The sequence below is a fragment of the Cupressus sempervirens genome, chromosome 7 (assembly GCF_028749045.1).
Source record: "Cupressus sempervirens isolate cs-2001-9-10 chromosome 7, ASM2874904v1, whole genome shotgun sequence".
NCBI classification, from domain to species: Eukaryota; Viridiplantae; Streptophyta; class Pinopsida; order Cupressales; family Cupressaceae; genus Cupressus; species Cupressus sempervirens.
The window spans coordinates 455,752,669-455,896,847 of NC_143124.1; positions in this window are offsets into that span (position 1 = coordinate 455,752,669).

The window sequence follows — 144,179 nt, forward strand, 5'->3', positions numbered from 1 at the left end:
GAAAGCATAAATCACACCTTTACCAAGAACCACATGAGCCCTCTAGATGATACCATCTCTACACATTATGGAGAAAAACCATCTCCATATACCATGAAGATAATCAAGTGAACCATGCAAATGTCAAAGATACTTCTGCAGTAACATGATCTAAGACAAACTTCCAACATCTATAAACACTCAATAAATATATCAATGCCAAAAGCTCCCACTCAACTATGGTACTAAGTCATCTATGGCATCATAAAATCCATCTCTTACATGAAGATCCTCTAGGTCTACACTCACACAACCAAAGTTTTAGTACCAAGTGAAACCAAGATCTCCAAACTAAGAAGATCCAAACCACACTAGGAACTAATCCTGCATTGTCACCCCATCACTATCAAAAAGCTACCACTAAACTATATATCCATGCTATCCATGACATCATGATGAAAGAAAACCTTTCTCTAACCATGAGAATCAACCAAGGCATCAAACTATCGAAGAACTCAAAGTGCACATCATGAGCTCCTCAAAAGAAACTAAATAACCATGATCCTCAACCAAGAAGATATACCACCATAACCAAATTAGGAATCCAAACTAATAAACATCAAGAATTTTCCTGTATATCCAATCATATTATGTTTAAATTTATGACACCATGATCACATCCATGAACTAAGCAACTAACTCTCAATGTGTCCAACCTGGCATAAAATAGTTAACCACAATTACCCACCATGACTATACTTGGTAACATCTCATCCCTTATAGATGAAGAAAAATCAACAAATCACATGAGTTAGGGCATAGACAACTCAAATCCAAGCCACCAATTTGAATATGCATCAATAATGAAAGATCAATGGGAAAAGACAACCCATAACCAAGCTATAAAAGCAACCTATAAGTTACAACACTGCACAACTTGTAGATCCAACAAGTCATCATACATATCCAAATCAAAAGAAATAATCATATCATCATGAGATTGATTTGAAATATGAAATAAGTATACAATGACAGCAAATCTCAAATCTCCAAACATACAATGCCATAAACTCACAATGTTACCATAGTTGATATATATCATAAACTATTTAGATCAATATATCACCAAATAAACCATGCCAAACTTGCACCAAATTTGAACCAATGTATAGAGCTCTCTAAGATCTTTTCACTGATTACTTGAAGTCCAAAATCTGACTCTATATGCCCAAGCTATGCCCCAATCTATACTCAAAATAAAAAAAATATGACATTTGGGCTCTTGAACCTAATAAAATGTCAAAACCAACAAAATTAAATCTACACCAAGTTTTAGTGCTCTAAATTATCTTTCTAACGACTATAAGAAGTCTAGAATTCAATATCTTGAGAGAGAGTTATGGTTGATTTAGTAAGATAGTGTTTTTACCATTTCCACTATGATTTTTCGCACATTTTTTTGTGAGAAAAATTTTGATGGGATTAAATTTAACAACCATCACTGGCTAAAACTAAAAGCCTTTGTATTTTCTCTTTACATGGCCAAACTAGGGCATATTATATATTAAAATTTATTGAAATATCAACCCAAATCCAATGGCGAGGTCTGTTTTTGCCTAGGAGGTCATTTCTGCAAGATCCCACCTAAAACCCTCATTTAAATGAAATAGCCAAAAAAATCCTTTTGACCAACAATTTCACATGCCCAAAATATTTTAACATCCTATCATAATAGAAAACCCAAAATCTTCAATTTTACGATAAACAAATCACAAAATTCATATATCTTGCCCTCTCTTTTATCCTCTCATGCATTCGCATAGTTTAAATATAGGGTTACAATAATAAAACCATAGCTCTGATACCACTTGTAAGGAAGCTTACAATAAAGAATATAACCATTTCCACATAACCCATAATAGATCTAAAATAAATATGTAATTGAAATCCACATGCAAGAGAATAGACAACATACCTGCAAAAATGTGACACAAGATATACCCTATGAAACCCTGATTAAGGGAAAAAACCTAGCCTCCAAAAGCACCCATCACCATGTATTATTTAGCAAAAACACCATTACAATACAACCATGTAAGCCTTAAAAGCCATAGACACATCTAAGCAATCTATATGAACAAGCATGAATCCACACATCCCATGCCATGCTTCCAACCTTCACAAATGCTCCCTTGGCTAACTTGTCAAGCCTTGTCTTGCTTGATTGTTTTCATTTTTTCTTTTTATCCTTTCACCTACCTTGTGGCTAATTTTATAGTAGTAAGTCCCACAAAACCACCAAGTGGAATTACATAAACCATGTGCTACATAACCCACTAACCTTACATTTAATATTGGACATTTAATTTTTTTCCCCCAATATTAAATAATTACATCGAATACCATCACAATGTTACAATACAAGTCATCAAGTATATCCCATAGGAATCTCTATATGTTGTACATCCATCTAGATTCTCCTAAATGAAACATTAAATAATAAATTAAAATAATAAAATATAAAAAATATTATGCAATGTGTTCAACACCCATTATCTCAATACTAAGGCATACTCTGATTTGCATTTGAAGTAGAAGTATGACCATTCTGTCTACTTTGATAAAAAATATTATTACCATGATTCTAATTTGGAGGCCTACAATTTGAAGGAGTTTGATATTGGATTTTGGGATTTTTACCACCTTGAGTCTGTTGCCTTTCCAAAATCACCACCTTGTTGCTCATCTTATCTATTACTGAGAAACTATCATCTAGTTTCTTTTCCTACCTTTACAACTTCTTGTCTATATTTTGCATCATACACTATATCATATCTTTAATTTCATCCATTCCATTTGAAGAAGTAGAAGCTTGAAGGACAATGGAAAGGGGTTGTGATGTGGAAGATGTGGGAATAGGGTCTATTGTTTGTTGGCAATTTGGCATATCAGGGAAGAAAGGCATAGGGGGCCTTGGAGCTAGCTTACCTCCTTGTATTAGGATATTTTCTACTTTAATTTCTATCTCATATGCATTAGGTAATTTATTTCCTCCCATAGTTTGGATTGTAGTGGCAATATCACTATTTAGGGCTCTTAGGTAGTGCAAGAAAGCATTACCAACGATAGGATTCACTAGATTTTCTATTCTATCCCATTTCTTTTGGAATCTATAATTGAAATCTATCATACATTGATGGGGTTCACTTTTAATAGTGGTTAACTAATCTAGGAGTGATAAATGATCACTTTTCTCCTCAAAATGTTTACATAATCTTACTCCCAATCCATCCCAATTAGTAATAGAACTATGTGTTAGATCCCTATACCATTTTAAAGCTTTTCCTTTCAAAGATGAAGCTAGAAGTCTAAAAAGCACCTCATCCTCTGTAACATCATGGATATTACACACATTTGTAACTTCTTAGATGTGTTCTAAGGGAGAGATAGAAGTTTCACCAATAAATTTAGGTATGCTTTTGAGTGCAACCATTGATATATCATGTCTTTGGGCTAATAGGAGAGGACTTCCACCATTAAAGGTGGCAAAAGCATGAGCTCAAGGTTGTGCCATATAAGCAAGTGAGATATTGATATAGTAGAGGGTATTATAGGTTGAGATCTTACAATAAGAGGAGTAGAGATTGATCTTGTAGGTGTATGTATTTCCTTTGTACTCTTAACTGGTGATAAAGATACCCTAGTCTTTCCTCTTCTAGGATTTGAAAATGAGAGCTCTTTGTACTAAAAATTACCTCTCAAAGATGCCCTTATTTTAGCTTTGGGCATGAATCACTACAATTTGGTCTAAAACTAGATATGAAGGGTTTAGAGTCACCAAATTCTTTGTGGAATGAGCTTCTTGAAGGTTTGAAATGCTAAGCGAAGCACTAATTCATTAGCATGAATGAGTTCCTTCTTTGATACAAGTAGACTTAAAATCTTCTTGATATGATTGTCCCACTGGGCATGTCAAAAACTATTGTTACAAAATCTTGCACCCTTGTCCAAAGTTTTTACCAAAGGACAACCTTGTGAAACATGGAAACAACCTCCAAGTTGTGGGACTTAGACAATGAAGTTGATCCTCTAGAGAAGGCCAACTTCCTTTGCTATGAGGATGCACCTAACTACTCTTTGAGAGGAAAAGGGGAAGAAGGCATACATAGAACAACATAACCTAAACTAATCCAAGGAGGTGATGCACCAAAATAGAGTGTTCAATCCTATCATTTCCCATACATGCACAACAAAACTATCATAATAATCAAAACATATACAGATCTAGACTTGCTTTCATCAAATAACCCACATGTAGATCAAATAACTAAATGGATAACACAAGGAAAAAGAAATTTATTTATATATCATTCATAGGTTAGAGAGAGATAGAATAATGTGGGTTATAGACATCCACAATACACTAATGAGAGGTAAATGGAGCTTTCACAATACATTAATGGCTGAAAGAGACAAAATATAGTATCATACAATTTAGAAGTAAAGAGAATTTATAGTGATATGCCAAAGCAATATTAGAGAAATAGAGAGGAGTCTATCCCTTCAAAGATTACAAATTATTTTCCTTTATAGATCAAACATAACTAAGATATTTTCTTCCCTAGAACTCAAGCTCCAACTACTACAACTTCCCATTACCAAAAATCCAGAAAATATTTGATTAGGGTACACTTTGGATGCATTAAAATCACCAAACCCTAGCTGGAAGGACCTTAGAAATAGAGATAATCAATGCAAAAATTCTCTAAATGGATCATCAGATGGTGGGAGAAGCGTTCTTTGCATTGATTCTTGCATAGCAATAACTTGGGGTAGGTGGGATCGATTAGAAAAGATCAGATTGCACAAGAAAACCCATTTTTCTTCCTTCCTGACTTGTGAACCAAAAAAGTTAGCAATCAAATATGATTCTTCAACCAAAATAAACCACGTAGACCAATAGTATTATTTTTTTTTACCACCTCTCAAAGTCTTCATGTGTTTGGCCATTGAAACCAACTAACTTCACCACCTCATAACTTAACTGCGGTGGTCACAAAAGATATTTATTTTAACTTCAATGCCAACCTTAGCCACACTTGCCTTTTCCATTCAAACTTGGGCCCATAAGACATGTGGTGCATTGGCATATGCTTGCAATGATTAAATTTCTTGTAACTTTGGAATGTGGGCATATGTCCACCATCGATCTAAGAAAATCAACGATTATACAACCTTTAGAATCTTGCCAATGCAGTCATTAGTTTGACCAATGAGATATTGCCACCTTAGATCCTAATTCCATCCCCTCAACTCAGTTTTGGGGCCCACCCTGAACAGATGTCATATAGTCACTTCTAATGAAGCATATTAATGTGTTAATTTTGATATAGTTTTCATAGTTTGGATTTACTCTTTGTGCTTTGTCAAAGACATTTCCAAAAAAATTGTGTAAATATCTTGTGAACTTATGCCAGAGACAACTAGAAGTTACTAAACCTATGGGTAGTGTGTATGACATACTTTTCTTGATATTATACATAGAATGCAGTATTTCATATAAATATATTAAGCTATGTTCTAATATCTGAATAATAGTAGGAATTTTCTCTTGCATACATGTTATGGATGTTTCTAACTTTTAGGAAAATGAAGAGCAATGCAAAGGGTGGTGATTACTACATTAAAGGAAGAGGGTGATGGAGATCGATCATAGCAAGGAAAGTGTAGTTCAATTCCTATGGATAAGTCACACCTATAGAGGAGTTACTATTCTAGAAAATATGGGAGACACAACTTGCTATATTTCTTGCAAGTTATTATTTTACTTAGTAATAAATGTAGTGTGTCATGGTTGATCTTCCATCTACTTTTTTGGCAATGTTTGTTCAAGACTTCTATGTCATGTTTTTAATAAGTATCCAATCTTCTATGTAATGGATTTGGATAATCTTAGTAAGCTAATGAGAAAATAAACAATGCTGGTTTAAGATTCAAAAGTTACTTTTTTCTTCTTCTGATGAATTATTTAGTTGATGTAATCAAAGAAGGATTTTAATGAAAGAATGATTTTGGAATACTTATTGTGTTCATAGTTATTTGAAACCAACCAAGGGGGCCCACTTGGGAGGTGGAATAGATTTAGGTAGAGTAGATTCATTCTTTGCAATTTCCTATTTTCAAGATAGATTTACTATATTAGTCTTGCAACATTGTTACTATGAAAGTTCCTACAACACTTGCAGAAAATGGTCATGGTGGATGTTTTGAGTTGTTAACTAGTTTAGATTCATTTTCCAAAGCTTTCTAAAATTATTTGTTGTTAGACCAAGCTTATTTAATATTTTGTAATAGTAGTGTAGATTCATTTTATGCATTTTACTTTCCTATAGCATAGGTGTTAAGAATCTTAAAGGAACTTAGTGCACATACCGTGTTGACCCATTTCAAGTCCTACATCCTTGGCTTGACAATTCAAGTGTATTTCATGATGGAATAGTTAGTATTTAGAATAGATATAGTATCCTTGAGAGAGAAAATGGTGTGATTATCTTCATCTATTATGAACTTGTACATTTCTTGTGTCATTGCTACAGATGGTGTCAAACTAGGAACCTTCACGAGTCCTTTATTTTTAGATTAGTTTGTTGGCTAAAAACCTCAAAGTTGTTGGCTTGATTAATAAGTCACTAGTTAAATTACATGCATCAAAGAGGAAGACAATGAGATGAATATGGAAGATTTCTTCCATGGGATTTTTAAAATTTGAATGAAGAAATTGAAGAAGAAGTGTTTCCTTTTGAGAATACAATCCCTAATTTTCTTCCAGGATCTTCCTCTAGGGAAAAAACCTTGGACAAAAGTGTTGTTCAACCTTTTTCTGAAATTTTGGCCATCTTTCTTTATAGTTTATGTCCAAGTCCACTTGTTGTTAACAATCCCATAGCCAACACTCCTTTTTAGAAGAAAGCCCATAATCAAATACCTCTAGTAATGACACAAACTACTTTTCTATTTCCTCTCTCGAGCCTCGTAACGAATGCTAATCTCAAAAATATACCCGCATCTACTCTTACAAATTTTTATGGCCTTATAACTAAGGATCTTGATACTTTATTGTTTGAGTTTGAGATACTCTATTGTAGCTTTGACTATAACACTGATGCCCATAAGCTCAAGTTATTTGCAACAACACTAAAAGAATCAACCTTACAATGGTTAATGGGCTTAGAAGCCAATGCAATAGGTACTTGGGATGAAATGAAAACTTTGTTTATAGAGAAATAAAAAGAGTATTGCAAGGGGAATGATCCAAGAGGAGATGATATGTTTAGAATATCACAAAAGGAGGATGAAACATTGGAAGACTATGTTTCACATTTCTTGTATACACTATAGGAGAACCCCCAACATGTTCTAGCAAAGGATTCATAGAAACTAGTCTTCTTTAGAGGGGTAAACAATAATTCTCTAGAAGCACTAGACCTGATGGCTAGTGGTGATGTATATTAGTCCTCTTGGGATGACCCCAATAAAATCTGTCTTAACTACTCAAGGTCAACTATGAAGAAAGCTAGAGGATACTGGTTTACAACCACTAAAGGGATTAGTTAGGGTATTTCAAAGATTGAGATATGTAATCTACTCTTAGATTTCAATTAGGACATTATAAATGATGTTGCTATACATCCCAACACAATGACTGCAAAGAAAAAGCATGTAGAGGTTGAGGTGCAGTTAACTATGTATTGTCCACACAACTGGAAGTAGTAGAAAGATTGTCAATGCAAATTGGTTTCTAGTGTGGAGAACTAGTGTCTTCCAATTGTGTACCTCAAGATAGAAGGAGAGGATGAAGAAGTATTCTTCATTTCTCAATGCTAAGCATGGGCCCCATGTCAAGGTATGAATCAAGACCCTTTAGAAAATTGAAATCCATATGGTAATTAGTAGAAAATAAATAGTGTCCAAGGTCCTCCACAATTCAGTCAACCTAATTCGAATAGTTCTTGGCAAAATAATCTACAATAGCCTAAATGGCCATAGTTTCCAAACCAATGACAACCACCCCAAGGGAATTGGTAGTCTAAAAACCAATGAAGAGGACTTCAAAAATGGCCTAACAATGCTGGATACCCACCTTTACCACCTCCAAAGAATATGTCTATACTAATGCCACCACCTACAAGTTCTGGACCTCAAAAGTAGACTCAATTGCCTGCACAACCTCATTCAAATCAAAATAACCAATAGCCACAACAACCCATGTGTCTTGCTAATGATCAAAAATATCTTGCTTATCCTCTAAATGTTGCAAATATATATTTGAGATTTGGTACAACCCTACTAGCGCCTAAACTACCTCTCATAACTAAAATACTAGATATTCCTGTAGCATCAATACAAGCAACTTTTCTACCAAAAATGGTTGACCCAACCAATGTAATGACCTCAACTTAAACTAAAATAATAGTTGAATGTCCTTTTCCATAAAAGCTCATACAATGTAAACCAACAAAAATAGAGCAATAATCATTTGACATCATTGATTAGCTAAAGAACATGCATGTCCAAATTCCTTTGTTCCAAGCTATTAAAGATGTTCCTATTTATGGCAAGCCATCCGAGAAGCCTATCTAAAAAATCCTAGGAGGAAGAAAAAGGACCCCAACACAGTCCATGTTATAGGACAATTGATTGATATTATGTTAGGAAAATTGGTTACTCCTAAATATTCTAATCCAGGAAGTCTAGTTGTGAATGTGATTATAAATGGTTAGTTTGTTAAAAATTCCTTCATTGATCTTGGTGCTACTATAAATATTATGACCAAGGATACTATGAAAAGGTTGAATATAGAAGGTTTAAGGGCTACCCCAACAATTTTGTAACTTGTAGATAGTTTTGCTATCACTCCTGATGGGATGATAGAAGATATAGTAGTACTCCTAGACTCTCTATAGTACCCTATAGATTTTATGATTCTATCCCTGAAAGTCAACTTAGCTAGTTACCCTATCATTTTAGGATGACCACGGTTAGCTATGATTGATGCAAATATAAGTTGTAGGTTAGGGAGTATGACCATATCCTCTAGCAAAACCCCAACCAAATTTAAGCATACTTTTATGGCCAAATTTAGGGGATGGAGAGAGGAAGAGTTAAACTCATGTTACATAGACTGATTGTCATAACACCCTTTGATTAGCAAGGTATGGACTTCATAGGTCCAATTGACCCACCATCAAATGGAAAATCCTACATCTTAGTATGCACGGATTATTTAACTAAATGAGTGGAAGTCACGACAATAAAAAATGCAAGAGATGAGAAAGTAGTTAAATTATTACACGAGGAAATATTCACATGCTATAGAGTTCCCAAAGAACTTTTCACAAATCAAGGTATCTAGTTCACATCAAACTTGATCATTAAAATTATGAAAGAATATAGCATAAGGCACCGAAAATTCATTTCATATCACCCTCAGGAAAATGGGCAAGCAGAGGTCACCAATAGATCAATTGAGGCCATTCTGACCAAGATAGTGTAAATACATAGGAAGGATTGGAGCAACATGTTAACTAAAGCTATCTGGGCATATCGAACTACATGGAGGATAAAAATTGGATTCACTCCATTTGAACTTGTGTATGGAAAAAAAAAATATTTCCTATTGAATTTGAACATAAAACACTGTGCATTGATTAGGAATTGAACATCAATTTTCCTGCACTACAAGAAAAGAGACTTCTCCACTTGAACTCACTGGATGAAATGAGAAAGATAGCTTTGAAAAGAATAAAGACCATTCAATAGAAAGAAAAGAAGTGGCATGATTCACATATTAGTAATAAATAATTCATAGTGGAAGATTGGGCTCTCCTATAGGATTCTCATTTCAGAGAGAATCCAAGAAAATTATAGACTCAATGGCTAGGGCCTTATGAAATTCAATATGTATTCAACAATGGAGCACTCTAGCTAATAACCATTGAACCTGAATAGTTCAAATTGCTTGTAAATGGCCATAGATTGTGCCTCTATCATAAACCATAGGCCAAAGATGAGTTCCTATAGCAGTTTCAACCAAACAATTTACTAGCTCCTACTAATAGAGTTCCTACAACAGAGGGTGCAAACCTTCTTCCTGTAACCATACCATGACAAACCTTCAACTAGCACTCATAATAAAACCTCATTTAATCTAAGGTCCATTCTTTCATTCATTTCTCTTTTTATTCATTTCAAGTCAGCTCATTTCTTTATCTATCATCCACTCACACTCCACATCACCCAAAAATTCTATATTTACTACTTTCAATAAAATATACCATCAACACCTTTTCTACAGTCACTAGACTTCACCACCTCATCAATTTGCATGTAAAAGTATGCTTTAAAATTTTTAGGTACAACATTTTTACTCTTTATTCATTTTTAGCGCATAGATTTTGATATTTTTATATAATACTGCATTAAATGTATAGTATGTTGGGACTCAAAATTGCCTTCCCGATTTTGAGTACCATTGAGAAAATCAAGCCCCATAAAAGCTTTTGATGCATGTGTACCCAGCTATAACCTTGGGTCCTATGAGGTTTTTAATGCTTCTAACACCTTCCATTAAGCCCATCCATGTGTTCCATAATGATAAATTGAGATTCTAAGCTATTTCGTGAAGTCTCATTTTGAGCAAATTCCTAATCTACATTTTCACCTGTGTTAAATAGTGACAAGAGGCCTTGTTTGCATCTGAATATCTCACACCTAGAAATGTTTCATGACTTGCCACTTTGGGAGTACTTAGTGTCCATATTTGAGAACCTATTTTTTAGATTTTGAGTAGTTTCGAGTCCGTTTGACTAGGTTTTGAATCCCTCAAAGTTGGTAGTTTACTATTTTCGTGCATTTGCAAATTGTGCAAAATTTTGGGAAGCCCTATTTGACAAGTTATAACTTTGACCCAGTTGGAAAAAATGAGAAATTCCCTTTTGTGTTGAATTGTAGAGATTAGAGACTTCTTATGTTTCAAGTTTTAGATTATGATGAATCTGTTTGATCAATTTCCAAATGCAATTCCAAATGGAATTTCTATCTTTTACTGGTGTTAGCATTTGCAGATTTGTTGGAACCCCTGTTCATGATGTTAAAACTCCAAATCTATGATTGGTAAGCATAAATGGATTGTACCACTATGTTTTCCTCTAAAAATACTTTAAGTGTGCCAGTTTGCAAGTCATGATGAATCCATTTGCACACTTTTCCAGGTCAATTCCATTTGCAAAAAATGTTTTTGTCATTGTTTCAATCTACAAAGTCTGAGTAGCCCACCTTGATTGATCACGATTTACACATTGTTATTCATCATGAGCCCAAATCATAGATCCATATTTTCATCATGATAGAGAACCAATGTATCAATTTTTATTTCCCCAAGTGTCAGTTTACCTAGTTTTTGAAGCCAACTACAGACCCAATTTGTTGTTTTCTAACATGTTTTCTTGTAGCCAGTTCTAAGAGGTCAACTTCGATAGTGAATATCTTTTGACCAAAATTTTTTCATGAGATGAGATTCAACAGGGTGCAAGAATGCAAAACAAAAATTTAGTGTGCCAATTTTTAGAGCCCAGTCAGGTGTGTAGATGAGTTTTTAAGGCCGGTCAGAAGACCCTTTGGCATTAAATTAATAGCTAGTAGTAAAGGGTAAAAATGAGTTTTTAACGATTAGTCAGTGATCAAATTTGATTCTAATCCATATGATGGGTTTGATGAATCAGTTTGAAGATTTAGTTGCACAAAAACAATTTTTTTTTTATAGTAAGACCCACTTTGGGGTCTGACTGATTCCATCAGGCAGAATGAGTCAAAGAATGAAAATAATGAAGCAAAACCCTTTAGGATTTTGATGCAAGGCAATTTTCAAGTGATATAATTGAGACTCAAAATATGAGTATCCTTAGAGTGAATTTAGACCATTAGCTAACAATATCGAAGGTGTTAAAAAGAGAAATGATACAGGTTCATCTTACCTTGCTCATCAAAATGATAAAAAATATTGCCCATCTCAAAGCTCCCCACCCAACAAACCAACCTTGAACACAGATCAAGATATTATGCCAGAAAATATGAAAATGAATAATGAAAATGCACACACAAAAGAGGTAATGCAAACACCTTTCCAAGTGTCTACTTGTTCTTTGAGCCAGGGATCAGAAACTGCTAAAGGTTTCTCACATATGAGAAGTAAGTCTAATAGATGTGAAGCCATGGAATTGATGCACCTTAAAAACAAGGACAATCAAAGGAGCAGTTGGAAAAAGAGGGGAGTCTCTACATGAAGGCTTGAACAAACAAGTTTCCAACACATTGTAGAAGTCATCCATGCACACAAAGAAATCATCTCCCATGTATAAATGATAACTCACAGATAGGTATGAAATTCAATGCTAGACAAAGAAGAAGGTTTTCTAAAATACTAAGCAAAGCATCTCCACATGTATCAAAGGAGCTCCCACATCAGAAAAAAGGAGGCCAAAGTCACAGCATGAGTAGGCAAGGCACCAAGAAGAAGATGCCCAACATATCAAAGCTCTACCCACAGATGAAAAATGGAGACCAACAAGCATAAATGAACAGGGAGCTTGCGGTTTCTAAAATAGAAAAGCTTCAAATGTTTTAAAAAACATAGTCAATGTCATCAACAAAAGGATCCAAGATGTAAATAAAGCATGCAATAAGGGGCTATATGAGCAAGTCATGGTAGAGCATCACGTGAGGACTCTCATGATAAAAAACAAGATATAAATTTTATTGTATGTTTTGCACAAATAGGGAGCTCAACTTACGTAGGAGAAGACAACCCACATTAATAAAAATGTAGTCAAAGATAATAGTAGGAGAACCATGCCATTTAGAAAAGGGCATCTCCACATTAAGCAAGGATCTCTACACATGTTAAAAAGAAAAAATTGCAGGAAAGCCACGACATATAAAAGAAGCTTCAGTTGATTTTAAATGCCAATTAAGGCCACAACAAGGTAGGAAGCCTCAAAGGTAGAGTAAAACATGCAAATAACAAGGAACAGTCAGTACTAGACTAGAAAGGGAGCATGCTTGGTGTATAGGTCAGACACGAGATGTGACTATCTACAGAGCCATGCATGTGGGTAACAAGGAGCACCTGTGGATTTGAGGTAGGGGAAAGGGAAATTCAAGTTTGAAAATGAACCTATGTGAGCAAAAAGAGGACACCATGGCTAGAGAAAGCCAATCATCACAAGCCAGTGCCTTGCAAGTAAGAAAAAATGTAGAACAGGGCAGAGAAACATTCACACATATAATCCCACATTTAGTGCACAAGGATATCTAAAAGTGTTTAAATAAAAAAGTGGTTAGCATGTTACATGTGGTTGAGACAAGGGATTTTGTAAGCCACAAGCTCATGTGGGCCCCCATAGTTGACCTAGATGTGTTAGTTGGTGACATAAGAAAATTTTTAAACAAACTAACCGACGTGATGATGTGGTGAGAATGCAAACTAAGGAAGGAGATCGTGCCATGTGGCGGATCATGTGGTTGTTCCTACATCACCAAATAGAAGATGCAAGGAAGTTAACATCGCGACTGCTAATGTGAATTAATGAGGTGCCAATGACATGGCTTAGGAGTAGTTTGCCAAAAAGTGGCTAGAATCTGGTGGTCACCATGTCAACACTGGAAAAAGTTGAGAAATTTTGGCTAACAACATGGCGACTTATCAACAATTTGAAGAATCTGATGAAGTTTGAAAGTGGGTCCTGCTAGGGTATCAATGACCAGTCAGAATGTGATAGGTGGCATCAATATAGATCATTAGCCAATATAGGTGTGACAATAGGTGTGACAAGTGGCATTATCTAATTAGGTGAGAAGATATGAAGAGATTTTGAAAAAATAAAATAAAATATTCCTGCACACTCAGTCATAAAATGAAAAATTTGATTTTTAATTTTAACTTTGCTATAGTTCAAACAATAGATTATTTTAAATTTTTCATTTTTTATTCTTGCCATGGGAGCCATGAATAGAGGTTTGATCTTCAGAAGGCCATAACTAGAGTAATTTTTATCAAAAATGGGTGCTTTAATATACCATCACAGGTAGAACGAGCTGAATTTTCCATTTTTGAAGTTAGTTTGTGCATAGGTCCTAACTAGTTTGTGCTATAAGACAAATTTTGATTCCTAAGGCCTTCTTAATGGAATGAGAATATTTGATCATTGAGCATTAGAGTTGGTTATGTGGCAGATTTGAAGACCTTTTGAAACCAAAATGTGGAAGAAACAATCTGAAAAAGGTTATATTGGCTTCTTGATGTCATTTGTAACTAGTTTTTCACTTTTACCATGGATTCACTTTAGCACCAAAAATAAATTATCTTTTCTACCAAATATTTGAGATTCTTTCTGTGTGGTAGAGGCCAAATGATGGGGATTTGATATTCAATTATAGAGAGAAGATAGAGAGAGGCTTTTTTCAGCTTCTTGAGAAGGAATTATGAGGGGACACATGTCAATGGCATATTCAATCTAGGAATTGCCATCTTGATATTTATACTTTCTTCTTCTCTTTTGCAATGGTTGGAATTTTGGAAAGTTTTCTTTGGATGAAGATAGTTAGTAGAATTGGCCCTAGAACTGATGAAGTTTGAATGGAAGATCAGGGATGTGCTAGTTCCAGACCATGAAGCTTTGCTCTAGCTGTGATACCCCCTTTTGATCCCATCAGTTTCTCATTCTCACCATTTTCTCTCTTGTATGACAGTATTTGTTCAATGTGTAGCCTGGTTCATTACAGAGTTAATTTCATGCATTTTTATGTATTATTTCAAGGAAATCAATACAAGGAACAACTAGTTTTTAGTTTCATTTTAAATTTTTTCTCCTTTCTCAATTGAGCTATGATGTTTTACGGTCTTGGAACAAAGTGTCCAGATCATAGTTTTAGTCCATTAAGGCTATATGTTGCTTCATTGTTGCTTGAAATTCAAGAAATTATGTAAATGCTTCAGAGATTCAATAGGGTTTCATGTTTATTAAGGAGAATATCAAGTAAGAATGAGGTTTAGATTGAACATGGATATCCAATTTACAAGGTAAATGGATAGATCTGGAGTCTTGGCATAAGTATATGTTCTAGGTATCCAAAATGCATGAGGGAGATTTGTAAATTGCCCAATGGATGAGGCACTAATCTATCATAGGATTATAAGTTTGTTTTTCATACTTGGTCTTCATGCACTTTCCCCACCCACATAAAATCAAATCAAATTCAAATCATCTTTACATTTTATATTGAAGAGCTAGAATAGTTTAACCCTTACTCAGCTTGTGCAGTCCATAAATTGTAATCACTTCTTTGTTATTACATGAGTCATTAGGAGATATAAGGGGTTTTATCTATTTAATAGATTCAAGAGTATGTTTTTGCATTGGTACCATATTGATTGAATTTGAGGTCCACATGCCTAGGTCTTGCAGAGCTTGAAGTGAAGAAGGGTCAAGCCTTATAGTTGGCCTAGTGTCTGAAATGATATATTGAAGATGGGAGTTAGTTGCCCCTAGATGTATAATATTCTCATTGAGGTAATTGGGAATGGGTAACATTTTCAAACACCAACAAAATGGTGACTCTACTGGGGACTTTATTGAATCAGAATGATAGACAAACCTTGAGAATTTGAAAGAAGGAGATTCAATACAACAGAAGATGTGCATGAAAAAATGGTAGGAGTAAGTTCTCTGATGTGCCTTTCTAGTTTTCTTATTTAAAATTCCATGCACCCTAGTGATGCTTTGTTCAAAACAACAATATATTTGAAGGATTGAGTGTAGGTTGTATTGTTACTATAGTTTTATTTCCAATCAATTCAATTGGTTGTGGCTTTCATAATACTACTGTAAATTCAGAGTCAAAATTGTTTTAAGGTGGTTTCTCTCTTCAAAGTATTTAAAGAGTTGCAATGTTCTACAAGTTAACAATCCACCTTAGATCTGTCATGTTATGAATCATATGTTTTAAAATCTTTCTCACAATTGTGAGTGGAGACTCTCTAAAGGATCTTTGTACTAGTGCAGATTGGTTATATGTATAAATATTTTCAAAGAGTTTTAAGCTCAATTAGGCAGATCTGAAAGTTATGTTAAGTCTTAAGCAAGAAGAGAGACATATAAATTCCTGACTGATAAGTTTTGAAGTGTTGTATGTGATCTGCTATCATAAGAAATTTCAAAGTTAAAATGAATTACAGTAGTGATTTTATTTAGTTTTCTCCAAGGAGATGGTGGCTCTACAAAGTTTGACCAATGGTGTTAAAGGATTTTCAGTCTTGCACCTATGCCAAATTAGTAGATCAAAATTTAGCATCAACACTTGAGGTATTTTGATTTTCATGTTTCTTTTCATGAAGGTCAAGTGTTTAAAAGGGTTGTCTCTATTCAATAATTTTCAGCACTAAAGAGAAGAGGTAAGAGTTCTACTTTATGATGGAGTCAGATCTCAGATCTGAGATTAGTTTGCCAAATTCTAGAAGTTTAGAAACTGTGAGTAATGACATTGTTATGTTGAATAAAATGATCTACGAAAGGATTGTCAGTTTTACAAGAATTGAAGTAGGAAGTACTCAAGGTTTAAGTGTCAAAAAATGTTATTTAATGTTTAAATCAGTGATAAGAAAGATGTCTTTTCATTATAGGCCTGAGGAATCTTCCTTGCCTAGTGTTTTCCTTGATGTTCTAATGCCTGATTCAATCAATTGGCCAGCACCTATAAGATTACAAAGAATTTTACAAATTGAAAGATTCATTGAAGAGATGGAAAATGATGACTATAGGTTTCATGTTATCTCTTCTAATGATAATGAGTGTGCTAAAAGCCAAGGAAGTAATGAATATAATGTATTTGTATATAAAGGTGATTTGTCTTCTGAGTGTGAAGAGAAGGATTCAAATGTTAATGATTTAGGTAATAGCAATTAGTGTGAGGAAGATGGATATGATAGAGAAAACAAATTTCATTATAGTAAATATGAAGTTGAAGAAAGTTGTAACAACAGTAGATCTGGTGATTTCCATGATAAGAAAGAATGTCATAATAATGCTGATTTTTTATATTTTACACTAATGATCTTCCTATTGTAAGGTCTTCATGTTGTCCAGATGGTAATCATAGCTAGGAGAAGATTTTTGAGGCAATCTTCTTGAGCTCTAATGAAATCTCAGATTTTTTGGCTCGTGAGTTTGAAAAACATGTAAGTGTTTGTAATGATCTTCATATTTTCTCTCATAATACTTTCTCATTTAGTCAAATCAATCCCCCAAAGTTTGATGTGGAAAAGAAGTAGAACCCAAAAAATCCTTCTTAGACTTTGGAGGTGTATATAACAGTACCTCAAATGTTTTTGCACATGATGATTTATTGGATGCTGAGCATGTTAGTGAAGGGAAGGTTAATGCTTCAGATTCTTTTCATGCTAGTTATGCTGCAATATGTTTTGATGTGCCATGTGATGAACAGGAAAATAATGAAAGTTGTCAATTAGATTATAGATTCTTTGTATGTACTGATAAGTCTTGTAGCAATAAGTTCAAGATTCATTCTAACATTCAATTAGATGAAGAAAATGATTGTAATCAGCATATCTTAGATCAGTACTTTCAGAAAATGTTCTTGTTCTTGGTAACTAATCAGTTATTGGAAGAATGTAAAGATGTTTCAGTGAAAGATAAATCTAATGTAATGAATGACATGACTGCAAGTAGGCAACAATTAGATTTTATGTACTCTTTGTAGCTGGAGACACAGGGTGAATTGCAAGTTTTTAGTACATGCAACTTGGTGAATGATGTAGAATATGAATTCTTTGTGTTTTTCGTTGGAATATTCAAATATGGAAAGAATATTGATGAGAGGGGGGGGTGGGGGGGGTGAATCAGAAGTATTATACTTTATCCAATAAAATTTTTATCTAAAAGTAAATTGCATGCATGTAAATACATCATGAAAATATGAAACTAAAACATGCATCAACAACACATAACACTGGAATTTGATAACCTAGAAACCCTCTAGAAATAAGAAGGCAAACCTGGGGTGGGGATGATACCCACAAAAATTCACTATAGTAATATGGTTCAACCATTTCTGATGGTCTACCCTATTAAAGGCCTATCCTATTAAAGGCTTTACACTGTGTCAATAGTGACCTGGTTAAAGGATTTACAAACACTTAACATGAAGTGTCACCCTATTAAAGGATTTAGTCACCTTTTGATAAGGATCTACAAATAGCTATTAAGCCAACCTATCTACATAGGATTTCCTTTCTAATACAATGGTAAGAGAGTATTAGGTATTATAAACCTGATAGTTTGCAATTCTTGATTGTTGAATGTAGGCACTTGTTCTGCTTTCTCTGATCTTGATCCTTTGTGATCTGATAAGCCTTGTTCTGAAAGTAGATTTCCTTATACACCCTTGTATATCTGCTCACATCTTTTACAATGACATTTTGTCTTCCTTATAAAGACATTTCAGGATTTAGGGTTAGATATGGATCTATGATCCACATTGAATCTCAATTTCCCACTCAATACTTCCCTTTTACTGATTGGTTGCATGCCTTTCCAATTTTCCAATTGGCTGCATGTAGATTGCATAGGAAATGTAAAAGATTCATTCTTATCTCTAGATCATTCAAGATTTACCTTATGTCGGTTACAAAAATGGCTTACATCATAGTTTGTACAATTACAAACTCTTATGTTGGTATCCTGAGTTACTCGGCTCCTGAAGAATTATTGATGCTTGGCACATGTTGTTTCTTGGATAGCTCGGCACCTAAATAAAATTGTATCACTCGACACCTTATGTTACTCGACACTTGAATAACTCAGCACTTGAATAACTCAACACTTGATATCACTGGGCACTTGAATAACTTGGCACTTGATATCACTCGGCACTTGAATAACTCGGCACTTGATATCACTCAGCACTTGAATAACTCGACACTTGATATCACTCGGCACCTACTTTTTGCTCAGCATGTATAGTGAAAAATGGTTAAGTGTATTGACACTCAGCTATTAAAATTATTCTTTAAACCAACAATCTCCCCCTTTGACATGAGTGGAAAAAATACTTAAGTAAGATCCTGTGATCTTGCCATTATTTCATGCATCCTCTTATTTGCTTCAAAATTTAAAAAAAAATTTAGAAACAAATAACAATATATCTTATGACTCCCTGTGAGTTGATTATGCCTTATACACTTTGTGACTTCTGTCCTGTTTCTGCATTCTGACTAATATGTTATACAAGATTTGTCAAAAATTTTCTATCTCCCCCTTTCATCATACTTACCATTTCATTCTGTACTTAACTCCCCCATACTTAATTTCTACTTAACACTCACTTCATACTTATTCTCCCCCCTTTTGACACTTATGTCAAAGGTCTTATCAGGAGATGCCATACTTGGCCAAAAATGTACTATTTACTTCAAGGAGTACCTTTAGAGCTGCATCCCAATTTGCTAGTGCAACATCCAATGACTTATGCTGGATGACGATCTCTGCTACTAGGTGTACAAGTCCATCAGTTGTAGAAAGATTGGGGTCTTTCTTGTGGACTATCTTTGAATTCATCTACTCCTTGTGAAGTAATTCCAAATGAGGAGTGATAGAGGATTGAATTTGCATCAATTTAGCTTTTGTGGTTGCCTCCTCTGCTGCTAAGACAGCTAACTCTCTTTGTGTGTGAAGCGATTGGGAAAAATGCTTCTCACTCTAAGCTGGATTTGTGGGGAGTTGCATGCTAGAAATCTTCAAAATTTTCTCTAGGCTTAGTATCTTCTAGCTAGTATCCTGTGTGAATGTGGAAAAGTCACACAACTTATTGTACAGGGAAAATATGTTTCCAAGTACAATTTTGACTTTTTCTATTTTCTTAGCTAGATCTACTTGTGATAGTGCTATATCACCAGATATTTTCTTGTTTACCTTGCCTTGGAATTTTCTTTCTGACCATTCCAGTAGTTTGGTGTTTGTTTCCCAGTCTTCACTAGTCACCTAGTCAACTATATCAGATAGTTGTTCTACAATTGGTTGTGACTCATCTAGAGAGTGTAAGCAGAAAGCTTCGGTGAATATGTCTTTGATTTCATTCAAGGTAAGCTTGTGCTTGTGTTCTCTTCTTAGTGATTCTTATCACCTTCTTCTGTCCAATGCACTCTGAATTTCATTGATCTTCTCTTCAGTGAGAGTGCTGGATTCATAATATGGAATTTTTATTTCTTCATCAAGCTCAAGAATTCCATAGTGAAGTTTCCTGGCTATCTTTGATGAGCTCGAGCTTGGTGTCCTGATTTGTAATTGTAACCATTGGTGCTTGGCTACTGAAGAGTCTGTGTTGGAGTACCAGATTTGGGTAATGCAACCAACATTTTTATTGCAGACTCCTCTTTCTTTCTTGTCTCATCTTTTTCTTCAGCTTGTATATACTTTTAATGAACACTAGGTGGGGTTGAACTTGCTGGCTGTTCAGTTGTTTCTTTAGTTTCCCCTGTTGTTGTACTCGGCATTTGAGGTGTGTCACTGACTACACTTGGTGGAGGTGGTGGAGGAAGGAATAAAATACTAGTAAGTTGTATGATTGAAGGTGGTTTTTATTTTTTCACCTTGACTACCTTTATTTTGACTATTGGATTCTACAATTCATCAACACTGACCAATACAGGATTTGAACATAATTTTGCTACTACTATTGATTGGTCAAGGATTTCTAAATCCTCTGCAGTTAATGGATTGATGTTTGGACTTGAAGTGTTTGTAACATCCTTGATTTTGATAATCTCTGTAGGTGTGAAAGTGGCATGGGGAGGACTAGGAGGGTATACCTATGTGTCTTGCACACTTTGATCTTGTTGCACTATTATATCTTTCTCTTCCTCTTTTTCTTCTGTATGTGCCTTTTCATCTTCCTTTTCTTTTTCAACCTTCTCCACTTGTTCCTTTTCTTTTTCTTTGATTCATGATGCCTTCTTCTCCTTTATCTTGACACTTGCCTTTGCCTTATATTCTTCATTATACACATCTTCTATTTTCTAATAAACTATCTTCCACAATCTTGTGGATTTTGTAAATACCTCCTCAATTTTTGTTCTGTAAAATGCTAAAAGCTCTATGTTTGGGAGTGAATCTATTGTTATGCCTCTTGACTGCATTTGTTACTTGATCCTTAGTCAAACTAGGCAACAATCTAGCTAATGTTGATTCCCTTATATCCCTTTCCATTTGTAAACAAAAATTCCATTTATCCTCTACAATTTTGTACAAATCTTTAGGCATTGATTCATCTAATTCTAGAGGTGTGTGCTTATACTCAGCCATCATAGCATACACTGATTCCTCTAATTTATTTTGTTCTTCTTTGGTGAGCTTAGAAAAAGTTAGGTTCTTTAAACCTTTCAAATCATCATTCTTGATCTTTGAACATAATTTATCAATAGTAGCTTGAGGTTTGTGCCTTACCACTTGAAATTGGCTATTGTCCTCTGACTCAGTCTTTTCCTCATCTATTTCAGGCTATACAACAAATTTTCTTTTCTTCTTTGGCTCGGCAATAGCCTTCTTTGAAGTTTTCTTCTTCTCTCTTGCCTCCTTTTGGGCTTTTTGTGCTGCAGCCCTTGTTGTAGTGCCTGCCCCTAGTTCGCATTTGTTATCATTGTTGAACTCTTTTAAGACTAGTTTTATGTTGTTGGTTAGTAGCATTCTTTTGATATTAATAGATATTGTGCTATGGATTCAGTTTATTATGTGATGAGATTACTTAGACTTTATATTTCATGTATGCATGATGATTATTACATTGCTTTCAGTTATTAATGATATTAGTTAGATGGTTTATTATCATATGTGTTTTATTATGGATACTTACCCCATACTTGCATGTGTATGGTGTGTGTGTTTGCTTTGCGTGTTTACTTTTGTATGGCATGTCTGATGTGGTTAAGGAAGGGAGTCATAGTCACCTGCTAGTCAGGATCTACACGATGCACCACTTCTTGCCATTGCCTATTTAGTTTAGTATATATTGTGCTTGTACATGCATGGTTTTTATGTAGGTTGCAGGTACCGGGTATCGACTTCCCTGAAGTTCCAGGATGAGCATACCCTATCACACTATCTCAATGATAAGAGAGGAGAGATAAATTCTCAAGTCCAAATCCCAACCCTTTTAATCCATTTGTTCTAATTGGAAAATTAGGACAAGTATCTGAGTTGAGTACCCTCCGAATACGTTGGATAACGTAATTCGTGATTTAAACCTTTGGTTTGATTTTGTATTTATTTTGGCTATGATGGATTTTTGTATTTTTACCTTGAGAGTCTTTGATTAAAAGATTTAATTAATGGTTTAATTTAATGGAAAATTGATATGATATTTTAATATTTATTTTATTTAATTAATTGGAAAATTAATTAAATAAAATAATTAAATTTGAAGATAAAAGTTAAAAGTTTAAATTTGGAATGTGACAATATTTATTTTAATAATAATATATTTGGATTTCATTTTTAAATAAATGACTAAATAATAATATTATTAAAGCTAATAAATATTTTAGCAATTAAGTTTTGGAAAATGAAATTTAAAAGTGGAAGATATATTTAAATTATTAAAAGATTCTACATCTCATGTGATTAAAATATAAATATATTAAGATTAAAAAGTGGAATTATTAAAGTTAGTGCATGAGATTTAATAAATAAATAAATTAAATTGGAAAGAGTAAATTAAATATTTTATTTTAATATTTGCTCACATAGGAGGTTGCAAATTCTCAGGAGTTGTCATGTAGACAACACTGGAGTTTGCACTCTAAGAATGCACAAGTTGTCTACACTTAAGAGTTAGCATTTTTATTTGAGCACATGGCGTCGACAACCTTAAGACTTATCTAGAAGGTTGGAGAAGGCTCATGCTTGGTTGTCATGCTTATCTTCTAGTTGTTTCTAGAGACACTCTAGATGCATCTTAGAGGCCTTTAAATAGAGGCTCTTCTAGTGTGTTTGGACAAGCTTAAAGGAAAGCTGAAGTAGAAGATAAATGAAAGCTTAAATGAAAGCCACAAGCTACAAGCTAATGGAAGCTACAAGCTTCAAGTTTACATGCTCATATGCTTCGTCATGCTCATATATTTCTACATGCTCATGTATTTTCTATATGCTTCTATGCTTCTTCTAGCATTTTACGTCACTTGGAGATTCTCGGTTGGCTTGGATCTTGCAAGGATTGCGAATGATGGAGAAGGAAAGGATTTTCTATGGACTTCTGAGACATGGCAAAATTAGCATTAGTGTCCAGGTGCACTCGTGATATTCACATAATCTCTTTGCACTATTTCTCTTCCTGTCTTCATCATGTCTTTTATATGTTTCTGATTATATTCCATGAATGAATTTGTAATTGAAATTGGAATCTAGATATGTATTTATTTGTTTGAGAAGAAAACAATAGAAAAACCCTAGTTTCAATTATGAAAGAAATTAGATCTAATCGGGTATGGGTTCGAATTAGAATCAAATTGAGAAAGATGATTTCAAAATTTATAGTTAACCTATTGGAATGAATTAATGGATGTGTTTTGTAAACAATTATTTAAAAGGAAAAATTCTTGTATAGAAAAGCCCTTTTCATTTTTAAATCTAAGTATATATTCACTTTTGTATATCTGCATATATATATGTATATATATATATATTTTAAATGCAGTGATATATATATATATATGTATATATATATATGTATATATATATGTATATATATATGTATATATATATATATACATATATATATACATACATATACGTATATACATATATATACATATATACATATATGTATATATATTTGTGTATATTCAAGTGAGAAATTTAAATCCAAATAGCGCATTAGATGAACGTTATATATATATATATATATATATATATATATATATATATATATATATATATATATAAACAAAATTTTATATATGTGTTGGAGGGGCGAGATATATATCCCCACCCCCCATACCCATCTTCTCACCCGACGGTGGCATTTAACTCCTGTGGGTCTGCATTGCAAAGTACTTGCAACATGGGAGAAAGTTTAAAAAAAAAAAAAAATCGCACTCCATTTATCTGATCTTTCGTTCGGCGTCAGTGTTTACCTGCGTCAGCTCAGCATCCGCAGTGCACTTGACTACGGTGGGTGTTTGGGAAGGACCACACAGCCTTGGTACATTGGCAGCGGCTTAATAAGCCTGCGCCATGCTTTTAAAATGTGGAGTCGGTACTTTCATACATCCGTTTGTTATGTGATGCAATTCAATTTTTATTAATTGTAATGGGTTGTTGTAAATATATATATATATATATATATATATATATATATATATATATATATATATATAATATTAATTGTTATATATATGTATATATATAATATAATGAGATTTGAATACTCAAGCTAATTAAATTTTCAGATAATTAATACAGTTTTATATTGAAAATTAATGTATGTTTTTACATCAATGCTATAATATATATATATATATATATATATATATATATATATATATATATATATATATATATATATATATATATATAGCAATGAGTTATAATTGATTATGAATTATTGATGTAGATCACATAGAAAGAGATATTGATATGGAGGATTTGATATTCTTTGACTGGTTGATTAAATGAATGAAGATATGATTCAAATATTAATCACTATAATATTGGAATGATCATTTATTAATAATTGTTAAGATTAACAAACTATTAATAAATGATAAGTATAGTTAGTTTTTCTATAATTCAATTAAATTTAATTGAGATTGATTAACAATTAGAGTATAGTAATAAGCCTTAGATCAATTTTAATAATGGAATGGTTATCGATAATTCCATTAAGTGCTTCAAATTTTGATAATATTTCATCAAGTTCTAATTGAGTTATTAATATAATAATCTAATCGTAAATGGTGAGCTACATGTTTACTAATTAACTTAAATGTGAATTAACTTAGGGAGTCATTGTTATATCATAACAATGCTATGAATTGAATTAATATGTTATTCTTAATTCGTTATTATTGATACACCTTAATGGTGTTAAGAGTTAGTTAGATATTAACTGATGAAGTTTATGCAAGGTTTCTCTAGATCGATTAATTATAGTTATCATTTATTAATGTTTGTTGGGTCTAACAAACTATTAATAAATAATGGTGTAAATGGTTCGATTAGATTTAATCCAGTGAAGATTATTTAATGATTAAAGTTTTGTAAAGACGATAATATTTGGATTTGGATTATAATTGATTTTAATCAATTAATGAGTTGTCAATATAATTATATGCGATAGAGTTTTAACTTGAAATAATTATCAAGATGAATATAGTCATTATGGATAAGATTTTCAAAATAAATTGTTAATATTATTATTAAAATATTAATATTTGTGTATTGGATTGAAGTTGACTTTGACGTACAAACTATTGATAGTCAACTAATACTCATTGAGTTGATGGTTTGGTTGTGAAATTATTAATTAAATCAATTAACTAGAGTTAATTGGATTTAATACTTAAGTTATGTAATGGAGATTTAATTAATATAAATCTTTTGACGAGATTGTAAATTATCTATATTGAGGTTGATAAGTCTTATGACTTGAATTATGATTTTAGATATTATATGATTGTCAATGATGATAACGATTGAATTAAAGGCTTAAATTTTAATATTATTTAATTAAGTCTTAATTAAGAATTATTAGAATGATAATAGGTCATAGATGGTGTGCCTATGTTAATTGATGGATTTAATTGATCATTCTAATTAAGTTAAGATATCTTATTCGAAGAATGATAATTGGTTCTCTTATAATTTAACGATTAATGATCCTTGTTTTATGTGAAAAGTTGAAGTAACAAAAAAGAAGAGTTAATCAATTAGAATATGGATCATGGTTAAAATAGAGAACAATTTAATTAAAGGTCAATGATGATTAATTAAATGAGTAAATGTTTATCCTTAAGTTATTCTTAGAATGTAATTCTTAATAATGGAAGGATAATGCTATCGGGGAACAAATGGGTTGACTTGTAGGTCAAATGATGAAACTTAGACATTTGAAGTATACTTGAAAATGGAAACTGAAACCCCTACACTTGAATAATGGAAAGTGAAACTCCACACATTATTCAACTATGAGATTTTAGCAAACCAAAACATGTGTCTGCATCGTGTATTCTATATGCTTCTTATTTTGGGTTTTGGGTTGACTAGAGCGTTGACCAGTTATAGGATGTCCACCAGAGGCTTGGGAGTTATGAGATGTGATGGCATGTTGATCTTATTTGGTCTCAATCTTTATAAGCCCAACCATGGTTATGTGATCGTATGCTCTATGAAATGTTTGTTATTGTTCATCTGTCTTCATGTGTGAAGCTGAGATGTATATGTATCTGAGACACTTGAGCTAATCATTTTTGAGTCATCGATCAGTTATCCTTGGATTATTTTCTAGTCACCATGATGGGACTAAAATGTGGATTTATTCTTGATGATGTCATGTTGTGACATGTTGGACTCAACCATTTTTGGAGTCTTTGATCAGTATGATTTTGAGATATTCTTGGTTGCTTGTTGAAGAACCAATGGATATGGTGATTTATTTTGAGATTTATTTTGGCTATTGAGAACCAATGGATACTTATGATTATCAGTGATGCCTTCAGTTGCCAATAGAGAACTGTTGTGGTCATAATTTTCTATGGATGCTTTTCCAGATGCTCATGGAGATTTTGATGATTCTTATCTTGGAGATTTGATGATTCTTATGGATATTTGATGCTTATATTGTGGATATTTGATGATTCTTTTTATGGATTATCTTTTGGTTTTTCTTTACAGTCGCTTGTACAGGACTGTGATGATTATGATTCCATGAGATTAGGGTAGGTAATCTACTTGTAGTGTCGGGAAGTTGCTTGCAATGGGGGCCTGGGCCCTAAGTGGCTGCCAGGGTAACTCATTGTAAGTTTGGTTAATCAGTGATAACATTTACACACTAAATAGGGATTAAATGAACCTAAAAAGATAATTTTTCTGGTTCTCGCCCATGCCTTGAGCGCTTGTACAGGCTAGGATGGGAGTAGTGAGACACATGGTTGCGACCTTGCATTCCATAGTATGCCTCATCAGTATGAGAGGATACTAGTGGCCGCATGAGATCTGTAGGGACCCATGGAGTTTAGCTAACTGCCAGGGTAACTTGTACGAGATAAATGCGATGACACTTTCCTGCTTGCATAGTAGGTTTCCTACATGTCTTTGTTGTGCCTCTGGGAATTAGATGTCAATTTTGTGTGATGGTACCCTTGAGTTAGTATACTTTTAGGATTCCTGGACTTGTAGAGATTTATGCTTTGTGGTTTTGATATCCTGTTTGGGACTTCTGATTATCTCCTCAGCACGGTGGGAATGGACCACTTAGGTTCCATGCGGTCGGGTGGTAGTGTGTTTTCCACTCTTATCATTTGAGATCTGTTTGAGACACCGTGGCTGGAGTATTATTGGTTGGTATTTATCTTCATTCTGTTCTTGGATCATTATGATAGATGATATACCTTATGATGGATGTATTTATTGGTATGTTTCTTATATTGATGGTTTGCATATGTTAGATGATGGTATCCTATGCTTTACTTTGCATGTTAGTAGGATTTTTTTAGGAGTGACATTCCTACTATGTTTATAGCTAATGATCTCTTCAGTGCTTTGGAATGTTATGCACGCAGGGATGGCTAGGATCCACGATGGTCTAATGATGCTATTTACGGTTGGGAGGAACCGTGCACTTAGTTATTTATGTTTGTGATGTATGGTTTAAGAACATTGGATGTATCCTTGTTATTTCATTGTTAAGGATGTAATGTTAGATGAATAAGTTATGATTAGAAGTAATTCAATGTTAAGGGATCTTTAAAGAATGTAATCTGTTATGTTATGTTATTTTCAGTTAGATGTTACTATTGCTTTTGCAAGTGTTGTGTATGGTTTTACTTTCATGTTTAAAAATAAATAAATAAATTTTTTTTTGGTAAACTTAGTGAAATTATTTGGATCCCTTAGTGGGGCATTACACTTGTAGTAGGTCTCTTTGGTACTCGAGCAGCTACTTTCTTTTCCTTGGGTTGAGGAGTAGGAGGAGTTGTGGCCTTTCTTTTTGTGACCTTGGTTTCAACTTGTGCTTCCTCGGCTTCTTCTTCCTCAGCACTTTCCTCTTCATCTTCTCCTAACCCTTGAGTCAGACCTTGTGGTTCATCTCCCTCATCTTCAATGTCTTCTTCTTTCTCTTCTGCTGTTCCTTCTTCTCCAAAACCAAATTTTTGTTTAATTTTCCTTACCAATTTTTCTTTCTTCTTTACTACAAAGGCAGTTTTCAAATCTGTTATCACCCTTGATTTTACCACATCATAGGTTCCAAAAGCTTTTGCATTCTTATCAACTTCTTCTACAAGGAGGGTTTTTATTGCTGCAGAGGCTTGATCAACGTCAAGTTCATAGCCTAGTGGCCTAAGCCATCTTACTCTAGGTATGACTGCTTGTATATAGGTATAATCAATATCTACAAGAAAACAAATGTCTTTTTCATATTTGTCAATCAATGAAACTAGAATTCTCATTCTTTGTTTCATGGACTATTTGGAGTCCTCAAAGTAACTAGTCATTTGGGCATCAAAATTATCACCCATCTATTCAATATATCCATTGATTTGTTCAACAATTGGTTTGTTTAGACTCCATCTCACCTTACCTATAGAAGGAAATTCTTTCATCAGATAGAAAAACATGCACACCAAAATGGATCCAAATTTGCACTGAGCTCCCTTGCTCTTCCTTATAACTCCCAGATTCTAATTAATCTATTGAAACATGAGCTCTGCTAGATCATAAGTATGATCCTTTTTAATCAATTTGTATGCAACATCAACTGCTATACAAGGCACATTGTTTAACCTACTTGACTGATAGAATTTGTGTGAGATGATTCTCACAGAAAAATCCAGTAGGGGTTCTCTGATTTTATCAATAGTCATTCCCCTATTATTCCATTTAGCACCCATGTTTCTCTCTATTATTTCTCTTTTATCACTATGCAGGGTCTTTGGCTGATCTAGGGTTGGAATACTAGTAACCCTATGAATAGTTCTCTTGGTGAATTTCACTGGCCCTTTTTCTAACCAAAAGGCTCCATCATGTATTTTTCTCAAAACTATATGTACCCATTCAACTTTGAAAACAGTAAAAAATTCTAGGGTTTTGGTCAATCCTTTTCTCTCAACTATTGAGAACTCATCTTTCAGCATGTTGTTCTCACATAACTTGTCATATACATTGTGAATTTCTAAATCTCCTATGGCTCCAATTTTGTAGTTATAGCATCTACGAACATCTTGGACCATAACAACCTTATCAAGAATAACTGATAATGCACTTGCAGGATCCTTCTTATATGCGACTTCTGGGATGGGCTTGAATTTTGGTTGCTTAACTTCATTACTAACCAACTGTATCTCATGACTCTCTTTGCTCTTAGTGGTTCCAGACCCAGATGCCATTGTTTTCCAAACTAGGGTCTATAGTTTAAACAAGTTTATAAACACTATGTAGCTCGGCACTTAAGTAAAAATAGCTCAAATTGATGAGACTCATGCTGAATTGCTATGGAAATATTCACAAAGCTGGCCTTGATCTTCTGTGCTCTTCTGGTCTTTGCTTCATGTTTGAATGGTAAGAAATGATCAAAAATCAAATTATGTACTCTTTTAAAATAGAGTAATTAATGCTTAGTACACTGACAACTGTCTACTCGGCACCTGAAAGATTTTGACTTCACTCGGCTCCTATTGATATCTCACAACTCGGCATCATCTATCAACTCGGTCACTGTTAGCAACTCGACACCTGAAGACAATTTTGGCAAATTTTGCAGGACTCTTAATTTTGCATCTTTTCTTATGTTGATTTCTTCTTTGTAGTTCTTCTATGTTTTGGGACTGATGTATGATGTAACTTAGTTTATCAATCCCACACACCCATTCTTGCTTAATTTGATGGAGTGTGATCACTTGACCTGTTAGGTGAAGTGATCTTTGCACTTGATGTGCTAAACTCATCTTTCTTCTTCCATGTCTTATTCATCTCACTTTTAATGTGTTCAACATCTATCTTGCCTTTCCATTGTTGAACTTAGAACTAGGTGCCTTTGACCTTGTTGGGAAATTCCTGCTGATATGACCATTTTTTAAGCAACTAAAACATGTGGTTTGACTCAACCATCTTTAATAGTTTCCCCTAAAATGTGTTCTTATACAATTTTTTGGTATATGTCCATATTCTTGACAATAGTGACAACTATACCTGGTGTTGTAACCCCAAAATTTATGATTTGATGCCTTTGCTGATTGATTTGATGTCCACATAGGCTTTGATCTGCATTCAAAAGCTCTATGTCCATATTTTTTGCAATTATGATAGTGACCCTCAAATTTTGATGTCTTAATAGTATTGGTTCTACATTCATATGCTTGATGACCTTGCTTCTTGCACTTATGACAATAGTTTGCATTCTTAGGCTTATCATGCTGATGGGAATTCTTGCTTCTACATACATTATATGTATGTCCTTTCTTTCCATAGAAATGACATGTAAGTTTGACATTTTTACCTCTGTTGCTTCTTTGTTCAACACTCTTTGATGATTCTCCAACTTCAGTACTGTTGTATCCAAGTCATCATGTATCATGGATTGATCTTGGGGATTTCAGTAATTGCTCAAAATACTTGATGGCTTCATTGGGTTTGTTGAAGTTTTCTAAAATTTCCTTTTCTCTTCTTAAGTCATTCTGCAATTGTTCATTCTGCATCTTTAGTGTAGAGATCTCAATGTCTTTCACATTAAGTTCATGATGAAGGTTCATCATTTGGGCAAGTGTATCCATCTGCATGTTTGAGATCCTTGTTAATTCAGTACATTTTTCTTCAAGTCTATTTGCAAGATTCCTTTTTTCATTTTCCATCATGGCTTTATCTTCAACTTCTCTTCTCTTTTATTTAGTGATTTCACATAACATTATGGCCTGTGATTCATGTTCCATCTTGAGAGATCTTATCTCATCTGTTTGGTCTTTGTTTTTCTCCATCAGTTCTGCAATTTCTGCCTCAAACTCTTTAGTATTTCCATTGGAAAATATATTTGTAGTATCAATCTCCTTGTAGTTTATCTCATTTTCGGCTATGGCCAAATCCTTCCTTCTTTCCAATGAGTTTCTTAACTTATCTCTAGATTCCTCCAAGCTATGCAGAACAAGTTGCACATCTATCACCTGATTTTCAATGATCTTTCCAAGTTTGAAAACTTCCATCTTTAGATCTTTTCCTCCAAGTTGTTAGGCTTTTTCTTGTGAGAACCTAATCTACTCTAATACCAATTGTAGGAATATTCAAATATGGAAATAATACTGATGAGAGGGGGGGGGGGGGGGGGGGGTTGAATCAGAAGTATTATACTTTATCCAATAAAACTTTTATCTAAAAGTAAATTGCATGCATGTAAATACATCATGAAAATATGAAACTAAAACATGCATCAACGACACATAACACTGGAATTTGATAACCCAAAAACCCTCCAGAAATAAGAAGGTAAAACTAGGGTGGGGATGATACCCAAAAAAATTCACTGTAGTAATATGGTTCAACCACTTCTGATGGTCTGCCTTGTTAAAGGCTTGCCCTGTTAAAGGCTTTACACTGTGTCAATAGTGACCTGGTTAAAGTATTTACAAACACTTAACATGAAGTCTCACCCTGTTAAAGGATTTAATCACCTTTTGATAAGGATCTACAAATAACCATTAAGCCAACCTATCTACATAGGATTTCCTTTCTAATACAATGGTAAGAGAGTATTAGGTATTATAAACCTGATAGTTTGCAATCCTTGATTGCTAAATGTAGGCACTTGTTTTGCTTTCTCTGATCTTGATCCTTTGTGATCTGATAAGCCTTGTTCTGAAAGTAGATTTCCTTATACACCATTGTATATCCACTCGCATTTTTTACAATGACATTTTGTCTTCCTTATAAAGAAATTTGAGGATTTAGGGTTAGATATGGATCTATGATCCACATTGAATCTTAATTTCTCGCTCAATACTTCCCTTTTACTGATTGGTTGCATGCCTTTCCAATTTTCCAATTGGCTGTATGCAGATTGCATAGGAAATGTAAAAGATTCGTTCTTATCTCTAGATCATTTGAGATTTACCTTATGTCAATTACAAAAATGGTTTACATCATAGATTGTACAATTACAAACTCTTATGCTGATATCCTGAGTTACTCAGCTCCTGAAGCATTATTGATGCTCGACACATGTTGTTTCCTAGATAGCTCGACACCTAAACAAAATTGTATCACTCGACACCTTATGTTACTCGGCACTTGAATAACTCGACACTTGATATCACTCAACACTTGAATAACTCGACACTTGATATCACTTAGCACTTGAATAACTCGACACTTGATATCACTCGGTATTTGAATAACTCGACACTTGATATCACTTGGCACCTACTTTTTGCTCAGCATGTATAGTGAAAAATGGTTAAGTGTATTGACACTCAGCTATTAAAATTATTCTTTAAACCAACATTTTCAATCAACATGCATGAATCATTGTTGGATTTTTATTCTCAGTTTAGTTTGTTGAATTATGAGCATGCTGATGTTTTATCTCATAATGAGAATGAATACGAAGTTAATGCTGATGAGTGTATGTATTATGAGAATGAAGGTGTGAAGTCAATTTTTCCAAATGTTTTGTTTCAAGATGTTAATTAATTTGGTGGAATTGATGAGAATGATAACTTCATCTTACCTCAAGAAAATGCCAATGAGAATCAAGTATATGATAGAGGTAAGAATTTTCGAAAACTTTTCAGTGGCTCGGGGCCATCGCTTGTACATAACAGTTAGTGTAGTTTTCTTACTTTCAATAAAGCTATTCGAGAGAAGTTTTTGGGAGTGGTTTGCTTCCTCCAAAGATCTAAATCCTTTCCATGCCCACAAAAGGCATGCATCCCCAGACAGAGCCACTGTTGGGACTCAAAATTGCCTTCCTAATTTTGAGTACCATTGAGAAAATCAAGCCCCATAAAAGCTTTTGATGCACATGTACCCGATTGTACCCTTGAGTCTTGTGAGGTGTTTAATGCTTCTAACACCTTCCATTCAGCCTGTCCATGTGTTCCATAATGATAAATTGAGATTCTGAGCTATTTCGTGAAGTCTTGTTTTGAGCAAATTCCTAATCTACATTTTCACCCAAGTGTCAAACAATGACATGAGGCCCTGTTTGCATCTGAATATCTTGCAACTAGAAATTTTTCATGCCTTACCACTTTGAGAGTATTTAGTGTCCATACCCAAGAATCTATGTTTCAAATTTCAAGTAGTTTTGAGTCTGTTTGACTAGGTTTTGAATCCCTCAAAGTTGGTAGTTTACGATTTTCATGCATTTGCAAATTGTGCAAAACTCTAGGAAGCCCTATTTGACAAGTTATAACTTTGACCTAGTTGACCAAAATGAGAAATTTCCTTTTACATTGTATTTTAGAGGTTAGAGACTTCTTATGTCTCAATTTTTAGCTATGACAAATCTGTTTGATCAGTTTTCAAACACAATTGCAAATGGAATTCCTATCTTTTACTGGTGTCAGCATTTGTAGATTTGCTAGAACCCCTGTTCATGATGCTATAACTCCAAATCCATGATTGGTAAGCATAAATGGATTATACCATTGTGTTTTCCTCTAAAAATACTTTGAGTTTGCTAGTTTTCAAGTCATGAGGAATCCATTTGCACAGTTTTCCAGGTCAATTCCATTTGCAAAAAATGTTTTTCTATCACTGTTTCAATCTGTAAAGTTCGAGTAGCCCACTTTAATTGATTTTCATTTATGCCCTATTATTCATGATGAGCCCAAATCATAGATCCATATTGTCCTCATGACAGAGAACCAATGTCCCAGTTTTCATTTCCCCAAGTGTTAGTTCACCTAGTTTTTGAAGCCAAAACCAAACCTAATTTGTTGTTTTCTAACTTGTTTTTTTGTAGGTAGTTCTGAGAGGTCAACTTTGACAATGAATATCTTTTGACCCCGAATTCTTCATGAGATAAGATTTGACAGGGTGCAAGAATGTAGAACAAAAATTTAGTGTGCGAGTTTTTAGAGATGTTCAGGTGTTTAGATTAGTTTTTAAGGCTGGTCAAAAGACCCTCTAGCATTAAATTAATAGCTAGTAGTAAAGGGTAAAAATGAGTTTTTAACAATTAGTCAGTGATCAAATTTGATTCTAATCTATATGATGGGTTTGATGGATCAGTTTGAAGATTTAGTTGCACAAAAATGAGTTTTTTTTGGCCAGACCCACTTTGGGGTCTGACTAATTCCATCAGGCAGAATGCGTCAAAGAATGAAAATAATGAAACAAAACTCTTTAGGATTTTGATGCAAGGTAGTTTTTAGGTGATATAATTGAGACTCAAAATATGGTTGAAGAGTCTCCTTAGAGTAAATTTAGACCACTAGCTAACAATAATGAAGGTGTTAAAAAGAGAAAAGATATAGGCTCATCTTACCTTGCTCATCAAAATGATAAAAATTATTGCCCATCTTAGAGCTCCTCACCCAACAAACCAACCTTGAACACAGATCAAGATATTATGCCAACAACTATGCAAATGAATAATGCAAACACACAAACAAAAGAGGTAATGCAAAATACCAAGCAAAGCATCTCCACATGTATCAAAGGAGCTCCCACACCACACAAAAGAGGTAATGTAAAAACCTTTCCAAGTGTCTGCTATTTCTTTGAGCTAGGGACTAGAAACTGCTAAAGGTTTCTCACATATGAGAAGTAAGTCTAGTAGATGTGAAGCCATGGCATTGATGCACCTTAAAGAGAAGGACAATCAAAGGAGCAACTGGCCAAGGAGGGGATTTTACACATGAAGGCTTGAACAAAGTAGTTTCCAATACATTTTAGAATTCATCCATGCATACAATGCAATTATCTCCCATGTATAAATGGCAACTCGCAGATAGGTATGAAAGCCAATGCTATACAAAGATGAAGATTTTTTAAAATACCAAGCAAAGCATCTCCACATGTATCAAAATAGCTCCCACACTAGAAAAAAGGAGGCTAGAGTTGTAGCATGAGTAGGAAAGGCACCGAGAAGAAGATGCCCAACATATCAAAGCTCTGCCCATGCATGAAAATGGAGCCCAACAAGCATAAATGAACAGGGAGCCTACAGTTTCTAAAATGGGAAAGCTTCAAATGCTTTAAAAAACATAGTCAATGCCATCAACAAAAGGATCCAAGAAGTAAATAAAGCATTCAACAAGGGGCCCTATGAGCAAGTTGTGGTAGAGCATCACATGAGGACTCTCATGATAAAAAGGAAGATGTAAATTTTATTGTATGTTTTGCACAAACAGGGAGCTTGACTCACATAGGAGAAGATAGTCCACATTAATAAGAACACAGTCAAAGATAATAGCAGGAGAACCACACCATTTAGAAAAGGGTGTCACCACAATAAGCAGGGAGCTCTATGCATGATAAAAAGTAAAACCTGTAGGAGATCCATGGCATATGAAAGAAGTTGCAGTTGATTTTAAACACCAGTTAAGGCTATAGCAAGACAAGAAGCCTCAAAGGTAGAGTAAAACATGCAAATAACAGGGAACAATTAGTGCTAGCAATAGAAAGGGAGCGTGCTTGGCATATAGGTAAGACACGAGATGTGACTGTCTATAGAGCCATGCATGCATGTAACAAGGAGCACCTGCAGATTTGAGGTAGGGGAAAGGGAAACTCATGTTTCAAAATGAACTTGTGTGAGTAAAAAGAGGATACCATGGCCAGAGAAAGCCAATCATCACAAGCCCATGCCTTGAAAGTAAGAAAAAATGTAGAATAGGGTGGAGAAACATTCATATGTATAATCCCACATTTAGTGCACAATGATATCTAAAAGTGTTTAAATACAAAAGTGATTAGCATGTTACATGTGGTTGAGACAAGGGGTTTTTTTAAGCCACAAGCTTGCGTGGGCCCCCACAGTTGACTTGGACGTGTTAGTTGGTGACATAAGAAATTTTTTAAACCAACTAACCAACGTCATGATGTGGTTAGAGTGTAGATTGAGGAAGGATATCACACCACATGGTGGATTATGTGGTCATCACTATGCCACCAAATGGAAGATGTAAGGAAGTTAACATTGCAACTTGGCAACTGCTGACATGGCTTAATGAGGTGGTGATGACATGGCTTTAGAGGAGTTAAAAAAAAAGTGGCTGGAATCTGATGGTTGCCATGTTCCCACCAAAAAAAGTTGAGAAATTCGAGCTAGCAACATGGTGACTCACCAACAATTTGAAGAATCCAAAAAAGTTTTAATGCAGGTCCTGCTAGGGTATCAATGACTAGTTAGAATGTGACAAGTGGCATTAGTACAGGTCATTAGCTAATATAAGTGTTACAAGTGGCATTATCCAATTGGGTGAGCAAATATGAAGAGATTTTGAAAAAATAAAATAATAAATCCTTGCACACTCAGTCATAAAATGGAAATTTTGATTTTGAATTTTAACTTTTCTATAGTTCAAACTATAGATTATTTTAAATTTTTCATTTTTTGTTCTTGCCATGGGAGCCATGAACAGAGGTCTGATCTTCAGAAGGCCATAACTGGAGTAATTTTTATCGAAAATGGGCACTCCAATATACCACCAAATCTGAAACAAGCTAAATTTGTTGTTTTTGAAGTCAGTTTGTGCATAGGTCTTCACCTATTTGTTCTATACCAATTTTTGATTCCCAAAACCTTCTCAATGAAATGAGTAGATTTGATCATTGAGCATAAGAGTTTGTTACGGGGTAGATTTGAAGACCTTTTGAAATGAAAATTTGGAAGAAACAATCTAAAAAAGGTTATATTGGCTTCTTGATGTCATTTGTAACTAGTTTTTCACTTTTACCATGGATTCACTTTAGCACCAAAAATTAGTTATCTTTTCTACCAAATATCTGAGATTCTATCTACCTAGTAGAGGCTAAATGATGGGGATTTGATATTTAGTTATAGAGAGAAGATAGAGAGAGGCTTTTTTAGCTTCTTGAGAAGGAATTTTGAGGGGACACATGTCAATGGCATATTCAATCTAGGAATTGCCATCTTGATATTTATACTTTCTTCTTCTCTTTTGTAATGGTTGGATTTTTGGAAATTTTTCTCTGGAATGAAGATAGTTAGTAGAATTGGCCCTGGAAATGATGAAATTTGAATGGAAGATCTGGGATGTATTGGTTCTAGACCATGAAGCTTTTCTCTGGCTGTGATACCCCCTTTCGATCCCATTAGTTTCTCATTCTCTCCATTTTCCCTCTTGTATGAAAGAATTTGTTCAATGTGTAGCCTAGTTCATTAGGTTCTTTATGAGTTATTTTCATGCATTTTTATGTATTATTTCAAGGAAATCAATACAAGGAACAACAAGTGTTTAGTTTTAGTTTAAATCTTGTCTCCTTTCTAAACTGAGCTGTGATGTTTTATGGTCTTGGAACAAAGTGTCTAGATCATAATTTTAGTCCCTTACGGCTGTATGTTGCTTCATTATTTCTTGTAATTCAAGAAATTATGTAAATAATTCAGAGATTCAATAGGGTTGCAGGTCTATTGAGGAGGATATTAGGTAAGAATGAGGTTTAGATCAAACATGGATATCCAATTTACAAGGTAAATGTATAGATTTGGAGTCTTGGCATAAGTATGTGTTCTAGATATCCAAAATGCATGAGGGAGATTTATGAATTGCCCAATGGATGAGGCACTGATCTATTACAGGATTATAAGTTTGTTTTTCATACCTAGTCTTCATCCACTTTCCCTACCCACATAAAATCAAATCAAATTCAAATCATCTTTACATTTTATGTTGAAGAGGTAGAATAGTTTAACCCTCACTTAGCTTGTGCAGTCCATAGAGTTGTAATTTACTGCTACACTTCTTTGTTATTGCATGAGTCATTAGGAGATAAAAGGGGTTTTATCTACTTAATAGATTTAGGAGTATGTTTTTGCATCTATACCATATTGATTGAATTTGAGGTCCACCCACCTAGGTCTTGTAGAGCCTAAAGTGAAGAAGGGTCAAGCCTTATAGTTGGCCCGATGTCTGAAATGATATGTTGAAGATGGGACTTAGCTACCCCTAGATGTGTCATATTCTCATTAGGGTAATTGGAAATGGGTAACATTTTCAAACACCAACATAGTATAAGCCTTAAGTCAATTTCTCACTCCTATGCCAAAATTTTTAAGTGTGGACACTTGTCAAAATTTAGGTGGGTGCCAAGAAAGTGTATTAATTTCAAAATTTCATCTCCATGCAATCCTAAGCATGTCCACATTATAGGTTGTACTTTGGCAGTGGTTCGATTTTAATTTTAAAATGTTTTTGTATCTGCCATACCTTTTCATTGTGATTTTGGGATAGATCTATGTTTGACATGTCTAAAAAGGAACATGATTTATTACGAGAACACTTCTAGTTAAACCTTGATGTACTTCATAATTAATTGCATCATTATTTTACATACCAAACATAATGGAGTCTTGTTAGGAGAATGTGGTATTGACATTTCTTAGAAAGATCAATTTGACATTCTAAGAAGAGGGTGTTTGTAGAAGTGTTAAAGGGGTAAAATTATCATGGTGGTGAGAATAGAGAAATTATTAGCTAGGAATTTTGAATATGGGAGGATAGTTGTTGATACATGAGCCAATTGTTCATAGTATTCTACTTGTAGAAGTGGAAGCAGTTGGGCAATTTAATTCCTGTGGATGGCTTGGCTACTTCTTGTAGTTAACTAAACTTAATGAAGAAGTAGCAATGGAGTTTATGAGGACATTTGATGAAGGGGAAGCCACTATATGGGGATTAATAGTAATTTCTATTGAGGATTAGATAGAAGAAGTCATAGGACTACCAAATAATGGGGAGCATTATCCAAATGAACATGATGCCAGGTGTCATAGGCATAGTTCTCTCAGATTGGTGACCTTTCACTGGAAATTTCAAAGCAAGGGTGTAAAAAACTCTCTCCCAAATCCACATCTAGAATTAGCAACCCATATTATTAGGTATTTGATTTGTGAAGGTATGTTTTCAAACTCGCATGCTCACCATTTTAAGCTGCTCAATTATGTAAGACATAACATTCAAGTTAATGTCCCCAACTTCCTTTATAATATGTTGTGTATTAGTGCTAAAGAAACTCATAAAGGAAATGAAAATTGTATTTCCCATCATACCCTTGTCAAAAATTTTAGTTCATAGGTCTCTTAGGGATTCCTCCCATGTATTATGGGTAGAATTTGTTGAATTTAAAAACCTTGTAGCCTCAAGCCAACCCTATTCCACAAAATTTAGGGAATGAAGAAGAAATTGTAGAGCCTAGTCATAATCTGATTGAATTAGAAAAAAAAGCAACATTACCCTCTCCTAATAGACCTATTGAGCCTATTTTAGAGGGTGATATACCTAGCTCTTCTAGAAACAAAGGCAAGCATAAGGTTGGTAATGAGAGCCCTAATCTTGAAAAGGAAGCACAAAACCCTTTTGTTAAAGTGACAAAGAGAAAAAGGTCTATTCCTACAACAACTACTCCAACAATGTCTACCCTATTAGCACCTAAACTAAAGTGGACCCACAAAATAGTAAAAGTTAAAGAAGTTCCTATGCATTGAAGCCCTCATGTTCAAGGTCAAGTATCCCCCAATTTTCACTAAAAACCTAAATGCTTCAATTTCAAAATCTCATATAGAATTAGTGGTTCAGAATATTCCAGATAACTCTCCTATATGGTTGGAACCCCAAAATGTGGAAACAAATGAAAATGAGCCTATTACTAAATTTCCATAGGGAAATTAGGAAATGCATGATTTGAACCCTACTATTGTCTCAGAAAAAACTCCTAAAAATGATCAACCTACTTCAGCACCAGTCCTTATATTTTCTAATGTTTCTATCATGCCTTATAGATCGTTCCTGTATACCCATTACTTCCAGCAAGTTGTTAAGGAACAAAAGAAGAAATATATGGCTCAATAATTCCATTCATCTACAATTCAATCTATATTATTTGGTTTGTTCAATCACTTCATTTTTCAAAAGGCCTTGTGGAGGCAAGAAAGAGACCAAATGTAGAAAGTAATACTTGACAAAGATGAGGAAATTGAGTCAATAAAAGAGAAACTTGAGAAACAAAAATAACAAATGAATAAGGCTTTAAAATTAGTTGGCCAGGTAATGGCTTGTAGGCCACCAAGGGTGTATTCGATTTGTCTAAAGGAGCAATTTCTTCTATTTCAACTGATGATGGTAATAATAGATGTTGATTATGAATTTAAAAATGCTCAAGATTTCTACAATGTGTATCATACTTTGCTTTCATGGAAGAATTATTTTTTGTGTGAAATTGATTTACATAATTTCATAATTCCACATGAGACAAAGTGAAACCCTCTATTTTACATAGCAGATGTTCACCTTAGAGCTTTAATGACCTAGATGCACAATAAGACAAACTATGATAGGGAGTCAAATGCCTATAGAGATCTTGAGAAATTTGAACCATTACCACTATGGGATGAATCACGCAAGCCTAATGATAGACTAGCCTATCAAAAACTAAAACTAGAGATTAGGGAGAAAGTATTTATAGAAAGAGAAAAGTTTTATAGAGATTAACAAACACTTCCAAACTTTACATAGTGAAGAACTATTGTAGGGCTTAGGAACCAATGGAACCAATTGCTAGAAGCTTTCGAAAAGGTAGAATCACATAGCCATATCAATTATGAGGCAACTATTAATAGGGTGGCCAAGTATATACAACAAGAAAGACAAATTAGAAAGGAACTCTGAATGCCATTAACTTTTTAGCTTCCTACCCTTCTTTGGCCTCTTTATGGTAATGATTCTACTAAACTAGATCAATTGGTTGAGAAACACATGGGTGAACATTGGAAGTGCACCAGAGGATTCTTCTAAACTTTTAGAAGTGGGAAGAAAGGGAGAAGTATAGTGGGAGACTTCAAAGCTATAGCAAGGAAGTATAATGCTTAAGGAAAAGCATTTGAATAGTGGGGGGTAGATGACGAGTCATATTAACGTCTTAATTTTGATATAGTTTTCATAGTTTGGATTTACTCTTTGTGCTTTGTCAAAAACATTTCCAAAACATTTGTGTCAATATCTTGTGAACTTATGCCAGAGACAACTAGAACTTACTAAACCTATGGGTAGTGTGTATGACATAATTTTCTTAATATTATACATAAAATGCATTATTTCATATAAATATCTTAAGCTATTATTGTAATATCTAAATAAGAGTAGGAATTTTCTCTTGTATATATGTTTTAGATGTTTTTAACTTTCAAGAAAATGAAGATCGATGCAAAGGGTGGTAATTACAACATTAAAGGAAGAGGATGATGGAGATCAATCGTGGCAAGGAAAGTGCTTAGCCACACCTACAAAGGAGTTACTATTCCAAAAAATTAGGAGACTTCCTATATTTCCTTAAAGTTGTTATTCTGTTACTTAGTAATAAATGTACTATGTCATGTGGTTAATCGTCCACCTTCTTTTATGGCAATGTTTGTTCAAGAATTTTATGTCATATTTTTAATAAGTATCCAATCCTCTATTTAATGGATTTGGATCATCTTAGTAAGCTAATGATAAAATAGAAACCACTGGTTTAAGATTTAGTAGTTGCTCTTTCTTTGTTCTTCATGAATTATTCAGTTGATGTAATCAAAGAAGGATTTTAATGAAAGAGTGATTTTCAACTGATTGTTGTGTTCATATATATTTAAACCAACGAAGGGGGCCCACTTGAGAGGTGCAATAGATTTAGATAGAGTAGATTCATTATTTGAAATTTCTTGTTTTCAAGATAGATTTATTGTATTAGTCCTACAACATTGTTACTATGAAAGTTCCTGGAGCACTTGTAGAAAATGATCATGGTGGATGTTTTGAGTTGTTAACTAGTTTAGGTTCATTTTCCAAAGCTTTCTATAGTTATCTATTGTTAGCCCAAGTGTGTATACTATTTTTAAAAAATAGTATAGATTCTTTTCATGCATTTTACTTTCCTACAACATAGGTGTTAAGACTCTTAAAGGAACTTAGTGCACATACCGTGCTGACCCATTTCAAGTCCTACATCCTTGGGTTGACAATTCATGTGTATTTCATGATGGAATAGGTAGTCTTTAGAATAGATATAGTATTCTTGAGAGAGATAATGGTGTGATTATCTTCATCTATTATGAAACTATACAGCTTCTGCACATCTCATAACTTCATTGCATCTTCACAAAGAGGGAAAGCACTATTCGCTAATCCACATGAAATCAATGGTTGGAAATATGCAGGCTTATTTGATAAATTACACATAGACAAAATAAAATAAGATTATAATATAAAGTATTTTTGTACCCTTTATGTTATTATGGATATTTGAAATATGAAAGTTGAGATATTTGAATTCAAATCTAGGAATTTTGGCATGAAAGCAAATTTGACCAACATAGTCTCCACCGAAACTTGCATAACTTCTTCTAGACTTAATATCTTATGCTTTTGAGGTTAGATGCATATCCTAGACACTTATTAGTATCTCAGTTTAACCTTTCATTGTGAAAGTATACAATTTTCTATCTATACCAACTTGATCTTTCTGCTATTCTTCTATCAGATACCACAAAAAATTGCTATGTTGACATCAATGAAAAACATAGTCATGAATGTAACATATCATTATGATAATGATCTAATCATGTTTCTACAATACTCCACCATAGGAATATCATCATAATTCATGCTTCTAATAGACTTTGACATAGTTCAAGGTCAATTTCAACCTTGACCCAAGGGTTTAGGACCCCTGAAAAATGAGCCAAAAGGGAGAAATAGTGCTCGGGGAGGCCAAATAAAGCCATAAATAGGCACAAAAGATGGGTAGGTGGTTGAAAATAGGGGGAAACTTGAATAAAAGGACCAAAACACCCCATAAGGAGGGCTAAACATTCTTAACATGGAAGTGCTTCCATTTTAAGATGATATAGTTTGTTAAGATGATATAGTTTGTAAGTCAATTTCAAGACCCATGGGTCCATGGAGTCTAAAGGCTTCAATGAATGTATTTCTATCTAGCCTACATAGTATACTCCTATGTCTCTTATGGAATGAATGAGAAGCAGGGTTATAGGATTTAATGTGAACTTTTACCGAATCATCATCATGAACAATTATGGTACTATCAGATTCCCTAAATTCCTCTCCCATGAATTTGAAGTAGAAGGGTTTTTCATTCTTTTTCTTGTCAAAGAACCAAAATAATTCATTTCCATTCATGTTCAAGACTATACAATCTCTACATATTGCATATGGGTCTCTTACCTCTTGGGCATTAGCCAATTGTGCATTCAAAGAACTAGGTAGAAAAGTGAGTTGTTCATCCACATACTAGCTTGACTTTTGCTATCTTATCTAAGTAGAAGACATTGAAGTTTCCTCCACCTCTACTTCAGCTTTGGGAGATCCTTGCTCTACCATCTTGAAAGCACTTACTTCTACAATTATCACTATAATTTCCTCTTTGTAAATTCTCCTATCTCTAAAAATATTTTTTCAATGCCAACCTTTACAAACTACTTAGTAATACCTTTAAAGATAAAATTTGTATTTATAGGATTAAACTCTACATGCACAAAATCAATTTAAAAATCTTCAAAATTACTTCACTTGAAGATTTTGGCAGCATTTCATAAGTGGAAATAAGTTTTATTTTTGTTAGTAATGACATGAAATTTATTGGCTAGACCTACCTATTCTTTCCTCATAATCTTGCTTTGACTTTTCAAATCAAAAGATTGTGATACTATATTTAGTAATCCTCACCACTACTTTATAATGGTTTATCCTTGCACTCTCTAAAAGATTGTAAAGGTATGATCTCCCAATTTTATATCTATTGCAGCCTTTCCACTATCTATTTCAATAACTTTTTAGGCTTTGCAAACTTACACTCAACTTCTCGCATATTTATCTCCACTTTGCAACTAGCTACTAACAACACAACTTAACCACTATGAAGTAAACTTAGCTGTTACCTTTACATTTTGTCTTGATTAGGACTTCACTACTATTATCTTCAAACCATGGGAAGAAACTACAAGGATGAACTTTTAATATTTTATCCCCATTTCATAACATCACAACTCTAGGTCTTAACTGTGAAAGCAAGCTTGTGATGTCACGCTGAACCCTCTATCACCAGCTCAAAACTTTCATTTTCCACTTGAATTTCATCATTGCAAAGTAGAAATTTAACATATTAACTTTTATTGCAACACCAGAGTGTTAAGAAACTAAACTGCATCAAATTGGAGATGTTGCACTTGCTTTCTCTTTATTACTGATGAAGATATCACTATTTTTCATTCTAATTATAAGATCTAACATTAACCATTGATTTTCCAGTCTAGATTGCTCTCATTTTTCCATGTGGAAACACCTCACTTACATTCATGCTTATGAAGTTGCACATAGCCCTTTATTGTGACTTCACAACCTAAAGCTTCTCATCTAAACTAATCATGGAGATAGTACGATTAAAGTATCATCACCCACATTGTTGCCTTGCAATTGCCCAATTCCTTTCACATTTAATTGTGGATAAGTTCTTATATTATAAAAAATGGAGATATGACAACATCTCTACATTTAAGCCATCTATGAAAACCATTGCAATGTAGAACTCTTGACTTGGGTTATTTGATTGTAACTTTGTAACCATAATGATTGATGTCTAGAAGAGATAAGAGATATTACAACCAACCATTAATATGAATCTGCAACTTAAAACTTATAATAGAAAATAAATCTCATGAAATCACATTTTCTCACATTGCTAGGTTGCAAAGATAGCTCAAAACCATGAAATAAGACGAGATTTTACGAACATTGGTACATTGCTACTCTATGAACTAGAATAATATAGACCTAACACTTCTTGCAAAGTCATGGATTTTGGAGAAAAAAATAGAAAAAGTTTTGGAAGACCACTCATTTTTTAGGATTATCATGAATCACTTAAAATAAAAAGACTTTTATACATTAGGTAAGATAAGACAATGATAATTTAAAAAAAAAAAAAAAACGCTTTGCAAGACTCAATGAAAATTACTTCTATGATATAACATAAAATTTTCTATCCTATTAAAAATAGGGCTAATAGGATCCTCAATGAAAAATGTAAAATTAAATCAACTAAAGGAAATTGATATCTAGAATGTAAATTACCATTGTGGTAATGTGGGAGAGCATATCCTATTTTGATATTGTACTTGACATTATGCACCAAGGTATGAGAATCCAGGGTGATTATGTGACTAGTATGTGGTGAAAATGGTCAAATGCATCCATATTCCCTAGAATTCCATGATATGAAAGACCATGATACCCGTATGAAACTATGATGAAAAAGCCATGGTAGATAAACACATTACTGATACATACAAGATACATGTAAGCATGCACAAAAAACTAAAATAAATCCAACATCTTCCTCCTAGTCAATTTGAGAACCAATTCAGTGATAGATTGGAAGGGAAGGGCCTCAATTATTTTGGAGGATACATCCCATGATGATGATTTTATTTGAAATGAATAATTGACTATTAGTTAATTTATTTTAAAGTGATGTCTTGATTACAAATTAACATGCTAGTTTACAAAACTAGATTGCATGGACTAGTAATTTGAGATCTTTTGGATTATAGATATTTTTAAAAAAAATCATTTGGATGAGTGGATTGGAGAGAATGGTACTAGAAGAGAAGATGATTGGATAAGATGAAATTGAAAAGAATGGAAGGGGAATAAATTGATTGGATTAGTAGATAAATAACTTTGATAGAGAAGATGGTTTGAATAAGATGAAAAGATGATGAAGGTATTAGATAAGATAGGATATGAAAAAGGATAAGTGGATTATGATTAAAAAAAAAAAGGATGGATAGATGCTTGGTATCTAGATATAATGGATGTGGATAGGATATGTGAGATTAAAAGATGGAGAACTTGTGATTAGGATCTAAGGACCATGTTGCACATGAGTAATATTCCCCACTAGAGAGCTAGGAAAATGGAGGATAAAAGGATGGTGGATAAAAAAGGAATGCAAGGTAGAATGAATGGTATTAAATGGATACTTGTGGGGTAGACAAAGGCTGATAGTTTATAAAGAATGAAAGAATATCTTAGTATTGACTAACTCTATTTTTTGAATCAAATCGAAAGTGGAAGTTATAGAAGAAATGATATGATATGAAAGGTATGAAATTGATATGAGATAATGAGATGGGAGATAGTGATAGAGTAGGTAATATATGGAATGACATAGGTTGATTGAAAGTGGATGGTAGATAGTGGATTCCTAACATAATGAAGATGAGATTGATGATATGGATAGGGTGTCAAGATAAAATAAAGGAAAAGTGAAGAGAAAATATATAGATTATGGATAGTGAATGATAAAGGGATAAGGGATATGGATAGTGCATATGGATAAAATAAATATGATATTGATGCAAGAGCATCCTGGGTGTAAGAGCAATTTCGCATCACCCCAAAAATATTTGTATTTCAATCTTTTCTATTTTAATAAGGACTAATAGATAAGGTGGTTACTATTTATGGGAACTTTCTATTTTTTAGTAAATTTATCATATGAGCTTAGAATGTTCTCATTTTATATAGGAAGGTCCATTTTAGAGTTTTAAGCCTACCATAAAAATCTCATTGTTCAAGCATAAGTATTGGAGAAGTTATTGCGGATTTTCGGTGAAAAAATTTGTAGAAAAATCTTTAGGCTCACCATTGGAGGCATTAAATTGCCTGGATGAGGTCTAAAAACTTGGTAAAAGGGTACTAGTGCTATTCTAAGCCTATAGATAAGGAGCTAGCATTTCCAAAAAGTGGTTATAACAGCCAGTCGGAGCAACAATTTGTGAGTTATGGATTTTCAAAGTTGGGCTACCTGAAATATCTAAAATAATTGTCAAAAATGTATTTGGCCAAATCTATATCTATTTTTAGGGTCTGTCAACCCTAGGTATTAAGTTTCAATGTCTACAACCTTCTTGGGTAGCATAAAATTGTCTATTTAAGAAAGGCATGAACATTGTCTAAGATAGCTCTAGGTGATAGTTCATAGCTTGTCTTGCAGATTATTGTAATGAAGTCGACCATGCGGGTTAGCATATTGTACTTGAGAATTTTGTAATTCTATATTTGTTGTACAAATAAGAAGTCCATATTTTGTTCTTGCATTCATTGTTGTTCTTTGTTTCTGTTATGAGTTTATGGTTTTAAGGGGAACACACCTTCATCAAGTGGTTCTAGAGCTAGAGTTCTTGAGTGTGTATATAGATCACCAATTGTGAGGTAGTTCACACCAGGACTATGGTTTGGGCTGAGTGTGTAGATAGATCCCTAATTGTGATGTAGTTTGCACTAAAGTTTTAGTAGAAGCACAAAAATTCCTTCATGAAGAGAGCATGCTAGAAGAGTTGTAGGTTTTACACCTAGGGGTTTTTGATCCCTTTAAAGAGAAATGCAAGCATTGGAAGAAAAAAAGTGAACAGGAATAAATCTTCCTATGAGAGATGAAAGTGAGGATGAGGATGAAGTAGAAGAAAATGCCAGAGAAGAGGTATTTCTAAACCTAGAAGAAGAGAGGCTTTTTAGGGCCATCTCTAAGATTGGAAAAAGACCTAAGTTTGAGGTTCCCACATTTTTAGGAAATCTTAACCCAAAAGAGCTAATTGATTGGATCAATGAACTGGAGGAGTACTTTGAGTATGAAGATATTGAGGATCTAAACAAGGTCAAGTTTGTGAAAGAAAAACTAAAGGGACATGCAAAGATTTGGTGGTAAGAGGTTTAGTTGGAATGAAATAGAAAGGGAAAGGAAAAAATCACTAGATGGGATTAAATGATAGCTAAAATGAAGCAAAAATTCATTCCTATGGATTATGAGTTTGATTTGTTGAAGAAGATGCAAGGAATGAAGCAAGTGGAAAAATTTGTTCGAGTATATTGAAGAGTTATATTGAGTTTTCATTAGAACTGGCCATGCAAAAGCAAATAAGGAGAAACTCTCTTGTTATCTTAATGGGTTAAGGCCAAGCATTTAGGATGAGCCGAGTCTAGTTTGAATGAACAATATTGAGGAGGCATACTAGTTTTCCCTAAGAGTTGAGGAGAAACTAAGCAAGAATTTTGACAATAAGAATAGTGGAAGAGGTCATGGTGGAAGATCTAGTAGAAAATCTTATGGAGGGCATAATGATGATTAGAAGAACAAGGATGGGGTTGAAAGTAGCAATTAGAACCAAAGGGGAAATAATTCCAATCATTTCCATGATTAGAACAATAGAGATTAGAGAGGAAGAGGTAGAGGACAAGGATCTAGAAGTGGAGGCTTCCATGGGAATATTTTTCATTGTAGAGAAGAAGGGCATAGAGCATTTGAATGTACCCAGTACCAAGGAAGGACAAATCAAAGAATTGAATGCCTAGCTAGAGTTGCACATGTTGATGAAGATGTTAGATCTTCACATTTTGAAGATGTTGAAAGAGGAGAAGTCCTAGTTAATAGAAGAGTCTTGCTAAGTGGTGAGAATGAACATGATCAAAGGAGTTTTTTTTTTCACAAGGTGTAGATGTGAACATAAGTGTTATGATGTTATCATTGATGATGGAAGTACTGACAATCTAGTGTTAGAAACAATGGTCACCAAGTTGAAGCTAAAGAGATATAATCACTCATGTCCATACCATATTTCTTGGGTGCAAGATGACCAAAAGGTTATGGTCAATGAGTAGTGCTAAGTGAAGTTCAAGATAGGAAGCTACCAAGATGAGGTACTATGAAATATCATACATTAAGACATATGTCATATGTTGCTAGGTAGGTTGTGGCAGTTTGACAGGCATGTTGTAGATGATGGGAAAAAAAATACCTACACTCTGACCAAGGATGGAGTGAAACATAAGTTGAAACCATTGAAGGATAAAGAAGAAAAGGTATGTAGTGCTACTATAATATTTTTTGTTGATGGAAAAGAGTTTCTCAAAGGCATGAAGTGTGAGCATGTGTGTTTTGCTATATTTCTAAAAGATAGTAAAGAAGAAATAGAGGAGGTACCTATAGAAGTTCCAAATATGTTGTGATAATTTTCTAATATTGTATCATATAATGTCCTGATGGATTTCCCTAATGAGGAAGATTAGTCACTAGATATATTTGGTTCTAGGAGCTAGTTTGGTAAACAAATTAATGCATAGAATGACACCAACAAAAAGTGAAGAGTTGAATAGACAAATTCATGAGTTGTTGAAGAAGGGGCTGATTTGAGAGAGTCTAAGTCTATGTGCTATAACAATAGTATAAACACAAAATAAAAATGGAGAATGGAGGATGTGCACATATTCTCATGCTATCAACAAGATCAATATCAAGTATAGATTTCCATTGCCAAGGATGGATGATATTATGGATTGTTTAAGTTGAGCTAAGTATTTTACGAAGATAGATATGAAGAGTGGATACCATCATATGAATATTAGAGAAGGTAATGAATGGAAGACTACTTTTAGAAAAAGGGAAGGACTATATGAGTGGTTAGTCATGCCTTTTGGGCTGACCAATACACCAAGAACTTTAATGAGCCTCATGAATGAGATACTGAAGGAAATTCTGGGTAAGTTTGTCATTGTTTACCTAGATGATATATTGATCTTTAATAAGACATTGGAAGAGAATTTGGTCCATATTCACAAGGTGTTTGATAAGTTGAGGGAAGAAAAGTTTCTTGTAAACCTAAAGAAGTGTAGTTTTGTAAAGAAGGAGTTGGTGTACCTGGGATTTGTTGTCTCGGTAGAAGGTCTAAAAATGGATTAGAAGAAATTGAAGGCTATCCTTGAATGGCCTACTCCAAGGATTGTGACAGAGGTAAGGTCTTTTCATGGACTAGCTACATTTTATAGAAAGTTCATAAGAAGTTTTAGCAACATTTGTGGACCCTTGACTAAAACAATGAGAGGCGATAGGAAAGATTTAAAGTGGACTATAGGAGTAGATAAGAGTTTTAATATGTGTAAATAGAAACTTATTGAGTAGTCTGTTTTAGCACTTCCTAATTTTAACAAGGTGTTTCAAGTAGACTGTGATGCTAGTGGTATTACAATAGGAGCTATTTTGAGCCAAGAGGGTAGATCTATTGCTTATTTCAATGAGAATTTGAATGATGCAAAAAGAAAATATTCTATTTATGATTAGGAATATTATGCTATAGTTTAAGCATTGAAGAAGTGGAGACACTATCTTCTTTCAAAGGAGTTTGTTTTGTATACTAATCATCAAGCTTTGTAATATTTGAATAGTCAAAGAAAATTGAACCAAAGGCATTTAAAGTGGGTTGAGTTTTTGTAGAGTTATACATTTAATTTGAAGCAAAGGAGTAGGAAGTCTAATAAAGTTGCAGATGCTCTTAGTAGAAGGCAACTTTTGCTGATAGAAATGCAGATAGAGGTGGTTGGGTTCAAGGAGCTCAATACTTTGGATCTAGAGTATTCTAAATTTTTTGAAGCATGGAAGGCTTGTACATAATCTATTACACTTGATAGGACAAGGTGGTTAGATTTCATGATCTAGGATAGTATGTTGTTCAAAGGAATCCAATTGTGCATTCCTAGAAGTTCAATGAGAGACAATCTTGTCAAAGAGAAGCATAGTGGAGGATGGGCTAGACATTTTGGTAAGGATAAACCATAGCTTTAGTTGCTAAGAATTATTACTAGCTACAATTGCAGCAAGAAGTGAAGAAGTTTGTATAGAACAATAGAGTATATTAAATGGAAAAAGGAGTGAATTAGATTATAGGATTGTATCATGCATTACTTGTACTAGAGAAGCCATGAGAGGATGCCAACATGGATTTTGTTCTTAGATTACCAAGGAATCAATGTGGGCATGATTCTAATTTTGTGATGGTTGATAGGTTTTCAAAAATGGCACATTTTATTCCTTGGAAGAAGACTAGTGATGCTATTCATGTGGCAGATTTTTTTTTAAAAGAAGTGGTGTGACTACATGGCCTACCAAAGAGTATAGTTTTAGATCAAGATACCAGTTTTTTTGGGTATTTCTAGCATACATTGTGGAAGAAGTTGAAGAAAAATTTGAAGTTTTGTTCATCACATCATCCACAGACTAATGGATAGAAATAAGTTGTGAATTACAATTTGGGAAACTTGCTGAGATGTTTGGTTGGAGACAAGCCAAAAGGATGGGATTTGATTTTAACATAGGAAAAATTTGCATATAATAATTTTGTAAAAGGAGTACCGTTAAATCACCATTCCAGATTGTATATGGGATTAGTTTGAGAAATGCTTCTTAATTGAGGTAGTTGGATAAAGAAGAGATACATAGTGCTAAAATAGCTGAGCATTTGAAGAACATTCATGAGGAGGTGAGGAAGCACATCATAAAAATGAATACAAAGTATAAGGCTAAGGTAGATGTTAAAAGGAGCTATAAGGAATTTTAGATTGGAGATGAACTCATGGTTCATTCGAGGAACGAGCATTTTCTAGCGGGTACATATAATAAGCTGAAGATGAAGAAGTTTGGCCCATGTAAGATAGTGAAAAGGTAGGATTCTAGAAATGCTTATGAAGTGGAGTTTCCTCAGAATTGAATATTTCACCAATATTTAATTTTTTAGATTTGATAGAGTACTATGAAGGAGGTGATGGAGATGAATTTGTAGAAGCACAATGGAGTGTTCTAGCAACTAGTTCAATTGTAAAGGAAATTGAGGAGACACTGGACAATCATTTTGGAAAAAGTACATAGAAAAAAACTTATAAGGAATACTTGGTCAAATCTAAAGGGAGGCTAGTAGATGATTCATTATGGCTAGTAAAGGAGGAAGTTAACCATCTTGGTTTTCCTCTGAACACCTGAGATGTGACAAAGTCACTTTTCAAATTACCTTGGGTGTCTGATGCAGGAGCATCCTAGGTGTAAGAGCAATCTTGCATCACCCCAAAAATATTTTTATTTCAATATTTTATATTTGAATAAGGACTAGTAGACAAGGTGGTTACTATTTATGGGAACTTGCTATTTTTAGTGAGTTTGTCATATGAGCTTGGAATGTTCTAATTTTCTACAAGAAGGTTATTTTTAGAGTTGTAAGCCTACCATAAAAATCTCATCGCTCAAGCATAAGTATTAGAGAAGTTATTTTGGATTAAAATTTGTAGAAAAATATTTAGGCTCACTATTGGAGGCCGTAGAGTGCCTCCATGAGGTCCAAAAACTTGATGGAAGGGCACTAGCGCTATTTCAAGCTTGTAGATTAGAAGCTAGCATTTCTAAAAAGTGGTTATAATAGCCAATTGGAGTAATGGTTTTTGAGTTATGGCCTTTCAAAGTTGGGCTACCCAAAATATCTAAAATAATTGTCAAATATGTATTTGGCCGACTCTATATGTATTGTTAGGGTCTTTTGGCCCTAGGTATTAAGTTTCAATGTCTAGAACTTTCCTAGGTGGCATAGAATTGCCTATTTAGGAAAGGCTTGAACATTGTCTAGGACAACTCTTGGTGATAGTTCGCAACTTGTCTTGTAGATTATTTTAATGAAGGCACCCATGTGGGTTAGCATATTTTACTTGTGAATTCTATAATTTTGCATTTGTGGTGCAAACAAGAAGTCCATATTTTTTTCTCACATTGGCTATTATTTCTTTGTTTCTGTTATGAGTTTATGGTTTTAAGAGGAGCACCCCTTCATTAGATATAAAAGATAAAAGATAATAAAAAAGAAGATAAAGGGGATTATATAGGATAACCTATGGTAGATAAGGGATATGAAATGCAATATCATATGGATAGAGATTTCCACCAAGTGAAATGTTCAAAGGAAAGAGGACAGGATAATGGACAAGATGTGGCCCAAGTATGACAAGCGTGTATGTGGAAGGATTATACATGAAACCCATTTTCCAAGTTTTCATCATGGTATTTATCCAAGGTGCTTATTTTTTTAGGTCTTCACCATTGGATGAATTTTATTTTACATTTTAAAAAAGTTTATAGAGGGAATGATAATGGGGATATGTAAGAATAAGTCAAGCATATATTTTCATGGATGGTATCCTTTGATATAAATGTAGGTCACACACTCATGGATAATGGTAGGATAATGGAAAAGGAAAGTGGAAATGGATAGTGGGTGGTGAATAAAGATTTATGCAAAGTATTGGATTAAAGGGGTAGGTGGTTGTGAAAGAATGAGTGGATATTGGATGGTAGGTTGGCAAACTTGTAGATAAATAAAGGAGGAGATTTAAAATATAATCATTGACACACACCTTTATGTGTGGTAGAATAGTAGGATATAATATTTTGAAGATGGAGGAGAAAAAGTAGATTTTGGAACATATGGGCCATAGATGGATTGAGAAGATGGAGAATTAGAGGTCTTATGAATGGAAGACACTTTTTTATTAGAAAAATTGGATGCTAATTTTTTTCTTTGAGATGCGTTGCTTCAATTAATTTTTTTTGTAGCCTTTTTAATTTTTCTTATTTTGGATCATACATTTCTTTTTTGTAACATGCAGTTTAGATTAAACATCTTGATCCTCCTATTGGTCTAATTTTTTGCATAATAAATTTTCTTAAAATCATGGTATAAAAAATTAGACATGTGTCCATTTATTAGATCCTAGGGTTTTAGGTGTTGGTCTTGTATTTTTGATACCTTTTAAAATCTATGTAAAACCCTAGGTCTTGACCTTTTAAATTTACTCTGGTGTTAAATCTTTTAAAACACAAATATTCCTTTCTCACTTATTTCTTGTTGCACTGAGATACCTTTGTCAAAAAAAAATTTCACCATTTGATCTTGGTTAGATCCATGGTTGTTGCTTTGCTGTTATAACAAAATGTAGGGTCTTTAACTCTAGTGATATAACAATCATTGGAAAACTCTGTTATGGTACTAAAAAATGAGGTTCGGTGCCAGAAGTGTGCATTGATTTGAATACATTATGGTCACGTGCTCTATCCTAGGGTTGTCAGTGTCAAAAAGGATGCACATGGAGAAATTTGAAAATGGTGTCATTGAAATTTGAGTTTTTCTGGCGAGTCACAAAGTCGCGACTAGAAAATCTATGCACTATGCTAGTAGCAACATAGCGAGTGCTCGAAATATGAAGAAAGTGGCAACCTTTTAAATCTAACAATGACCGTGGAAATTCCCATGCAGTGTCATAAATATGCATGACCACTATTTCTAATAGTAGTATTAATTGGTGAAATTTCAATTGATGTGTTATATTTTCTCCATCACCAAATTTTAGTTCTTAGTGGAGGTCACTATGTTGTGATCGGGAAATCATTGTGCCTCACCAATAATGACATAGCGAGTGCCTAGATAATGCAAAAGATGACACTCTTTTGAAAGGGGTATAATTAGTAGGATCCAAAGAAAGATATTTTGCAAAGTATGCTTTTATTTCTATGATAGTTGTATCATTTATGGTTATTCTATTTAGTTTTCCTAGCATCAAACTTTGATGGATCACTATAAGCTGCTATGTCACCACCAAAAAGTTAATGACTTTCACTGGTAGTGATGCAGAAACTAGCTAGAATATTATGGTGTAATGAAAATTTCAAAAGGTGGACCCCAAATGAGTTTTTCATTAGAAATGAGCTATGTAGATCCAATGAAATGGTGGCATCCTACTAAGCATTTATAAGCTAGAAACTCTGAATCTGCTAGAGGTTTCTATGTCACCACAAAAATGTTAATGACTTTCATTGGTAGCGATGTAGCGACCTACCTGAAAATAAAAAAACATGGAAAAATCAAGGAGGTGTGATGTCACTAGGGATTAAAATAACATATATGTGCCAGCATGTCAAACTAGCTCAGTGTCACTAGGAAACATGGACCCACTTCCAAGTTAGAAGCCAGATAGAAAATTGTGATTGTTTGATCAAGTTGAGATCAACAAGAATTGCTATTTCTCTATGGTGAGTTGCTCAAAGGTTATGTATAACAACATAGTGAGTAAGGTAGATAAAGATGGGGCCCACCATATTCATATTGTATGATGCATTAAATGTCCTCCACTCAATCAAAGGGAAATCAACGATCATCACTTTGTTGCTATAGCAAGTTGCTCACCTTTTATGTATAGTGATGTAGTGAACAAGAAAAATACATGAGGGACCCACCATTATAGTAATGATAATGTAGTAAAATGCCTACCATCAGATTAAGATCAAATCAAGGGTTATTGCTTCCTCACTATAGCAATGTGCTCACTCTTTATGTATAACAAGGTAGTGATTTAGTGACACATGTCCTTAAGGAAAAGTGGGTCCAATTCAAAGCGCCAATAGAAAAGGAAAGGTACAGGTGGAAACATTTCATTGGGTTGACTACCAACATGTTGAGAAAAATATTAGTCAGAACTATTTTAATTCCTAGATCATAGGATTTTTTGAGATTGACAACCCAAATTTAAATATAGAAGGAAGTGCCACCCTATTTTTCCCTTACAATTCATTTATGAGATATGAAGGCTTTGCGTGTGAAGTAGAAATAGAGTATATCATAGAGGATTTTACCATTTTTCACATTACATGAACAAGATTTTGAGTTTCTTGAGAGAAATTTTTTTTATAGAGAGTATTGTGGTGAAGCTTGAGTCAAAGGTGTAGCAATTTTTCAATCATTAGTAAAATATTGTAGATTCATAGAGCAAGCAGGTAGAAAATCAAGTAAGTTTCTATAAAAACCATACTCTATAGAATTTCAATTCCTCCAAAATGTATTCAAAATTCCTCCTAAGAAATTTTTCTCAAGACAAAGGGATTATCATGCTAGGAATGTTCATGATGACTTGTTAGAATTGCTTCCTGAATCCACCATTAAGACGATTCAGGTTAAAAAATTAACTTCCCTAAACCCTAGGTTAAAGATTGCAAATGGCCTTTATGATAAGAGAAATTGGGTTAGGGATGCAATAACTACTCAAAATGGCCTTGTTTTATTTAAAAAAAAGGTTCTCAGAGAGGAATCTTTTCTCCCCACATTGAAATGTTTGGAACTTTGATTTGGGAAAGCTAGTGGTTCCTAGTGTGTTTATGGATTATGATTTTCTTGAGGCCATTGCTAGAAATTATGACCAGGACATTAAAGTGGTAAGAAGAACTGATGGAGTGCCCTTGGTTACAATTAACCCTAATGAGATTAGAGAAGTTTTTAGTCTAGAACACCTAACTAATTATCATGTGCTAATCAATTTTCAAGAGTTAGGAAAGAAATATATGGTGAAGAAAGATGTGATTAGGGGAGGTGCACCGAAGGCACATATTGGCACAATTGGAACTCTACTAGTAATTATAGCTTCCTTAAGGGAGCCTTTCAAGAAAGACCCTTTTACTTCTTGGGATGTAGAGGTATATAGGACCTTATGCAAAGTTTTTGGTTAAGATGAGCAAAATGCCATGCCTATCAGTTTTATGTACATGATGATTCAAATTAATTCTTCTGGGGTGGATGTTGTTTTTGATTTTGCCACTTATTTAGCTAAAGAAATCCATGTTGGTTTGATTAGAATTGCCAAAGGGAAAGTGGAGAAGACCTTTGGGCACTATTCTCTATTGATGCACATGTTCTTGTTTAAGGGGGTGACATATTTTGGTAAAGAGATGGAATTGAGTAGGGAGAAGGATGGAGTAGCACTACCCATGCAATTATGGAGTGTTGATATGACCTAGGATGCTGATAATGTTATTTTTGTCAAATTTGATAGGTATTTCACTTCTAAGCTGAGATGCCTCATATTAAGCGATAATCCTAGAATCCCTAAGACACTAATGAACCTCATTAGGCCTATGGATAACCCCCATGATTTGAAATTTTCACAAAATTGGGGAGATATTATTCCTTATTCTGTTTCTACTGTGTTCAAAATTTATGGTTTCAAGGGCACTCATCATGTGTTTCCTTATCAAGTACCTTTGAAGCTAGGGATGGCTGAGGTTTTGTGGTAGTTAGGAGCCTTGGAGGAGACTTACATGTTGAAAAGGTCATTGGGGTCAATTTTTCCTACTTGTATTGTAGCACACCAGTTTGTGATTACCAAAGGGGGTTGGATCTTTTTGTACAAAATTTTGGATCAATATAAAATGGCTATTTCCCATCCCCATTTTTGTGATATTGAGGGGTTTTATAATCTAACCTTTAGGCTTAGGATTAAGTTAGGAAAGATAAAGCATGGTTCTTATTATCTTGAGGATATTATAAGGAATGAATTCTCATTACAAGAAAAAGAAACCAAAAAGGAAAAATGGAGAGTTTACTCTAGAGTGCTAGAATTCATTCACTATTTTGATAAAGATTGCAATCCTTTGGATAAGGATGTCCTAGAGGTAGATAAGATTAATAAACTCGTGAATGCTTTTCTTGACATCACGGAAGCAATGAATGAAAAGAAACAATTTTTTATTTATTCCTACCCTGATAGGGCTAGAGAGGCCATGAGAAGTTTAGCTTTCACTCCTATTGTAGGAGCTAGTCATCTAGTTGTTCAAAGGAGGCCAGGCTACAATATAATTCAAAATAGAAGAACCAATGAAGATAAGGGCAAGTAGATAGTGGGATCTGCTAGAGTAGTCCTAGAGGAAAGGCCTCTTGAGCCATCCCCAAAGAGGAGAAAAATAATAAGGGAAGAGGAATCCCATGATCAGGAGTATTCACCTACTCAACCCCCTTTGAAAATAGAAGGAGAACAATTCACTGGTGAATAGGTTGAGTAGATAGGATCATATGGAGGTATTTTTATTACCCAGGTAGAATTAGATGAGGGGAACCCTCGAGAACCTCCTCTGCCAAGTTTGGATTTAACAATAGCTGACTATAGAGGCAGGGAATTGGACCCTGTGTTAAAATAGGTAATTCATCAATTTTTGGTTGATGATAGATTTGTAAAATCTAGGGCTTTCCATCAATTTGCATGGAGGCCAAATATGAATAATTTTAAGGAAAGACGTAAAAAGTTGAAAATAGAGCATCCAAAAATGGATGAAGCCTCCATCAAAAACTAAATAAAAGAAGAAATGATAAAAGAATTTTAGAATATAAGCCCTGAGGAGGGAAGGTAAATGGTGAGGGCATCAAACATTTTATTGTTACCAAATTGGGACATTGCTAATGCCTTAGTTTTCAATTCTATTTCAAATAAATTAAATTTGCAAGATCAAAGTAAAAAAGACTTCCAAGGCACTGCATTTAGTGAAGATTAGGCTGCATTGATCAGTTGGTCATTAAGAAGAGGATCTAGAGTTACATCATCATACCAGATGAGTTTTGATTGATGGGAAGCATAATTGTAAGGAGAGTTGCTGACACATCACATGTACAGGCAGCCTATATGAATGTGGGGACTTCTCATTTTGTCTTGGCTACTACTAAGAGGGAAGAAAAGGAGATGTTTGAGTTGTAGAGCAAGTATGAGGCACTTGTGGAAGCCTATAATAAAGAGGTCCAAAAGAGGATTGAGCTAGAAATTAAGGTGTTAGGAAGATCTTCTAGACCTAGAATAATGTACACTCATCCTCCAATGGAACCTTTCAAATCCACCTTCCTTGTAGAAGTACCAAACACACCCCAAAGGCCAAAATATTATACAGCTAAAGATTTTGAAGAAGAAAAAAGAAAGTTGTGGTCATTACATGTGGAGCTAAATACACAATATGAAGATAAATTAACAAAAGATCTCATGTACCTTGTAGACAAAATTGAGTGGCCATTTTTTTATGATTAGTTAGCAAGGGTAGTAGCATTTGGGAAGAATTGAAAGAAAAACATGAGGTTTTAAAGCCTATTATGAATAAGTGGAGGAAGAAAAGGAGAAAGAAAGAGGTGACATTTTTATGCTACTCAGTCATAAGGTCATCCCATGACCAAATTGAAAGGATTTATGACATTGTCACTAATTTGATAATACGAGGGTTGATTTGCAAAGAATAATAGTGGGCTACTTGAGTAAGTACAAAAGCCAAAAATTTGATTTGTTTCCTCATGCTATAGATAGAAAGAATAAATTGAAAAGCAAAGATGAGTGGACCAAAAAAATAGATGATTTTTTCTATTTAAGGATGAATAAAATCGTAAATGAAAAAGTACATGCTTGGTGGGCCACATTAATTAAAGAGTTGGTAAAGGTTCAGTTATTCTTTGATTCTGTGAAATAGGATTTTGTTACTATTGATAATGAAGCTGAGTATGTGCTCAAAAGACAAAATGATATTTTGCAACTCACTTGGCCAGATGATACAATGTTTGACACATGGATGGAAAATATTACTTCTGATGAGCAATTTGAGGAAGTTGAAACAAATGAAGATGAGGCACAGGATGATGAGGTGCAGATTATTGACACATTAGCACCAAATCTAAAAAATGAAGAAGGTGAAGGTCACCAATTAGCTCTAGTTGTAGGTATAGAAGCCCAGGATGTGGACATGACAGAGGAACAATCAAGGGTAAAAGTAATGTTGTCTATCCAAGATGAAAATAGTGAAAATCCAAGGGTAAAAAATGATTTAGAAGCACCACAAGATGACTCATCATTGGCTAGTTTAGTAGCTACATATTCTGAAGATCCAGAATAGTGGTGGAAAATCAAGGAGCTAATAGTTTGTAACAATGTAATAGAAATTGGCCTACCAATGCATATTTTGATGCCCTTACCATTCTATTACATATTATTTTGTCTTTTGTTGATTGTATTTGTTTCTAGTTTGAAAGGACACATGTCAATCACATTTTCCCTTTTCTTGTTGCAACTCATGCCTATATAAATGAGTTTTCAAGGCAATGTGCGGGTCTGAAGGAGGTAAAAAAAAATTGATTTTTTTCAAAAAAGTACAGTTAGTCTAGTTGCATGTAGACGTGTTGATTTTACTATCAAACTTGTACTATTTGATAATACATACAAATGACACTATCAACGAGATATTCAAGGTTCTAATTGAATTTCTATTGGTTATTGTATTAGTCATATGAAAGGATAATACAAAGGGGTATTTGCATGAGATTTGTGTCATCAATTTCTATCTCTATTTTATGAGATTTTTTACTTTGATGTCATTTGAATAAGGTTCAATTGATTGAATGCAATTTGGATGGGTTGTATGCTGATACTATTGTTTCTTTTAATTCAAAGAGCTTTAGAAATGCTTTAGTAGATCAGTGAGGTTTATGAGTATATAAACTGGATAATTCATAAGAATGGAAATAGGTGATTAAAATTGATGAATTCATTTAAAAGTTAATTGAATTAGGTCTCCCACCAATAGATAGTCTTTTTCCCAATGGATAAGACACTGGTCTCATGAATCAGGAGTGAGTAGGGGTAAATTCCAGTTCTGCATATCAAATTAATCACAAATTCAAAATCATTCTTGTTCCATTTTGTTTAGAGTTATAATTTTGGTCAGCACTCATTTATATTTTATTTTTGGATCTTAGGTGGCTTCTATTCCTAGAAATAATTGTAAACTTAAGACGAATTATGACCAAATCTGCTTGTAAGGGATGCATATTAGTCTAAAAGTATCATAAATTGGATAAACTGTGTGTGTTAGGAATCATAGATGAGAATAAGAATGAAACTAATATAATTCTCATATATTAGTGGTTATCTAAAGCCTCCCCTAGGTAAACCCACCTTGGTCTTGTAGAGCCTAAGGAGTAGGAAACCATTTTTGGTTTTGTTGAAGTTGGTCCAAATGGTTTGTACATAGAGTTGTTGATAGGAAGTGGCTAATCCTTAGATTGTGTGAGAATTATTAATTTGGTTTTGAGCATTTTGTGGTTTATTAGTTTTAAACACCAACACCTCTATTCCATTGGACATGGTATAGGTTCATGGGGATGGATAGTATGGATAGCTTATGGGTGAAATTATGGAGCATAAATATTGGAAGGAATTAAAAGATGTGTTCCTTTGTTGATCTTTAGGAGGGATATGATGTAATGGAGTGGTAAATGTGGCTATGGTGGATGGATGTATGTAAGGACCCAAGATGAATGGATATGATAAAGGATAAGTACCCAAAATGAATGCAAGGGAAGAAGAATGTAGATAAGGGCCCAAAATGGATGGAAGGAAAGAAGAATATAGAGAAGGACCCAAAATAGATTTGGAGTATGGGTGATGGGTTATTTTTTATTTATATGGATGGACTTTGGATTTGGAAGGGATAGAATGTTCACCAACATCTTGACATATTACTTTTTAGATGGAATACTTATTATTTAGTGAAAAAGATTTGAGTTCACATGAAAGGGGTTCATCGATGGACTTGACAAGTGTGCTGGGATCTTGTACAAGATTTGGATAATTTCAAGGAATAATAGGCTCTAGATATGGATTAGAATTATGATCTAGAGGTGGTGGGGTACCTTCATCCTGACTAAATGGAAGGAATGATGAGAGCTTGAGATAGAATGGGATCATGTATTAGAAGTGAATGTGTGTTTTGATATTGAATTTAGAGGCAACTATGATATCGATTAGATGGAATTTGGAATGGAGGGAATATAATCATGTGATGGAGATGAAGGGGAACTTTGATCTTGACTTTGGAGAGTATTATGTGGTGAATTGGAAGAGAGGATTAGATCTTGAGATGGAGGGATATCATGTGAGGGAGGGAAGGGCATGTAATCATGCGACAAATTTATTAGATCTTGACATGGAGAGGTATTAGTTAGTGAATATAAGGAATGTTTTTATGAGGTGGATGGGAGTGTAAATATTTAGATGGAATGGGATCATTACATGGGGTAGAGGGAATTCCATATTATGTTGTGGTAATTTTAGCTTGACATGAAGGGGAGTAAATGGATGGGATAGTAAGATTATCTTCATCAAATGATGGGTTATTTTATATTAAATACTATCATGGATTGTTATCAATGATGGATGGAGGAAAAGGGATGTCTTGATATTGATTGGGAATGGGATCATGAGGTGGACTCAAAGGGATAACTAGATCTTGAGATATAATGGAATCATTGGATAGAGGAATGCTTATATCTAAAGGAGAGAAATCTATGGTAGCATGCTTTGCAAAAAGGTCATGACATCTTTAAACTCTTGATTAATGGATGAATAAACATGATAAACTAGACACTAAGAGGGGGGAGCAAGGGGTGAATCAAAATCTATATCATTTAAATTTTTTCACCAATTCATTCACAATTATCAATAACTTCAACATGTAAAACTTATAACGTAAATATATCATAACATACAAATGTGATCAATCACATGTGTCCAAGTAAAACACATAACACAATATTTATTACTCAGAAACCCTCCAAAGTGAAGGTAAAACTAGGGTGGGGATGATAGCCACAAAACTTTCACTACCACAGTAATAAAGTTAACCAGTTAATATTGTAATGTTTGACCATAAATAATGATCTACCTTGTGAGGATTTTTTCAATTAAAGGCTTAAGAGATTTCTAGGTCTCAACTTGCTAGACGATTTAACACTTACAATAAAGTAAGGACTCTGTTAGGAGATTTATATAGATCTATTAAGACCACTCCATTAAGAAATTTATCATGATTCAAATTGATTAAAATGGATTCAATAATTGAATTTTATTTTTCTCTAGAAGCTAATTTTGAGTCTTCACCTTACTAGCTAATCCTCTCCTCTGATATGATATTCTTGTCTTTCCCTTTCACTTCACTGCCATGACTAGGTCACTTTCTCTATTAGATGATAATAGAACCCTTCATAAATTATTTCTAATATATTCTCAATCCTTCTCTTGCATAACACTTCTAGTTCAAATAAATACACCTCTCTACCTTTTCTCTTACTCCTCATGATTTCAATCTAGGTTAAGATCATCCCTATTTAAAGAGTTTTTTAAAGATATTTCTAGATGATTCCATGGTTTACCTCTTTTTCTTGATCATTGAACACATAACATAGATAATCTATAATCCACGTGATGTAAATATTTTGTAACAACTTCTTTATATATTAAATGTTCTATAAAAACCTCAACAAAATTTAAATATTCCTTCCAAGTCATCCTAATAACCATTTTGCCTCAAACTTTGTTCCATTCCTAACTTTTATGTAAACTCTGCATTTCTCTGTCTTTACTATTTCTGATACTCAACATTGCTATTGCTTAGTTTGTATTACCCTTACGATTCTCAACATGTATTGTTCTCAACACGCACCATATAACCTAATACTTTTATATTTGGAATTTTCTTGGTCACTGATGAGTTTGACTCATATAGAAAATTACTCTATGACCAAAAGCTTACTCGGCTCCTATAGAGCTTGGTACATACTTTCTTATGTACATAACTTGGCCTATATAGAGTAGCTTGGTCATAGTGATGACCATCTAACTCTAATATGTAAATTACTAAGTGGTTGACACTAATAGACAACAATGGTTATTGATACCAACAATCTCCCCCTTTGACAATAGTGGAAAAAATACTTCATTATATTTACATCGTTACAATAAAATTTGATAAATTAATTCTCCCCCATGTCTTATCACTTATGAATTTGAATAAACAATGGAAAAATAAATAACAAATCCATTTCACCTTTATTAAAAACTATATTTCTCTGTTTACCTTTATTTAACATCTTGTTCACATCACATTCTCCTTATCAACTTTACTTCCTCCTTGTGAACTCTACTTCCCCCTTATTTTTGAACACTATATGCCATTGCTTGTTGGCTTGAATAGATGAAAGTAATCCATATTTTTCAAAGAATTCCTTTTGAGTTCTGGTAATCATGGTCAATGTATGATCACATGTTGTTTTTTTTGCTTCCAAAATTTGATTCTGTAGTTGAAGGCTTGCAACCAAATCAATTAAACTATCAACTACTAAAAGATTATTATCTTCTATGATAAGATCTTGGGTTTTCTTAGTTCTCTCTACATGAACTCCCAATGAGGTATTGAATTTTTTTGAATAGAGATCAATTTGGATATCATGTCACTATAATCTACCTGAAGCTTGGCCAATGTACCTTGAGTATTCTATAGATTATTATAATGATCAATACTTGATCCTACATACTTTGAAATAATGTTATTGGATCTCTTCATCTTAGCTACTTTTTATTTATTTGTGCTTCAATGTTTTTAGTAAATTTTAGCAAATCTGACAAAATTATGTACAAATGTTGTATCTTCTAAATTAATTCAATCATAGCTTGTACTTTCTCTTGCAGGTGCACATTCTTCTCAGAAATGGTTATGGAGACTTTGTCCACAAGCTTAGTTTCAAATATTCTAGTAGACCAATCCATTAACTTCTCATTTGATTCCATACTTCTAGAATTTACTTGATCAACTATATTTACAAGCTAGTTTATGATTGGTGCATATTCTTTAAAGTCTTAAAAGTCAAAAGCATCAACAGAAATATGCTTACATCATCAATACCTATTTCTATTTTATCTCTCTTCTTATCTCTTCTTTTTTGCCAAATTTTCTTGCAGCAAAGTAGTTTTCTCTAAGGTCATATTTACAAGGTCCAATTGTGGCATCTCAATGATTACATCCATACTAACCTCAATGTTTGATGAAACAACCCTTATTTCTTTCCTTTTTCTATAAGGTGAAGGAGTGTTACTGCTTAGCATTGCCTTGTGAGTTGGTGAAGGGGTGCCACTATTCAATCTTGGTTTTGAATTTGTGCTCAAGACAATAATAGTTGCACTCAATTAATCTTTATTTGATTCTCTTCCTTCCTAAATATAAGGTGCTAAAACAATATTATCATTTACACTTGTTTTTTTCTCTTCACCATCTACCTCTAAATTTGTGAGCCTTGACTTCTTGGGCTTTAGAGTGTTAGGGGTGAAGGCATTTATAGGGGACATATTGCCTTATGGACTTGACACACCTAAACTTTCTCCACTAGTGTAATCATCTTCAATGTTTATAGTATCGATCTCTTCTTTCTTTGTAGATATCCCAAAAATTATCTTCTATTAGAACTCACTTTATTTTTGTATAGCTTCCTCTTTATTGAGTAATATCAAAAAAATTCTATACTTAGGAAAAAATTTGTTCCTATACTACTCCAAAAATGTGTCTTGTTTCTCTTGGGATAGATCAAGAATTACTTTGACTAATGCATCAATCCTTATCTTTTTTTGTTCCTTATTTGGCTATTCCTATCTTATTTTTCAATCTATCACATAAGTCTTGAGCTATCCTTTCTCTATTTCACTGGGAGCTAACTTCTGATTGATGCAGAGCCACACCTTGGAAAGCTCAGGAGGAATGCTCACTCAACTGAGTTGCATCAAGGGGCATCCACAATCAGCCAGGATCGAACTCGAATCAAACTCAAGATTGGATTAATCAAAATATACGTTCAACATAATTTTTAAAAAAAATTTCATCTCTTCAAATTCTACTGAATGGTGATGCCAATCCATGTCTTCCATAATCATTCTTTTGAAAAAAGGCTCTCACCCTCCTTTATACAACAAACCAAGATCTATTAAGAAACCCAATTACCTTAAAGAAAATGTACTTGCAATTGTCAGGCGAGACCAAGTTTCTCAGAGAGGGCCGAGCCTTGAACATCCTCAAAACATAAATCTTTATGATCGGCAAGAAATCTGATTTCATGATGCCACATAACCCACCATTGCATAATTTCATGTATCCATTATCTAACTTTTCTGCAGTGACTTGCTCATGGGTTCCTCTAAGCCAACTGGAGACGTCTTTACAGATTTACTATTTGGTAATGTTTATCTCATCCTCCCATATTTTCTGTGATCAAGCTCTTATTGATTCCTCATGGCCAAACCTTACCGTTTGCGATATCACACGAGCTTTGAAAGTTGAACAGAATGCCGACCTTTGAAAGTTGAAAGGAAACAAATGAATCAGACACTTAGTTGGAAAAACCCAAAACCCATATCAAAGCATTAAAAAAAAAGAAACCGTCTGCCATTCTCACAAATCTGTTTCCCTTCAATATCGCCCTTCAACTAGAAAGAGCTAAAATAAACTCATTTCATACTAAAAACTGAACCATGCACCAGGAAAATCAGAAAAAACATTCTCACCAAATTTGATTCTCATGTAATATGAACAGATTTTCTCATAAAAAATCCTTAATTTTTATTTCTTTTGAGTACTTCAAAGTAGATAACTTGTTGAATATCAAGTAGACAAGAAAAATATGAGAAAGAAAGTGGGAAATAGGAATCAAACACTCTCCTTCAAACCTGAAACGTAGGTAACTAATATGCACAAAAAAACAAAAACATTCTATTCTTGTCCAAATTTGATCCTTCCAAAGCTGAAAAGACACAAAACTAAAACATTTCTATCTTATTCAAATTTGAATGCCTCTTACATAGCCGACTGGTTTTTTAAAACTGATTCTCCTTTTCTAATAAAAGGATGTGAAACATTTTTTCGTCTTCTATCCAAGAAAAGGATAAGAATCTGAAACGTTCTTTTCCTACCAATATTAGACAATCATTTCCTAAATCAGGGATATTCCAAAAATGATGTAGAGCCACACCTTGGAAAACTCAAGAGGAATCAGTCACTCAACTGAGTTGCTTCAAGGGGCTTCTACAACCTTCAGGATCACACACAATATATTATAACCACCCATTGTGATTTGAACCAACTGTTCTTATCATTATTATTATTATGAAAACAAAACCAGAGATACCTTAGACTCAACTCATAAGACTCCTATAACCATCCACTAGATTCAATAAACAAAACTTTGAAAATAAATCCCCCAAAATATCTTCTTCCTACCTCCGGATAGACCTACACTCAGACATAATTAACTTTCAAACCAGAAAATATTTGCTCAATCCAACCATTGAGATTTTTTTTAACTAGGTTTCAAACAACATATAAATTTTTTAGATAAATCCAATGGTTCAAACTTGATATATTGACCACGCATCGGAGTACATTTTTCTGCAAAACATTTCTTCTTTCTGTCTCTAGATAGACCCTCGAACAGACATGTATAACTTTTGAACCAAACATTATTTTCTCAATCTAACCATTAATATTTGGCGTAACTAGGTTTCAAACAACTTATAAAAATTTGAGAGAAATCCAACGGTTCAAACTTGAGATATTGACCACGCATCAGAGTGCATTTTTCTGCAAAACATTGCTTCTTGCTGTCTCTAGATAGACCCATGAACAGACATGTATAACTTTTGAACCAGATCAAAACTCTTCGATCTCTTTAGTGAAGATAGGAATAATTAGGCCTATAATAACATATCCAAAGATCATGAAAATCCAACGGTGCATTTTGGAGATATTACCCACGCACTGAAACTAATTTCTGCTAACATACCGAATTCGACCCAAAACTAAAAACTTGTCTTCTTCCCTCTCTTCCTCTCTAAAAATTGACTCCCTATATAAGGAATATGAAATTTCCCTATCCAAGAATAGGAGACTGTTTCAAAAATTATGAATATTCCTCCATTTATGCCACCACATCATAGGACATTATTACAACATTTAAATTTAAAACACACACAAAACGTAAAACATTACTTATCATATTTTTCGCTTTGCTACTACAGCACTGATTAGCAATCATTTCTACCATATCCTCCTTAACTTTATTTCTCTCTTCATTATCTAGTGTATCATATTTGAAAAATTTAAAACTACATAATCCTATACCTCATCAATAGACTTAGGTTTCCTCTGAGGTGGTCCTTTGACCAATCTCCTTCTTTTGGTTATGAGGGCATTGGGCTTGGTATCTTCTACTACTTTTTGCTTTGTAGTCTTCTCAACACTAGTAGCTTCCCTAGTCCTTGGCTTATTTGGTGGTGAAGGTGTCACTGTCAGCTTCATCTTTTTTCCTTGAGCCTTCTTTCTTGGTGGCATGACAAAAACTAGGGTTTTTCTCTTGTCACCTTTTTCTTCTTCCTCTTCCTCATCACCACTATCTTTTTCCTCTTCACCAAGATCTTGCGTCAATGGTAATGGTTCTTTTCCCTTGCCTAGGTTTCCTAGTTTAGATTCTAGGTCTTCTATCATTTTCTTCCTTTTCTTCTCCTTTGGAGCTATCTTGATGTACACAATTATTCTTACTTTTTCTACCTTATATCTACCAAAAGGTTCAACCTCAACATCTACCTCTTCTTTCAGTAGTGCATCACTATTTTCACTCACTACATCACTATTTATCATATATTCAAAACTTTGTAACCAAACCTTCCTCAACTTAATTGCCTATAAAAAAGTGTTGTTTGTATCAAATACAAAACATATGTCACCATAATATTTTGTTACCAATTTTTCAGGAATCCTCATCCTCCTTTTCATTATTTTCTTAAATTCATCAGAGTAAGTAGTCATTTCATTTTCAAAATTTTCTCCTAATTGAGTAATATACTCATTGACCTATCTTGTCACTGGTTTTTCTTGCTCCCATAAAACATCAACAATACTAGGAAAATACTTATGGATGTAAAAGAAAATACAAACAATGAGGGATCCAAATTTACACATTGAATTCTTTGCTTTTCTTATTGATGATAGATTCTCCACAAGTTGTAACCTATGTAGCTTAGCAAGATCATGCTCATGATATTTCATTACAATCTTCCACACTTGGTCCACAACCATACAAGGCACACTATTCAATCTACTCAATTGATATAATTTGTGAGCAACGAATCTCACTAAAAATTCAATTAATGGACCATTTTTTTTATTAACAGAAAGACCACATATATTCCACTCAGCTCCTATGTTTGCCTTTATTTATTCATGACTCAAACATCACATAGTCTTCCTCTTGTCTAGGGTTGGATAACCTATAGGATTGTGAATTATTTTCTTTGTGACCTCTACTAATCCATTTTGTAACCAATACTTTATGTCATGAATTATTCTTAAAACAACTATTTTCCACTTGATTTTGAATTTTTTTGGAATTTCTAGGGCACAAGTTAACCCTTTCCTCTCAATAATTTTACATTTGTCCGTCAAGATTCCTTCATTGTACAAATTCTCATAAGATTCTCTAATTTCATAATCTCCTACTTCTCCAATTTTGTACATGTAAGAACTTTTGGCATCATGGATCATAACAACTTTAGATGGTATCAAAGATAGTGCATCCCTAAAGTCTCCTTTCATAGAAATCTCTAGAATAATATAAAACTTAGGTGGAAAACAAGTGTCACTCTTAAAAAATTGGATTCTAGCTACCTCTTGACTTATTCCAGTAGTTGATGAAGCTTCCATGATTGTAGTTATGGTTTGAAGTTCTTTCTTCTCTTGATACGCTATGCAATACAAATCTTCACTCATTCAAACAACTTCATCTAGATAGCTCTTGAAATCTTTGCTAGTTGCTAAAATCTCCAAATTTTTATATGCTCTAAAAAATCTATGTGAAAGGTATGTGCTAATATCTTTGAAAATTGTTATATTCCTTCTTTTGATTGATTTAGGGTCTCTAATAATTTTGTGTACTTGGGTGAGTGGAAGCTAGCTATCTTAGTTGATATTGATACCTTTCAACTAGGTTTTTGTACTACAACTCGGTCTCTTCCATGTCATTCAATCTCTACCATATCATTTTTGAAGTGCTTGGTCTATGTTGCAATGCTAAATCAATATAGACAATTTTATAGACACTTGACAACCTTTCAAAAAAAAAATTTTATGCATCTTGTATATGTAGATGTTAACTTTCAGCACATTTTCATGTAAGGAACTAATGTATGATATAACAATTAAGTATATATTTCTATACACATCTCTCCTACTGAGTTTGAGATGACATGATCACCTTTTCCATTAGATTTAGTGACCTTGGCTTCATTAGCTCTACTATTTCCATATTCTATTTTCCTTTTCCATTTCTAGTTCATTTTATTGCTAATTTTCTCAATGTCAAATTTTCCTTTTCCTTTGCCTTTTGTTTGTTTTTCTAAATGTACTTGAGTCCTACAATTCTTTCTTTGAAGTCCAAAATTGTGTCATTTGGAACATGCATTGTTTGGTGCATAATTCTTTCTCTAATTTTTCCAATAGGATTTTGTCTATGATCTACATTCATATGCTTTATGCCCATATTTTTGATAGTTATAGTAATATCCTTCAAATATAGGTGCAGTAGATGCATTCCTTACGCATGACCTACAGTTCTATATTTGATGTGTTGACATTAAGGTCAATTTTGTCTATTAGTGACTCACACTTAGTCAATTGGTTACATTGCTACCCAGCTTATCTTTTAGTTTGTTATGTTAACCAACTTCTCTAGTTGCTCTTGAGCCAAGAAGTCAATATACAATTGCTACTAAGTTTCTTAGTTGCTACCAAGCTTCAAAACCCATGTACAGCTCATGCCAAGGGCAACTGTCTCTACCAAGTTGTTTAGTGCCAGTGATGAAAACTCTAGTGTTAATTGAGCTCCATAGTGTTAACCAAGTTATTTAGTGTTACCCATGTTTTCTAGTGTCTATCAAGCTCACACTATTAGTGATGTGAATCTGATGTTGACTGAGCCATGGAGTGTCAACCAAGTGATTTAGTGTATGCCAAGTTTCTCAATGTTCATCAAGTCACACATTGTTGACCGAGCTTAAAGATACTTGGAAGTGATCAATATAAACCAAGCTTTTACATCCACCAAGTGCATGACCATGTTGAATGCTGACAATGGTTGTTGACTATCAGAATATTACCGAGTTTGTCTTCAAAACTTGAGTGACAATACTTGGGTCAACTTTGTGGATTTTGTGAAACTTGTATTGTAGCCAACTTTAGTAAGTTATGATTTGGATTAGTATATGTGTAAAGCATTGTATCATTGTAATCACCTAAAAATGGTCATCTAGACTATTAGCCCCCTTCTCAACATTTTGGCTAAATTAATTTAATCATTTATCTAGAACAAATTGCTAATAATCAATTTATTTGATTATAACCTATAGTTTGACTATGCTATACTAAGTTCATTATTTTATTAAAAGAACATGTCCCCTTTTAATTAAATAAAACACCCCATTCTTCTAACCCACTTAAAGTGCACACGTAAAGTCCTTTTTCTATTTTACAATTAAAAGAAAAGGCTTGTGAGACTTTTGTCTTATGTGACAAGTCAACTTATATTCTATTGTTTGACTTGTGTGTGCACATGGATCACTCCTCTTTTCGAATTCCACCGTTGATCATCCAACATCTTCATCTTGATCTCTACCATCCATACACCTTTAAAAGGGAGAGAGCTTTCCCCCTCAAAGGATCCATCTTGTGAATATTGTTATGCTGCAGGTTTTCTAACAGGTTTCTTGGGAGCTTTATGGAGAACTTCTCACTCCTTGTCTACATTCTCTCATTCCATCATATTAGCATAGGATCATATGGCATTCTTAGGATAGTTTCATGTTAGTTTAGCTTTCATTCTTGAAATAATATCACATAGCTTAATATTTGGTTTTGTAATACTCTCATTCATGCTTAGAATAGCTACACTTTTTATATTCATTCTAGTTTAATCTTTAGTTGCATTGCATTCTTGAGGAACTCCTTGGGACATTTGTATTCTTGCATCTTGTCTTTGGAACCTCCCATTGCATGGTTTACTAGCAAGAAGAGTATCTCTAAGGTTCATCTAAGAGCCTTCTTATTCTTGAAATATACTCTCTTGCACTCCATGGATAGGGAGCTCTAAGCTGACATCCAAGCATTCCAAACTCATGGAATCATTTGGATAGAAGGGTTTAGAGTGAGACACTTTTGAGTGTACAATCACATCCAAGTAAGTGTGTTACATGAGTATGATGAGTAGAAGTGTAAAGAAAGAAGGCTACAAGTAGTATAAGAGACAATAAATATTTATCTATCACAACAAGGTGATCATTACACTTCAACGAATCTTAACCAACAAATTAGGTTATAGAATAGAGATCAGCCACTAGTTCATCCTAACAAGTATATTAGTTAAATCCTTTAACAAGGTAGGATTAATAGTCTTATGAAAAATCTCTTTACTAAGTGCATACTTCATTGTATGTTTCTAAATCCTTTTACAAGGTGGACCTCATAGTCCTTATTTCTCCTAATAGGTTAGATCACAAAAAGTGATAAGTTGTAAGCCTTATAGATTAGCTTTGTATTGCAATACTAAAACTTGTGGGTATCATCCCCACTAAAGTTAGTTTCTATTTGGAAGGCTTCTGGGTTACCATATCTTGTGTCAAGTGTTATGAATATTTTATTGCTTTCATTCTTTTATGCATGCAATTAGATCAAAATATTATATGGATGTTTAATTGGTGAAATAATAGGGAGAATTTTTATTGGTTCTTGATTCACCCCTCTTCTCCCATTAACCTTACCTACCTTATATTTCCAACAATTGGTATCAAAGCTTTGTGGTTCTCAAAGAAATTTTTTAACTACTTGAGAAAATATCAGAGGCGATAGAGGTACACAAGCTAGAAAATGCTATTGAGAATGATAAGCTAGTTTTGGAACTTGTCAGTGGAAATCTCAGAAAGGCAAAAGAGAATCTCTCTCAATCACTAGAAAGAAGAAATGAACTAGCAGATCAAATAGATGACAAAATCTACATTGAAGAAAGGATTGAAGATATTTTTATAGAGAGAAATTGAGATGCCAATCTCATAATGGAAAGTTATGGTTGGACCAACCTATCCTAATCACAAGAAAGTTGTTTCATAGAGTCACTAGCCTTCTGATGTTGAACAAAGCCAAAATCACCAAAACCCTAGTTCAAAGATCAGATTTTTGATAAATTTTCAAGAAGAATTATTAAGGGAAGAAGCCAAGACCAGGGCCACACTTGTAGAAATCCAAGGCATGATTCTTCCAAACATGGATGCATTGCAGTTACACATTGCACATGCCAAGACACTCATCCATGAAAATATCTTCTCCATTGCTAATTACATGATGGTGCTATTAGTATAATTTTAGATTGCATTTCATGTAAAAAATGTGTTGTAGGAAAATTGGGTCAAGACACTAGCATTAGTTTTGAAAGTACACTATAAATTCTTGTCACATTTTGGTACTAACATATAGTATACACATTTGGAATTTATGTCAAAAAGGGAGAGAAGTATAATATAAGATATACATACATTTACAAAGGAAAAGAAGTATAGATGAATGTATAAAAAGGAAGAAAGTATATGTAAAGACATGTAAAGAATATATGTATGAGGGAGAAATATTCTAGATATGTGTATATATGAGATATATGTATGGGGGAGAAGTATAATATTATATAGATACATGTATAGATAAGCAGACAACATCTCTTTACAAAAGAAATTTTGCAAAATCTCAAAAATAGAGAATGTTATTGAGTTGAAGATATAAAATGATGTTTGAATTTGTAAATATTTAGTTTTGGATTGGTAAGATTTTTTGTCATTAATAGAAAAGGGGGATATTGTTGACATTAAGGTCAAGTTTTTCTATTAGTGACCTTCACTTAGTCAATTGTTTACATTGCCACCAAGTTCTATAGTTCCTATTGAGCTTATCTTTTAGTTTGTAGTGCTAACCAAGTGTTCCAGTTTCTCCCAAGACAAGAAGTCAATATACAGTTTCTACCGAGTTTCTTAGTTGGTACCAAGCTTTAAAACTTATTAGCTATTTTTGTCCTCCCTCTAAATTTGAAATATTTGATTTGAAATACATAGATAATGTTCACATATTTGAAAATTCAAATATTAGGGCATGCAAAAAATTTATTTATTTTATGACCTAAGGTTATACCTTATTTCCTAATCATTTTTGCATTTTAATGTTTTTATGGGCTCATATCTTGTTCACTATCACATGCAAAAGGATCAATGGTTCACACTTCCCTACATGCTGAAACTTGTTAGAGGACTATATAATTAAGAGAAGTGAGGAAACACCACATAACATCATGGGCCCCCTTTTTTCGTTAGTCAGTGTAGTAATCAATTTGTTTTATTGTGGCGATCAAATCAAGTTAAATCCATAGTTAGTGAATCCTCACTTCTCAAAATGCTCATGTTTTAAATGATGTGGAGAAGCAAAAATATGCCACACATCTAGGGTGGGCCTTCTCTTCTTTGCAATTGATGAGATTGTTAGATAGGAGTATAGCTAGTAGGTTCTGATTCATTTTTTGGTACCATGCACTAATTCTTAGTGTGCATCTTGTCCGCCATAAGATCTCAGATAATCAAGGGTCGTCATTATGTCACTTTGCAAAGATGTGAGGATTTTAATTCATGTAACATAGCAAGCTTTCAACACATGTATAGGTGGGACCAAACTAAAGGTTCAAGCTACAAAATTGAAGCATGCCAAAGGTTGACACATGCAAATTCCTTGTTGATGAAGGGTGTTTGAATGTGCATCTAGTTTTGTTGATTGCAACCATTTGATTTTACCAAATCAAGGCTGGCACTTACCCACATTTTTGAGATGATCAATCATCATCCAATGTGAGGAATTGAGCATTTGAAACATGGATGGTGGGGTCAAATTTAGATTGTGGGCCATAAAGTTGAGGAAAAATGTGTCAGGTTGAATGACAGTTGGCAATGTCTCATTAGTCAAAGGCTTGTTTTTGCACCTTGTCTAGGTCTTCATCATGGTCATTGGATCAAATCTGACCTATGGTGGGCACTTGTCTACATTCTAAACATGCACAAACTTTACCCAATGCAAAGAAGCAACAAAAAACCATGTGTCCTTGTGGGTCTAGCTTGAACTATAAAGACAAGCATAGTTAAAGGTTGGTATCATAATTAAAGTTTACAGTTTAATGAGACATCACAATTAAGTTTTAAAGGGTGGTGTGGTTAAGGAAATAAGATGGTCAAACTTGTAAAGATCTCTTGAGTTGGCAAAAAGAAATAATATTTTTGGTCCATGTGGTGCTTTGTAGTTGCTAGACCTAGTTTGACTATAGATTTTGCTGATTTGTTGAACTAGGAATGAAAGAAAGGTGGTTTTCTTGTGTGATATGATCTCTATGATTGATCCCAACCACTCTAGAATTAATGTTGTGCTAGAAAAGACACAAAGAAATTCCTTCCACTACCTAATTTTCCATTTGAAGAATTTTGGTATTAATGACACCATTTTTTTCACCTCCAAGGTCCTTCTAGCTAGGGTTTTGATGATTTTCTTGCCTTTGGATGTGTACCATGGTCAAATATTTCCCAAATTTACAATGATTGTGGACTATAGTGGTTAAGCTTGGATTCCAGTGGAAAATATCTTAGTTATGCTTGAGCTATAAAAGAAGATTTTGTAACTTTTGTTAGGGTTAGTCCTCCTTTGTTTCTTTAACATTGTTCTGGCATGCTTATTGTAAATCCCCTTTGCCTCTAAATTAAAATTCATGACATTCTACCTTATCCCTTTCAACCATTGATGTAATGTGTAAGCTTCATTTGCCTCTCATTAGTGTGATGTGAATATCTAAAATCTACATGACTACATCTCTTTTGGCCTATGAATGATATTTTAAGTGAAACTTCTCTTCCTCATGTCATTTATTTGTTTTTTTGATCTGCATGTGATTGTGGGGTGAAAAAATAGTATGAATTTGTATATATTTTAATGTCATGATAGTTTAATTATGCATGTATAGGTAGAGATTGGTTTTAACACTCTATTTTGGTGCATCACCTCCTTAGGATGGATTAGGTTAATATTTTATTCATGCCTTCTCCCCCTTTTCCCCTCCAAGAGTAGTTAGGTGCATCCTAATAGAAAAGGAAGTTGACCTTCTTTGGAGACTAAACCTCCTTGTTGAAGTCCCATAATTTGGAGGTTTTTTCCATGTTTCACAAGGTTGTCTTTAGGTAAAAACTTTAGATAAGGGTGCAAACATTTGGGACAATAGAACCCATGTATAGTTTGTGCCAAGTGTAGCAGTGTCTACCAAATTGTTTAGTGCAAGTGATGAAAACTCTAGTGTTAATTGAGCTCCATAGTATTAACCAAGTTACATAGCGTTAATTGAGTTATTCACTGTTAACCATGTTTTCTAGTGTCTATTGAGCTTGCAATATTAGTGATGTGAATCTAATGTTGACTGAGCCATAGAGTGTCAACCAAGTGATTTAGTGTATGTTGAGTTTCTCAGTGTTCACTGAGTCACACATTGTTGGTTGCATTTAAAGCTACTTGGAAGTGATCAGTATGAATTAAGTTCTGCATCCACCAAATGCATGATGATGCCAAGAACTAATAGTGGTTGCCAATTATTATAATATCACCAAGTTTGTCTTCAGAACCCGAGTGATAGTAGTTGGGCTGACTTTTTGGATTTTGTGAAACTTGTATTGTAGATGACTTTAGTAAGTTATGATTTGGATTGGTACATATGTAAAGCATTGTATCATATCCAATTAAATATTTTATATGAGTAGGATGAGTAGAAGTGTGAAGTAAGAAGGCTACAAGTAGTATAAGGGACATCAAAGATTTATTTATCACAATAAGATGATCATTTTTTACACATTAGTCAAGTTTGTTATTAGTGACATACACTTATTCATATTGTAAATAGCTACCAAGCTTATTTTATAGTTAATAGTGTTTGCCATGTATTTTAGTTGTCACTAAGATCTACAATTGCTACCAAGTCCTTTGGACAAATTCTAGTGTTTACCAAGCAATTACAATTATAGTGAAAATCAATAGTGTAATCTATGCATATCAGTATATGCCAAGTTTACCAATGCAAACTAAGCTATTCGGTGCTTGTCGAGTTCATATTTTACGTGATGCAAGTCCAGTGTTAATTGAGCTAATAAGTGTTAACCAAGTGACTCAATTTATACCAAGCTTGAGGAGATAGTGTTTACCAAGTTATACAATGTAAACCAAGAGACTTAGTTTATATGACAAGTTTCACTTTATCTACTAAGTCACTAGTGTAGACTAATTTCAAGACTACTTTGAAGTGATCAATATTGATCGAGGTTCTACATCCACTAAGTGCATGGTGATGCTAAGCATTGATAGTGGATGCCAACTGTTAGAACCTCACTGAGTCAATCTTTAGAAATTGAGTGTCTACATTTGAGCTGATTTTGTAATATTTGTGTAAACTTGTATTGTGGTCAAATATTTTTTTTGTATAAATAGATTGGTATATAAATAGTGAATTTTAGCATATCCAATTGTGTGAATATTAATGCAATGTAATCATATATAATTAGAAGAGAAAAAAGTGTGAATTAAAAAGGCTACAATAGTATAAGGAGTAGCAAAGAGATATCTATCACAACAAGGTGATTAGTACTTAAAGGAATCTCATTCAACAAACCAAGTTGTAAATCAGAGATCAGCTACTATTTCATCTTAACAAGTGAACCAGTCAAATCCTTTAACAAGGTAGACCTAACAATCTTTTCTAAATCTCTTTACCAAGTACATACTTTATTTTATGTTTGTAAATCCTTTCACAAGGTGAATCTAGTAGTCCTTATTGCTCCTAATAGGGTTGATCATTAGAAGTGATCAATGTAAGCCTTAACAAGCCAAATTTATACTATAGTACTCAAGCTTGTGGGTATCATCCCTACTCTAGTTTTACTTTCTATTTGGAAGGTTTCTGGGTCATGTTTTCAATTTCTTATGCATAAAATTAGATCAGATTATATGTGAAGGATTAAATTCTAATTGGACTTTTGGATTAAGAGTTAAAATTGTAGAAGTTTTAGAAGTTACTAATTCAACCCTCCCCTCTTAGTAACTTAGCTATTCTAAATATTTCCAATAGATCATTACACTTTAGGGAATATCAACTAGCAAATTAAGTTGAAAATTAGAGATTAGCTATTGGTTCATTGTAAAAAGTGTATCAATTAAATTATTTAACAAGGTAGACTTAATAGTTTTATGTTAAATCTCTTTACATAGTGCATACTTCATTGTATGTTTGTAAATCATTTTACAAGGTGGACCTCATAGTCCTTATTGGGGAAGATCACTAGAAGTGATCAATTGTAAGCCTTAACAGGTTAAGTTTATACTGCACTACTAAATCTTTTGGGTATCACCCCCCCCGCAAGTTTTAGTTTCTATTTGGAAGGTTTCTGGGTTACCATATCTTTTTCAAATATTATGAATGTTTTAATTATTTCATTCTTTCATGCATGAAATTAGATCATAATATTATATGGATGTTTAATTGGTGAAATAATAGGAAGAAGTTTTATTGGTTCCTGATTCACCCCTCCGCTCTTAGTAACCTTTCCTAAGTTATATTTCCAACACGATGTTCTTCTTTCTTGTAGTAACAATTGTAACTAGTAAACTTAGGTATAGAATTTTTTATACCATATTTGCTTCTACAAATATTTTTAGTATGAAAAAGTTTTCCACAGTGATAGCATGTTGGTTTGTCCTTTGACTTTGAATTCCTCAATTCTACATTCCTAAATGATTCTCTTTTCTTAGAGCATGAATGTCTCGACCCATTAGAACAACTTGATGAATTCATAATTTCTTCAAAGTACCTCATTGCTTCCTTTGTTTAATCTCTCCATGGATTCTTTCTCAAAATTCAATTTATTCATCAATATGTCATTCTATAATTTTAGATTTGCAATTTCTACATCCTTGTGATTCAATTCTTGATTTGCAAGAATGAGTTGATTCATCATGTCCAGTTGAGTGTTTGTGTGCTTCTGTGCATTTGATATCCTTTCTTCAAGTCAGGTAGCCATTACCCTTTTATCTTCTTTAACCATAGTCTTGTCTTCTTTTGTTCAGTGACTTCATATAGTCTCATTGATTGGATTTCATACTCTCTTTTTAGTCCTTTTATTTATTTATTCAAGAGTTTGTCAAGTAGATCAATAGATTCTTTGTCATTTGGATTGATTGATTTAAACAATCCTCCAGTCTCAAATTCATCATATGAAAATAGTTTTATATGGATGGAAATTTCCTTTCTCCTTTTTAGTGAATCCTTTATACCTTATTTTTCCTTCTAAAGTTTTTGTAATATGAGTTAGATTCAATCACCTAAATGTAAATAGCCTCATCTAGTTTGATAGCTTGGATCTCCAAGATCTAGTCTCCAAGCATTTAAGCTTCTCTTAGAGAACCAATGCCTTAATGCCAATTGTTTATTGATGGAGGAATAAACTAGATAGACTAGATACTGAGGAGGGGGAGGGGGGGGGGGGGGGTGGTGGTGAATTAGAATCTATAACACTTTAAAATTTTCACCAATTCATTCACACCGATCAATAAATTGTACATGTAAAACTTATAATGTAAATCTATTGCAAGATATAAATCTAATCAACATGCATGAAAGTAAAACACTTAACACAATATTGGTTACCAAAAACCCTCCAAAGTGAAAGTAAAACTGGGGTGGGGATGACACCCAAAAATCTTCACTACTATAGTAATAAATTTGACCAGTCAAGGTTACAATATTTGACCATAAAATATGATCTACCCTATGAGGAGTCTAGCCAGTTAAATGCTTAAGAGACTGATAGGTCTCACCTTGTTAGAGGATTTAAAACTTACAACAAATTTAAGGACTCTATTAGGAGATTTACAAAGATCTATTAAGACCACTACGCTAATTCAAGTTGATTAAAATTGATTTAGTACCTATGTAGTGCCTCTCCCATTTGACTTTTGTAAGTCGTCCTGATGGATGCAACCTTGATGATCTTTTGTTGTGATGGGATCACGATTGTGACCCTGAGTGGTCTACACCGTTGAGGTGTTTGGATTTATGTTTATGTATTAGTTGCTTTGTTTATGCTTTTGACTGATCTTTGAGATTATGATGTGATTTTTGGTTCACTGAGGTTTGTGCCAGTGGTTACCAGGATTGATGTGGTATCATGAGGTTGTTCCATGATTACCCTGAGATGTGTGCAAAGATTGCACTGTGTACTATTACCATGCTACACTGGACTAGGTTCTTGTAGCAGTGGTTAGTCATGTTTATGACTATGTTTGCTTATGTGTTTTAGATGCCTTTTTAATGTAGAGTAATCAATCATTATTAAATGCTTAAGTAATTAGAGTGGATTGTTCTTGTTGGATTATTTGGTTATGTGCTGCAGACATTTACCTTGTTTTATTTTGATCTGAGAGATATCTGTTCTTATGTGATGTTTTACATTTGAGAGGACCCGAGGGTCAGATGTTACACTTTGATTCCAGTATCATAGATGTTATACTACTATGTTGTTCAGTTAATCATATTACATGATGATGCCATTTTGAGATGATAGTGTGTTTTATGATGATATCTGGTTATCTGGTATTTGGACATATCTCTTATTATGTTATGTGATGGATTTAATGCTATGGTTATTTACTTCATTCCTGCGTTGTTATGATTTATGCGAACGTGAGTGATGTAAATAGATTATTTTAATCTAATTAAATAAATGGTTAAATTAGGTGATTTAACGCATTATTGCTTTGGCTATGTTATTATATGCAATTGCACTCGATCGTGTTGTTTAGTGTGCAGGATTTATATCCTTGGCAGTGGCTCATGGAGTTAGTGATTCAGCCATTCATATTTCACCAATGTCATCCTTGTATGGTCGACGTATCCTTAATTAAATGTTTAATTTAAACCTTTTGGTGATTATTAAATCCGAACTCATTTTCATTATGTGATTAGACTAGTAAGCATGTCTATGCATTTAGAGGTTTGCATTGTCGCGAAAAGTTATTAAGGATATTTATGTGTTTTTTGGGTTTTCAGGTTTTTTAATTATTTTATTTTAATTTCTGGCAGCTTTGCCATAGATGAATTTCTATTTATAGGAATAGCCTATTTTCGTTTGGGTCGATTCGGGGTTTAACTAGATTGGCTGGTTAAATGCCCTAATCGATTATTCACCCAAAAAGTGAATAAATATCCAAAAATGAATTTAATTCCTCACTTCTCACTTTCAAATTGGAAAGTTGGAGAGTAAAACCCAAAATCCTCTTCATGAGGATTTACTGTTTTGTTCGTTGTGGGAGCTACGGGCGTGGGATCGTCGTGAGGTTGGGCTCGTTAGATCCAGCTCGGGGAAACCTTGGATTACCGTGATTTTCAGCTACTTCTGCGGGATATTTATTTTATGGTTCAGATTCCCATTTTGCCCTTTTGGCTGTGAGGTAGGGCTTTCTCGTTTTATTGTTTCTACTCCGTTTCAGCTTTTGTTTTTGGTAGCCATTTGTTTGGAGGCTGAGAACTAGTGTTACCCTCCATTTTTGTATGTTAGTTCTACCCAGTTGGGCATGTATGAACATTTCCCTATTTTTTGGGATGAGGGTTTGGGATTTTACGCCGTTATGCTAGCCATTTTCGCATACAGTGTCCGATTCCATTTATTTTTGAATTTTTGGAGTTTTTGAACCCAAAGGCCAAATGAGTTTTAATTTTGAAGTTTTCCAAATTTTTGGGGTTTTTATCTCGTTTTGCATGCCGCCCTATTTTCTCAGGTTTTCTTGGCACAATGTGGGTTGTGGACCTTGATGATCTATTTGGATATCAATCAGACCACTTTTTCACTTTTATGTTGCATTGGGATGCATGTTGCATCCGCACTCCCAACGTTATGTTCGGTTGAGTGATTTTACACTTGTTATGGTTTCTTTTGGACCTTTGCTTTTGCTTCGTGAACGCTAGGATTCGTGTAGAATCCATACTCTCGGATTGAGGCCGGTTGAGTAAGTTCATGACTTTTGGTCTTGTTACATCATTGGGATTCATGTAGAATCCATACTCTCAGATTGAGGCCGATTGAGTGATTTTATGATGTATGGTTTTATTGGCTTTGGGATTCGTGTAGAATCCATCCTCTTGAGTTGCTTTCCGTTGGGTGTTTTGTTTTGCATTGTGTTCTCATTCCTTTCCTTGTGTTATGATCTTCGTGATGGTGGTGCGCCACACACGAGTACGTATGCGTACATTTGTTGGGTGACTTGCAAGGCCCGATCTTCCGTGGATTTGCCAGAAGTTATGATCATTGGGGTTGGGATGGGAGTATGCATGCCCATGGGCACTTGTCATAGGATGAGCTTGGGTAGGGTAGGGTAGCATATGGAGGGGGCTTCTATCTCATAGCCTGGTGACCTTAGTCCCATAGGGTTGGTAGAGGAAGTTTTAAATAAGTGATAATTAAAGAAAATGTGTGATTGATAATAAAACTTAAGATAATAAAATGTGTGTGCGGGGCCCTCCGTTGAGGAGTTGAAATGCACAATCCAAGCTTGGGCTTGTTGATGCTAAGCGACTCTCCATGATGTCAGCCCTTACTTAGTAGCCTTTTGAGTGTCTAACTAGGACCTTTACTCCTTGCATTGTCTTAGGTTCTTGGTTCAGCCATCATACTGTTTGGCGTGAGTGTTAGCCTTGGTTGTTGTTTTGTGTGTTTGTGGTTGGATCATTATCTCCATCAGCACGGTGGGTGTGGACCTACGGGTGCCACGTGGTTGGGAGGCGTAGCTACCTTCACCACTGCTAGGGATCGATGTACAGAGATGATCTTTTGTCCTAGTGCGACCATTGCTGGATGTCTTCACTTGGTACTTCAGGTTTTAGAGTATGCTTTCTTGTGATTTATGATTTCATTGGAATGCTTGGATATCATGTTTAGATGATGTTAGTTTACTTGATGCATTCCCTTATCATGATGTTTAGCATATGATTAGATGATGTTATTTGATTTAGTAGTACATCTGTTGCTTATTGTTGTTTAGCATGTAATAGGAGATGTTATCTATTGTAGGATTATCTTATGCTTTACTACTAGCATGTTAGATTTCCTTATGCTTATATTGTTGCATGTTTTAGTAGTGATATCCCTATTACGACAGTACTGACGATCTGGTCGGTGGCTTGGGATGTTACGCGCTAGGGATGGCTAGGATCCATGATGGTCTTATGATGCTATTGATGGTTGGGAGGAACCACGTACTTAGTTTGGTTGTTTTGTTCTTGAGATGTATTTATGTACATTGTGATATTGCTTTTGTTTAGCTCTTTGCGAGGTTTATTTTAGTATGTCCTTTGCTGCTGTAGTTTTGTCAGATCGATGTTCTTCATTCTGTGTTGTTCTTGTGCTCAAGTGTTCATTCCTCTAGCCTTTGTGGATCTAGTACTCCATGGTGTGGAGATTCTTTGTGCTAATTTTGGTCTTTTTTGCTTCTGGGAATGTTTTCGTGTTTCTATGGGCGACATTTGTTCAGCATGGTGCGACACTTTAAAAAGTATCGCATGCCCAGGCAAACTATGTCGTACGACACTATAAAGTATCGCACGCCTTCTTGAGAAATGTTGTACGACACTGGAAGAGTGTCGTACGCCTTCTTGAGAAATGTCGTATGATGCTGAAAAGTGTCGCATGCCTTCTTGAGAAATTTCGCACGACACTGGAAGAGTGTCGCACGCCTTAACGAGAAGTATTGCCCTCCCATAGAAAAAAGTGTCGCACAATTTTTTGTCAAAAACCTACGCATGCCATTAGCGGGCACTTTTCTTCGTGATCCAATATTTTTGAGAGTGGTTTTGGATACCCTTTTGGGAGTTCTTCAAACCTATGTTGATGCATTTTGCATTCTGTTGGTTTCTCTTGAATCCAGTTTTTCGTGTTCTGTTGTTGTCTCTTGGGGTTTAAAATATATCATTTAAGTATGTATATTTAATTCCTTATACTATGTATATTTAATTCCTTATACTTAAGATATATTTTAATATATGCGAAAAATCGTTTGAGATAGCTTTCAGATCTCTCAGAGATAAGTTATGGATTTTAGGAAATTTCAGGGCTTCAGAAATCCAGACTTAGCCAATTTTCAGGGCTTCAGGATTTCAGGCCTAGCCAAAGTTTGAGATTCTGCATTTTACCCCAGCTTGGTGTTTTGTTGATGAGTGGTCTTTTCTTGTGCCCTCATCTTGTTGTGGTGGTTGTTGACTTTTTTTTAGGTGTGTCACTTTGGTAGTGGTGTTCAGAGATTCGTTGGTTGTCGGGATTGTGTTGAAGTCTTCCATTGTGATCTTTGTGATCCCTGTATGATGTTGTCTTGTTCATTCATACTTGTTAAAAAAAAATATCTTGGCTTGATTTGAATCCTTGTTTCCAAGGATCTCCGGGCGGGGTATTACAACCTACGTCTCTATTTTCTTTGCAAGATAATTTTAAGTCTCTCCTTGCTATCTAATATGCTTGACTTTCCCTTTCACTTCACTACCATGACTAGGTGACTTGCACTATTAGATGATAACAAAACCCTTCACTAATTATTTATAATATATTCTCAATCCTTCTCTTTCTAAAAATAAGCCCCTCCTTATGAGGGTTTTCCTTACAAAAAATGGAAGGAAGTAGTCCCAACCCATCTCATGTGAGGATGCATAATTATTTTGTCAGCACTATGCTAGATTTCAGCACATTGTCACTAACTATCCCAAAATGAACAAGAAAGAGAAGGAGAAAGAGATCCCTAGATCTCCTTCTACCCATGTAGAAAGATTTTGGAGAACCATTAAAAATAGTGAGGGGCAAGAAGGAAGTAAGGAGCTTTATATCCATTTGAAGGAGGCAATTGTACTAGAGAAAGAGACCATAGCCATAGAAGACCTCCCCCACAAAGAATGTTGGAGAGTAAGCACTAGAAGAAGGAAAGATTCCCATGGATTGGTTTGGTGACCCCATGGGGCCTACCTTGGAGAATATGTAGACAATTTCTAATATTCCAATAAGGATCTCCTATGAGAAGGATGCTTTCTATTTAGAAATAAGGGTGGATGAGGCCCTTTCATGCTCTAAACTTGAGTTGGAAAGGGGCGCTCAAAGAGATTTCATGGATCAAGGAGGGTTATTGAGTTGCCATAGTAAGAGAGATAAGGTTCAAGGAGATAAATAGGGTGGCTATCTTATAGTTACAATCCAAATATGATAGGAATTTCTCTCCCTCATTTAGCATAACATGGAGTCTATGGACCCTACATAGTCATAGGTTAATCTTGATATTGGTTGGGATATGATTAAAAGAAAGTGAGGAGGATCTATTAGAGTGGATGTGGGTTTCAAGGCTAATTTGGTTGTGTAGACCCTTAGAGAAAACCTAAATACTTCAAGCCACAGTTAGAGACATTGCTCAAGGAACCTAGCCTACCTTTGACGAAACAAGGAGACATCGAATATGAAGTTTATATTCTTGAATATTAGAGGGTTCAATAGCCCTAGAAAATAATATTATATTAAAAGAAATATTAGATATCATAAAGTAGACATTGTTCTCATTGGGGAAGTTAGAATTCAATTGAAAATTTGTGTTTGGAATTTATTCTACATGTATCCAAATGCTTTCTTTGAGTATAGTGAGGTCATTGGAGCTTTGGGAGGTATTGCTACTATTTGGGACACAAATGAGATCTTAGATAAGGTGATCGGTTCTAACCCCTATTTTCTAGTTTTGTGAATTTATGGAGAAAGGCATTAGCTAACACTTTCTTAACTTATATGCTCCTAATTCTTGGTGTGGGGGGCTTCAAAATATAGAAGAAGCATTTGTTACTATGGAGGGAAAGAATAATTGGGTGTGTGTTAGGGGCTTCAATGCTCCTTTATATCCTTTAGAGAAATAAAATGGTCTTGACAATTACTTTGATAGTATGCATGATCTCAACAATTTCATTAGATAAAATGATTTAGCGGTTCTTGACTTTGTGGGACCCCCTTCACTTAGTATAATAATAGGTCATGTAATAATCTTATCTAAGTGAGATTGGATAGAGTGTCGATACTGGCTAGTTGGAATATTCTCTCAACCATCTCACTTTGGGATTTTCTAACGTCTATCTCAAATCACTCAATGCTTTGATTCTTCTATGAGAAACATGAAACTTATGGTGTGAATCCATTTAGATTTGAGATTATGTGGGATTCTCAACCCGATTTTAAGGTGTGTCAAGCTTTGGTGGAACTCTAGAGTGGAGGGTACTACTATTTTTATATTTATCGAGAAGGTGGAGATCATTAGAAAGGAAGTTAAAATATGGAAAAAGAGCTTATTTGGAGACATTTTTAACCAAAATAAAGAAATCAAGAAAAAGCTACAGGACTACCAATACTTGCTTGCCAATGGAATGATTGATGAAGAGACTACGAGCAAGGAGAGGGACTTGAGAAGGAAATGGAGGGACATATCTATTAAGGAGGAAATATATTGGAAACAATAATCTTGCATCCATTGGATGGTGAAGTGTGACTATAATATTGTTTTCTTGTATAGGTCAGTCTAAAAACACAAAAAGAGGAACACTATCACCAAAGTTGTGGATGACTAGGGCTAGGAGTTGACAAAGGAAAAGGATATGAGAAAAATTGGGTGTCTACATACTTTTAGAATATTTACAAAAAAAACCTTCCTTCCCAAGACCACAACATGTGGGATATGTAAGGAAACTTTCAAGGAAGAATATAATCATTTCTACATAACCCATAATAGATCTGAAATAAATATGCAATTGAAATCCACATGCAAGAGAATAGATAACATACCCACAAAAATGTGACACAAGATATACCTTGGAAAACCCTCATTGAGGGAAAAAGCCTAGCTTCCAAAAGAATCTATTTCCATGTATTATTCAGCAAAAATCACCATTTTAATACAACCATGGAAGCCTTTATAGCCATAACCACTACCAAACAATCTATGTGAACAAGCATGAATCCACACATCCCATGCCATGCTTCCAACCTTCACAAATGCTCCCTTGGCTAACTTTTCAAGCCTTGTCCCGCTCAACTCTTTCCTTTTTTTTCCTTCTTCTTCTTATCACATTTTTCACATCAAACACTACCCTTGTGGCTGCTTATATAGTAGCAAGTCCCACAAAGCTACCAAGTGGTATTACATAAACTGTGTGCTAAAACCATGTGCTACCTAATCCATTGACCTCACATTTAATATTGGACATGTAATTTATTTTCCCCAATATTAAATAATTACTTGAAATATTATCATGATGTTACAATACAATTCATCAAGTATATCCAATGGGAATCTTCAAATGTTGTATGTCTATCTAGGTTCTCCTAGGTACCACATTACATAATAAAATTAAAAAAATACAATATAACAATATTATGCAATGTGTGCAACACCCATTATCTTAAAGGATGAATTGTTGAGGTGTATTATCCCATTTGTGAAGAATGTGATGAATGAGAACTTTTTGAGAAAGGTGGAGATGGAGGAGATTAAGGAGACAATTTTTTCTATTTGTGCTTACAAGACACCTAACCTAGATGGTTTTCCCCTAGCCTTTGTTAAGGAATTTTATGACCTTGTGAAGTATGAGCTTATTCATTTTGTACAAGAATTCATTAACAAAGGGAGATTCCTCAAAGAGCTAAACTAAACTTATATCCTTTTGGTGCTGAAGATTGTTGAATCCACTAGGATGGGGGATTTTAGAACCATCAGCCTATATAATACTCTCTATAAAATTTTATCAAATATCTTCGTTAATAGATTCAAGCCTATCCTAAATAAATTTATCAGATCCTCTTAGAGTGGTTTCATCCTAGGAAGGTATATCTTAAATGTTTTCAATGCTTCCCATGAGGCTATACATTCAATGGAATGGAGAAAAAATATAGGTATTGTGTTGAAGCTTGAAATATTTAAAGCCTATAATAAGGTTCATTAAGATTTCCTTTTTGAAATACATATTAGGCTAGGGTTTGATGAGAAACTTATTTCTTTAGTGAAAGCTAGTATTAGTTCCATTCAATTTGTTGTACTTTTGAATGGTACCCTTGGCATGTTCTTAAAAACTAGGAGGGGGATTTGACATAGTGACCTACTATCCCAATAAATATTCATTATTGTTGCTAAAGTTCTTAGAAATAACTTCATTGAAATGTCCAATTTTTGTCCCCTAAGAGGTATTAAGTTAGCCACCACCCAACCTTAGAGGTGATCCAACAATTTATGAATGACACGTTTTGCTTTGCGATTGTATCTATTAGAGGAAGCTTCTCAAAGGCTATTCGATTATTTATGGCCAATGTATTAATTATTGTAGGAGAAAAAATCTACTACTTTAATACCACAAAAAATCTATAGAACAGAAGTAGTATGGAACTTCAATGCCAACAAGCAAAGCTCCCAAATGCCTATCTAGGATAGCCCCTCATGATTAAAGAAGTCTCCCCCAAGTTTTGGAATGTTGTTGTGGAAAACATCCAAATAAGTTAGTCAGACTGAAAGGGAAGGTTTTGAGAAATTTAGGTAAGTTACAACTCCTTTTGACTTCTCTACAAGGTACCCTAGTTTATTTCCTATCCTTGATAAAAAATTATCCTAAGGTTAGAGATATGATTTTTTAAAATTAGTGTAATATCCTCTAGATTGGGACTAAAGAGTGCTCGAGATTAAGTTTGGTTGATTGAAAAAATGTTTGAAAACCCAATATTGAGGGGGATTAAACTTGAGAAGAATTGCTGACCTTAACAAAATAGTAACGACTAAGATTGGATGGAGATTGATCAAAGTAGATACTAGTTAGTGTTAGATTATGGAGGTGAAGTATGTGATGGTAGGAGAGTTCAAGTATAATTTAGAGAGGATTGGGATCCCATATGGCTCAAGAATATGAACTAATATTATTAAAAAAAAATTATGAGGCAAGGTATCAGATGGCTTATGGGTGATGGAAGGCTAATCAGATTTTGGGAGGATAATTTGTTCAGCTTTATCCTTGAACTATCCTAGTCTAGTCCTCTTAAATGGTCATGCTTAGATAGAATTGGTCTTAGAGTGTGGGACTATATAGATATTCATTAGAAATAGATCAAATTGTAACAAAGACCACTAGCCCACCCATTAATCATTAAACTTGAAAGGTTCCTTAATAATGCTCTGGTTCCTATTTTCTTGATAGAAGATGTGGTTATCTAATAAAATACATCCTTGGGAGTTTTTAGTGCTAAATATTCCTATTGTACTCTTATAGGTCAAGAAGATTGTATAGAATGGAAATATGTATAGAATCCAAGGATCATCCCAAAAGTGATTTTCTTCTGGTTGGCAGCCCTGCATGGCAATATACTCACAATTGAATCTTAAGAGGAGCAAATTTAAATTAGTTATCAGATGTAACCTATGTCAAGCTAAGCAAGAGACTAGGATCTATTTATTGATTCATTATTTTAATATAAGGGAGGTCTAGTAGAATATACTACATATATTTGGCATTTATTGGGTGTTCAATATCAATTTGTACTAATTTATATATGGATGGGAGCTTCTGATTGATCACCTCCTCTAAAGATTACTCTAGAAATTGATTCCCCCACATGATAGGTTAGTAAGGAAATAAGCAATTAGATATTTAGGGATAGTTGTTTTTTTTCTTTCTCTACTACCACCCTTTTGATTTATAATACCAATTACAAGACTATTCCCCTCTAGAAATGGTGGACTCTAGCCTATGCCACAAATCCCTATGAATGGGTTATAGAAAAAAAAAGGCATATAATGGATGTCATTTCCAAAACTAACAACACAAAATTGTTGGCCAAATAGAGAACTATTTGGGAACCCCTCCATCATCCCCCCTAAGTTGGCTAAAAATGAAATTTGATGACTCTACAAAGTGGGGGCAGGCAGTTAGAAGAGGATTTTATAAGAGATCACTATGACAACATGATCATTGCCTATGCATACAACTATGGGATTATTTTGTGGAGTCAAATTTTCCACTCTGTGTGGAACTCAAAATCTAACTATGTAATGAGACTCCAATGTAATAAATGAGGTTCTTATAGGAAATAATAATGTTGGCTGAAATATATCACTTGTCATTAATGATATCTATAACTATATATTAAGACTTGTTGAGAAATCCATTCAGTATGTGTACCATGATAGAAGTGGTGTGGTATATATGATGGAAATGATGGGACATGTGACCAATGACATGTATACTTGGGGAAGTATGAATGAGATTCAAGCTCATATTTAGGAGTTAATTATTAAGGATACCAAATGTGGAGAAAATCATTAGTGGAAGCAATTTGGTTGGTTGTTTGGCACATACTAATTATTATGATGGGTTGGCATAATTGTGACTATATTAGCATTAGTGAAAAAGGATTAAAGATTAGATGGAATAAAGGTGTAAAAGGTGATAATAATCACCAAAGTTGGCATCAAGAATTTTATAGGATATGGTGGGATTTTGAAAGAATTTAAAAGTTGAAGTTCATTAAATTTGATGGTATTGACATCATAAAGTATGGAAATGGGATTTTAAATGGTGTGGCACAAACTAAGGGTAATTATAAGTCCACTTAAGTTATGCCTCTCAAATGGTATAATTTCCTTAAGCCTTCACATTTGGGTTCTCCTTATTTCTTTTGCATTAGCTTGAATTTTTTGGGTGTTCTTTCTTGGCTGAGCTTTCAGTAGAAAGAGATTATAGTTATGTCTGATAGCTCTGAATATTTTATCAAGGATCTAGGGGCAAGAAAAGATATGGGTGGAAAACCAATGTAAATTGAGCCAAATTCCATTGAGAACTATAGGGAGCTAGTAGGGATGCACCTTAAAGAAGGATGGTTAATGTCATTTATGAAGAGCATTAAAGGATATGATGAGGCAATTTTGATGAATTTTGTTAACAACTGGATTAATGGGAGAGTGAGTGTGAATGAGATCTCTTTTGAGATTAATGAAGAAGTTATTACCAAAGTTAGTGGATTGTCCCTAAAGGGAAAGAAATGGAGAAAATAGACCCATGTCAAAGACAAATTGAGCCTTAATGATTTCTTCTGACCTAATGAGATCCCTATTCACGATCACAGTGGATTCATTAGAATGGAGCTCCCAAACCATTAGAATGAGGTATGTTATGTGATTATGAGATACCTCACTCTTGAGTATAGAATCCTGATATTATATTACTACCATTTTCCTCTTTTAAATTATTTTTTCAACAAAGATCTTATATCCTTTATGTTCTTTCTATTGCATTCCTTGGAGGATAATATTTTAAAGTAGGTTAGGGAAAGTGAAAAAGGGTAAAAATTACGTGGTCCTCTACTAGGCCTTCATGTAAAAATTGTATAAATTCCATGTAAGAACCCTTGTCCCATTCAACCTATAGGTGTGCAAGTTGTTCTACCTGACTTGTCCATCTATACCTCAACCCCTAAGCACTCTACAAAGATTGTGTCCACCCTGGATAAAAAATTAGAATGGATAAAAACATCCATATTGTGGACTTAGATATTAAATTTGAGGGTGGCAAGAGAAGAGCCATGAGATATAAGAAGAAGAGGGTTATTATGGACTTGGGTCCTAGAACAAAAAGCTCCCCTAGCTTTGAATCCACAGATAGTGGTAAATGTAATTTCCCCCATAAAAAGAAGAAGAAAAATACTTGGAATAAACCGAGAAGGAAGGAGAAGGAGGAAGTGGGTGATAAGGGTAAGGGTGGGAATAGCAGCTAGTTAAGCCTCATATGTTCCCATATTTTTGATACTTTAAAGACTAAAACCCTTGAGAGTTTCAAGGGTAGAAAGGTTGAGACTCTAACATCCCCCCAATGAGTGGCTTGTAGAAGTGAAAAAACCCTAGAGTGGAACATTAAGACTCAGAATGTGGGTCATGGGGACATTAAAAGGAACTAGAAAAGGCTACCTAAGATAAAAGAGACTATGAAGTAGAGGTTTGATGATGTCACTAGGTATTTTGTGAAGGTGATATACTCAGTAGCCTCTACCATTCACCTAATCCATACTCAAGAGTAGGTCCTAACTGTAGAAGTGGGGGTAGACATATGGGCTCCCTGCTAGTGGATGATTGGCTTTGACAAGTTTGGATATGATGGAAAGAATAGAGAAGGAAAAGGGGAAGTATTACCCCCTTTTTATTTTATTTTAGTTAATGCTACTTTTACAACACCCAATCATTGGGGACTAAATTAATGGTGTGTATTGAGACTATCAATGTTATTTTATTTGTAAATTTCATGCTCAATACAAGTTATGGCTTAGTTTCTAGTAACTAGGATAATGTTGTTTTATAGTTTTCTAACTCATATATGGGATACTATGATTTCTAATTTTTTTAAATTGAAAAGGGGGGTTGTCTTAATCTTGAAATGTATGTTAAATATTAGGTTGTTGATTTTTTTACTTTGGGTGAGCTCTCATTTTGGTTTTCTTTCAATTTGAAAAACAACTAACAAATAAATGATGAGATATAGAATATCAAGATATCAAAAAATAACAATCATGAAATGTTGCATATAAATTTAGAGTTCCCATGTATAAATTGTATGACTTGCATAGGAACCTTTGTCCCATTTAGCATATAAGTGTGCAAGTTGTTCTCCCCAACTCGACCCTCTATACCTTGACCCCTAAGAACTCTACAAACATTGTGACCACCCTGGATAACTAGACCCCAAAGTATAACATTTTAAAGAAAATCAAAATGGAGAAAAACATCTAGATTGTGGATTTGGATATTAAATTTGAGGGTGGTAGGAGAAGAACCATAAGACATAAGAACAAGAGGGTTAATTTGGACCTTCATACCTAATAATAATTAGAACAAACCAAGTAGGAAGGAGGAGGAGGAAGTGGGTGATGAGGGCTAGGATGGGGATAGAAGCTAGTTAAGCCCCATGTATTTCCATGTTTTTGATAATTTAAAGACTAAAACCCTTGAGAGTTACAAGGGTGAAAAGGGAGAGACTCTAACCTTTCCTCAGCAAGTGGCTGGTAGAAGTGAACCAACCCCTAAGAGAAACATTGAGACTCCAAATGTGGGTCATCCAGACATTAAAAGGATCCTGAGAAGGCTACCTAAAATAAAAGAGACCTTGGAATAGAGGTTTGATGATGTCACTAGGTTTTATATGAAGTTAATATACTTGGTGGCCTCTACCCTTCACCTACTCAATGCTTAGGAAGAGGGCCTTATTGTAGGAGTGGGGGTAGATAGTATGGGCTCCCTACATAGGTTCTTAGTGGATGACTGGCTTCAATTATTTTTGAATAAGATGTAAGAGATATAGAAGGAAAAGGGGAAGTAGTACCCACCTTTATTTTATTTTAGTTTATGTTATTGTTATAGCACTTGACCCTTAAGGGCTAAATTAATGGTTCTTGTTTAGACTATCAACAATATTTTGTTCATAAATTTCATGCTCAACACTAGTTGTAGATTAGTTTCTAGTAATTGGGATAATTATTTTTACAATTTTTAATCTTTTAACTGGGATACTATGATGTCTTATTTTTTGAAATTGAAAAGGGGGTGGGTTAAATCTTGAAACGTGTGTTAAATAGCAGGTTGTTGCTTTTTGTACTTTGGGTGAGCCCCCATTTTTGGTTGCTTTCAATTTGAAAACAACTAACAAAAAAATGATGAGATATAGCATATCAAGATATCAAAAAATAACAATCATGAAATATTGCATATCAATTTAGAGTTATCATGAACAAACTATATGACTTCCATAGGAATATTTGTGCTATTTAGCCTATAAGTGTACAAGTTGTTCTCCCCAACTTGATCATCTATACCTCAACCCCTAGGAACTCTAAAAATATTGTGACCACCCTAGATAGCTAAACCCTAAAGAATAACATTTTAAGGAAAATCAAAATGGAAAAAAATCTAGATTGTGGAATCAAATGTTAGATTTTAGGGTGGTAGGAGAAGAGCCATGAAACATAAGAACAAGAGGGTCAATGTGGACCTTGGTCCTAGAACGTAAAGCTCCCCTAGCTATGAATCCATAGATAGTGGAAAATGTAAACCCTCCCCATAAAAAGAAGAAGAACCAAAATATTTGGAAGAAATTGAGTAGGAAAGAGGAGGATGAAGTGGGAAATGAGGGTAAGGGTGGGCTAGAGGCTACTTAAGCCCCATGTCTTCCCATGTTTTTGATACTTTAAAGACAAAAAGCCTTGATAGTTTTGTGGGTGAAAAGGGAGAGTCTCAAACCTCCCCCCAATGAGTGGTTGGTAGAAGCAAAAAAACCCCCGAGAGGAACATTGAGACTCATAATGTGGGTCATGTATGTTCAAAATATAAGAGGAGTAACTAGGAGAGGAGGGATGAATTGGTTACTAAAAATATAAATCTTAGATCCCTTACATGTCAGTATAAATCAAAACGTAAACTCTAATAAATTGTATTCTGCTATAACTCAGTAAACACACAGGCACTCAGTTAATGTGTAACTTGGAAAATACTAAAAAATCATTTGTTTCCTAGCAATAACTTATTTTTAAGATGCTAACTTTGATTAATATTAATTAAACTTAGTTTCATACACATGAAATAAAATAGCATGAACACAAGTGTTACTAAGATTTTTATGTTGAAACCCAATTTGGGAAAAGCCACCTATTGCAACTAGTTACTATTTTTCACTCTTTTGAAGTGAGCCCTATTAGAAGCCAATACAATTAAAGGTTACAAAACACACTATTAGGTGTGACCCTATTAGAGGATTTAATCACGTTGTTAGGAGTGGCCTTTTTAGAGGTCTTTAGACACATCAAGTAGAAATGCCACCTTGTTAGAGGATTTATAATGGCTGTTAAGCCAACCCACTTAAGAGATTTAGATCATTGCTACAATGATTAGAGGGTAACAATGAGAATGACCTAATTCCTGATGCAACTAAATTGCTGATTACAGATCTCAATTTTGGCTTGAGTACTGGATCCTTTTTGATCGAATGTACCTTTGCAGATCCATATGGATATTCTACTTATCCTTCAAATTTTCTTCCTCTTTGCATCTTCTTATCTTCTATTACTTGCACACACTTTCAAATCCAAAACTTGACCTTATATTTATATCTTAAACATTGTTAAGTTGGCTTGAATACAACTTATAACAATTAATATTCATCTTCTTAGTTGGCTAAAATGATTAAACATAATCATTTAACTCAATAATACAAAACCAGATAGACCTTCATTAGCCAACCTTTCTCGATAGACACTAACCAAAATGATTTCCTTTGTTAACCAAGTGAGCTTAGTTAACACTAGTTTTCATGCCAACTATTTTGTCTCCTAAGTGAATTAGTATACACTATCTTTTGTGAATTGTCTTTGGTAATCGAGTGAGCTCAATTAACACTCATTATCTTCAAAATTTCCTTAATCTCCCGAGTGAACTTGGTAGACACTAGCTTCTAAACTTGTCATGTATAGGAATCCTTAGAAGCCATAGAAAACTATATTCATTGCATGAATGAGCTCAACAAACACTGACTGGTGAATGTATGACATTTGTATAACATCAATGACAATGTATAATTGACCAATTTCTTTCAACAATCTCCCTCTTTGGCATTGATGGAAACACAACATGTCATAATACAATGAAATTTATAGATCAAAATAAGGAAAATATCCTTAGTTTCATTCTAATTCTCATCCATGAGAACTCCCTCTATTAGTGTGAACTCCCTCTATCTTCAATCTTCTCCCTCTATCCAAAAAACTCTTCTATCTTCAATATCTTCATTTGATAGAAAATTCTCCTTCTTTGATATTAGACCAAGTTCTTCAATTTCCTTACTTTTTACATTTTCCTCTTTTATAAAATGAATTATGACATTAAAATTCTCCCTCTTTGACATCCTATGCTAAAGACTATGAATAATGTAGTTTCTAATGTACCTCAAGTACTGATTTATATGCAATCTATCCTTTTCTTACTACATCAACTTTACTAATCTTCAATATGCATTGGCTAATGCATCACTAAATAATATTTAGTGAGCCTCAGATAGGGGAATGGCCCCTAGCTTACCTCTTAGATACAAAAATGCAACCTTAGGTAATGACTTGGTAAATATGTCTCCAATCTGGTTTTTAGTATTCACATATTCCAATCTTACTTCCTTGTCTTGCACCAATTCTCTCAAGAAATGATATTTTATTGCAATGTGTTTGGTCTTGGTATGCATCACTAGATTCTTTGAAATATTGATTGCATTGGTGTTATCATAGAAGATAATCACTAGTTCTTTGATTTCTATCTTCATACTTGCCAATATTTGCTTGAACCAAACAATATTGGAACAATTGATTGCTGCTGCAACATATTTTGTCTCTACTATTGACTAAGAAGTGCAATTCTACTTCTTGCTTGTCCAAGACACTGCCTTTTACTAAGAAGAATGTCCCACTAGTGGTGCTCTTTCAGTCATCAATACTTCCTTCCCAATCAACATTAGTAAAACATTGTAAGTCTTAGTTACCTACTTTAATTTACCATAGGCCATAATCTTTAGTACCCTTTAGATACCCCATGATTCTTTTGATTTCCATCATATGATTTTCTTTAGGATTTGTTTAGAAGCTTGCCACCATACCAATTGCAAGAGTAATGTCAGGCCTAGTATGTATAACATACTACAATTTTCCAATCATTGATATGTATGTGGTTTGATCTACCTCCTTGAAATCATCATGTTTAGAAAGCTTATGTGTAGTAGACATAGGTGTTCCAACTAGTTTTGAGTCTTCAATTCCAAACTTCTTTAGTATCTCTTTGATATATTTAGACTAAGTAATGTAGATAACATCTTTCTTTAGTTAAATCTGTAATCCAACAAAGAATTTTATCTTTCCAAACATGGACATCTCAAATTATGAACTTATTTCTTCTAATTCTAGCGAACAATGTGTCATCCACAAAGATTTTTGCCAACATAATTTTCTTGCCTAGACCTTCTTTGATATATAGTCCATTGTTGTCATTTTTTCTTTGAAAACCAATATTTATGAAGTAGTTATGAAGTGTTTTGTACCAATCCCTAGGATCTTACTTGAGACAATATAATGCTTTATGCAATTTACAAACCATATCCTTCCTGCTAGGATCAACAAAACCTTCTGGTTGTTCTATGAAAACTTCTTCTTCAAGAATTACATTCAATAATGTAGATTTTACATGCATTTCATATAATTTGAATCCTCTATGTGCTACATATGCTGGTAAAGTCCTAAAAAATTCCAATCTTGCAATAGGAGAAAAATTTTCACCATAGTCAATATCTTCTTCTTGAGATTAGCCTTTACAAATAAACCTTGCTTTGTTTCTTGAAATTTTTCCATCTACATTCAACTTACTTTTGAAAACACACTTTGTGCCAATTAAATTTTTATCCTTGGGTATATGAACAAGAGTCTAGATCTTAATCCATTCTATTTGTTCTATTGCTTCATTCATTGCTTCAATCCAACTTTCATTTTCCAAAGTATTTTTAACATTTCTAGGTTCAACTTAAGCAAGAAGACATGTACCTTTCAACTTGTTTCTAGTCATTGTACCACTAGACTTGTCTCTAATGACTTTCTCAGGTGCATGGTGTCTTCTAACATATCTTTCTAATATAGGTACTTTGGATTTGGAACTTGTTTCACATAGCTTGGCATGATCTTTGATCTTAGGTCCCATTGTTTGTGACTTGAGTCCTCTTGAGGAATTATGTTGTATTGGCTAGAACTCGGTAGCTTAAGAATGTGACTTAGGTCCTTTAGACTATGACTCAGGTTGCACTAGTTGTAGCTCAGGTACTTTTGGAGATTTTGGGGATTCATTAGATGAAGCTTCTTGACTTGTAGTTAGATTTGGTAATGTATTAGGTTCATAATACATACATATTTTGTAATCCTTAGGTTCTTTTCTACTTTCTTCTTGACTCTTTTTTGCAAACTCATCAATTCTTACACATGTACTTTCTATGATTTTATGAGTAGTTAGATTCAAACATTTATATGATTTACTTCTACAAGAGTAACCTAGGAATATTCCTTCATCACCTTTGACATCAACTCTTCCTTTCCTAGATTCCTTCAAGATATAACATTTACTACCAAATGCTTTCGAGTAACTTACATTAGGTTTATAGCCATACCATATCTCATAAGGTGTTTGATTTGAGTCTTTCTTTAATTGTACTCTATTTAAGGTATGTACTATTGTATTGATTAATTATTTCTAGTATTTGATTGCAACATTATTTTCTATCAATAGGGTTCTTGCATACTCCATGATAGAATTGTTTCTCCTTTCTACTATACCATTTTGCTAAGGTGTACCAGGGGATGATACACGTCTTTTAATTCTTCTTTCAATATAAAATTTGTTGAATTCATTAATGATGAATTCACCTCCTCTATCTAACCTTAGACATTTCATTTTTTTCCTGTCTCTTTTTTTTAACTCTAGCTAGATATCATTTAAACTTTTGAAAGGTTTTAGATTTTTCTTCTAAATACTTAACAATCATCATTCTAGAATAGTCATCAATAAATAAAATAAAATAATTATCTCCAATATGCCTATCTATTCCAATAGGTCCATAGAGGTATATATGAACCAACTCCATGACTTCTTCCAAATGATAGTTTTTGTCTTTGAAACTAGTCTTTCCCATCTTTCCAATTTGAAATTTTTTGCATAGACCCATATTAGGTTTCTTCAAACTAGGAATGCCTCTTACTTTTTCTATTTTTTCTTACCTTGACTAAATTATCAAAGTTCACATGACACAACTTTTTATGCCATAACCAACTTTCTTCTATTTAAGCAATAAAGCATGAACTTTCACTAAGATATAGGTAGAATAAATTACCTTTAGTTTGTTTACCAAACCCAACTAGATTTCCTTTTCCATCTAGTAGCTTAGCTTTCCCATTCATGAATTTCACCTTGAAACAAATGTTATTCAACTATACCAAACTCAATATATTAGTCTTTATTCCCTCAACCCAATAGGCATTGTCACATCTAAGCTTATTTGTTAGTGAAATACAACCTTTATCTTTTATGCAACAAGGTTCATTGTTCCCAAATCTAACACTTCCACCTTCATAATGTTCCATATGTTTAAACTTTGATTTGTAATCATTCATATGATAAGAAAAACCACTATTAGTAATCCATGTATCATTCTTACTAAAATGATAAATAATTGCCATCTTATCTAACTCATCATCAGATTCATCTTTTACAACTATATAGAACATCTCATCATTATCACTACTATCAAAATCTTTAGCCATAAAACAATATTTCTTACCTTTATTTTTGAATTCATTGTAGCTCTTGAAATCCTTTCATGACCCATCAAGTATCAAAATATATGTTGATATATCTAGTCCTAAATAACAAAATTGAAATACAATATCTATACTATGATGGGTCGGGGTGAGGCCTTACATCCTCACCCCTAGGCATCAACTTCCTCCTAGAGTTCATAAAAAAAAGATAGGGGTATTGTGCTCTCTGGTACATCTCACAATAGGTGTATCATAGTCATGCTCTAGGCCATGCTTAGGAGTAATATATTCATACTGAGGACTATTTTTTTCCACTATGAGGTGCATTTAATCTTGTCAACTCAAGGACATATAGTTGAAATGGTTAGCACAGAATGTGCACTAGGTCTCTTAATGAGTCACTAAGCTTATGCTATAGGAAAGTAAAATACAAGGAAAAGAACTTACACTAATGTTGTAGGAAACTAACACACTTAACTCTATGAATACTAGAAATATAATGAAAGGATAACAAATATTTTAACTAGGTGCATACACTATAATTGTTCTCACATATGCTATAGGAACATTCATAAAGTACAATGATATAGAAAGAAACTTACAACTTCTACTTACAATACTAAGAATTCTTGGAAATAAATCTATTCTATCCTAATCTAATCCACCTTCCAAGTGGGCCCCCTTGGTCCACTTCACTAAACTACTAACACAAGATAGAAGCCAAAAACTATTTCATTAGATCTCAAAAATTCATTACATAACACAAAACTATAAAAGCATAACTTTAAAAGTCAATATTCTATTCTCATAAACTATTTATTTTGATTGGCTAAAAACTAACACACTTGGGTCGATTCCTATATATATAGAAAATCAACACTTATTTCATAACATCAAAGTAAATGACCTAGCTTTAAATCTACAAGAGAGAAAATATGAGAATAACAACTAAAGGTGGAAAGAAGGAATAATGGCTTAAGGTAGGAATAATAAAGTTTGAACATTTTCTCACCATAGAATAAATGCAGAGAAGGCAATAAGTCCTTATAGCTCCTCCTTACTCACTACTATGTCTTCTAGAACCATTGTGACTTTCCTCTATCGTGGCTACTCCTTAGCATTCTCTTCTCCTTGAATGCTGTTGGCACTCAACTTTTGAATTCCTCCAATCATCTTCCAATCTTCATTAACAAGTTAGTTTCAATACAAAGATATGTTTGCAAATAGAAATTCATCAAATTAAATTCAAATATAAGAACACACATTTTGATAAGTATATGAAATACTACATACTATATATAATATTAGCAAAAAATGGCATAATTTCTACCCATAAGTTTATCATAGGTTCAGTAAACATAGGTCCACAAATTTTTTGACAAAGATAAAATAGAGTATCAACAAATTATCCTAAAACTATCATGAAATAAAGGCAAATTTTGTTATCATCGTCTAGCCCCTGCTTAACTAATGCTTGTCCTCAAGCATTGCATTTCTTTGTTAATGACCTGAACTCTCCAATATTTGTCATTTTTTTCCTATTGCTCTTGAAAGTGTAGTAAAATACTCTAGTTCTCTCCCAAACTTCCCTCCTATGATCTTCCTATAGCTTATTGTGTCTATCACCATTAATGTCATATAACGGCCATAGAAGCATTAGAGGCTGGATGGTTAGGGGACACCACAATTATGGTCTAATCTACTTCCCTAACTCTAAGTATTTTGGAACCCTAAGAAGTGATGCTTCCAAGTTAATAGGATTGTGTGGTTTTGAATTTTAAAGATATTCAAGTAGTCTGGCCCATCTACTCCTAGCACCAGTCATAGCTCTCTAAAAATAAAACTTGGGTAGATTTTCATAGTCAGCAAAAACCTTAGCTATGATAGCAAAGATCCTATCCCTTACTTCTAGATTCTTCTTTCCATATCTTAATGTGAACCAATCCCTAAGAACTTCATCTGGCTTGCTACTTTCTGCTCTTAAAGGCAAAGGTTCTATCCTTTCCTCATCGCTGTAATTATTTAGCTACCTGATGTAGTTTGCTTCATTGGACATCTAGGACATAAGGGCTCTTAAGTGTATATCCCCTATGTAAAAAAAGGGATTCCATTGAGTCTCTAAAGGGATAGAAAAATTATTAACATATAATTCACAAAGTAAATTCTATTGCTAGGGTGGCAGAGTTTGATATAGTCCATAAAATTCTTGTGCTAATTTGAACTCTACATTAACATTCTTAAGAGTTAACATTAATTGAAACAAAAGAAATTTCTCTTTCAAATAGAGAGCATAAACTCTTGGTGGTGATCTACAAGCAAGGGCTTGATCAACTAACTTAAGGGTATGGTCCATTTGTTTCTTTTGGCTTGCTAACTGTTCCTTTAAATTTGCAATTTCTTGACCTTGAGATGCTATAATCTCATTCATCTCTTTCTTCTCTTCTTTCCACAAGGCCTTAGCAAAAAAATGTTGTCCATACAACTAAAAAAGGAGTTTCTATAGTGTGATAGAACTACTATCTTCTTCATGATCTCTTTTCCTTTTTCTTTGTTCCTACCATAAATGTTCTACAAAACTAGTAATCGATGTTGATTTATGGGGAACAAGGGTAGTGTTTGGATCAACATATTCAAGAACTATTTCATCCATATAGCTAGAAGTACCTAGTAGGTCTACTATGGTATCATCTAGATTTTCTTAAGTTTTAACCCTACATTCCTTAGTAGGATTTTTGGGAATGCTTGTATTCTTAAGATGGGGAGGAGAGTGATCAGAAACAATTTACACAAGGGATTCCTTAGTGGATGTTTTAGACATAGTGGAATCTTTAGAAACTTTCCCTCTCATCCTAGGGCTTCTCCTTATAGGGGTTTCTTCTTGCATCATAGCCTTTTGCTTACTTTTATCTTTGGGTGTCTTTGCTACATGAGTGGTTACTACAGGACTTTTCTTTATTCTCTTTTGTTTTCAAATTGTAGGGTTCAACTCTTCCTTTTCCTAAAAAGAGATTTCTTCCTACAGTTTTTGTTTCTTCTTGTCTTTGCTAGAAGTAGGTTTTAGGGTCTCTTGTATAGGTGAAGGCACATTTTCTTAAATAGAGATAGTTTCTTGCACCTTTTCTTGGGTTTTTTCAACTTCATCCTCTTGGGTATTTTGTTCAGTAGGCTCATTGGTAGGGACATTTTCCTCACTAGGCTATTCACTAGGGGTAGCTTGGGGTTGCAGAGTTTTGGCTTGCACAAATTCATCCCATGTCATGGGAGACACATCCCTAAGTGACCTCTCTATTAGTAACTTGATTAAATCATGATGATTAATGGAATTATCTTTTCCTTTTTGAGTCTCTTCTACACTAATGCAAAGCATATTATACAAGAAATTTGAAATGTTTACTATAAAATTATGCCTTACACAACTAAGTAATTTGAAATAATGTGCATGCAATTATGAGAATCTATCTTTGGATGTGAAATATCTGATTATGTGCATGGTTAATTCATTTTATGGTGGCGGCAATGACATTCTCTTGCAATCCTACTTTGTAATGTCCATTTGAGGATTAGGCAGCCTAGTAAATTGAGCTCTTCTTGACCTTGCATCATGTGTGCTAGGGTAATGTTATCCAACTATAGGCAACCTAGTCTCTTCAGCAATGTGTTCCTCTATTGAAATCACTATTAAACCCCAAATGAAAGCATCGCCCTCATTGAATGTCCTTGCAAATTCTATGGCTGCCTCCTCATCAAATGTGGTTAAACTCAAAAAATACCCTAGCCATCCACATGCATTAAACCTTCTTACAGCTTCTATGCCTGAGAGTAACACATTGTGCTCCATTGGTTCTCTCCTTTACAACTATCCACCCATTCTCTTAACACTTCCTTTGTTTACTCTATTTCCCCCATATTGTATTCAAGCTTCAAACTACTTTGTTATTTTACAGACTCAACTCACACTTCTTTGTTTTAGAATGCAATTAATATCATAACAAATTTTATGCACAATAATATGAATTTTAATGAAGGAAAATAATGAATATGTGTGAGAATTATTCAAAAATGAGGTTTGGATCACATAAAATTTAAATATAAATCACATCACAACTTAACACAAAAAATCATTCAAAAAAAAAGGGAGTACAACACCTCACTTGTGTACTTATGGCAATTAATTTTCATTAATGAAGGGAATGTGAAGATTTGAATTTTTTTTCTATAGATAAATAGAAATGTCATTGGATATTAGTGACCTTCCTTTACCCTTGCTAAATTTGGACAAGTGTCTACACTTGTCAGACCTAGTATGGGTAAGGGACTAGCATAGTGCCACCATTATATAAATTATGTAGTATTAAATATATTTAATGAAATCTACAGACTATAAGTGAATGATAATTCAAAAATGTTATACTTGTCATTCTGATTATTGCAGATACCAAAAAGGTGGTAGAAGTGATATTAGGATCAGCAGCATCCGTCAGCATCTCGTGGGGTTTATTGAAAGCATGAAAAATTGATGATGTGGAAAGTGGATGGATGGAAGATAAATAAATGAGATGAGGTGGATGGGTGGAAGGTAAAGAGATGAGATGGAAAGAAAAAGTGAATAGAAAAGTGAAATTTATGTGAACATAAAGTCTTTATTATGAGCATGAACAAAGAAACTAATTTTGAAGAATGACAATTGGATGGTTGACACCTTTGGTTGCAGGAAGATTTACTTGATCTGTATTTGAATCTAGCTATTGAAACTGCTATAGGAAGTTTGCTTTTGTTTAGGGCCATTTGTATAATTTCAATCTATGAACACTGACTAATAGTTTGAAAGATACTAGATCAATGGTAGTTAGTTGAACTCCATTATCAAATACATGACTAATTTCATATGATCCTAGCCATCTTATCTGCAAATTTCCTAGCATATCTTTAAATCTGGAATCATATAGTAGTGCGTAGTCACCAACTTAAAATTGTTTACTAATAATATGAGAATCATGCCATTTTTTCCTTTGTTTCTATATCAGTTTAGAATGTTCCAAATTAGCTTTGCACATTTCATCTAGAGAATTGAGATGTAGAAGATGTTCTCTTTGTGCTATAGGAAGTTCAATATCCAATGCCAATGCTATCCTTAGAGTTTTATGTTCAAATTCAATTGGAAGCATTGCTACCTTACCATATAAGAGCTTGAATGGTGTGAATCTTGTAGTAGTCTTCAATGTTGTTCTATAACCCCAAACAACTTCTTGTAATCTGTTGCTCCAAACCCTTCGGTGCAAATGGACTATTTTTGTTAAGATGTTCTCCAGCTCATGGTTTGTGACCTCTATTTATCCATTAGCTTGTGACCTCTATTCATCCATTAGCTTGAGGGTGATAAGGAATATATTTCTAGTGCTTAATGTTATATTGTTTCATCAACTCTAAGATTAGATTAGAGGTGAATTGTGTACCTTAGTCATTGACTAGCTCTTTGCATACACCATAGCAAGTAAAGATCCCTTGATATAGAAATTTAGCAACTTTTTCATCATGAGCATGCTTCATAGCCTTAACTTCAACCCATTTTGTTAAGTAATCAGTGCACATAAGAATATAGGATTTTCCATTAGATGGAGGATCAATTGGACCAATGAAGTCCATTCCCCATTTGTCAAATGGTGCTAATGCCATCTGAGGATTAAGAGGCATTTCATTTGTTCTTGTTGGCCAGCCCATCCTTTGACACTTGTCACACTTCCTTGTATAGTTGATTGCATCCTTGTGAAGTGTAGGCCAATAATAACTAGTTGTCAAGATTTTGAAAGTTCTTCTTTTTGTTGTAAAGTGTCCTCTGCATGGTCATTATGACATGCATGTAGAATGTCATATGTTTCATCTTCTCTCACACATGTTCTCATATCTAGTGTAAAACAAGAGATTATCTATCAAGGAAAAATTAAAACTTTTCTCTACAAGTAGCTTCTTTTCCTTGTAGGAAAAATGTTTTGGTATTTTATTGGCTACAATGTAGTTAGCAATGTTTACATACCATGGAGTTTGAACAGTAATATGAAACACATGCTCATATGAAAATGCATCATCTAGCAAAGTAGTGTCAGTATCATCATGATGGATTCTTGATAAATAATTAGCTACAACATTGGATTTTCCAAGCTTATCAACAATAGTTATATCAAATTTTTGCAACAATAGTAACCATCTTGCTAACCTACCTATTATACCAGGTTTATTTATGAGATATTTAATTGTTGCATGATCAATATGAACAAATATGGAATAGCTAGTTATATAATGCCAAAATTTGTTGAGGGCATAAGTTAATACTAATAATTATTTTTCAATCATAGTGTAGTTTAGCTCTAGTCCATGAAGACTCTTACTGATATAATAGATTGCATTTTCAAGATTTTGGGATTGTTGTGCTAGGAATACACCTATGGCATAATCAGAAGCATTTGCATATATATGAAAAGGTAAATTCCAATCAGGGCCTTCTAAGACTAGGGTTGTAGTCAGAAGTTTCTTAAGCTACAGGAAGGCTTTATCACATTTGTATGTCCAACTAATTCAGCTTCTTTTGTGAGTAACTTATACAAAGGACTAGCTATTTTGCTGATATGTTTTATGAAATGTCTGTAATATCTAGCATGACCTAGAAAGGATCTTACATCTTTTGACTTTTTAGGTATGTGCAATGTTTGAATTACCTCTATCTTAGCTGGATCTACTTGTATTCCTACAACTAAGATGAAATGACCAAGTACTACAGCTTCTTGCATGAGCATGAAACACTTTTCACTGTTAAGTGCCAAATTATGTTATTGAAATCTTACCAAAACCTTTTCAACATTCACCATTGCTTCCTCAAAAGTGACTCCAAATGTTGTGAAGTCATCCATGTAGATTTCCATGCAATCATGTGATATATCAACAAAGACGCTAATGACAGCTCTTTGGAATGTTGTAGGAGTATTATATAGACCAAATGGTAAAATAGAGTATGCAAAAGTACCCCATGGACACATAAATGTGGTTTTGTCTTGATCTTCAGGAGCAATACCGATTTGATTATAACCACTATACCCATCTAGAAAAGAGAAATACTTCTTTCTAGCTAATGTGTCTAGAACTTGGTCTATGAATGGTAAAGGAAAGTGATCTTTTTTAGTAGCTTTGTTTAACTCTCTGTAATCTACATAGATTCTCCATTTTCCTCCCTTTTTAAGCACTATGACCAAGGATGACACCCATCTACTATTAGATATAGGATAAATAAAACCAACATCAAGCAATTTTTGCAATTTAGTTTTAACTATCTCTCTAAGGCTTGTATTTATCCTTCTCTAGGGTTGACAGAGTGGTAGACAACCTTCATTGATGTATATCCTATGAGTGCATAGTGTAGGACTCAACCCTTTCATATCACTATAGTCCCATGCAAAGGTATTTTCATGCTTTTAAAGCAATTATTTTAATTTTTCCATCTATGTGGGTGTTAATTTAGGATTAACATGGAAATTATGACCTTTAGTTAGTTCAACAATAGTGGTGGACTCTATCATAGCAGCTCCAAAGATTGGAGTTGCTTCTAATTTACAAGATAAAAGTGGATAAAGAATTTCAAGTTCTTTAAGCAAAGTACAATTCTTATCATATTCTTCATATGTGATTAATTCGAACGTAGAACTTTCAAATATATCTTTTTCTACCACACAACTGTTAGTGAAGATACTTTGAACTGCTGAATCTTTGTCTTGCAATTTTAGAAAAGACTATCTATGTAACATCATGAGCTATACTATGGAGTTTAACTCTTCTTCTTCATCTCCTAAATCTTGCCAAATAGATGTGCTTAGATCTGGTAATGGTTGGGATGGAGGATATAAATCAAATTTCTTTGTTGCTTGGCCATTTGATATGGTCATATTCCCTAATTTGCAACTTATGTTTGAATCAACTATGGCTAACCATGGTCTATTTAAGATGATAGGATAACCAGATAGATTAACTTTGGGGGATAAAATCATGAAGTCTATAGGATATTCTAGAGAATTTAAGGTTACAACTATATTTTCTATCATCCCATTAGAGGTAATAGTATCCTTCTATTGTCAACTTCTTCATAGTATCCTTGGTCATAACATTTATAGAAGCTCCAATATATATTAAAGTATTTTTAACAAACTAACCTTTTATACTAACATTCACTACTAGACTTCTTGGATCAGAATATTTTGGTGTAATCAATTTCCCTAGCATGATGTCAACCAATTATCCCACAACATGGGCTATGGTGGGGCCCTTATTCTTCCTTCTAGGCTTCTTTAAGCAGGCTTCCCTAATAGCTTTTCCATAAACTATAACATCCTTAATGGCTTGAGAAAAAGGTATTTGGACATGCATGTTTTTCAACTAATCAGCAATATTAAAAGGCTCTTCCTCTATTTTTTCATGTTTCTTTTGTATCAATTTTTCTAGAAAAGGAGGTTCTACTGTTGGTTGAGCTAGGGTTGACATAGTAACATTAGTTGAGTCAACAATTTCAGAAACTAAGGGTTTTGATGCTATAGGAGAGTCTGTTATTTCAATTATAAGAGGTGATTTAGGCATTGGTAAAGTTGTACCAGATCTCAGATGTATTTTAGCAACATTCAGGGTGTAGGCAGGATTTTACTAAGCATCAACACTATACATGGGTTGTTGTGGCTATTGGCTATTTGGGTTTGGTTGAGGTTGTGTAGGTAACTATGTTTGCCTTTGAGGTCCAAAATTTGTAGGTGGTGGCATTAGAGAAGGTGGTTGAACTAGAGGTGGTAATTATGGAGCACTAGTATTTTGGTTAGGCCATTGTTGAGATCCCCTCCATTGATTTGTAGACTACCAATTTCGTTGGGGTAGTTTCCATTGGTTCTACTAGTTTTGCCAATAGTTCTCTTATTTTTGCCATTAGCTACTCTATTGGTTAGGCCAAGGTGGTTGGGAATTCTGAGGCCATTGGGATTGTTGTGAGTTTTTTTGCCCAACATTGTTCCAATTGGGTTAATTTTGTGGAGGACTTTGGGGATTACAATTTTGCCATTGGTTACCATATAAATTTGAATTTTGCAAGGGATCTTGAGCCATACCTTGATGTTGGGCCCATGGTTGGAATTGAGCAACAAAGAATACTTGCTCATCATCTCCCTCTATCTTGACATACTTAGTTGGAAGATGTTGTTTCTCCATGCTTGCGATCAGTTTACATTAGCAATCCTTCTTTTTCTTCTGGCAATGAGGGCAGTAGTTAGCTAGTTGTAACTTAGCTTCAAGTTTCTTCTTCTTTGCAGTCATTGTATCTAGATGTGTAGCAATATCATTGATGATGTCTTGTTTGAAATTTGACAATAAATTAGATATCTCAAGCTTTGAAATTCCTTAACTAATTCCTTTAGTGACTATGGTACAAGGTCCTCAACCTTTCTTCATGGTTGAACTTGAATAGTTTTGACAGATCTTCTTAAGGTCATCCAAGGAAGCTTGATATACATCACCACTAGCCATCAAGTCCAATGCTTCTAGACAGTCATCATTCACAACTTTCAAAAAGACTAGCTTTTGTGAATCCTCCGACAATACATCTTGAGGGTTCTTCTATAGTATATATAAAAAATGTGAAACATAATCTTCCAATGTTTCTTCCTCCTATGATATCCTAAAGATACCATCCCCTCTTGAACCAAATGCTTTGTAATATTCTTTATACTTATGTTGAAATAGAGCTTGCATCTCATCCCAACTTCTTGCTGCATTGGCTCCTAATCCCATGAACTATCGTAGAGCTAATTCTTTCAATGTTGCTAGAAACAATTTAATCCTATTGCCATCAATGTTGTAGTCAAAACTATGACAAACTATGTCAAATTCAAACAAGAAAGTATTAGGGTCTTCAGTTGCAAGGCCATAGAACTTCAAAGGGTAGCTACAGGTATATTCTTGAGATTATTAGTATTTAGAAGGCTTGGGAGAGGAAATGGAAAAGTAGGTTGTACCATGACTAGAGGTATTAGATTATGAGGTTGCTGCTAAAAAGGGACATTGGGTACTGGATGATTAACAACTAGTGGATTTAGAGTAGTGTTTTCAAGAAAATTGGCCAATACTTTAGTGAAAAGTTGAAGACCACTTATATCTATTGGTTCAACTCTTGATGATGATGCTATGGGAAAAATAGGGCTTGCATCTTCAAAAGGTAACTCAACTTCTTCTTCTTCTTCTTCAACTTCTTTGTTCAAATTAACATACTCCTATAGAAGAAATCTATCTTATTCCTCTTCGATGCATGCAATTAAAATTTTCACATTGGTGAAAAAAAATTCAAACTAGAGATTTCCAAAAAAAAAAAACTTATCTAAGAACTATGACTCAAAAATGCTCCTAGCTTGACACCATCCCTGACAATAGTGTCAAAAATTGTCCGTCTCACAATAGATTTATTATAGTCATGCTCTAGGCCATGCTTAGGAATAATATATTCAAACTAAGGACTATTTTTCCCACTATGAGGTGCATTTAATCTTATCAACCCAGGGACGCATACTTGAAATAGTTGACATAGTATGTGCACTAGGTCTCTTATGAGTCACTAAGCTTATGCTATAGGAAAGTAAAATACAAGGAAAGGAACTTACACTATTGTTGCAAGAAACTAACACACTTAACTCCATGAATACTAGAAATATAATGAAAGGATAAAAAAATTCCAACTAGGTGCATCCACTATAATTGTTCTCACATATGATGTAGGAACATTGACAAAGTGTGATGCTATAGGAAGGAACTTACGACTTCTACTTACAATACTAAGAATGCTTGGAAATAAATCTATTCTATCCTAATCTAATCCACCTTCCAAGTGGGCCCCCTTGGTTGGCTTCACTAAACTACTAACACAAGATAGAATCCAAAAACTATTTCATTAGATCTCATAAATTCATTACATAACCCAAAACTATAAAAGTATAACTGTAAGAGTCAACAGTCTATTCTCATAAACTATTTCTTTTGACTGGCTAAAAACTAACACACTTGGGTCGATTCCTATATATATATATATATATATATATATATATATATATATATATATATATATATATATATATATATATATATATAACCAACACTTATTTCATAACAGAAAAGTAAATGACCTAGCTTTAAAACTAAAAGAGAGAAAATATGAGGATAACAACTAAAGGTGGGAAGAAGGAATAATGGCTTGAGGTAGGAATAATAAAGTCTAAATGTTCAGTCACCATAGAATAAATTTAGAGAAGGAAATAAGTCTTCATAGCTCCTCCTTACTCAATACCATGTCTTTTGGAATTGTTATGACTTTCCTCCACCATGGTTACTCCTTAGCATTCTCTTCTCCTTGAATGCTATTGGTGCTCAACTTTTGAATTCCTTCAATCATCTTTTAGTATTCATTAATAGGTTAGTTTCAATACAAATACATGTTTGCAAATAAACATTCATCAAATTAAATTCAAATATAAGAACACACATTTTGATAACTATATGAAATACTGTATACTATATATAATATTAGCAAAAAATGACATAATTTCTACCCATAGGTTTATCATAGGTTCAGTAAACATAGGTCCACAAATTTTTTGACAAAGATAAAATAGAGTATCAAAAAAGTATCTTAAAACTATCATGAAATAGACACAAGTTTTGGTCTCATCACTCTCATTTATGCTGCATCCTCCCATGACACTATGACCTTATCATAATAGTCCCACTAGACTCTAACCTTGTCCACCTCTCTGCCCCAAAGTGAAAGGGTCCATCGAGCCAATATGTGAATGGGCTCCAAGGCTATTTTTCCATCTGACTCCACCTACAATGCATCCCAATCTATGAGGTGAGAATCATCATAAATATACTTTTGTAGTATAAAAACATGAAATAAATCATGGATACATGACAAGCTAGGTGGCAGAGCTAGATGATAGGTGACTAGTCCTATTTGCTCAAAAATCTTGAAGGGTCCAATAAAATGAGGTGCTAACATAGAGCCCTTTCCATAATAGATTGGACTCTTATGCGGTCACACCCTTAGGAATAATCTATCACCCACCATGTACTTTCTATCTACCCTATTGGCATTTGCATACATCTTTTATCTATCTTGGGCCTCTTTGATTTGTTGCCTAATCTATGTCACCCTTTATTCTATGTCCTTGACCAATTGTGGTCCAATGGTCACCTTGTCCTCGATCCTATCCCAACTCAAAGGTGTCCTACAGGGTCTACAATACAAGGCTTGGTAGGGTGGCATACCAATGGAGGAATGATGTCCATTATTGTAAGAAAACTCTGAAAGATGTAAATATTCCTCCCACTTAACATAGTTATCCATCACATACATCTACAACATATCCTCTAAAATCTGATTAACCCTCTCTATCTACGCATCTATCTGAGGATGGTAAGTGGTGCTTAAGTTGAGCCTAGTTCCCAATGATGTTTATAATTCCCTCGAAAAGGATGATGTAAACAAGGAATCTCTATCTGAGATGATCTTGCAAGGACTGTCATGAAGTCTGACAATGTCTCACAAGAATACCTATACAACTGTAGGAGTGGTGAAGCTAGTCCAAACTAGTGAAAATGGGCAACTTTGGTCAAGGTGTCAACCATCACCATGATGACATCATGGAAATGATAAGACATTAGAAGGCCAATAATGAAATCCATGGAAATAGTGTCCCACTTTGTCTTTGGTATTTCATGGGGCTACAAGAGTTCACCTGGATGTCCATGTTCTACCTTAACCTTCTGGCAATGAAGACATCTAGCAACAATATTAGCAATCTGCATCCTCATACTTTCCCAATGATATAACTATCTTAAGTTGGCATGGAGTTTCTTAACTCTAGGATGCACTACATAAGGTGCTTAGTGAGCCTCCAGAATAATGAACTCACATAGGTCTACTATGGAGGGTACATAGATGTGCCCTTTATGTCATAACAATCCATTAGAATCCAATGAAAAATCAGAAAATTTACCGTCAAGAGGTCTCTAAGAGTGGACTATCTAGAAATTTTTTGCATAAAATTCATCCTCTAGTAGGTGGTGTATAATACATTCCCTCAATCTATGCCTATAACCATGGAAGCAAGCTCATGACATTGTCTACTCAAGGCATCCACCACTACATTCTCCTTACCCTTAAGGTAATGCACCAAAGTCATACTCATATAGAAACTCCATCCACCTCCTTTTCCTAGCATTAAGATTTGGCTAAGTGAAAATATACTAGAAGCTCTAGTCATCTGAATGAAGTTCAAATCATCACCCTAGAAGGAAATGATGCTATCATGCCAATGCATGGACCACTACTAGAAGCTTGAGATCATGAGTAGGGTAATTAAGCTCATGCCCCTTGTCTAATCAATATAACAGCCTTTTAGTTGTAGGATTGGACATTCCTTACCACCAAAGTCCTATGCTGATTTTCATTAAATGTCAATCCAAAAGTGTGAACTTGAGATGATGTCTGAAAAGTATATGCTCTAGTTTTCACTAAAAGTCACTACTAATTTGAATGCAATAACCATTAAGGAAATCTATTATATCCAAGGGAAAGACAACTATCAAATACTTGGAAGGAAATTCTAAGTATTTAGCCATACATCTATGCACCTATTACTATAGGAATATTGATTGGTTCTATTTCTAGTGGCTGTAGGAACAATAGTTCTAACTTTAACTTAGAAAACTAAGTCTAACTTCTACTTACTAAAGAAAACTCCACCTTTCGCGTGGGCCCCCACAGAAGAATGAAGGAAAGACAAACTCAAATAAAAGTGTAGAAACTCAGCAAAGGCATATATTCATCCAATATGTAGTATTACAATAACTTGAAAAAACAATAAGATGTCTATCAACTCTATCTGTCTACTCACTACCTATCCTCATAGATATAGATGAGGTCTTATTTATAGGGAAGAACAACAAACTCCTAAAACTACGACTTCCTCATGAAGGAAAGTTAGTTACAACTTAAGACTGCAAACATGCAATCTGAAAGACATTAATTATCCCTTAAATTCCCCACAAATATAGATCATAGAAAATGCTAGATTTTCTCTTTTATATATCTTCAAACAACTTTCTAGGAATCCAGGTATCACGCATTGCATGTTTAATTGATTTCTTTGATGCTTGCTTCCTTGCTCAGCCATTTTATTAGGTCCCACTTTGTTATTCATTCAAATAGGTCCCTTCTGACTTTGTTGCCAAGTCTTCTAGCTACAACGGTGTCATAACGCTTCTCCTTAATGTCATTAATGCCTTAGCACTATTCCTTCGTAGTTTGTTTAACTCCCGATCAGCTTGTATCCTGCGATCAACATTTAATACACACAAGACTTATCACAAACATTTATTTTCATTTATTAGTTTATAAAGAAAAGTCATTAATTATTCAACTAATAGTTTTTGCAATCTCTTCAGCTGCAGGAAGATCTACCCATATCGAACATTCATGAAGAAAGATTTTTACCACAAAATGAACCCCTTTTTAAATATAATTTTGATTATCATTTTTTTCCCTATGTCCATACTGTATACATCAAAAGTTTAAAAAATTTACACTAAAGGATGATAAAGTTTAGTATGTTATAGACAAATGTTCACAAAAAGGGCTAATAGAACTTCTATTTCTTCATTTCATCATTTTTCCCCCCAATCGTCCTGAGGCCGGTCCCTTCAGCATCTATAGGTATCTGATTCTCATCTGCAGTCTGAGGTTATTGGCAATTTTCTCCCTTGATTCATGAGCTCTGTAATTGAAATATCCATGATTTTGTTTCAACCTTTCCCATTTATATTCTTTAGTAGTCATGTTATATTCAGCAAACAAATCATATTTTCCAAGCATAGGATGCAAAAGTATTGGCAATTGGAAATGAAGAGGTACCCAATAATTTTTTTGATTTCTTCCCAACATCAGATACCTGGGCATCCTACTAATGGCTAATTCTAGATTTTGGGGAGAGTACAACTCATTGGTTTTCAAGTCTTCTGGCAATCAAATCCATCTTAGAAGAGAAGCTTGTATAGGATCAAGGGCATTTACAGAGCAATGTTGCTCCCAATCTAGAAATGCCTGTTCGCTGACAGGGTGGATTTTGGCAGCAACACTTTGATTATTGTTAACAAAAAGAAAATCAAAGAATACTCTATAAGTGTTTGGTATTTTTGGCCGAATGCACAAGGGTTCAATCATTTATTTTTCCCTATAGGGAGCAGCCTGGTTCTCTCAACTGATCTCATTCTGCATCCATGACATAACAGCCCTAAACTATACATCTCCCACATATAACAATGAATTCCAATCTTTATCATCTGGTATAGCAAGATTATGAACATATAATTCACAGTGGAGATATTGTAGAGTCATCAGAACTGAATTGAATGTTGCATAAAATTCCTAAGGAGTGTGTAAGGAAGGGTTCAACCCCCGAGTAATTTGAGACAAATGAAAATTAATCATTTTCTTCTTTAGGAATAGTGTGTAAATTGGAGATGGGGACCTACAATTTACAAGCTCTGGGATGAGCTCTGTAGTCTTTGTGACATGTTGTTGTAGGATCATAATTTCACTATCTTTTTCTTCAATTTGTTGTGCTTGTTCCCTGATAATTCTGAGCATTTGCTTCTTCTCTAAATCCCAATTTTCTTTTTCCCATTAAAATTGTTGGTACAAACTAAAGCTGGCTGTTAATGGAGTGGAAATGTTTGGTGGTGTATGACGATGAAAAATAGGTCTATAATCTTCAAGGTAGTGCTTAGGATGATGGTGGTCAACAGCACTGTCATCCTAAGAATTTTGACATTTAACAAACCTTTTACTTTGATAGGCAACAATATTATCAAATTTTTCTGAAGGGGCAATGGCTGCAGGATAGGGTGCAATAGTCATTTTATCTTGAAATGTTTCAATAATTTTTTGAACCATTTCTTGTGCAACAGATGGATATTCTTCTGATGGTAGATTATCAGTTCCCCCTGCTGGTTATTCAAATCCTGACACTATTTCCTTTGAGGACTCTGTGTCAGTACAACATTAATAGGACTATTCAATTTTGTAGGAATTTCCTCAGGCTTATTTTTATGTCCAATAGTAGGTGCTGTGTGCTTTGGTGACTGTGCAAGTGTAGGTACTAGAGTTTCAATATCAATAGATGGTATAGGAGGCTCAGCAGGTGGCGCAAGAGGTTCAGTTATTAAATTTAACCAGACATTCTAGTGACTCATCGTGGAGTAGAAATTGGTTTCTTGCCCTTATCAATAGATTTCCCTTTATTCAAGTTAAGTGTAGGTTCTTGTGATACTGGAGATACTTTTTCTGAACCTTTCTCTGCAACAACTATGTATGATTTTCTCTTCCTAGAAGTTGAGGCTTCTACGGTCAAAATTTTCCTCTTTGTAGTTTTAGGCATAGAAGCAAAAGCTGAAGCTCCTTGAGCCATTGTATATACTACTTTCTTGACTCCTACAATAGTTTTCTCTCTTGTCCCTACTCCTTGTCCTTTAGGTCCACCCCTTTTAGGTCACTCTGACCTTAGCTTTACAAAATCATCCCAAGTTCCCAAGTGCTACCTAGTCAACTCCTTTTCAATTATAGCCCTAATCAAGTAATGGTGGGATACCAAATGGGTTTTGTCTTGCTGGACATAGGTAGCTTGCCTTTTGATGATATTATAAAGGAAACTTGAAAGATTTATAGAACAATCCCCATGCCGCAAACTACTCAAAATTTTCAAATGAACAGCATGCAAATAGGAATATCTTCCTTCACATGTAAAATATCTTATGATAAATTCATTAGGGTGGATGAATTGCAGAGGTAGAGATAACCGTAATGTACCTTGCTTTTTGTTTTCCTCCAGCTGAGGATCTTCTAGTACTGAGAATTTCTATTTTGCTTGTTGTGCATCCATATCCTCTGTCCAACGTTCTCCATTTGTGGGTAACCCAAAAACTTCTACCACCATTTCTTCAATGAATTCTACCTGAATGCCCTTAACGGTTTCATATCCATCCCTCATTGTATTATGAAATTGGAGTGCAGTTTCTTGATCAAAGTACTTCAAACTAAGACAATAAGCCAACCATCCTCATTGTTGAAACAAACTACATGTTGCTAGGTCTGAAAGTAAGACTCTGTGATCTGCTGGTTCATGCCACTAAGGTTCTCCACCCATATTTTCAAAAAGAAAATATGCCAATACAAGAAAATTCACTAAAAATGATTTTGAGAGAATGGGCAGTGATAGCTATAGGGGTTTCAATAGAGGGAAATTGCAATACTTCAATACTTTCCAAACATCACATCCTTCAGTACTTCATGACAACATTTTAATCACCAAACCATAATGGGAATAAAGATCATGCTAAAAAATATACGCCATATAAATGAGGAGTTATGTGAAATCATGATTTAATATTATTTCACACATTTCAAAAGTACAAGCAATTGCTAGCTCATTACTGAAATGACCCTTCCCCGTACATCCTATATGCTAACTTAAGATTTCCTTGATTTTGTATTCATGATTTCGATTTCCCCTCAACCCAACCTAGCAGAGACTGGGTCCCACCAGACTATAAAGATTGCAAATTCTGAAAATTGAAATAACATGCTTTCCTAAATAAATAATAAAGTAAATAAATGCAAAGGGGGTCAAGTGTGACTGACCTGAGGTGCGATAGGAAGGATGAACCAAGAAGTTCCTTATTAGAGAAAGAAAGTGAGATGGAATGATGATGGAAAGACAAGAAGATGGGATGGAATGAGGTGGAAAAGGAATGAATTTTTGCATGAGCGCAAATTTTTTATTATTATGAAGGCCTTGAAAATAAATTCAAGGGGCTACAGGTGTCTGAGTGGGAGCCTTAGATGAAGTGGCTGCAAGAAGAGATGTTTCTGTTGTGGTGAACTGTTGAAGAAATTCTTCCTTGGTTGTTAGTTTATGATATAACTTCAGGTGATGCCCATTAACTAGGAGTTTGAATTTAATCAGATCAATTGTTGATAGTTGAACTACTCCATTGTTAAAAATTATAATGATTTCATAGGGACCAAGCCATCGAGTTTGAAATTTGCCTTGGTGATGCTGATATTGTGAATCATACAGGAGTGCCCAATCACCAATAGAGAATTATTTTTCTTTAATGAATTTGTCATGCCATTGCTTTCTTTGACTTTGAATTAATTCTATGTTATGAAGAGCTGATTTTTGCCATTCATCCAACTCATTGAGATGAAAAATACGATCCTGTTGTGTTGTAGGAAGGGTAATATCAAGTTCCAAAGCTGTTTGCAGAGTTTTATGTTCAAATTCAATAGGCATAACAACTGTCTTCCCATATAGGAGTTGGAAAGGCATAAACCTAGTAGTAGATTTCCATGTTGTTCTGTATGCCCATAAGGCTTCAGGAAGTTTAGCTACCCAATCTCTATGATGAAAAGACACTGTTTTAGTGAGAATATATTCTAGCTCTCTATTTGTCACTTCTACCTATCCATTGGCTTGTGGATGATACAGAGATGATTTTCCATGCCAAATTTTATATTCCTCCATGAGTGTTGCTATTAGGTTAGATGTGAACTGAGGCCCTTGATCTGATTGAAATTCTCTTGGAACACCAAATCTGGTAAAGATACATTCGTACAGAAACTTTGCAACATCATTGTCATGGAGACACTTCATGGGTTTTGCTTCAGCCCACTTAGTAACATAATTAGTGCAAACCAATATGTAACTTTTCTGTTCTGATGGTGGTTCAATAGGGCCAACAAAATCAATTCCCCATTTATCAAATGGTTCTACTACTATCTATGGTTACAGGGGCATTTCACCTATTTTTGTTGATCTACCCATTCTTTGACATTTATCACATTTTTTGTATACTGAGCTGCATCTTTGTGAAGTGTAGGCCAATAATAACCTATATTTAGAATCTTTAATGTAGTCTATTTGTTAGCAAAGTGTCCATTACAGGGCTTGTCATGACAAGAATGAAGAACATCATATGTTTCATCTTCTCTAAGACATCGTCGTGTTACCTGATCTGGTCTAGTATAAAACATGAATCCTAAGATCCATGAGAAATTAAAACTCTTTTCTGCCAACAATCATTTTTCTTTCACAGAAAAATGTGAAGGAGTTTTTCTAGTAGTTAGATAGTTGGCAATGTCAGCATACAAAGGGCTTTGTGTTGACAAAAGGAAGAGATGTTCATTAGGAAAGCTATCTCCTATGGCTGCACTATCATCAGGTGTTTGAAGATGAGACAAGAAATCAGCTACAACATTTTCTTTACCTGGTTTGTCAATAATTGTGATGTCAAATTCTTGCATTATTAACAACCACCAAGCCAATCATCCAGAGATTGCTGGTTTGTTCATCAAATATTTGATAGTAGAGTGATTTGTATGCACAAATATTTGGTATCCTATAATCTAATGTCTGAATTTATTCAAAGCATAAATTACAACAAGTAGTTCTTTCTCTATCACTGTGTAGTTATACTCAGCTCCTTGAAGATTTTTGCTGATATAGTAAATTGCATGTTCTACTGAATCTATCTTTTGGCCATGTACCACTCCAATGGCATGATCTAAAGCATCTGTGTGTATATGAAAAGGTAACTCCCAATTTGGTCCTCGAAGCACTGGTGTTGTTGAGAGGACTTCCTTAAGCTGCAAGAAAGCTTTTGTACACTCTGAATCCCATACAAACTCTACATCATTTTGAAGCAATTTGTATAAGGGTGCTACAATTTGACTGAAATCTTTGATAAAATGCCAATAATATCCCGTATGTCCTTAAAAAATCCTAACTTCTTTCAATTTAGCTAGTATTCCTTTAAGAGAAATAAAGTGTCCCAAGACCACTCCTTCTTGTATCATCATAAAGCACTTTTCACTGTTTAAAGACAAATTGTAGTCTTTGAATCTTTGTAAAACCTTATCCAAGTTTTCCTTGGCTTCTTCAAATGTTTTCCCATATGTGGTGAATTCATCCATATATACTTCCAAACAATCTGCATATATGTTAGAAAAAATGCTAATAACAGCTCTTTGGAAAGTTGTAGGTGCATTGCACAAACAAAATGGTAGGAAAAAATAAGAAAATGTTCCCCATGGACATGTGAATGTTGTCTTGTCCTGATCTTCTGGTGCTATCTAGATTTTATTGTAACCACTGAACCCGTCTAAGAATGAAAAGTATTTTTTTCCTGCAAGATTATCAAGGACTTGATTGACAAAAGGCAATGGAAAATGATCCTTTTTGGTAGCTGAGTTAAGTTCTCTATAATCTATGTAGACTCACCATTTCCCCCCCTTTTTGGGAACAATAACCAATGGTGACACCCATTGGCTATCAAAAATAGGATATATGAAGCCAACATTGTGTAACTTTTGCAATTCATTTTTGACAATATCCCTTAATGTTGGGTTTATCCTATGTTGAGGTTGTCGCATAGGTTTATAATTTAGACTAATATAAATTATATGGGTATAAAGTACAGGATCCAAACCTTTCATATCTATATACTCCCAAGAAAAAGCATCTTGATGCTTTTGTAATAGTTGCAGGGTATCATGATGTTGTGCCTGAGATAAGGACTTTCTTATATTTAATTCTCTTCCTGGAATGATTGTTTTTTTGACTACTTTTTTAGCCATAGAAATTTGCACAATTGGTTGTGAATCTATCTCATGTGGTAGGAGTGAATGCATAAATTGTGCAGACTTGGAATAATGTAGTTCACTAGATAAAAGCAGAATGCTTTCTAAGACATACTCTTGTGTAGAAGATGTCTCAAGTTGTGTTCCATACTCATTCATTATGATAGAAGAAATGACATCATCTTCTTCTTTAATGTTTACGAATGAGTCCCGTGAGATCATCATCAATTGCTGAATAGAATCTATGTCTATATCAGAGTCATCCATATTTGGCTAGACAACTTGATCATCTTGCAACAAAGGCTAAGTAGGAGAATACAAGGTCAAATTTTTAGTGTTTGTTCCATATGAAATAGTCACTTTCCTTGATTGGCATGCAATATAAGCATCTGTTGTTTCTAACCATGGTCATCCTAAAATGATAGGGTAGCCCCTAGTACTTTTTTTTGGAGAGAGTACAAAAAAATCAACTGGATACACCCATGAATGTAATATGACAGTGACATCTTTTAGCATACCATCAAGAATGATGGTAGAACTATCTGCTAGTTGCAAGATTGTTGGCGTCTGCATAAGACCAATGATGCTTAATTTGGACACTACTTCCTTGGTTATTACATTGATGGATGCTCCTAGGTTTATTAAGACATTCTGCACTTGTACTCCTTGAATGGTGAGGGTTACTATTGGGCTGCCATGGTTTACATACTTAGGCATTTTGCAATTATAGAGCATAAGATTAGAAAGCTATCCAAGGACATGGATAGTCTTTGGGTCTTTCTTTTTCCTTCTTAGTTTTTTAACACAAGATTCTCTGATGGCTTTTGAATATATAGGTTCTTCCTTGATTGCATCAAGTAAGGGAATTTTTACCGTCATTTTCTTAAGTTTCTTAAGCAAATCTAGTGCAGCTTGATTTTCACTTGGTAGTATTTGCTCTGTTAACCTACTAGGAAATGGTGGTGTTTTGGCTGCAGGAGAAACAATGGTGGTAGGGTCTTGAACTGACTCAGCATTTGTATCATCTATTTCTGTTATAATGGGCTACTGAGGTGAGGCAAGCATTGTTCTAGATCTTAGATGGATATCATTCAGGGTGATGGAATAACTTTGTTGCTGGGCTAAAGGTTTTGCACTATTAGGGTTAGGTGCAGGTTGTGTAGGTAACTGTGGCTATTTTAGAGGGGCTGTATTAGCTGCAGGAGGTATTAAGGCTTGTTGTTAAGGAGGTTGAGTCAAAGCTGGCTGCTGCCAATTCTAGGTTTGCTGCCAACCTTGTTGAGATTGGTGCCAACCTTGGTTAGGATACTACCATCCTTGGTTGGTCTATGGCCAACCTTGGTTAGGCTTTTTCCACCCTTGGTTAGGCTGCTACACCCTTGGTTAGGCTACTGCCAACCTTGGTAAGGTTGCTGCCAATGATTATAGTTACCATGTTATTGTTTCCATTGACTATGACCACTATAATTATGGAGTGGGTCTTGAGGAATACCTGATCTTGGAGCCCATGGCCTTTGTTGAGAAACATAAAGGACTTCCCCATCTTCATCAATTTCCTTGAACTAAGTAGGCACATGTTGTGATTCCAAGCTAGCAATAGGCTTACATCGACAGTTGTATTTCTTTTCTCTGCAATGTGGGCAATATTTTGCCAACATACTATTAGCATCCTCCTTCTTCCTTCATGCTTGCATGGTATCCAATTGTGTAGCAACATCATTAATGATGTCTTGCTTGAAATCTGACAAGAGGTTTGACAATTCTGTCTTAGATACGCTTGCCCTAGGAGTCTTTTGGAGCAAATCCCTCAAACCTCATCCTTTTGTTTTTGTTTCTCTAGAATAGTTCAAAAAAATATTCCAAACTTTAGCCCATGTCTTCTATATAATATCACCTCTAGCCATTAAGTCTAAAGCTTCCATACTCCTATCATGTACTCCTTTTAGAAAGAGATGTTTTTGGGACTCTTCATTCAGCCGATGTTGTGTGTTGCACTATAGGTTAAACATGAATCAGGTAACATAGTCCTCCAAAAACTCATCCTCCTTTTGTGACATTTTAAAAATGTCATCTCCTTTCAAATCATGGCCTCTACAATATTCCTTATATTTATTAAGGAATAGATTACTCATAGTTGGCCAATGTATCATAGCATTGGCACCTAAACTCATGAACCATCTCAAAGCGGCTTCTTTTAGAGTTGATGGAAACAATTTCAGCTTATAGGGATTAGTTGTGTAGTCAGAACTTCGAAAAAGGATGTCAAACTCAAAGAGAAAAGTTTTTGGGTCTTCAGTAATAAGGCCATAGAATTTAGGCAAGGCAGTTGAGGGTATATTTTTCACAATTTGATTACCCTACTAAGGAGGAATTGGAAAAGGAAATGTAGGCTGAGCTATTGCCATTTGTAGATGTCCTAGTGGTGGCTAATAAATGACTAGAGCTAATGGATTATCTTGATATTCTGGCTCAGCAAAAAGATTATTCAAATATGGTCGGTGATTGTACTTGTTTTGGTACTTCTGCAAATACATTCTCAAATAGTTCTTCTTCTCTCTCTTCTCTTTCTTTAGAGTCAGGATAAAAAGGATCTTCCTGATTGAAGTTGGGAAGAAATATTCCAAGGTGATCTCTTCTTCTATGCATGCAAGAATGCTGAAAATGAAACTAAATGACTCAATAGTAAATACTAGACTGACATGATCCCCGACAATGACACCAAAAATATGTCTAATCAATATAACACCCTTTTAGTTGCAGGATTGGACATCCCTTACCACCAAAGTACTATGCTGATTTTCATTAAATGTCAATCTGGGAGTGTGAACTTGAGATGATGTCTGCAAAGTATATGCTCTAGTTTTCACTAAAAGTCACTACTACTTTGAATGCAATAACCATTAAGGAAATCTATTTTATCCAAGGGAAAGACAACTATCAAATACTTGGAAGGAAATTCTAAGTATTTAGCCATACATCTATGCACCTGCTACTATAGGAACACTGACTGGTTCTATTTCTAGTGGCTACAAGAACAATAGTTCTAACTTTAACTTAGAAAACTGAGTCTAACTTCTACTTACTAAAGCAAACTCCACCTTCTGCATGGGCCTGCACGGAAGAATGAACGAAAGACAAACTCAAATAAAAGTGTAGAAACTCAACAAAGGCATGTATTCATCCAATATATAGTATTACAATAACTTGGAAAAACAATAAGATGTCTATCAACTCTGTCTATCTACTTACTACCTATCCTCATAGATATAGATGAGGTCTTATTTATAGGGAAGAACAACAAACTCCTAAAACTACGATTTCCTATTGAAGGAAAGTTACTTACAACTTAAGACTGCAAACATGCAATCTAAAAGACATTAATTATCCCTTAAATTCCGCACAAATATAGATCATAGCAAATGCTAGATTTGCTCTTTTATCTATCTTCAAATAGCTTTCTAGGAATCCAAGTATCATGCGTTGCATGTTTAACTGATTGCTTTGATGCTTGCTTCCTTGCTCAGCCATTTTATTAGGTCCCGCTTTGTTATTCATTAAAATAGGTCCCTTCTAACTTTGCTGTCAAGTCTTCTAGGTGCAATGGTGTCATAATGTTTCTCCTTAATGTCATTAATGCCTTAGCGCTATTCCTTCTTAGTTTGTTTAACTCCCACTCAGCTTGTATCCTACGATCAAAATTTAATACACACAAGACTTCCCACAAAAATTTATTTTCATTTATTAGTTTATAAAGAAAAGGCATTAATTATTCAACTAACAATTTTTGCAATCTCTTCAGCTACAGGAAGATCTACCCATATCAAACATTCATGAAGAAAGATTTTTACCACAAAATGAACCCCTTTTTAAATATAATTTCGATTATCATTTTATGCCTTATGTCCATACTTTATACATCAAAATTTCAAAACATTTACACTAAATGATGATAAAGTTCAGTATGTTATAGACAAATGTTCACAAAAAGGGCTAATAAAACTTCTATTTCTTCATGTCATCACCCCTGGAGTCTCCTAGACTCATAAACTATGGCTTGGCCCTTTTGCATAAGAATAGCTCCAATTCCATCAAGGAAGCATCTATGCATACAACAAAATCCATTAAGGAATCATGTACTACTAAAATGGGTGCACTAGTGAGTTCCCTCTTGAGCTTCTAAAAGGTTTCCTTACATTTTTTTGTCCACTCAAACTTCTTCCCCTTTCTCTGAAGAGAGGTAATATGGTGAGCTACTTTAGATAAACTTTCCACAAACCACCTATAGTATCCTACTAATCCCATGAAACTTCTGGCCTCTATGATGTTGGTAGGTGTTGGCTAATCCATGATGGCTTGGATCTTGGATGGGTCCACTGAGATCCCATCCCTTGATATCACATGACCCAAATAATGCACTTCTTATTTGAAAAAGACACATTTTGACAAGCTACCATAAAGCTAATTCTCCCTCAACTGCTGCAATACCTACCATAAGTGCTTTTCATGTTCCTTCTCATCATGAGAATAGACCAAAATATCATCTAGGAACACTACCACAAAATTTTCTAAGAATGTGAAAAATACCTCATTCATGAGGCTTATAAATATAGTTGGGGCACTTGTGAGACCAAAAGGTACCATCATGAACTTGTAGTGACTATATCTCATATGGAATGCAGTATTATGTATGTCACTTTCTATAATGTGCAATTGATGATACCCTAACTTCAAATCTATTTTTGAGAATACTCAAGCACCCTATAATTGATCACATAGGTCATCAATTCTAGGTAGTAGATATTAGTTCTTGAGAGTTACCTTATTCAAATGTCAGTAATCAACACACAATTTGAGTGACCCATCCTTCTTCTTAACAAAAATCACCAGTGCTCCCCAAGGTGACACATTGGGTCAGATATGTCCCTTCTCCAAAAGTTCCTCTAAATGAATCTTAAGTTCATTAAGCTCATGGGTGATCATCTTGTAGGGTGCTCTAGATACAATTTTAGCTCCTGGTACAAGATCAATATGGAAATTAACTACCCTTGGCGGTGGCATACTAGGAAGCTCTCATGGAAACACATCTACAAACTCCAATAGTATCGAATAATCATTGAGGAAGGGTTCCTCCCCTACATCCTCCTCTCTATCATTGATGGTGATGGAAAATAGATAACACCCCTTTCAGATGCACCACTTAAGCTACATGGCAAAAATCATACAGAAGGATACTGGCCTCTAAACTCTTGAAATAACCCTAGGTGTACCATGGTCATCTATAGACAATTATTTTTGTCTACAATCTATCTTGGCATTATGAGCACTAAGCTAATCCATGCCAAGAACTACATCACAGGAACCCAATAGAGTAATATGCAAGTCTAATGTAGTAGACATGTCTCCAATCTGAATCAAACACTCATGGATCAATGAATCAACTAACACCCTAGCCCTTGAAGCTAACTCAACCTCCTACTCAACATCTTGTCTAGCTACCACTAGCGTACATTGCTCCACTACAAATGGGGATATAAAAGAGTCTATAGCTCCAGAGTCAAATAGGGTAGTAACCTCATATCCTCTAATCATACCTATACCCTCAATCACTATGGCCTAGTGCTCAGCTTGGTGGTTATCAACTGCTACAAACACCCTATGGGATCTACCCATATCACCTACTCTAGGCTCTAAGGTGGCTCCTCGCTAACTACCTACTATGGGACCCTAAGGACACTCTCTCGCAATATGATCCATACCACCATAGGCATAACATTTCCCATGGGTCTAAATCTATACTCTGTATGGCCTAGATTGTTGCTAACCCTCGGTCCTACTAGACCCACTAAAGCCTCCCCTAGAGGACTGCTGAGTCCTAGCTGGCTATGTATACTGGTTCTATGGCCTTTGATCATGTTCAAGGCCCTATGACTACCACTATTTGGGCTTAGAGCCCTAGTAACCCTATAATGACCTCTATTTAGTTTCCTACTACCCTCTCTACTATGTCTGTGGGGCCTTTGAAGACCCTATCAAGTGGCTCTGATTACCCTTCCAAGAGGGTTTTTGCTATGCTGGCTACTGGGAGGGGTTTTGGTTATGGGACCTATCTCAATATTCCTATCTAGTATGAATATCTTTGGTAACCAATGTTTTCTCAACTACCTCTCTAAAAGTGGTAGGAAAATCCAACCAGACTGATCCTTGGAGAGATAAGTTAAGGCCCTCAATGAACTGATGGATGAGTAGCTTCTCATCTCTCATGTACTCCACATATGGAAGCAACTCTAAGAACCTGCTCTCATACTAGGTCATCATGAGACCCCTCTGCTAAAGATCATGGGACTCCTCAACTTACCTCTTTTTAAAGTGTCTTGAAAAATATATATTCCTTAAATGGTTCACAAAGGACTCCCATCTGAGTGTCTATATGTCTACTCTCCATATAGTCTCCTCCTACTGCCACCGAGTGGAGGCATCCTCTTGTAATAGGTGTATAGCTAGTTGTGCCCTTAGATTGCTCCTATGGGTACATAATCCAAAGCACCTCTATAAACTCTGTAACCATGCCTTTGCACATGTGCCATCTATGGTACTGGTAAATAGGGGTGGCTTGAGTCATAGTAGGTCACTAATCTCATCCCCAATATCTCAAGGTGCTCCCACTGGTGCTCACTCTACTATAGGGGTGGCTCAACTTGGTGTACTGATGCTTTCTCTAATTGTCTACAAGTCTAGGTGGGGGACTTCTACTCCTTTCCCTAATATTGGCCCCATGCCCCTTTGCATCCTACTATCCTAGTTGTGGAATGACAGGTGGTTACCTCTATTGTACTACTCCAATAAGATTGTTAATAGCATTCAAAAATTGATTAAGATTTGGAAGTCATCCCAGTGGAAGTCCTCCCACATCCTATCCTACCCTCTCTTGGCTTATTGGGTTTTCTCGAGGACCCCTAGCCCTCCAACAACCATTGTAGGTGATCACAGGCATCTCACACAAAGTTGTAGTTCATAGATTATATGTAAAGGCTTAGGCTCCTAGTGTTGGAACAAAAAGCTCTGATACTAGAATATCATGCCCATAATTCAACAAGGCAAAAACAAAACTAATTTTATTTTTTGAAATATAGAAAACTAAAGGTAAGGAACTTAATCTATCCTTAAACTAGGAGGTGATGAAGTTAGAAGGTGGAATGAAATTTGCTCCAATAAAAAATTGGATCTCTTTTATTCTTAATTGCTTGTTTATTTATTTATTTAATTCAATTATTAAATTAAACAAAAAATATTACTAATTCCAATATTATGATGAAAGAAAACCATTGCCACCATTTAAATAATGTGGATATTAACACACCTCTTGTTTTCTTTGACATCATTATTATTAATTCACCTTTCTATTAATGTTTCACATTATTATACTATTATTTTTTTTATTTTTTAATCATCCTATATATGATATCTCCAAATTATTATTTTTAAAGCCACCATGAATTCAACAATCTAATATTAATGTTGGTTCTTTATCTTATATTGACAAGGAAACTCATGCTATTTTTATTCTTTTTACAATTATTCAAATCTCTCAGCAACTAATTAATAAAACATTTATTATATACAATTCACAATTACAATGAACACCAAAAAGTTAACATATAATCACTTTCCACTTCCTCTTTAGACTTTTACCAACAATTTTTCATATTCTTTTATATAAAAATATGAAGAACATTAATATCTCCACCTCCATTTGTATAGGAGTGAAAATAGGAGATCTAAATAATGATAATGTCTTTATATATAATTTATATAATAAACCAATATACAAAAATTTCATTCCCCCTTTTTCTCAATTTTTTTAACAAAACTGGATGACATGATAATATATGAATATTTCTATTATCATTTTAGTAACTAACTTTAAGGATAAAATAGAATTCAAAATTATAGAATGAAAATAATATTATTATTAAAATAAAAGCTAAATCTTGAATAAAAGCTAAATCTTTCAATCCAAATCAATTATAAAATAGAATGATCACTATTAAATTCTTATTAAAATTTGTTAATATCATAAGATAAACAAAATTTAAATTTAATTCTAATTTGACTAGATAAACATATATTATAAAACCGAAAGATTCTATTAGCTCTTAGTTGATTTAAAAAATAGACTAAAAGAAACTTGATTAACATACATAAATAAGTTATGACCATAATAATCAAATCCTCTATAATAAATCAAACCAAAATATACAATACGTTTAATTTATAAATAAAAAAAGATTTAAAACATTCTATCTTAATATTTCTCCTGGCCCTCTAAAACTGACATCTTTTATTTATACATAATATAATACTCTAACCCTCCCTTAACAATATCCTAAGCTAACCCTTTATATTTTCTTCACTAAATACTTTAAAAAAAAAAAAAAAACTTTAAACAACTACCCACACTTTTCTTTCCATACCTAAAAACTAGGTGCTTAGGGAGGAACATGGCCATGGTAAGTCTTGGCAATAAATTTCTTTTTTCACCTTCAAGTCATTTTCTCACCTACCTGGCTGCCTAAAATGGAGGAATCACATTTGGGGAGAAGGGGATGGGCTGGCCTCCTTTTCCCCAAGGCGCAAAGCTAAGTGAATTAATGCCCCTCTTCATTAAAGGTGAGGCTACCCACATAAAGGTGGAGTATGTTTTAGTTTATTTTTTATTTTTTACAAAGAGAAAGCCAACCATCTTGCCATAATCATTATACAAGCCTCCTTTTAGTTGAAAATCAGCATACCTTACCATTATTTAATTTTTATTTAATTTAATTTTATTTTCATTTGTTATTTTAGGCCATAGGGGTCTAACAATGTACTAAGTTTGAATAATCTTTTGTATAGCATTATTAATAAGATGGTGACTTTTCCTTGATTTGATATTAGGTGGACCTAGGATATTTTATTCTAATAATATTATTATATAAATTATGGCCTATTTTTTTATTTGACTATAATAGCAAGGGTCTTATTGAATTTACTTATTCATTTTCAAGAAAGAATATGCACCTATAGGTTTTTTTATGAGCTTAACTTAATTGACTAGTTCTTTTCATGTATTCTCTAAGATTACTTAGATTTGAGTTGATGATATTTTAACATTGCATCATACATTATAATTTCCATTCTAATAAGAAAATTTAATGTAAAACAACTATCATTTTACCAACATAATCTACTTGCAAGATACATTAACACAGAACTTAAATGGAATCCATTGATTATAATTTCATGATCATTAAAGATTCAATATACATTACCGACCTTTAATTTCAAACTATCTACAAATCCATTATCTATCAATTGCATATTAATTGGAAATCATTAATGAACACCAAAGCATTCAAATTATTCTTATGAAATTTGAGGAGGTAAGAATATCACAATGATAGTTTCCTATTCATTCTTCCAAGGTATATCATAATAAAAATTATTTTCTACAACAAATTCTAGTTTAAGTAATGATAAGGCAACATCAACACAATATCAAGCAAGCAATGGGGTGGTGGAATCATCATATCAAGATACACAATGGAAGGACCTCACAAACAAGATGTTTCATAATCTCTCTATTTGGCATATGCATGAAATCAATGACAACACTCCTACAATACAATGAAATTCACATAATAAGATGAAGTTTTCCTCTATTTCAATACCAAAAAAATAGTATTCTCTTCTTTTATGCAAGGAAAAACTTCACAATCTCCAAATGTCCAAGGCATCAAGCAAAAACCTACAAATAAGAGACAAATGTAGAACCATGGAGGCTCACCTCCCAACCTAAGCCTCAAGGAGGACACCCATCGAGCTTGGAGAAACAAGGCACAAATGGTTGCTTGCTAAACATAACATATCATGCATGATCACAATAATATAAAAAAATTCTACAAAATACATTACAATATAATCCAACCCAAGGCTTGAAGAAAGATTCAACAAATGAATCAAGGTATAGGGTGAAGGTGGGCTCTCTCCATGAGGAGAATTTCCAAACAATGATTCACAAATATGCACATATTCTCATTATCAACTTTTCCTTTCAAGGTTTTCAATGACTTCCCTCTTCACACACCTCCTTATACCTCTTAAAATGCAAGTAAACAAGAATTCCATATTCCATTGAACACATAAAAAGCATCTCCACACATGGGAGAGTTCCTCAACTACATGAGTGAGCCCAACTAACCCCTTCACCCAAGCATCTCTTCCCTCCCAAAGATGAGTGATGCTTCAAACCCATTACACAACATACCACATGAAACAAACAAGATTCAAGGAAGGAATCACATAAATTTCTCACGTGCATCACTCAAACAAGAAGATCCTTATTCACAATCCACATCTACATTATACCAAATTACTATGAAAGAAGAACACCATACCAAATCCACATGCAAATGAAGAACACCATGGATCATGGGTACCAACCTCACTCTAGGTAATGGCAATGGAAAATTGTAGTAGAGCTCCTTATCCTCTTCCTTCAAACCCTAGTTGTCTCTAAAGATAGAGAGTGTCCAAGTGAATTTCTAATTTGGTCAAGCCTCTATATATCCCTCTCATTTTCGGATTCAATAAAAAATGTATTCTTTTTGGGGTCTCCTGGGTCTTCTAGGGACCCTGGTGGTCATTATTAGCCCCCTAACTTAAAGTATTAACATGGGTAGAGCTTATTTTTGTTACAATTACACCTTAGAACCACTTAATGGCTCTCATAATGCTAGGTAAGTTCAAATTTCAAATTTCCTATGGTGGTAACCTTGTTCTCTTTACTAATTTAAGGCAATGAGTCAAATTTCTCAATTAAGGTATTTAACTTAGGATAAGGTGGCCACATGATCCATTATCAAGAACATGTTGTTTTCACATAATGAGTACAAGTGTCAAGTGACACAAACAAAATTTATTATACATCACACATGACACATTTAGAATCTACACATGAAATAAATACCACACATCACAACAAGGGTTATGAATCTTATAAAGACTCACCTTAGTAGTGTCATATTAACATGTGTTTATACCTTGTTTCCCCATTATGTTTCCATGGTTCCTTTCCTGCACACTAAACTCCAACATCAGTAGCCTAATGAAAAGCCACATATAAAATACATATGAAAGTAAAAATACATGATAACTTTTTTAATCTACCATTCACATGCAACACATTCCATAATTAACTTCTTATCCTCCATCATTTACATATAAAACATTTAATCATTAATCCTCAAAACCAACTGCATGTTACTAACTTTCCTAACAAGATCAAATTAAGCAATTGAAACACATCATATTTCCATTTCATACCATAAAAGTGAAATATTGAATAAATATCCATTAATCCATCAACTATGCCAAATAAGTCCTAATACATATCATAATGGAAGACCACAAGGTAAATATCATCAGTTAAGTAGAAAAATTTGTAGTCCATCAAGTATCAAAATATATGTTGAGATATCCAGTCTTAAATAACAAAATGGAAATACAGTATCTATGCTATGATGGGTCGGGGTGAGGCCTCACATAGAATTAATTAAAACCCATAGTAAAATACTTAATATTTTAATAGCCATAATTAAAATAACCCATACACACACACACACACACACACACACATATACATGTATATATATATGTATATATATACATATAAATATATATATACATATAAATGTATATATATACATATATATGTATATATATATATTTATTTATATGTATATATAGATACATTTATATATATATACATACATATATATACATATATATACATACATATATATACATATATATATATATACATACATACATACATATATATATATATATATATGTGTGTGTGTGTGTGTGTGTGTGTGTGTGTGTGTGTGTGTGTGTACACACACACACACACACATAACCATGTGCTTACTTCCTAACTATAACTCCTAATCCTTATACTTAACTCCCTTAGAAAATGCCAAAACCTATGAAGTCACTTATTAATAAAACATTTTAGAAGACAATTTATTCAAATGAAATTAAATACATAAAATAACACTCTATACTAGCCATCTAATAGTAACAACTAACCCTATCTAACTACTCCAACAACATACTCATTAAACCACTATGATCAAATCTATCCCCATATAACAAATCCCTACCCACTCAACAATTTTAAAAAAAAAATCTATCTAAAAATTAAAACATTAAATACTAATTAGTTTTCAAAATTCTAACAATAATCATCATCTACTAACAACTAATTTCTAACTAACCCCCTCAAAACCCATTTACTTTCCCCTAACATACCCTCTTCTCTACCCTAACCTTTCCACTTCATAGCCTAAGGTGGTATGTGCACTACAAAAAACTAGTACAAGATGGGAGCACTTGATGGATGATAGGAGTGGTTGGGAAGAGGATGCATGCTTGGAGAGGGATGTGTTAAGTTGGAGATGGAAGGGAAGGAGTAGTGGTGAGGGGCCCACACCAACTAAGGTCCTTCTCATGCTTCCAATTAAATTTCAACATACCCCATGCACATTAATGCAAACCTACATCCAGGTAAGAGAGGAGAGAGAATGTGGCACACATGGAATGCAAGTGGTTGGGTGCTATGACAAATAAAAAGCATTTATACAAGTTAGGATTGCAATTTTGTAAGGAGGTTAAAAACATGTTAGTTAATTTGATTCTAAACAATGCAATCACCATGTGAAATCTTCTATGTCCATACTTGGAAGAGGGAGAAGTGAGGTGGTAGTGGGGACCATGTGCTACCCCATCCCCCTTGTTTTATGAGCCTATATTAATTTATGATAGTGATAATGGGGCATTAATGAAAGAGGGGTATTGAAGAATTTAAGAGAGTGTGTGTAGTTAAAAATGGTTAGAATAACTATTGGGGGGGGGGGTGTGAATTAGTTACTCAAGGTCTATATGTACTACTCGAGAAAAAATGTTAAACACATTTACTATTCTTCTTTTCTTGTTGTTTCTTAGTCTCTACTATAAAATAGTCATAAACATAACATGTGTTGTATAATGAAAATATTATAACATATAAACATTCAGAAGACATTCATCACAGCTTAACACTAGGATTTTACGTACAAACCCGAATTGGGAAAAATCAACAACAACATGTTACTATTTTCACTCTTTCAGAGCAAGCTCTATTGGGAGCCAACCCTATTAAAGGTTACAATATAGACTATTAAATGTGACTTGGTTAGAGGATTTAATCACCCTATTAGGAGTGGCCTTGTAAGAGGACTTTGATCATTCCATTTAGAATGTCACCTAATAAAAGGATTTATATAGAATGTTAAGTCTTTAAATGACTATTAGGTCAACATCTATTAAAATGATTTCAATACAAACTAGTTCCAATGCTAAGAAAGAAAATAGTAGGTTTTGATCTATGTGATTATAACTCACTTTTTGTGGTTTAGATCTTTGTTTAGTCCTTATGTTGGTTCACTTATAAGCCTTTCATTGTCATCTATGATCGTGATTTTCTTGGAAAGCCTTTAAGAAATTTGTTCGCTCTTCTCATCAATACTTAAGTCTTGTGCTCAAAATCACTTATCAACAACAACATCACATTTGCAAGCCTTTTCTTCAAGCATTGCATTCAGTCACTTGTATGACTTCTGATCAAACTTGCTTTGTATGAATTCCTTCACATACAAACTTGCACATACACTGGCTAGATAGCTCTTCAGTAGCGCATAGACAAGGCACAAAATGTTCATCCTTGTATCACCTTAAAAAGGAAATCTATGCTTTACCATTTTCTACATCCACCATAGATCTTACAATTTAAAATTAGGTTCAATTTGATTCAATGTATCTATACATCTTCTTGATAATCCTCTAGAAACTTCTCTAGAGCCCTTCTGTTAGGTCTTTACCTAACCATCACCTCAAATTAAATGATCAAACTCATCAATTTTATCTTTAACACATTTTACATCTCCCAAGAAAACAAGTGATTCTTCTTGGTCTTACAATTCCTTTGAATTTTATCTTTTAGTATCACTCACTAATCACTATATTTTGATACTTGGTGGGTATTGAAATACTCAATCATTGTATAAGATTTTTGGCTCAACATCAAGTAACTTGTTCAGACAATGCTAATGCTTGGTCAACACTAGATTTTCTTAGTACTAACTATGGCTTTGTTGACACTAGTAGGTGATCCCACAATAGTGTGTGCCACTTTTGTGGCATGAATAAAATTAGAAATATATGGAAATTTCCAATTTCCAATTTTCAATTGTTTGCATGAACATTAAGGAAATGTTCGCACAAACATTCCCTACATTTATGTTCATGCAAACATAATTAAATATAAATAGGAACATTCACACAAGCATTAGTACTAGAAAGGTTCACACATATGCAAAAAAGTTACTATTTTCACTTTAAATTTGCTATTTTTTTAAAACATATGTTCGCACGAACATATGTTTTCAAAAAGCTTTGCTATTTTCTTAGTTAAAAAGAAGAAAAATGATGTTTTGACCCTAAAAAATGGGATCAAATGATCTCCTATTGTAAATCAATTCTCAGAGCAAGCTTTCTAATGACTATAATTTTAATATGTGTTATATTCATTCAGAATTTCAAAAATGAGTTTAACTCATTATAGGTTTATTAATGATTGAACATCAATTGACTCTAACACTTCCAAAAAAAATTGTAAATTATGCCATTTTTTTTGAAAAATCTCTAGGAAATAGGTTGCTAAGATAGCTTTCTATTAAAAATAGAAAATTTTATTTATGATATATTGAGTTCAAGTTATGCTTGTCAAAATGAATGTATGTCTGAATTATGATTGATGTCACTTCAAAACTTCATAAACTATACAATATTCAAGCAAATTGAATCAAATGAAATAGATCCTCTAGATATTTATGTTACATACTCAACATAAAAATAATTACCTCATTATCATTTGTAGAAAAAAAGTTATACTTGTCAAGCAAACTATCACTCTTGAAAAAATTTGATTTTTCATATGTACCACTTTTTGGGGTAGAAGAAAAAATTGACTTCAATAATTTATTTTTTAAAATTGAAAATTATGGTTATGAATTAGGAACAAAGTACTAGAAATATTTATTTTATTTCATCTTCAAATTATTCATATTTTTAGAGATGATTTCAAAAATATTGATTTCAATGTCAAAATTGGTCAAAAATTGGTACTCACTATTATGGGATCACCCCACTTGCATTACTCAACACTCCTTAGTATTTACTCTTTTTATTGGCATGTCTTAGCTTTCTTGACATAAAACCTTACTTTTCATTATCAAAGTCTATTTAATCAAATGTCCATTGTAACTTCGTTTTTCATAACTTCAACCTTTCCTCTAGCTACTATAGTTATGAGTAACTCTCAAATCCTCTTCATCAATCAATACATATGACATTTAAACTAGATATCCATATGTCTCATCTGTAGATTTGACATCAAAGACAAAACAAAAAAAAATTGATTGTAAGTTTTCAACAATGTCCCTCTTTGGCATTGATGACAACATCTGACATATCTGAAATACTAATCATAACTTAGTTACCATACAATCTAAAAGATTTCACTTCCATGAGTGACCAATATCCTTAGTTTCTTTCTTATTCTCATCCATCTAAAATTTCAAAACTCCCTATATTAGTTTTTATCTCTTTCATGATTCTCCCTCTTCCATCTCAATTTCTCATTCATTCTCTCCTTCTTTCTCTCCCTTATTGTTTTTGATTTGTATTCTCTCCCTTCTTATTGTATTCTCTCCCTCTTTGAAAATAATGCCAAAGATGTGTAGCTATCTCAGTGTCAAATTATTCATACATTTCAATTATGTTTATTTTACATGTTTGGATGATACTTGTCATCTATTTATGACTAATCTTTTATGCAGTATTAAAGTAATCAACCTTAGGCATGTCCCAAAGTATAACTATATTGCACCACTATGTAGAATGTTTGTTTAGCACATGTGATGCAATGTGCCATGTCTCCTTAAGTAGCTTTAGTTGGGGGAATAACCCCTAATTTAACTCTAAGATATTCATGAGCATCTTTGGGTAATGGCTTTGTGAAGTCAACAATATGTTCCTTTGTATTCAGACATTCTAACTTCATTTCTTTGTCTTGAACAAGTTCTTTCAAGTACTGATACTTGATAGCAATATACTTTGTCTTAGTGTGCATCACTAAACACTTTGAAATGTTAATAGCACTTGTGCTATCACAATAGATAACTAATGGATCTATAATCTCTTCCTGTATTCCTTTCCACAATTGCTTAATCCACATTATGTTTGAAGAATTCACTACGACTACAACCCACTCAGATTCAACTATTAATTGAGAAATATAATCCTATTTCTTGCTTATCCATGACACCAATCTCTTTCCTAGAAAGAATATACCTCCACTAGTGCTTTTTCTATCATCAATATTTCCTTCCCAACTAGAGTCAGTGAAAACCTTTAGTTCAAATCTAGTGCTTTTCTTGTAGTATAATCCATAGTCTTCTATCCCTTTACAACCATCATGTGATTCTCTTTAGGATTTGTTAAGAATCTAGCAACTATCCCAACTACCAATGTAATATCTTGCCTGCTATGAACAACATATTGCAATTTTTCTATCATGAACTTGTATAGGCTCTGGTTCACATTAGTAAAATCATCATTCTTAGATATCTTATGTCTTGTAGACATAGGTGTACTCATTGGCCTTGGATCATTCATTCCAAAAGTCTTCAATATTTCTGTGATGTATTTCATTTGTGAAATTAAAACACCAAACTTCCTTTGACACACTTTTAATCAACAAATAATTTGATTTCACCAAACATAGACATTTCAAATTCCTTTTTCATTTCATTAGCAAATGATTTACATAATGCTTCTCTTCCTCTAAATATGATATAATAAACAAATATTTTAGATAAAAGTACTTCATTGTTCTTACCATTCGTCAAATATAAATGATTGTTGTCATTTTCCCTTTCAAAACTAATTTTCACTAAATAGTTATGTATTCTTCCATACCATGCTCTTGGTGTTTTCTTCAATCCATAAATAGCTTTGTTTAATTTACATACTATTTTCTTCTTTTTTGGATCTACAAATCCTTCAAGTTGTTCAATGTAACCTTCTTCCTCTATTATACCATTTAAAAATGCATATTTGATATCCATTTGATATACCTTGAAATTCTTGTAGGATGAGTATGCAAGTAGAGTTCTGACTCCTTCAAGTTTGGCCATAGGAGAAAATGTTTGTCCATAGGAAACACCTTCCTCTTATGTGTAACCCTTGCATACAAATCTTTCTTTTTCCTTGTTACTTCACCATTTACATTGAACTTGTTCCTAAAAACCCACTTTATCCCAATGACATTTTTTACTTTAGGTCTTGGCACCAATATCTATGTACTATTCTCCTCAATCTAGCCAATTTCTTTATTTATAGCTTGTATTCAATCTTAATTTTCTAAAGCATATTTTATTGTTCTAGGATCAAGCTCACATAATAAGCATGGGTAACCTTTGAATTTTCTCCTTGAGATAATAATTGATTTAGCATCTCCAATGATTTGATCATGCTTATGATGTCTTCTCACATATTTTTCTAAAATAGATGTTCGAAATATAATATAGACTATATTACTAAGAGGGGAGGGGTGAATCAAGAACCAATAAATTTTTTATACTTAACTGACCAATTAAATAATCATCACATAATTTGATCTAGTTGCATGCATAAAAGAATGAAAGAAATAAAATATTCATAATAATTTTACACAAGATATGGTGACCTAGAAACCTTCCAAATAGAATGTAAAACTGGGGTGGGGATGATACCCACAAGCTTTAGTATTGCAATATAAAGTTCATTTGTTAAGGCTTACAATTGATCACTTCTAATGATCTACCCTATTAGGAGCAATATGATTACTAGGTTCACCTTGTGAAAGGATTTACAAAATATACAATAAAGTATGTACCTAGTTAAGAGATTTAACAAAAGACTGTTAGGTCTACCCTGATAAAGGATTTAATAATACACCTATTAAGATGAATGAGTGGCTAATCTCTGATCTACAACTTTACTTTGCTGATTGAGATTCCTTAAATTGTAATGATCACCTTGTTGTGATAGATAAATATTTGTTGTGCCATATACTACTTGTAGCCTTCAATTCACACTCATCTACTAATTACTTTGCATTCATTTGTCTTTGGATATGATAAAATAAATTACACACACACACACACACACACACACACACACACATAAATCCAAATAAAAGCTTACTAGAGTTAGCCACAATACCAAATCAATCATAATTCAAAATATTGGCCCAACTACTATAACTTGGGTTTTGAATGACAACTTGGTGATGTTCTAATACTTGGCAACCACTGTCAACTGTCAGTATCTTGTAGTACTTGGTTGAAGTAGAGGCTTGGTCCATATTAACCACTTCAAGTAGAATCAATTCAATTAGCTTTGGTGACTCGATTAACACTAAGAAAATTGACATATACTAAATTACTCAGTTGAAACTCCATGGCTCAATGAACACTAGATTTACATCACTATCACTGCAAGCTTGATAGACATTTATGAAATTGGTTAACCTTGAGAGCTTGGTCAAAATTGGAGAACTCAGTTAAAACTATAGAGCTCAATTAACACTAGAGTCTCCATCACTTCCACTAAATATCTTGGTAGATATTGCTATGTTCGATGTAAACTATAGATTGTGTCTAAAGCTTGGTAGCAACTTTATTTATATTTCTTGGCTTGGGACCAATTGAACCACTTGGTTAATAGTATTGGATAAAATATAAGCTTGGTAGCAGCATAACCAATTGATCAAGTTACTAATATGAAAATTTGACTTTAATGTAAACAATAGGTAGATGTCATCTTGTCTCTTCTTGAGGTTCATTTGGAAAAAGAATCTTAGGTACATTTCATCTGTGTCGTTTAGGTTCACATTTGAATACTCAACATTCACTATCTGATGATTGATATTGCATGTTTGTGACTCAAAATTTTTATTCTATTGCTTGTTACCAACTCTTTGTTGCTCAAAAATTTGCATTTTTACCTCATCATTTCTTGTTTGATGGGAACTTGTAGCTTGATTTGTCTACTAAAATTGAGCGATGGGAGCATCATCATCCACATAAATTAATGTACTGGATACACTTCAATTTCTTCATTACATGAAGCATAACTTTTTCTACAAACTCATCAACTCTCATATTTTCACTTTCCACAACTTTGTTAGTGTTAGAATTTAAACACTTATAATATTTTCTTTTTATGGAATAACCCTAGGAATATGCCTTGATCACTCTTCGTGTCAAGTTCTCCATTCCCATTATATTTTAGTATATAGCATCTACTTCTAAATTTTTTGAAATAGTTAACATAAGGAGCATAGCTATACCATAATTCAAAAGGTATAGCATTTGTACCTTTCTTCACTTGAACTTTATTCAGGGTATAGACAATAGTACTAATTACTTCTCTCCAATATTTTTGTGATATGCCTTTCTTCGTCATCAGTATTCTTTAGAAGTCCATTATTGATATATTTCTAATTTCAGCTATCCCATTCTAAGGAGGGGTCCTTAGTTTTGACATTTACCTTTTAATTCCTCTATCATTACAGAATGTATTGAACTCATGTGACATGAATTCACCACCTCTATTAGATCTTAAATGCTTCAAACTTTTCCCTATTTCTTTTTCAAATGAGGCTAAATACCACTTGAGTAACTTAAAAACATCAAATTTAACTTTAAGAAACATTATAGTCATCATTCTAGAGTAGTAATCCATAAATAGATTGAAATATTGATCTCTAGGAACTTTTAATACCAATTGGTCCACGTAGCTTAGTTTGAACTAGTTCCAAAATATTATTAGTAGTATATGTATTACCCTTAAAACTAGACATGGTCATCTTTCCTAATTGACACTATTTACACATAGCACTATTAGGCTTTTTTAGTTTAAGAAATCCTCTCACTTTTTTGATCTTACTAAAATTCACCAAATTGTCAAAATCTACATGACATAATATTTTGTGTCATAATCATAGATCTTGTTGAGAAAACATAATTTTTTCTCCTAATAGGTCTAGATAGAATAAGTTACTTCTTGTTTTCTCACCAGTTCCAATTAGCTTACCATCACCATCATGTATCTTGGCCTTTTGTAAAATTCAACTCTATAACCTAATTTGTTTAGCTATGAAATACTCAAAAAATTGTAGTTAAATCCTTCAACCCAGTAAACATTTTCACATGTTATTTACTTTATCTTTTATAACATATGGGATATCATTACCAAATTTAACATATCCAAATTTGTATAGACCAATGTCTTGACTTTTTTTTTTATCACCAGTCATATGATTGGAAAATCCACTATCAATTTTTCATCTATCAATTTTGTTCACATAAGAAATTAATGAAATTTTATCATCTTCATCAAACTCTTCTTTCATAGCAACATAAACAACTTCATCATCATTACTCTCAGATTCATTATCATATTTTTCTTCAACAATATAATAAGATTTCTTACCTTTATCATCCTTGCTTCTTCTATAGTCCTTGTCATCTCTTTTAACTTTGTACTTGGTTTCCTTCTTTTCATCCTTATCATCTCTATCAGGAATCTCTTAGCAATATGATCAACTTTATTGTATGAAAAACAAATGATAGGAAATTTACCTTTGAATTTAGCTCTTCCTCTTACAAAAAGTTTTGCAATGATGGCTTCAAGTTCATCAATCTCATCATCATAACTATCAGTTTCACTCTTCACATGCTTTTCTTTCTTCCTACTAAGAATTAGTTGTCATGTGAAAAAAGATTCAATGGTAGTAGGTGTGTAGTTATCAAAATTAGACATTTCAAGAGTAGTAAATATACCAACTACACCTTCTAAGGTCAAGTTATTACCTATTGTGTGTCTTGGTTATTGAATTATAGAGATTCTAATGGCATAGATAGAGATTAGAATCCTCAATATCTTTCTTATCACTATTTCATCTTTAATTGTTCCATTTTCTCCTCAAATAGAAATAAAAACCTCTTTAACTCTTGTGCATTATTGTACTATGCTCTCACCTTCCATCATTCTCATATCATAAAATTTACCTCTTAGGCTTCTACACTAGCTCTTATTACATTATCATCACCTCCATCTATGGTCTTCCATCTATCCCACATCTTGTTTGCAATGTTGCAATCTTTTTATTGATCAAACTTGACATAGCTTAGGGATGATACAATCTCCAACATTGGTTGGTTGTGATCTAAATTTTGTCTTAATTATTTAGTAGTTAGAGGACAAGTTTTTACTTTTACATATTCATTAAAACTAGAAGATTTACAAAAGCATCATGGATACTGGATATGTACAACTTCATTAGGGTCTACGATGTAGGAAAGTTCTCCTTATTTAGCTTGGGTACATCTCTCTTGTTTTCTCATTATCTTTAGCTTTAAGTACCTTAAAAATTTCCTCTATAAGAACTTAGCTCTAGTACCAATTGTTATATTTGTTTAGAATAAATAAGAGGGAGGGGGCTCAATTATTTATTCAAGGTCTATATGTACCACTCAAACAATAAAACATTAAACACACATTCTTCTACTTTTCCTTCTTTGGTTTGATCAATACTACAAAAATGTCATAAAATTAACATGCATTGTATAATGAAACCATTATAACATGTTGAATATGGAAAAAATGGGATCTATCATCAACCCAAATTCCCAAAAGGAATGATCCAAATTGATCAATCACAAGGAAATGATCAATGCACAAATGAATCAAGCAATGTAGAATATGAAGAAAAGAGAAGATCCTATAATCTTTCTATTGAATGTATGTGCTTGAAATTTGAAATGAATAGAAGAAAAATACTAACCTCAAAGTAGGAAAAATCTAGAAATTGCTAATTTTTTATGTCTCTGTCCAATTTCAAGGAATTCTGCAACTTGTTTCAGACTGCAAATGTCAAGATGAAGAGAACCCATAAAAAATTTATCCTTTTGAAGGTAAGTCAACCTTGACCATAGGGCACAATTGTACCCCAAAAAGTTGACATTGACCTATACTACTCTAACAAAAATTTTGTTCACAGATCCCACAAGTTTGGTGAAAATGGTATCCAATTATGTACTTAATTCACTATTCCATACTTGTATCTACAAGAAAAATGGTGTTTTTGTTTGGATAGGGGTTTACCTTTGTCAAACCCTAGTTTGGAGTCAACTTTAATAATGGAATTGAAATAAGGAATGCTAGCAATTAGTAGAAGTAAATCTAACAAGTTATGATATTTAATAGATATGCAATTGTGTTTGAAGTGTAAACAAGTATATTGATATGAAACCTTGAACATAACATTAAAAAATGTCAATCAAAACCTCCATGATTGTATGCTTGGAATTCACATTGAGAGAATAATGAGTAGATCTTGAATATGAACAAAATATCTTGAAGGAAGATCACACCACTATTGTTGGTGTTTGAAAACATTACCAATTTTCAATTACCCCGATGAGAACAAAATACATCTAGGGGCAGCTAACTCCCATTTTCAACATGTCCATTTAGACACCAGGCCAACTATAAGGCTTGACCCTTCTTCTTCTTCAGGCTTTCCAAAACCTAGGTGGGTGGACCTATAGATTCTTTATATGGTACCAGTTATCAAAGCATACACTAAATCTAATATGAAGCAGATAAAACCCTTATTTATCCTGATAACTCATGAAATAACATCAATCTATAGTAGCTAAATGCATATCTAGGAATCTCACAAGCTGAGTAAGGGCATTCTATTAGAGCTCTTCAACATGAAAGGGAAATACAATTCAATAATAATGTTATATTTTCAGCAAACCATGACATGAATCAACATAAGCCTATGATATTTCAAGATGATTAGTGCCTTATCTATTGGGCGGTCACACAAATCCCTAAGACATATCCTAGAACGTCATTGATATATGCCATATATCAAGACTTTCCTAATCTATCTATCCACTTTATGAATTATACATCTGCATCCTTCTGAATCTCATACTCAACCTATCCCTTCTTAAGATCTGCAATCCTATGATGATGAATTAAGCACTTACATACCCTTTGAGTTACCAGCAAAATAAATCAACATATATAACCAATAGATTGCAATTGAGTTTCATATTCTTTATTTACAAAACACAAGAGATTACATACAACATGAATGGAAGACAAGATACTAGAAAGAATATTAACTTGTTGTTGAATTCTTTTTATTTCATTGAAACAAATACAAGAGATGCATGAAATTGAAATGCCAAGCTACCTAATAGGTAAGAACTATTTGCATAAAAGACTTAATGCTATTCAATACAAGATAAGTAATGCTGAAAGAATGGTTTCATAGTATTGGCAATGCATCAAGACTGGACCAAAAAACCTTGGTATCACAGTAGTATGCCAATTTTCTCCAAAAGACTAGAACCTCTACAAAGAATGAAAGATAGAAAGATATAGAAGAGAAAGAATTCCTAGATCTGATCTTTACTTGACAAGTGTCCACTTGAAATTCAATCTTCTGGCAAATAAAAACTTCTTCCTTCCTTCTCCCATTTGATCTGATTTGATTTCATCATTAATCTTTAACAAACTTGCAAA